This window comes from Cervus canadensis, chromosome 2, assembly GCF_019320065.1.
Source record: "Cervus canadensis isolate Bull #8, Minnesota chromosome 2, ASM1932006v1, whole genome shotgun sequence".
In the NCBI taxonomy this organism is placed as follows: Eukaryota; Metazoa; Chordata; class Mammalia; order Artiodactyla; family Cervidae; genus Cervus; species Cervus canadensis.
In genome coordinates this window covers 38,146,017-38,290,195 of record NC_057387.1, presented here as the reverse complement: position 1 = coordinate 38,290,195, position 144,179 = coordinate 38,146,017, and the positions used below count along the sequence as shown (strand labels likewise).

Here is a 144,179-nt window from a genome sequence, read left to right as displayed (position 1 = left end):
AATGTATACAGTGGCTTTATTTTCACTGAATTCTGTACTATATTATCATGAATATTTTTTAAATGTTTTTCTTCCAATTTCACAGAGATAAAATTGACATTCAGGCCTGGATAAGTATAAGGTGTACAGCATAAAGGTCTGACTTACATTTATCATGAAATGATTACCATAATAACTTTAGTGAACAGCCATCATGTCATATAGACATAAAATAAAAGGAAAAAAATTGTTCTTGTAATAAAAACACAGGATTTACTCTCTTAACAAGTTTCATATATAACATTAAGCAATGGTAGTTATATTACTCATATTGTACTTTAGACCCTTAGTACTTATTTATCTTACAAGTAGAAGATTGCAACTTTTGACCATTTGTCATCACATGTAGATGCAAATGTGCTCCTGAATAAGCAATATGGGTAGAGTGTGTGCTAAATCACTTCAGTCATGTCTCACTCTTTGCAACCCTATGGACTGTAGCCCACCAGGCTCCTCTGTCCATGGGATTATCCTGGCAAGACTACTGGACTGGGTTGCCATTTCCTTCTCCAGATGGGGTAGAGTGCCTCAATATTAACTTTACTAAGTTTAATTTTTTATTACAACTAATGATGTGATCTTTTAAAAATGTTTTAATGATATTGGGTGGACTTCCAATTTATATTAAGGACTTATGTAGGGGGAATTTTATCATTAAAAGTAGTAATTCAAAAAGATTTGAAATAAATATGGAGAAAATAAAGCTGAAGTAGGAACTAGATTTTTTTGTTAACTTTGGAGAATCAAGGTTTACATAAAGTAAAAATAATAAAGAGCAAATAGGATAGAACTAGCTAATGGCTAACATTTATTAGATTATTATACCAATAATATTAACATTTTGAGTGCTAACTATTGGCCAAGTACTGGACATGCAAAAATTTATTTACTCCTTGCAACAACAGCATGAGTTCTAGCATTATTCCAATTTTACAGATGAGGAAAAAGAATAAGGCAAGTTGCATAACTTACCTTAGGTCATCCAGACTAATATGTAACAGAAACAGATATGTGATATGAAACTATGTCTGTCTGCTTTCAGGGCCAAGACCTCAATCTTTATGCTATCACTTTATTTTCTAAAGAGGTTCCTCTAGGAAGATAATAAATCATAAGATTTAAGGTTATGAGACATCAGAGTGTCTATCTAGTATGAGGACACAGAGAATATGATGCCAATCACTGGTGAGGTCATTATTTTAGACTAGATAATATAATTTAATATTAATATAAAGAGTGAGAAAGGTAATACATAATTTTCTGCTACTTCTAAGAGGCAGAGGAACCAAAGATCAAATTTTTAACTTTTGTTGGATCATGGAGAAAGCAAGGGAGTTCCAGAAAAAAAATCTAATTCAGCTTCTTTGACTATGCTAAAGCTTAGTAGTGGCCACAGGACTGGAAAAGGTCAGTTTTCATTCCAATCTCAAAGAAAGCCAGTGCCAAAGAATGTTCAAACTACCACACAATTGCATTCATTTTATATGCTAGAAAGATAATGCTAAAAATCCTTCAAAACAGGCTTCAACAGTATATGAACTGAGAACTTCCAGATGTACAAGCTGGATTTAGAAAAGGCAGAGGAACTAGAGATAAATTGCCTACATCCATTGGATTATAAAAAAGCAAGGGAATTCCAGGAAAACATCTACTTCTGTTTCATTGACTATGTGAAAGGCTTCAACTGTGTAGATCACAACAAACTGTGGAAAATTCTGAAAGAGATGGGAATATCAGACCACCTTACCTGCCTCCTGAGAAACCTATATGCAGGTCAAGTAATAGAACCAGACATGAAACAACTGACTGGTTCAAATTGGGAAAGGAGTATGACAAGGCTGTATACTGTCACTCTGTTTATTTAACTTCTATGCAGAATACATCATGAGAAATGTTGGGCTGTGTGATTCACAAGCTGGAATCAAGACTGCTGGGAGAAATATGAACTACCTCAGATATGCAGATGATACCACTCTAATGGCAGAAATCAAAGAGGAACTAAAGAGCCTCTTGATGAAGGTGAAAGAGGACACTGAAAAAGCTGGCTTGAAACTCAACAGTAAAAAAGTAAGATCAGGGCATTTTGTCCCATCACTTCATGGCAAACAGACAGGGAAAAAGTGGAAGCAATGACAAATTTTATTTTTGTGGGCACCAAAATAACTGCAGATGGTGACTGTAGCCATGAAATTAAAAGGTGCTTGCTACTTGGACGGAAAGCTATTGCAAAACTAGACATCTCTTTGCTGACAAAGGTCCGTAAAGTCAAAGCTATGATTTTTTCATTAGTCACATATCGATGTGAGAGGTGGACCATAAAGAAGGCCAAGTGTTTGAAGAACTGATGCTTTCAAACTGTGTGTTGGAGAAGACTCTTGAGAGACCCTGGACTGCAAAGAGATCAAATCAGTCAATCCTAAAGGAGATCAACCCTGAATATTTATTGGAAGGACTTATGATGAAGCTGAAACTCCAATACTTTGACGACCTGATGTGAAGAGCTGACTCATTGGAAAAGACTTAGATGCTAGAAAAGATTGAAGGCAAAAGGAGAAGGGAGCAGCAGAGGATGATATGGTTAGATAGCATCACTGCCCCAATGGACAAGAATTTAAGCAAACTTTTGGAGATAGTAGAGGACAGAGGAGCCTGGTGTGCTGCAGACTATGGGGCCACAAAGAGTCGGACATGTCTTAGTAACTGAACAACAAAATAAAAAGCACAAGAACATAAAAAGCAATCTGGAACCTATGTGCTACAACTAGAAAGTCAGTGTGTGGCATAGAAGATCCCACATGATGCAACTAAGACTCAATGAAGCCAAATTAATTAATTAATTAAAAATAAATTATTGTTTTAATGAATAGATAATTCACTAAAAGGTAGCTAGTACATTTCATGATTCTACTACTATTTCATAGAACATATGTGTCTTAGAACATAAAGTACAAACCTAGATCTCTCTCCTTGAAGTTAGTATTAAATTTTAACAAGATCTACTCATACTGTCAAGATTATTATATTTCTTTAGTGCATCACTAGATCATGAGTAAAAAGGATTAACAGAAGCCATGTTGTAAAATGACATAATCCTTTCAGAAAGTTGCCAATAACTTGACAAAACTCAAAAGTATGAAAAGTCTTCATACCCAGCTTCCTTACTACATACCAATAATCTAATAAAGAGAAAAAGATTAAAATCTAAAATGCAAAACAATAGAATAAAATACAGGAAAAAATTGTGAGCAACGAATTTCATCAAAATATTTATAATGTTGGAAACATACAAAATTTGTAATATCAGAGGAATCACATACCCAAATAATTTAATACAATGCAATCATTTATAATTTATCTTTTAATGTTTCTAAGGATGTAGTGAAATATTTACACTATGTTAAGAATAACAAAAAAGCAAAATAAAAGTCTATGCACAAACATAAGATCATAACTATGCAAATGTATATACAGAAACTGGAGAGAAATATAGTATGTTCTTTATGAATATTTAAGAATAGTAATGACATATTGGGCTTCCCTGGTGGCTCAGTTGGTAAAGAATCCACCTGCAATGTGGGAGACCTGCGTTTGATCCCTGGGCTCGGAAGGTCCACTGGAGGAGGGCATGGCAACCCACTCCAGTATTCTTGCCTGAAGAATCCCCATGGACAGAGGAGCCTGGCAGGCTAGAGTCCATGGGGTCACAAAGAGTCAGACATGACTAAGCAACTAAGCACAGCACAATGACATATTATTTAAATATTCCTTGAAATTCTACTTTCCAAATTTTTGACTAGTAGACATGTCTGTCATTCCCTTTCTTAAATACTCATTTTCTAGAATCTATTGTAAACATAGACCCTTGAAAGGCAGAACTTACAACCTTTTAACTCACCTCCTCATATTCAACCACAGAAAATCATTTATCCCAAAGCCAGTCAAGGTACTGGAAGTCCAATGCTAAATATTTCCAGAAATGAACTAAGACAGAATGATCATATCAATTACTGAAAAAAATAGATGCTGAACATTCTCAATTTCAACTTGTTGCTGTTGGTCTAATGATCATTATACAAAAGGAATGAGAAGGTGGTGAGAGAAAAAGAGAAACCAAGTAGTGCAGCAGCAGAAAGGTAGAAAGCTGATTTTAGAGTTCACAGGATTTCTGAAAATAATAGAGTGGTCTCAGTTCCTGACATCCCAAATCCAGATTCCATGAAGCCCAACATTAATTATTTTCATTCTTTGGAATTCTGAGACATCTGTGGCTTTATAATAAACAACTTTTTACTTGACTTAGTTTAAGTTGGTTTCTGTACCTTGAAACCAAAAGAATTTGACAGGATAAATGAAAGAAAATGTAGCAGAACATCTTAACATACTTCCCCTCTTATGAAAAAAGGAATGGGAATATCAGCTGGAAAAGTACAAGTTTCGCGTCCCTGTGACTATAAAATTCAGTTGTTATTTTCAGTTCCGGAGTTAACATGTCTCTTATGACTAGCTGAAATTTCATTTAAAAACAGAAGAATGAGTCAGAGAGACTGGAATAAAGGGAAGTGCAAGAGATTTCAAGCATGAGAAGGATTCAAAACACTAATGCTGGTTCTGATACATACAAGAAAAAACTCCTCTATTAGCTAAGGTCAACCACCAGCTGACAGAAAATGAGGATCTCCGCCCTATAACCAAGAGGAATTAGATTCTGCCAACAGCCTGAAAGAACTTGGAAGTTGATTATCCCTTGAGTCTTCTCATAAGAACTCAGTTAGTCAACACATTGGTTTTTGTTCCTTGTGAAATCCAGAGCAGAGAAACCAGCTGAGCCAATTTAGACTTCTGGACCGATGGAACTGTGCAGTGATAAATTTGTGCGTTTAAGAATCTAAATCTGAAGTAATTTATTTATGGTAGCAATAGGAAACTAATACACTATCTTAGACCATCTATCCACAGTTGAACATTCAGAAGTCTACAGACATATAAGAATCACAGTGTGAGCCTTGTCCAATTGTGATCCACAGAAATGTTTGATGTTTTAAGCCACCAAATATTCATATGATTCGTTAGGTACTAAATAAATGAAACAGATATAAGTACTGAGAATTGGGGTCTGCTGCATTAAAAATCAAAGCAAAGGTCATTGGCTTAGAGACTAGGTGAAGGGTGAAGCCTTGGAAAGTGGAGAGTAAGTTTTAGTGAAGGCTGAAAATATGGTGATAAAACTGCGATAGGAAGCTATAAGTAGAAACCAGGTGCCTAGATAATATACAGAACCCTTCTGCCAAATGAGGCAGCAGGAGAGGTAAGAGATGCAGGTTTGATCCCTGGATCGGGAAGCTCCCAGGGAGGAGGAAATGGCAACCCACTCCAATATTCTTGCCTGGAAAATCTCATGAACAGAGGTGCCTGGTGGGCTACAGTCCATAGGTAGGAGGAAATGGCAACCCATCCAGTATTCTTGTCTAGAAAATCTCATGGACAGAGGAGCCTGGTGGACTGTAGTCCACAGGGTCACAAAGAGTCAGAGAGGACTGAAGCAACTTAGTGTATGCACACATCTGTGTGTGCGCGCACTTGTATGTGCGCGTGCGCATGCGCACACACACACACACACACACACACACACACACACACGAGTATGGATAGCGAGAAGGGCATAATTAGATCCCTGGAAATCAGAAACATTTAAGGGATTCAGAGAGAAAGAGTAAAGGAGATCGATTGGTAGTATCCTAGGAAATGGGCAGAGGACCAAGAAAGAATGATTAAAGCAAACTGATAATGACAGAGGGGCCAGAAAGTTGTTTGACTATGTTAATGTATGTGTGTATCAGAAAAAAAAATTATAAGTATGTACAGTGAAATAGTAATGGTGATAATCTTTAGTAATATGATTAATATTTATTTCTTCTCCTATTTACTAATATTTTCTATTTTTTCCTATTAAAGATATGTGTAAGCTAAGGGTTTTTCCTACTTTAACATTAATGAAGATATCTTTCTGTACAAAGAAACACTAAAATGCCACAGAGAAATAAATAAAAAGGAAAAAGGTGTTGACTTGATCTGGCAATCAAACATTATTTACAATTTAAAAAGCCATTCCATTTATCAAAAGAGGAACGGACAAAGAAGATGTGGTTGTTGCTGTGGTTTAGTCACTAAGTTCTCTTGCAGCTCCATGGACTGTAACTTACCAGGCTCCTCTGTCCATGGGATTTCCCAGGCAATACTACTGGCGTGGGTTGCCATTTCCTTCTCGAGGGACTCTTCCCCACCCAGGGATCGAATCTGTGTCTCCTACATTGGCAGGTGGATTCTTCACCAATGAGGCACCAGGGAAGCCCCAACAGAACATTACTCAGCCATAAAAGAGAATGAAATAATGCCATTTGCAGCTACATTGGATGGACCTAGAGACTGTCATACTGAGTGAAGGCAAACACAGAAAGACAAAAATCATATGACATCACTTATACATGAAATCTTAAAATGGGTACAAATGAACTGATCTACAAAACAGAAATAGAGTTACAGATGTCGAAAGAAATCTTATGGTTATAAGGGTTGAGGACAAATTAGGAGGTTGGGATTGACATATACACATACTATATATAAAATAGATAACTAATAAGGATCTACTGTATAGCACAGGGAACTCTACTCAGTACTCTGTAATGGCCTATATGAGAAAACAATCTAAGAATGTATATGTATATGCATAACTGATTCACTTTGCTGTATATCTGAAACTAACACAACATTATAAATCAACTACACTCCAATAGAAATTTAAAAATAAAAAATAAAAATAAGTTACTTAGGAAGTAAAAAACATTTTTAATTAAAAATGATTTCATGTGAATTTGGAAGATGAATGGAGGTTGAGGAATGAATGGGAGCATCCACTTCACAGAGCTGTCATAAGTAACAAACATGAAAAAGTGGGTAAAGAGCTTGGCCAGTGTCTTAAACATATCAATAGAGTAAGCACTCCAACAGCGAATACCAGTTAAGAATTTTAGGAAAGGATGACAATATCTATATCATGGTGAACACACTTTGGATATAGGTTACCTTCATCAAATACTTTGGATTCTTTGAATCTGTTTCCTCATCTGTAAATTGTGACTAGGAATATCTACATATGTTTGGTCACAAGGTTAAGAATTTGATACTATGTGCAAAGCCCAAGCTCTAAGCTTTGGTTTTGAAATATTTCTGAATTACTGAAATAAAGAGGTGGAGAGAGCAAGCCTATAAAATCCCTTACAAAAAGTTTGGCAGTGAAATAAAGGAGTGAGTATGATCAAGATACACAGAGCTAAGGGAGAGTGTTTTAAGACAGGTGAAATCAAGTATATATGTTTATTTTCAGAAGAGAAGGAAATAATGAAGAGTGATAAGATAAAGCTATGAAAAAAGAACTGAGGATTAACTCATGAAACAATTTATTGAAGAAATGGGAGTAGATGGGCTCTAAAGCATGGGAAAGGCCTTTATCTCAGTGATATTTCCTGTGAGAGCTGAAATCTGGGAAAATATTTTCTTGGTGTGTCCCAGCTTGAGTGTGCTTCCACCTCAAGGTTGGAGAATATTCACTGACGCTACAAGTTTGAAAGTGAAGAAGAACTAAAGAGCCTCTTGATGAAAGTGAAAGAGGAGAGTGAAAAAGTTGGCTTAAGGCTCAATATTCAGAAAACTAAGATCATGGCATCCAGTCCCATCACTTCATGGCAAATAGATGGGGAAACAGGGTAAACAGTGGCTGACTTTATTTTTGAGGGCTCCAAAATCACTGCGATGGTGATTGCAGCCATGAAATTAAAAGACACTTACTCCTTGGAAGGAAAGTTATGACCAACCTAGACAGCATATTAAAAAGCAGAGACATTACTTTGTCAACAAAGGTCCGTCTAGTCAAGGCTATGGTTTTTCCAGTGGTCACGTATGGATGTGAGAGTTGGGCTATAAAGAAAGCTGAGTGCTGAGGAGCTGATGCTTTTGAACTGTGGTGTTGGAGAAGACTCTTGAGAGTCCCTTGGACTGCAAGGAGATCCAACCAGTCCATCCTAAAGGAGATCAGTCCTGGGTGTTCATTGGAAGGACTGATGTTCAAGCTGGAACTCCAAAACTTTGGCCACCTGTTGTGAAGAGCTGACTCATTTGAAAAGACCCTGATGCTGGGAAAGATTGAGGGCAGGAGGAGAAGGGGACAACAGAAGATGAGATGGCTGGATGGCATCACCGACTCAAGGAACATGGGTTTGGGTAGACTCCGGGAGTTGGTAATGGATAGGGAGGCCTGGAGTGCTGTGGTTTATGGGGTCACAAAGAGTCAGACATGACTGAGTGACTGAACTGACAAGTTTGAATGTGATCATAATAACAATAATAATCATTTCCTTGCTTTTCTTGGTGTATTATAAAAATCATCCCTTCCCCCACAAAAAAGAGAAATTTAGAAAGATATTTGCTTGAATAAAAAAAAGAGAGAAATATATTTACTTGAGTGGCGCCTTATACAAACACCTTACCCCAAAATTATTGCTAGATTCCAGATATCCTTATACAATTAAGCCTCAGTAATTTGAATTCCCACTTCATATAAACACTGATTAGCACAAGGTATGTGCTTGTTCCCTTAGTACCTGAATTAATATTTTGAGCACTTTTAATTTTGGAGGTCGTGTAAAAGGAACGTTTTTAGGGTATTTTTGGCAGGTGCTTTGGCTGGCTTAACTGAATCTATTCATTAGTACAAGGGGACATTTTCCACTAGTTGCAGACCAAACCTAAGGTAAAGCTTACTGAGTAAACATTTCTGTTTACTTGTCATGGTAGATTATTTGATTTACATTTGAACTAGCTTGCTATAGACAATAGTTTTGCTTGATAAATTAATAAATAGCACATAGGGGCCAAGGTACATGGCTGGTAATATGTTAAGGACAACATAACATTGAAAGGTTTTAAATAAAGTGAATAATAATATAATTAGTATGGCTATATTGCAATTATCACTACCATCATCATTTTACCTTCATGTGGAGTTGAAGTTTCTTCTAGAAAGTGAATATGAACATAATTCATATTTAGTAAGTATTTTGGTTATGCCTTTGTATTGGCCAGGGTTCTCTCTGAATATATGAAGATATTTGTTTTAAGAAACTGGCTTACCTGATTATGGAGGTTAACAAGTCCAAAATCTGCAGGGTTTGCAGGCAGGGAGGCTGGAGACTCAGGAAAGAATCAATGCTGCAGTTCAAATCAAAAGCAGAATTCCCTCTTTCTTGGGGGAGTTCTGTCTATTTTTCTATCTAAACCTTAAACTGATTAGATGAAGCCTATCCACTTTGAATCCATTTCATTCAAATTTCACCAATTTAAATATTAATCTCATCTAAAAACACCCTCACTGAAATATCTAAAATAATGTTTGAACATGTATTTGGCACCATAGCCCAGCCAAACTGACACATAAAATTAGTCATCGTGCCCATTTTTAATTGTAATCAGGTTTAACGCAACTTTTAAAACTGAGTTAGAAGGATATATATCTGTCAGAAATAGAGTTGACTGTAGTAAATTACTACCAGCGAGAAAGTTGTCAGATGCTCATACTTACCTCATCACTTCTGCTATTCTGGATAAGTAAGTTGTCTGCAAAACACTCACCCTGACTTTGTTTGACCTCCACCCCCACTCCCTAACCTTAATACCTACTTTGAAAAACCATCAACATTAATCCTATTGTTGCTGTTGTTTTAGTCACTAAGTCATCCTACTCTTTGCGACCTCACGGACTGTAGTCCACGAGGCTTCTCTGTCCATGGGATTACCCAGGCAAGAATACTGGAGCAGGTTGTCATTTCCTTCTCCAGGGAATCTTCCTGTCTAGGACTCAAACCCACATCTCCTGCACTGGCAGGTGATTCTTTACCCCTGAGACACTAGGGAAGCCTCAACATTAATCTTATGTCAGCCTTATTAAAAAATGCAAGCAGGCAATAAGTGGCATGCCATATGTTTCTCCCCTCCTCCCACTCCCCTTCTCTTCTCTGCTTCTGTCCTCTCCCCTCTTCTCTTTGGCAGCCTCTAAACCCAGGGACTTGTGAACACTGCTCTGGAGAGGTGTGTTTGACATTAATACCTTACACAGGAGGGAATGAACACATGACAACTGGCCTAGTCAGGCAAGTACAATAACAGCACCAAACTCTTAAGACCATTCCTAGAAAAGAGAGTGCAGAGGGTAAGAGTTCTGATTTCTTACTCAGTGCATAAGCACACTAACACATATATTTTGTAATTTTTAAAAATATGTAAAACATTAAGCCATCTAAGTGGAATAACTCAGATGACTATGATATGCATTTTTATGATACACATTTCAAATATAGCATTACCAATGGCACAAATAAAACTGAAATTTATTCTCACACAAGTTAAAGGTCCATGCTGGTGTGACAGTTGTGCTACACAATTTAATCACAGAGTCAGCCTCCTTCTGTCCTGTGTCCACCTATGTATTCATAGAAGATTCACTACCACCTATACAAAAGTAAGGACGAGAGAGGGAAGGAAAGATATTTCCTTTTTCTTTAAGGGTATTATTTACAGGAGGCAGAGAGTATGTCTATTTATATGCCACTGTCAAGTACATAAACATATCTAGCTTGAAGGGAGACAGGAAATCTTCTTTTCCAGTCTAGATGATGTATCATTATTATAAGGGGAAAGAAAATGGGTGAGTGGCATTAATAAACAGCAGTGTTGACCACATATCTAAGTTTTAGCTTAAAAATAATTATATACATATATAATTTTAAATGTGTTATTTGTATTATTTATATATAATTATTCTATTATATATGTATAAAATTAGGAATTTTAGCCTAATTTTCATTTTCATAATGGTCAAAGATAATCCAAATCTTTGCCCCAAACATTAATGCCAAAGAAGCTGAACGGTTCTATGATGACAAACAAGACTTTCTAGAATTAACACCAAAAAAAGATGTCCTTTTCATCATAGGACTGGAATGCAGTGTTGGAAGTCAAGAGATACCTGGAATAAGCAGGCAAGTTTGGCCTTGGAGTACAAAATGAAGCAGGGCAAAGGCTAACAGAGTTTTGTCAAGAGAACACACTGGTCAGAGCAAACACCCTCTTCCAACGACACAAGAGATGACTCTACACATGGACATCACCAGATGGTCAATACCAAAATCAGACTGATTATATTCTTTGCAGCCGAAGTTGGAGAACCTCTATGCAGTCAGCAAAATAAAGACTGGGAGCTGACTGTGGCTCAGATCATGAATTTCTCACTGCAAAATTCAGACTTAAATTGAAGAAAGCAGGGTAAACCACTAGACCATTCAGGTATGACCTAAATCAAATCCCTTAAGCTTATACACTGAAAGTGACAAACAGATTAAAAGGATTAGATTTGATAGACAGAGTACCTGAAGAATTATGCATGAAGGTTGATAACACTGTACAGGAGGTGGTGATCAAGATCATCCCCCCAAAAAAAGTGAAAAAGGCAAAATGGTTGTTTGAGGAGACCTTACAAATAGCTGAGAAAAGAAGAAAGGCTAAAGGCAAAGGAAAAAAGGCAAGATTTACTCATCTGAACACAGAGTTCCAGAGAACAGCAAGGAGAGATAAGAAAATCTTCCTCAGTGATCAGTACAAAGGAATAGAGGAAAACAATAGAATGGGAAGGAAAATTAGAGATAACAAGGGAATTTTTATGCAAAGATGGGCACAATAAAGGACAGAAATGGTATGGACCTAACAGAAGCAGAAGATATTAAGAAAAGGTGGCAACAATACACAGAAGAACTATACAAAAAAGATTGTAACGATCCAAATAACCATGATGGTGTGATCACTCACTTAAAGCCAGACATCCTGGAATGGAAGTCAAGTGGGCCTTAGAGAGCATCACTACGAACAAAGCTAGTGGAGGTGATGGAATTCCAGTTGAGCTATCTCAAATCTTAAAAGACGAAGTGGTGAAAATGCTGTACTCAATATGTCAGCAAATTTGGAAAACTCAGCAGTGGCCACAGGACTGGAAAAGGTCAGTTTTCATTCCAATCCCAAAGAAAGGCAATCCCAAAGAATGTTCAAACTACCACACAATTGCACTCATCTCACAGGCTAGGAAAGCAATGCTCAAAATTCTCCAAGCAACACTTTAACAGTACATGAACCAAGAACTTCCAGATGTTCAAGCTGGGTTTAGAAAAGGCAGAGGAACCAGAGATCAAATTGCGGACATCTGTTGGATCATAGTAAAGCAAGATAATTCCAGAAAAACATCTACTTCTGCTTTATTGGCTAACCCAAAGCCTTTGACTGTGTGGATCAAAACAAACTGTGGAAAATTCTGAAAGAAATGGGAATACCAAACCACTTGACCTGCCTCATGAGAAATCTGTATGCAGGTAAGGAAGCCACAGTTAGAACTGGACATGAAACAACAGACTGGTTCCAAATAGGAAAAGGAATACATCAAGGCTGTATATTGTCACCCTGCTTATTTAACTTATATGCAGAGTACATCATGAGAAACGCTGGACTGGAAGAAGCACAAGTTGGAATCAAGATTGCAGGGAGAAATATCAATAACCTCAGATATGCAGATGACACCACCCTTATGGCAGAGCGAAGGAGAACTAAAGAGCCTCTTGATGAAAGTGAAAGAGGAAAGTGAAAAAGCTGGCTTGAAACTCAACATTCAAAAATCTAAGATCATGGCATCTGGTCTCATCACTTCATGGCAAATAGATGGGGAAACAATGGAAACAGTGACAGAATTTATTTTCTGGGGCTCCAAAATCACTGCAGATTTTGACTGCAGCCATGATATCAAAAGATGCTTGCTGCTTGGAAGCTATGAAAAACCTAGACAGCATGTTAAAATGCAGAGACATTACTTTGCCAACAAAGTCTGTCTAGACAAAGCTATTTTTCCAGTAGTCATGTATGAATGTGAGTTGGACCATAAAGAAAGCTAAATGCTGAAGAATTGATGCTTTTGAACTGTGGTGTTGGAGAAGAAAGGACATCTTTTTTAGGTGTTAGTTCTAAAAGGTCTTGTAGGTCTTCATAGAACCATTCAACTTCAGCTTCTTCAGCTTTACTGGTCAGGGCATAGACTTGGATAACCGTGAAATTGGATGGTTTGCTTGGAAACAAAAAGATCATTCTGTCATTTTTGAGATTGCATCCAAATACTGCATTTCAGGCTCTTTTGTTGACTATGATGGCTACTCCATTTCTTCCAAGGGATTCCTGCCCACAGTAGTAGATATAATGGTCATCTGAGTTAAATTCATGCAATCCAGTCCATTTTAGTTCGCTGATCCCTAGGATGTCAACGTTCACTCCTGCCATCTCCTGTTTGACCACGTCCAATTTGCCTTGATTCATGGACCTAACATTTCAGGTCCTATTTAATATTGCTCTTTACAGCATTGGACCTTCTATCACCAGTCACATCCACAACTGGGTGTTGTTTTTGCTTTGGCTCCATCCCTTCATTCTTTCTGGACTTACTTCTCCACTGATCTCCAGTAGCATAGGAGAAAAGGAAAGATATACCCATTTAAATGCAGAGTTCCAAAGAATAGCAAACAGAGATAAGAAAGACTTCCTCAGTGATCATTGCAAAGAAATACAGGAAAACAATAGAATGGGAAAGATTAGAGATCTCTTCAAGAAAATTAGAGATATCAATGGGACATTTCATGCAAAGATGGACACAATAAAGGACAGAAATCGAACAGAACTAAGAGAAGCAGAATATATTAAAAAGAGGTGGCAAGAATACACAGAAGAACTATACAAAAAAGATCTTCAAGATTCAGATAATCACGATGGTGTGATCACTGACCTAGAGCCAGACATCCTGGAATGTGAAGTCAAGTGGGCCTTAGGAAGCATCACCAAGAACAAAGCTAGTGGAGGTGATGGAATTCCAGTTGACCTATTTCAAATCCTAAAAGATGATGCTGTGAAAGTGCTGCACTCAATATGTCAGCAAATTTGGAAAACTCAGCAGTGGCCACAGGACTGGAAAAGGTCAGTTTTCATTCCAATCCCAAAGAAAGGCAATGCCAAAAAATGATCAGACTACTGCACAATTACACTCATCTCACATGCTAGTAAAGTAATGCTCAAAATTCTCCAAGCCAGGCTTCAGCAATACGTGAACCCTGAACTGCCAGATGTTCAAGCTGTATTTAGAAAAGGCAAGGAACCAGAGATCAAATTGCCAACATCCACTGGATCATCGAAAAAGCAAGAGTTCCAGAAAAACATCTATTTCTGCTTTATTGACTATGCCAAAGCCTTTGACTGTGTGGATCACAATAAACTGGAAAATTCTGAAAGAGACAGGAATACCTGACCACCTGACCTGCCTCTTGAGAAACCTGTATGCAGATCAGGAAGCCACTGTTAGAACTGGACATGGAACAGCAGACTGGTTCCAAATAGGAAAAGGAGTACGTCAAGGCTGTATATTGTCACCCTGATAATTTAACTTCTATGCAGAGTACATCATGCAAAATGCTGGGCTGGAAGAAGCACAGGCTGGAATCAAGATTGCAGGGAGAAATATCAATAACCTCAGATATGCAGATAAGACCACCCTTATGGCAGAAAGCGAAGAACTAAAGAGCCTCTTGATGAAAGTGAAAGAGGAAAGTGAAAAAGCTGGCTTAAAGCTCAACATTCAGAAAACTAAGATCATGGCATCTGGTCCCATCACTTCATGGCAAATAGATGGGGAAACAGCGGAAACAGTGACTGACTTTATTTTTGGGTCTCCAAAATCACAGCAGATGGTCTTTGCAGCCATAAAATTCAAAGACGCTTACTTCTTGGAAGGAGAGTTATGACCAACCTACACAGCATATTAAAAAGCAGAGGCATTACTCTGTCAACAAGAGACCATCTAGTCAAGGCTATGGTTTTTCCAATAGTCATGTATGGATTTGAGAGTTGGGCTATAAAGAAAGCTGAGCAACAAAGAATTGATGCTTTTGAACTGTGGAGTTGGAGAATACTCTTGAGTGTCCCTTGGACTGCAAGGAGATCCAACCAGTCCATCCTAAAGGAGGTCAGTCCTGGGTGTTCATTGGAAGGACTGATGTTGAAGCTGAAACTCCAGTACTTTGGCCACCTGATTCGAAGAGCTGACTCATTTGAAAAGATCCTTATGCTGGGAAAGCTTGAGGTCAGGAGGAGAAGGGGATGACAGAGGGTGACATGGTTAGATGGCATCCCCAACTCAGTAGACATGCTGTTGCTCCTGTTGCTAAGTCGCTTCAATTGTGTCCGACTCTGTGCGACCCCATAGACGGCAGCCTACCAGGCTCCACTGCCCCTGGGATTCTCCAGGCAAGAACACTGGAGTGGGTGGCCATTTCCTTCTCCAATGCATGAAAGTGAAAAGTGAAAGTGAAGTCGCTCAGTCGTGCCCGAGTCTTCACGACCCCATGGACTGCAGCCTACCAAGCTCCTCCGTCCATGGGATTTTCCAGGCAAGAGTACAGGAGTGGGTCAATGGACATGAGTTTGGATAAACTCCGGGAGTTGGTGATGGACAGGGAGGCCTGGCCTGCTGCGGTTCACGGGGTTGCATTGAGTCAGACACGACTGAGTGACTGAACTGAACTGAGATGAACTAAGAGATCTTTTTAAACATTGTTTTTAACAAAAATTATAAATATAATAATAAGAGGTTGGTGGAATGACAGTAATGCTAAAATGCATTACTAAGTAAAATTGAGCTAGTCAGAGGGTAAAGTACACAATGAAATGAAGCAGAATAAAATATATGCAATTCTTATTTCATGCTTAAACTTTCAGATTCCTTTCACCTCACCAACCTTAGAAACACATAAATGACATTTGCCCCAATTTTGTGCCCTCATTCTTCAGTTGAGGGCTTAATACCAGGAACATTTGCCTTGTCTAGGACAAGATTGCCATCTAGTGATAATGACTTGTAACTACAGGATATGGGAATGTATTTAGTGCGTACATATATGGATGTGCTTGTACTTAGTCACTCAGCCCTGTCCAACTCTTTGCTACCCCATGGACTGTAGCCTGCCAGGCTACTCTGACCTTGGGGATTCTTCAGGCAAGAATACTAGAATGGGTTGCCATGCCCTCCTCCAGGGGATCTTCCCAACCCAGGGATCAAACCCAGGTCTCCCACATTACAGGCGGAGTCTTTACTAACCGATCCACTAGAGAAGCCCACAAACATGCATGCATTACCTCACAACAAACCATTCTTTTTTTTTCCCAATGAATATTTATAGAGCTCATATTATGAGTTGGAATGTGGAGAGACAATGGTTGGATATAATTAATATGGCTCCTAAAAGCTTAATTGGGAAAACAGATATCCAAATAATCACCAGTTAAATGTAAAAATAGCAAATATAATCACTTCTCTAGCACCAAACCTCTGCCAGAATAATTCACTTAATACTTATAGCAATTCTAAAATAAAGACATTGTCTTCCTACAGATCAGAAAACTGAACAAGAGAAGTTAAGTAAATTTCCCTAGGTCACAAAGCAGAGCAGGATTAGAAGACATAGACTGTTTCACTCTCAAATCTGTGTTTTTAAATTGACTGTGAATGTAAAACTGAAACTGTGATACATGCAAGCAAGATAAAAATATGACTTGACAACATTCATTGATTCAACAAATATTTACCAACCTCTTACAATGTATCAGATACTATGTTTGACCTGTAGATAAAGAAGCAAATAAAGACAAACATTCTAAACTCATGGAGCTTATATCATAAACACATATATGCATGCACACACAAATATACCTATAAGAATTAATATATAACTTCTAGGTTGTTATATGCCAAGAAATTAATAAGGCAAGCAAGTGATTGCTGCTGCTGCTGCTGCTGCTAAGTTGCTTCAGTCGTGTCTGACTCTGTGCGACCCCATAGACGGCAGCCCACCAGGCTCCCCTGTCCCTGGGTTTCTCCAGGCAAGAACCTTGGAGTGGGTTGCCATTTCCTTCTCCAATGCATGAAAGTGAAAAGTGAAAGTGAAGTTGCTTCAGTTGTGCCTGACTCTTAGCGACCCCATGGACTACAGCCCACCAGGCTCCTCCATCCATGGGATTTTCCAGGTAAGAGTACTGGAGTGGGTTGCCATTGCCTTCTCCGAAGTAAGTGATTAGTGATATTTAAATGAAGAGGCATGCTACTTCCCAGAGCACTGGCAAAGTCCTCTGTGAGGAAAGGACATCTGAAAAGAGACTTAACAAATGTGAAGGATGTGAGCACCTAAAACAAGAATGCTAGAAAGAGTGACAGCAAACACAAAGGCATTAGAAGGGAGCCTATTTTTCTCTGGTGCCTTCACCCCACCATCCCCAACTCCCATTGAAGCAAGAATGACTAAAGGGAAGTATTCAAGAAGAATAGTAGTGGGATATTAAATTACAGCAGTACCCAGAAACCCTTAGAGGGCATAAGAACTTTATCTTTTATTCCAAGTGTGATGGGAAATCAAAGTTTCAAGGAGGGAAGTAACACAATCAAATTAATTTTTTTAAAATTTCACATTAGTTAGTGTGAGGAAAGTAGACTTTAGAGTATATAAGGTAGAAAGTAAGGAAATTGATCAGGAGGATAGTGCAAAATTCCAGGTGAGGCATATTGATGAAGTCTAACCATGTCAAGTCAAACTCACAAATAACCATAATTCAAAAAACTATAAATGTCATAACAGAAGTTACAAAGTATATAGGGGATAAAAGAAAAGGTCACATTTGAATGAGGATCAAGGAAACATAAATCAGGGTCAAGTAATGGAGGGACTCAAAGAATTAGGGAAAAAAAGATTAATCTCTATATTTTTTTTTTCTCCATGCTTTCTTAACACAGCTTCCAGGAGGTCCTAAAACAATTCTGGTTTCTATCTATCAATGTGATTAGTACATGTCTTTTTAAGTTCTTGAGAGTGCTGAGCACAGAAAATGTTTTTTGGAAATGACTAATAAATCTGCTCAAAGACCATCAAACTGTGGCACATCCATAGTCTGAAAAAGTTATGTTTCTTAATTTGCTGCAGTAAGAGATTGCATATCAGCAGAACTGGTGGAGAATTTCATCAGAACTAAGGAAGGAAAAGCCAATATTCTCACTGGTATGGGGGCAAGGTGAAGTTTAAGTAAAATTTAAATGAATAGTTCTTTGATAGGCTGAAAGCAAAGGATCAGGACTGGATTGAGAAATGGTCTTAAGGTCCTGTTTCCTTGGAAACTATGAAGTAAAAATGAATGTGGAATCACATCTGAGAACACATTATCTGAAGCTTTACACTTGAGTAGGAAATTGAGGGTATGTCTCTGTATCAAAGTAGCCACATAGTTCATTCCTCAGGAAATATGAGGATGTTCCCATGGCACTAACGTGATTGCAAAAAAGCAAAGTTTCTTGTTGTCTATTATTCTAGGGAACAAAGTTTTTTCAGTGGTACATCATTGGAGTTAATTAACAAAGAGGTTTTTATTTATTTATTTTACAGTTTTTCATCCTTGTGCATAGCTTTTAACATTATTATCTCATTTATTAGAGTGCAATTTTAAAATGCCAGTTTTGCCTAAAATATTGAAGTTCAATTTAAGAAGGCTATGAAGTGGGCACATGCCTGTCTTGGGAATGAATGAATGAGAAGAGCAGAGCAGTTTACAGGTGAGTGGAGACATTTGCCATTTGCTCAGACCACTTGTGAGCTAGTCAAAAGAATGCTGAAATGTCCTAGAAAGTAACTGACATTTAAGCCAGCAAACCACTGTAGGAAATAGCTGGATTCCTTGTGGATAGGGTCTATCCAACAGGGTCATTTGCTTGAATGAATGGCTCCTAGTGATTAGAAGCAATAACTGAAGGGGAATCGTAAGTAGTCAGCTAGAAGTGGAGTGGAGTGTTAGTTGCTCTTTGTCACCCAATGGACTGTAGCCCACCAGGCTCCTCTGTCCATGGAATTCTCCATGCAAGAATACTAGAGTGGGTTGCCATTCCCTTCTCAAGGGGATCTTCCCAACCCAGGGATCAAATCCAGGTCTCCAGCATTGCAGGCAGATTCTTTACATTCTGAGTCACAAGGGAATCACAAATATCATGAAGTTGTATGGCAGAGATCTTGCCCTTTAAAGGTCCACCAAAATGACCTATATATTTGGATATCTGACAGGAAGAGGAAACCAAGAGTCAAGAAAGAACTACATCTTTTAAAGCACAAAGGGGCTTTTAAAGCACAAAGAGGAAGTGAAGGAACGCTGAAAGAAAAGATTACCCTAGCTTCTTCACTACAGATTTCCATGGAGAAGGGTATAAGCTTAGAACTGAGATTAGTATTTTAACTGGACTGAATAAATAAATGATAAATAAGAGTTTGCTTTAAAATCAAAATGTAGGGAAGCTAAGGGACATGTCAGGGGATGCGGATCCAATAACACATGTTCGAAGCTGTAAAATACATACATATTTGTTGCCATGATTTATACCTTGACGAAACTGCAGGTAAAGTTTATTTAGAACTTAGTTTTGTCACTAAACTGGAATTATGGGAAATTTACATGTTGTGAACAAAGCTCAGTACCCACATGTTCATAATACAAAGATAGATGATTATATAAGACAAAGGTTTTGCAAAAACAGATCACAAATTTATTTTTAAGTGACATTTTTATTCCACATTACTTCAGAGACTTGGACTCATTTATCTCAAAAGAGAAAAATTAAATCCACAAAGAGACTGGTAGAATTATATACGTGTAATTGGATGACAAAGGAAGAGATGGTTGGATGGCATCACCAACTCGATGGACATGAGTTTGAGCAAGCTCTGGGATTTGGTGAGGGACAGGAAAGCCTGGTGTGCTGCAGTCTATGGGGTCACAAAGAGTCGGACATGACTGAGCAACTGAACTGAACTGAACTGAAGGTTCATGTGCAGAAAGTTAGTTTACTTACTACTGAGTAAACTAAGCTGTAAAGTGACAGGTGAAAGTTGTTAGGTCACACAAAAAAAAGCTTGATTTGGGTCTTAGAAACATATATAATTAATTGAAAAAATATGTATGTAATTAGGTTAAGATGAACTCATGAAGGTGGGGCCCTCATAATGGGATTTGCCCTTTTAAGAGTTATACCAGAACATTCACTCTATCTCCCTCTCCCTCTCTCTCTATCATGTGAGGAGGCCAGCCAGGAAAAGAGTTATCACAAAAACTTGATAATGCTGATACTGATCCTGGACTTTCAGCTTCCAAAACTGTAAGAAAATAAACTTCTTAAGGTAATCCACTCAGTTTATGGTATCTTTTTTATGGCAGCCGAAGCTATCTAATGTAAATTCTGAAAACAGAATTGCTAGATGAAAAAGTGTATTTATATTTTATTTAAGCAAAGGTTAAGGATTTACTCTTCTGAAAGCTAAGACAAAATTTACCTTCATATGCATGCCAACATAAGATTTCGCAGCTGGTTAAAAGGCTTATTTTACCCAGAAGTAAATCTACACAGGCTATCCATAAGATCCACACATCATCATCTCTCAATAAGTAACACAGAATAATACTGACATTTTGTCTTGAGCAGCATGGTAATTTTGCAATGAATTCTTTAGCCTAGTTTCTTAAAGTCAGCATGCAAATCAATGAATATGTAGCCCCTAGTTACCAGCAGGATATATTTTAGTTTCTTGTGAGCAATATTAATTTACATGTAACATTCAGCGACCACTAATCTACTTGTAAGGCATACGTTGGACCATTCAACTTCAGCTTCTTCAGCATTATTGGTGGGGGCTTAGACTGGGATTACTGTGATATTGATGTCCTTTTCATTATTGGGGACTGGAATGCAAAAGTAGGAGTCAAGAAATACCTGGAGTAACAAGCAAATTTGGCTTTTGAGTACAGAATGAAGCAGGGCAAAGACTAATAGAGTTTTGCCAAGAGAACGCACTGGTCATAGCAAACACCTTCTTCCAAAAACACAAGAGAAGACTCTACACATGGACATCACCAGATGGTCAATACTGAAATCAGACTGATTATATTCTTTGCAGCCAAAGATGGAGAAGTTCTATACAGTCAGCAAAAAAAAGACCAGCAGCTGACTGTGGCTCAGATCATGAACTCCTTATTGCCAAATTCGGACTTAAATTGAAGACAAGGAAGGAAAACCACTAGACTATTGAGGTATGACCTAAATCAAATCCTTTATGATTATACAATGGAAGAGAGAAATAGATTCAAGGGATTAGATATGATAGACACAGTGTTTGCAGAACTATGGACAGAAGTTCGTGGCATTGTACAGGAGACAGGGATCAAGACCATCCCCAAGGAAAAGAAATGCAAAAAGGCAAAATGGTTGTCTGAGGAGGACTTACAAATAGCTGAGAAAAGAAGAGAAGCAAAAGGCAAAGGAGAAAAGGAAAGATATTCCCATTTGAATGCAGAGTTCCAAAGAATAGCAAGGAGAGATAAGAAAGCCTTCCTCAGTGATCAGTGCAAAGAAACAGAGGAAAGTAATAGAATAGGAAAGACTAGGGATCTCTTCAAGAAAATTAAAGATACCAACAGAACATTTCATGCAAAGCTGGGCACAATAAAGGACAGAAATGGTATGGACCTAACAGAAGAAGAAAATATTAAGAAGAGGTGACAAGAATACACAGAAGAACTATACACAAGATCTTTATAACCCAGATAATCACAAATGGTATGATCACTGACCTAGAGTCAGACACCTGGAATGCCAAGTCAAGTGGGCCTTAGGAAGCATCACTACGAACAAAGTTAGTGGAGGTGATGGAATTCCAGTTGAGCTATTTCAAATCTTAAAAGACGAAGTGGTGAAAATGCTGCACTCAATATGCCAGCAAATTTGGAAAACTCAGCAGTGGCTACAGGACTGGAAAAAGTCAGTCTTCATTCCAATCCCAAAGAAAGGGATTGGATGCCAAATGCCAAAGAATGTTCAAACTACCACACAATTGTACTCATCTCACAGGCTAGGAAAGTAATGCTCAAAATTCTCCAAGCCAGGGTTCAACAGTACATGAACCGTGAACTTCCAGATGTTTAAGCTGGATTTAGAAAAAGCAGAGGAACTAGATATCAAATTGGCAACATCCATTGGATCATCAAAAAAGTAATAGAGTTCCAGAAAAACATCTACTTCTTTTATAGACTACGCCAAAGCCTTTGACTGTGCAGATCACAACAAACTGTGGAAAATTCAGGAAGAAATGGGAATACCAGACCACCTGACCTATTTCTTGAGAAATCTGTATGCAGATCAGGAAGCAACAGTTAGAACTGGACATGGAACAACAGACTGGTTCCAAATCAGGAAAGGTGTACGTCAAGTCTGTATATTGTCACCCTGCTTATTTAACTTATATGCAGAGTACATCATGAAAAACGCTGGGCTGGAAGAAGCACAAGCTGGAATCAAGACTGCTGGGTGAAATTCAATAACCTCTGATATGCAGATGACACCACCCTTATGGCAGAAAAAGAAGAGGAACTAAAGAGCCTCTTGATCAAAGTGAAAGAGAATGAAAAAGCTGGCTTAAAACTCAACATTCAGAAAACTAAGATCATGGCATCTAGTCCCATCATTCCATTGCAAATAGATGGGGAAACAGGGGAAACAGTGGCAGACTTTATTTTTTGGGCTCCAAAATCACTGCAGATGGTGACTGCAGTCATGAAATTAAAAGATGCTTGTTCCTTGAAGAAAAGTTATGACCAACCTAGACAGTATGTTAAAAAGCAGAGACATTACTTTGCCAAAAAAAAGTCCATCTAGTCAAAGCTATGGCTTTTCCAGTAATCATGGATGGAAGTGAAAGTTGGACTACAAAGAAAGCTGAATACCAAAGAATTGATGCTTTTGAACTGTGGTGTTGGAGAAGATTCTTGAGAGTCCCTTGGATGACAAGGAGATCAAACCAGTCCATCCTAAAGGAAATCAGCTCTGAATATTCATTGGAAGGACTGATGTTGAAGCTGAAACTCCAATACTTTGACCACCTGATGGGAAGAACTGACTCATTGGAAAAGACCCTGATGCTGGGGAAGATTGAGGGCAGGAGAAGAAGGGGATGACAGAGGATGAGATCGTTGGATGGCAACACCAACTCAATGGACATGAGTTTGAGTAAGCTCCAGGAGTTGGTGAGGGACAGCGAGGCCTGGCTACTGCACTCCATGGGGTCACAAAGAGTCACAAATGACTGAGTGACTGAACTGAAGGAATACATTAATGCTTAGGGGATACAGAGAACAATATAGCAATTCCTATTTTCAAGCTTACTAGCATGGGGGAAACCACACACACACTCAGTTAACTATAATAAAATGTATATATGATGATTTGAACTATAAAAATACATTCTGTCTTAGGAAAAGGATAAGTCTTTGGTGGTGGTTTTATTAAACTACAGAGTTTTGGCATGGTTTATTACACAGCAGTAAATAACAAAAGCATTGAAAAATCTAGTTTTCTGTGTTTCAGCTGCTGCAACACTAAGGAGAACAGAAAGTGCAGAGACAGTGTTGACGGACAAGGAACAATATAGTGAAAATGCAACATTTGAGGACATGAAGAAAATTAGGGAGCCAAAATGCAGATCTCTGTGGGAAAAACATTTTTGAAAGTTTTAGCTAGTACAAAGATCTTAGTCAGGGGTCTGAAAAACTCAAGAATAGAGAGAAGGTTCATATGTCTATAGTACGGTGTGAAGGAGGGGGAAAAGAATAGATGAAGTTCGAAAAGTATTAAATACTACCCTGGAGAAGCTAGATCATGTAAGCTCTTACAAATCAAAGGAAGAACTTTAGCTTTTAGTCTAAGTGAGAGGAAAGGCCACTGGAGAGTTCCAAGGGCATAACAGAATCACTGTGGCTTCTGTAACAAAAACATATTGAGGAATATATTATATATAATATTACACATGCGTAATAAATTTAAAAATATAAAAATTAAGTATGATTTATTAATGTATTTTCATACTTGAATAAATAAAAATAAAATTATATTTTACATTTATTTTTGGGTTGGTCATAAAGTTTGGGTTTTTCTGTAACATCTTATGGAACACTTGAACAAACATTTTGGCCAACCCAATATATATTTATATTTTATAATAATATATATAATATCATATATTTATAAATTAAAATGTGTATTCATTTATATATTCTTAAAATATAAATATATATATTTATTATGAAGAATTGGCTCATGTGACTATGGAGGCTGAAAAGTCCCATGATGTGTCATCTGCAAGCTGGAGATCCAGAAAAGCTGGTGGTGGAATTCAGCCTAAGTTTGAAAGCCTAAGAACCATGGGGAGTTGATGGTGCAGAACCCAGTCTGATTGTTGAAGATGAGATAAGATGTCTCAGCCTAATCAGTGAGGCAGGAAAAAGGGGATGATTCTTCTTTTCTCCACCTTCTGTAGTATTCTGGTGCTCAGCGGATTATATGATGCCTATCCACATTAGTGAAAGCAATCTACTTTACTGAGTTCACCAATGCAAATGTTAATCTCATCTAGAAACACCCTCAGCTACATACCCAGAAATAATATTTAATCTGGGTACCTTGTGGTCAGTCTAACTGACACATAAAATGAGCTATCACAGAGTATATTTTTAATGGTGAAAGAATAGGCTTTACTATGGGAAAAAAAATTACCTAGCCCTAAACTAACAGTGTATTTATTCAATAAAAGTTAATAAAAGCTATTTCTTACTTATGCAAAATTTGGAGACAGTCAAGCACATTTGTAGGGCAGTTGTCATTGATGTGGTGACCAGGTAGGTATTCTATGCAGTGTTTACCTCACAGCTCTTTGACCTTAATATACAGCCCCTACAATCACTGCTTTCACATCTCTTCTTCCATAATATAGTTTGGAATTGACACATGTTGCTTTCATTAACAGCCCACTGACCGGAATGAATTGTACAGTCCCATCTAACAAGGGAGTTGGAAAATGCAGAGAAATAACATGGAATAATTGCTGAGCCTTACTGAGTCCGCCCAGGTGGCAGTGCCTCTTAAAAATCAAAAGGTGGGACTTCCCTGGTGCCCAGTGGCTAAGACTCTGCTCTCTAAACCCAGAGGGCATTTCCAGGTCAGGAAACTAGATCCAACATGACACAACTAAGAACTCACCTGTTGCAACTAAGATTCTAAAAAAAAAAAAAAAAAAAGAGCGGTAATAGGCAACAAGGAAGCAGTGAGGGATGTTGTGAAAAAATTACTAAAACAATAAGGGTACCATAAGCTGAGAAAAGTCTGGGAAGCTCTGGGCTATAATAAGAAAAGGAAATGAGAGAAGCACAACCCAAAGCAGACCACAGCCACTTGCACTTAAACATGGAAGAAACGAAAGCAAATCACATCTTCCTCCTATCCCTCAGGTCAAGCCTTATACGAGGGTAGGGTAAGAATTGTGAATTTATTAGAGTTTGAAGATGATATTTCAAAACCAACTTGGACTATTAGTAACTGAGGGTGACCAAGATATTATGAAATCTGCCTGAGTTATTGTCAAGGGAAGGATAAGTTGTATTCAATTGACTACCACTAAAGCAATTAAGTAAAGAGAAAATAAAATGTTGTCATGTTCTTATCTCACTGAGTTGTGATAGCTCAATTATAGTAAAGACAATTAAACTTATCTTGACGACTGATGTAGCTATTACTGACTATAAGAGGAAGGGATAATATTAAAGTTAATCCATTCATGAACTCATTCATTGAACAAATATATACATATGCCTACCATATGCTAGGGCTTCCTTGGTGGCTCAGACATTAAAGAGTCTGCCTGCAATACAGGAGACCCAGGTTCAATCCCTAAGTTGAAAAGATCCCCTGGAGAAGGAAACGGCACCCCACTTTAGTATTCTTGCCTATGAAATCCCATGGACTGAGGAGCCTGGCAGGCTACAGTCCATGGGGTCACAGAGAGTCAGACATGACTGAGTGATTAACACACACACACACCCACACCCCCCCCCCACACACACCCCATATGCTAATTATATATGATAACTGTAAGAGATGCTGGAGAAAGCCTCCAAAGATAGTGTTTAAAGCAGCATGCTCCAATCAGTTTGGGCTTCCCAGGTGGCTCAGTAAAGAACTGGCCTGCCAAAGCAAGAGACACAGGAAATGAAGGTTCAATCCCTGTGTTGGGAAGATCCCTGAAGGAGAAACTGGCAACCCACTCCAGTATTCTTGCCTGGAAAATCCCATAGACAGAGGAGCCCAGTGGGTTACAATCCACAGGGCTGCAAAGAGTCGGACTCGACTTAGCAACTGAGCACACTAATCAGTTTCTCTCTCTACCTTGGCTGTATTATTTTTTTCTTTCTCACTCAAAGCACTTATTTATTCTCCAAAAGGAACCCATTTACTTACTCATCCACATGTTTCAGTCCGTCTTTACTACTAGAACGTAAGTGCCAAGAGAGAAAGGATTGCTTTGTTCTTCCTCCTCTCAATTCTCAACACCGGCATTCCCCATGGATCAATACTGGTCCCATTTCTCTCTACTTATACTCTTACACTTTGGATATAAATATTACATGTGCTGATGCTACATATGTACCCAGTGTTGCTGTTTCGCCAGAATGCCATACTTACACATCCAACTACCTACTTTAAAAATGGATACTGAATAGGTTCTTTAAATTTAACATTTTCCTTCCTCCCTTACAGTCCCTAAACTAGCTGCAATTTAGGAACTCTTCTCATCCTCAGTAAATGACATCATCATTCACCTAGATGGTTTGGGACTTAAGCCAAAACCCCCAAATTTATGTGTAACTACTCTTTTTCATCTGCAAATCTATTAATTCTACTTCCAAAATATATCCCAATTCCTGTTTGTTTTCTCCATATCTACTGTTGCCAAGGGCTTCTCTGTTGGCTCAGTGATAAAGAACCCACCTGCCAATGAAGGAGAGGTGGGTTCCATCCCTGGGTTGGGAAGATCCTCTAGAGAAGAAAATAGCAACCTACTCTAGCATTATTGCCTGGGAAATCTCATGGACAGAGGACCCTGGCGGGCTATATCCATGGGGTTGCAAGAGTTGGACATGACTTAGCGACTAAACAACAACTGTTACCATACTATTTCTAACAGTGTCTTTTGCCTAGGCCGCTGCAGTAGCCCAATTAGTCTTCCTGCTTCTACTCCATTTTTCACATTGCAACCAGAGAAATTTTCATATCTAACATGTAATCATTACATACACATTTACACAGGGCTCTATTAAAAAATTGTGTCAGTTTCCAATTGCTTTTCAGATAATCAAGACTCCGAACTAACCCATAGGGCCCTCATGATCTGGCTCTCCATACATGACATTTTGTGGATGGGTCCGTCACGGTTTCTCTAGTTTTTATTCGTTTTTCGTTTTTCCCTTCCCCGCTCCCCAATCCGTTTTCCACGGGAGCCAAACTTTGGTATACTGCTGCTGCTGCTAAGTCGCTTCAGTCGTGTCCGACTCTGTGTGACCCCATAGACTGCAGCCCACCAGGCTCCGCCGTCACTGGGCCTCTCCAGGCAAGAAAACTGGAGTGGGTTGCCATTTCCTTCTCCAATGCATGAAAGTGAAAAGTGAAAGTGAAGTCGCTCAGTCCTGTCTGACTCTTCGCGACCTCAAGGACTGCTGCCTACCAGGCTCCTCCGTCCATGGGATTTTCCAGGGAAGAGCACTGGAGTGGGTCGCCATTGCCGTCTCCTTTGGTATACTATTTATTGCTATCCAGTTACCATCTGATCAAGTAGCAAATTAAAAAGAGCAGTAAGAGGCACCTTAGACCTCCAGACTATAGTTGCTGCACCTAAAATACCTCTACCTGGAATTCTCAAGGCCCTCACTGTATGGAATAAGTAAACATCTCAGGCTCACTCCATTCAGAAACAGGGCAGAATAGTGTAAAGTCCAGTCTTACTAGCAGGATCAAATTCCAGCTCTCTCATTTACTGGCTATGTGATTTACACATCCTTGTACACATCAGAGTCTTCAACTGTAAACTAGGGAGTGATGTTAGGGTATCTCTTCCTGCATGCCAGTCCTGTCCGACTCTGTGCGACCCTAAGGACTGTAACCTAAGAGGATCCTCTGGCCTCATGGGAGAATCCCATGGAATACTGGAGAGGGTTGCAATTTCCTCCTCCAGGGGATCGATCTTCCCGACCCAGGGATCCAACCTGTGTCGCCTGCGTTCTTTTACCACTAAGCCCCAGAGGCAGCTAGTTGCATAAAAGGGAACAATGGCCATACCTCATCAGGCTGCTGGGTCCCATGATTCAACAAAACAAAACACGGTTTGTGTCTCAATTTTTTCTTCCTTAAAACTGAGTTAGCCTGGCTATGTGAAGGATACTGAGCCGAAAAAGAAACAAACGTGCAACCTTCAGGCATCCCAGTGCCGTGGGCAAACACCCTGTATTTGTCAGTCAATCACAAGCACTTGGAAATCTGCCAGGATTAGAAACCTAACAAGCGCCATTCGGGACAGCCCCGGTGCCACGCCCAGACCGGAGCGCCGCTCGCACATGCGCAGCAGTAAGTCCTTCTGTCCTTGTTAACTTCGTCTTCGGAAAAGGCGGCTGAAGTCCGTCGTACTTTAACATTTTAATCCTCACACCTCTCTCGGGGGAATTTTTGTTTTAAACATCATCAGCAGCTATCTGGAATTTGAATCATTTTGGTTTCCCATCACTGTGGAAATTCCCGTTCCAATCTAAGGAATTTGTCCCCGAAAAGTTGTCACCGTCAGTGGTGCAGGTCTCGCGAGAAGGCGACCGTCTCGCGTTATTTCCTTGTTTCCAGAATCCTTAGCGCGGAGTGGAAGAAGACTCTTTTAGCTCCGCTTCTTTTGATTACTGCGCGTTCCTCAGCGGCTTCTCAGGTTTTGAGTCTGTGTGAGAAATGGCGGCCCCAGAACAGCCGCTGCCTATGTCCAGAGGATGCCAGAGCTCTGTTTCTCTTTCTCCCCCGCGGGGCGACCGAACCCTTCTAGTGAGGCACCTGCCAGCCGAGCTTACCGCTGAGGAGAAAGAGGACTTGCTGAAGTATTTCGGGGCGCAGTCCGTGCGTGTCCTGTCTGATAAAGGCCGCCTGGTAAGAGCGCGCGAGCCTCTAGTTTCCGGGGAAGATCCTATGCTGGTGACCTGGGGAAGGGAAGTTCTGATAGAAGGAAAAAGAAGAGTGGGGAAGATGCGCTTGTGGAGTGGGGGCTTCCTCTTCCCCTTCCCCGTCTTTCCTCTTTTATATCAAAATATCTTTCGTCCCAAATCAAGTTTTAATTGGCTTGTGCCTCGATTAGTTGCCGCGCTGAGGAAAAGGGCGATTGAGAAAGGCAAAGCAGACAGAAGTTATAGTTCGTGTCTCACCCACCCTGGGAATCTCTAAACTAATCGGATTTTAGAAGTATTTCTCTTAAACTCAAGAGTACTCTCAAAAATATTTTAAAAAAGGGGCACTTAAAGATTTTGGTTTGCTTATAAGCCAACGTTAAGACATTCATCAAAATAGAGGAGATCAACTACAGAAGTCGACAACTTGAGTAAGCTTAGTTAGAGGATTTCTAGATTTTTGAGGAAGATGTTCTTCATAAAAATCGTACGACGTAATCTTTCAGGGAGCGATAATTTAAGACTATTGAAAGTTCAACCCAGGAATGTACAAAATTACTTTATTTTCCATTATATCTGAAGACGTTTTAGATGATTGCTCTTCATTAAAATAGTGACGGTGATGTTATGTTTCTGCCAGATGATCTATGATGGGACAGGGCATCAATAGTTAGTCTCCCCAAGTGATTTTAATATGCAGCCAAGGTTGTGAATTGAGTGAAAAGAAAGACCCATTTAAACTTTGCATTTGGCTATCTAGTGAAAAGTTTAGATCTTTGGATGCGTTATACATGGAACATATTTTATGATTTTGGATAGTTTAAGAATGGACCTCTCTGGATAGTAGAGATTTTTAAACGTACGGATGGTTGAAGTACTTGAAAATATATTTAAAACATGCTGTGTGTGTGCACTCCCAAGGCTTTCATTTCAAAGAAGTCTGATCCTAAACTGATTCAAAAACACTGTCCTGAAATTTGTAGTCAGTTAAATGATCTTGATTTCCTGCCTTTTCTGTGATTTTATTAATATGTCAAATCACTGTCAGCTGGTAAAATATCAGACGTCCTTATGAGAAATTGAAATTATATTTGAAATAATTTGTACCTTAATTGTTTTTCAGAAACATACAGCTTTTGCTACTTTCCCCAATGAAAAAGCAGCTGTAAAGGTATGACTGTTTCTTTTCTGTTACTTATTACCAACTTTCTATTATCCAGGCATAGTTAAAAAATGAAACATGAGGCTAAACTATAGTTTTTAAAAGCAAAGTAAAGTAAGTGAAAGTCGTTCAGTTCTTTCCTACTCTTCAGGACCCCATGGCCTATACAGTCCATGGAATTCTCCAGGCCAGAATACTGGAGTGGGCAGCTTTTTCCTTCTCTGGAGGATATTCCTAACCCAGGGATTGAACCAAGGTCTCTTGCATTGCAGGTGGATTCTTTACCAGCTGAGCCACCAGGGAAGCCCTTTTAAAAGCAAAAAGGTTTATATTTCCAGAGTTTGCCTCATTGGCTACATTTGGCTTGTCAGTTGGCAGATTTTGCCCAAAGTTTAGATATTTGGGCATAAGACTATTATGAGTTGACCAAAAAGTTCGTTGGGGTTTTTCCTTATGATGATATGCAATAGATTAACAGGAACATGAACTAAAATTGAATTGTAACCTGTTACATAATTAAAAATGACAAGCTTTGAAGGATGGAAACATCCTTTAGACGTAACAGTTGCAAGGCAAGGTGCTTTAAGCATTAAATAGAGAATGTATATTTAAAAAATCCTAGGGGATCATTTGCAAAGGAGGTGACCTTTGAGGTAGACCTGTAATGATTAGTTGCATCTTGAGACAAAAACAAAGGGAGATGGGCCTTCCATGTTTAGAGACCACTAAAGAAAGCTGTGGAGCATGGAAAGCTCTAAGTGGAGCAAAAGCTGAGTGTTGAAATCAAAATAGGACTTACTTGGAAAGTAGGTTGAGTCTAAATTTGGGTTGAAGGAAGGGAGGGATTGAATTTTGTTCAGTAGTTATTCTTAAGGTACGTGGTAAATTTAAGCTGACCAGTAACATAGTCAGCTCTATGAAAGATATCTTGTAGAGGTCATGTAATGGATTCAGTATGGAAAAAGATTAGATATAGAAAAATCAAAAGGAACGCCTAGACAAGAGAACTGTTACAGTGGCCAAGGTAGGAGAAAAGATCTGAATAAGGCAGTAAGAGGACAAAAGAAGAAGTAGATATACATTTGGTAGAGATTGTGTTTGTAGGTCCTGTGATCCCTATAGATATGGTTGAAAGAGAGGGAACGCTTGAAGATTTTCAGACCGAGTTCTTGAGTTATTACGTTAGCTAATATGAGGGACAGGACTCAGAGAATGTTTGCAAAGGTTTGTAATGAATTCATACATTATCTATTAACTTTGAGGAGTCAGTGGGCTACTTCTGTGGAAATATTATAAAAAGCAATTAAAAATATGGGTCTAGAGTAGAGGCAGGCTTAAAAATGGAATTTCTTCAACAAGGTGAATGAATATGATTTCCCAAAGGAAGAAGAGCCAGCAAAGAAGACAGGGAGGGAGGGAGAAGTTAAAAAAGGAAGTAGAACTAGAAAACAAATTCTCATGGCTGCAAAGAGAAGGGGGTTTTTCTTTTTTCTCTTTTTTTTTTTTTTCTGTAAAAATATGGAACGCTTCACGAATTTTGCGAGAAGGGGGTTTTAAGAAGACAAGATCCTCTGATGACACAAGGTTAAGAATTAACAGTCTAATAGTAAAGTACTTTTTATTGTAAAACTGTAGAAATGACCAAATTCTTAATAAGGGGAAAGGACACTTTAAATTGTAGTATATCCATACACTGGACTACAACGCTCAGAAAATGAAGTCAAATGAATATGTATTGATCAGGAATGTAACCCAGATAGATTCATGAACAAAGCTGGGAAATACATATGGTGTAACCTTGGAGTTTTTGAAAACTACTACTATGTATGTTAGTGTATGCCTAGAACAAAATGTGGAGAAGGCAATGGCGACCCACTCCAGTACTCTTGCCTGGAAAATCCTATGGATGGAGGAGCCTGGTAGGCTGCAGTCCTTGGGGTCGCTAGGAGTTGGACACGACTGAGCGACTCCACTTTCACTTTTCCCTTTCATGCATTGGAAAAAGCAATGGCAACCCACTCCAGTGTTCTTGCCAGGAGAATCCCAGCGACAGCGGAGCCTGGTGGGCTGCTGTCTGTGGGGTCGTACAGAATCGGACACGACTGAAGTGACTTAGCAGCAGTAGCAGAACAAAGTGTAGCAGAGCTATATACCAAATAATAAATGTCTTTCTCCCAGGGTGGAATTACAGAAGACTTTCACGTTGTATATATTAAAATATAGGAAAACATTTTTTTCAAAAAAGACCTTTTGAAATATAGTTTTAAAATATTGTTGGTAAAATATGGTAATGAACCACGTTGTTCTAGAGTCAAAATTAACTTGGAGGAGAGGACATGGAACCCGTCATTGTCTTTGGGAAATACTATATTGAAAAGAAGGAATGAGAAGATAGTAGCAGTGATAGAGTTTTTAGGCTATAGTGCACTTGATTGATAGTTTTTTAAAACAAAGGGAGAGACATGTTTCTAATAAGTAGCTGAGAAAGCTATGAGGACTAGTTAACATTAAAAATTAAAAGCTATAACTTTGAAGAGAATGTGTGACACATTTTGAGGGGAAGAAACTTGAAGTAATTCACCTGTATTTCAGATAATCAAAGGTTCGTTGACAGTGAAAAGTTCTAGATTGAATTAAGGACTTGAAAATTATTAAAGCATTTAGAAACTTGGTTTGTATAATGGAGTCAAATAAGAATGCATAAAGATGGTAAAATAAAATATAGTTCCAGTTAAGCCCTAAAGTTCCATTTGTTCAAAAAATACTCAGTACTTGCTATGTGCTGGATGCTCCTTTAAATCTTGGGATTAATCAGTAAATAAAACGCAGATTTGTGCCCTCATCTGAACTCATGTTCTCGAAGGAGAGACAGACCATAAATAATAAACTTAATAAGTTGTTTAGTATTTGAGAAAATGAGAAATGCTATTTGGAAAAAAAAAAAATAGGATCAGGAGTGCTGGGTTGAGAGGGTTAAGCTACAGTTAAGGTAGTTAGGGTCATGTTGATCAACATTTTGAAAGAAGTGAAGGAAGTTAGCTAAAGAAATAATCTGGGGAAGTGAATTCCAGTAAGTGGAATAAGTGAAATGCTCTAACTTGTGACCAAGGCATAAAAAATGAGGGGAGAAATTGAATTTGAGGTCAGATAAGTTAGGGCCATAACATGTACATTCGAAGTACACTAGATTTTGCTGAATAAAATTGGGTGCCATTGTAGTACTGTGAGCAAAACAGCATCATAATTTGACTTATATTTAGAAGTATCACTTTGTGTTGAGAATAGATGGAAGGCAGGGAAGAGTAGAAACAGGAAAATGTGTTAAAAGATTATACTGCTAGTTTGGGCCAAAGATGATGGTTTCTTGGACCATGGTGGTAGCAGTGGAGATGGTAAGGAATAGTTAGATTCTAGATTAATTTGGAAGTAGAAGCAAATAGGAATTCTTGATGGCTTAGATATGCAACGTGGGAAAGAGGTATTAAGGGTGATTGCAAGATTTTTGACATGAGTAAATGAAAGAAGGGAGTTTCCATTGAAAGTTTCCAGATGGGAAACATTTGAGGTGAGGGTGGGGAGAGAAAATTCAATTCCTGGAGTGTTAAGTTTAAAATGTTTAAAATTAAAAGAAGCTATCCAGTAGTTTGGATACATGTTCGTTGACTTAAGGACAGAGATTTTGGCTGAAATTATAAGTTGGGAAATTATCAGCATAAAGATGGTCCTTAAATTTAGGGTACTGGATTAGATCCAAAAATAGACCTCTGGAGTATACTGACATTAAGATTTCAAGACAGTATAAGCCAAAGTGATTGAGGAGTAAAATACAGTAAGTGTGGAAGAAAACTGTAGGGAAGTTATAATGTCTATAGACTCCAAGTGAAGAACATGTATCAAGGAGGGAGTGATTGTATTAAATAGTATAAAATGAAGATAGAGAGTTGGCCATTGGTGTGGCAGTACAGAATTTGTTGTTTATGACAAGCAGTGTCAGTGGAATGATTAAGGCATAAACCTGATTGGAGTGAGTTTGAGACTCGATGGGAGGAGAGGAATTTTAGATAGAGGGCATAAATGTTTCATGAGGAGCTTCAGTGCAAGAGTAATTTAAGGGGAGAGAGGGGAATAGTGATAAGTGGGATCAATAGATGAGGGAAAAATACTTTTTTAGGATGGGAGAAGTCAGATTGTGTTTGTATGCTGTTGTGGACAATCCCGTAGAGGACAGAAAATTAGCAATGTAGGTAGGAACACACCCTGTACAGTTTCAGAGAGAAGAGGGGCTGGGATTTAGTATACAAGTGAAGTGAAGTGAAATTGCTCAGTCATGTCTGACTCTTTGCGATCCCATGGACTGTAGCCTACTAGGCTCTTCCATCCATGGAATTTTCCAAGTAAGAGTACTGGAGTGGGTTGCCGTTTCCTTCGCCAGGGGATCTTCCCGACCGAGGGATTGAACCCAGGTCCCCACATTGCAGACAGACTCTTTACCATCTGAGCTATCAGGGAAGCATATACAAGTCAACTAGATTTAAATAAGAACATGGATCGTTGATATGTGATAACAGATAGAAGGTAGAATATGTGGATTCAGAAGATGGTAGATGAGAAATTATGGTGGGAAATCCTAAGTTCTCATTTTGTAGCTTCAGTTTTCTTAAAGTAGGAAGCAATATCCAAGGCTAAAAGAATGGGACAGGAATATCATGAAGTTAAGGAAGAAGGCAATAGTGCAAAATATTATCTTAGAGATTGGTAGAAAAAAATGAACTGAAATGTAGTATGTAACTGGTTGGCTTCACTAAGGGTTGCCCTCAGATTTGTGTTTGTGATTGTGAAGTTAAAGTGAAACCAGCCCAGTTCATTATGTTTGTTTTTCTAAACATTTTATAAACACTGCCTAAGGAATAATGAAGGCTTGGCAGCCTGAGATTAGAAATGGGTGAAAAATAGCCAAAGAAATGTTATCAGCTTTAACAAAAAGCATGTATAAATTACTTTATATGTTGTCTCTAATAGATAACTTTGGTACAGTTATGAATATTTTTACTCTTTTGTTCTTCCAATTGAAGGCATTGACAAGACTTCATCAACTGAAACTTCTGGGTCATACTTTAGTTGTTGAATTTGCAAAAGAGCAAGATCGAGTTCATTCACCATGTCCTCCTTTGGGCACTGAAAAAAAGAAAAGGTATGTCGATAGGTTTTCCTAGCCTTTTAAAAGTTTATTATTATTTTCTTATTTTATTAAAAAAATTCTTAAAAATTAAAAAATTACTAATTTTTTTAAAGAGTTGTATTGCTCTTTGATTATTTTCAGACTAGCAAGTAAATAATCTGAAACAGTAAATAATTGTATCTGCCTACTGAATCTAGTACTTGAAAGCAATACATTTGTTTGTTCCTAATTATGCATTAGTAACCTGAGTATTGATTTAATATTAGGACTTAACTAATGTGAAGTGGAAAGAGAGTAGGGTGAAAGTGTTCAACTATAAGTGGAGAGAAGGTAACTAGTATAAAATCCTAGTGTATAGCAAGGTATCATTAATAGGCACGGCCTTGATTCCTAGCTGTAATTCTTCGTAGCTATATGACTTTTATAAATTGATTTACACCAGTGATTCTCATAGTACAATCCCTGTACCAGCTGCATCGTCTAGAATCTTGACTGAAGGAAAGATTGTTCATCCTTAACCTAGTCCTGTTGAATCAGAAGTTTGGGTTGCTTGGGGTGGGGAGGAGCATAGGCCTCAGTGGTCTGATTTTTAAGAAACCCTTGCTGATGCACATTAGAGACATTTGTATTCCGCTATTTTATACCTGTGAACTTCAATTTTGGTGGATGAGGGCTGTCAGTAAGATTCATCATACCATTGTCGTGTGGTTGCTATGAAGAATAAATGAAAATGTGGCTTGCCTTATATAATATCTGGAATTAGTTTCTCTTTTTCATTGGTATTTACTTAACAGTTGAAAATTTTACTTATGCAGCTGTTTTCATAATGCTGTGTTTGAAAAGATAGTGTCATTTTTGTGTGCAGTTTTTCATTCTGTTTCTTCTGTAGATAACATCAACTTTGATTCCATATTTCTTAGGTCTGATGATCCTATGGAAGATGATAAAGAAAAGAAAGAACTGGATTGTTTAACTGTAGAAAATGGAATTGCACCAAACCATGGGTTAGCATTTTTGTTTGTATTTCATTGTGTCTTTTGGTTTTATTTTGGATAGATAGGTTTGTGTGTGGGGGGTATGTGTGTATGTGTTTTGTCAAATAAGATATTTTTAAAGGAAATTTTATTATATATAATGAAGATTTTTAGTGTGTTGATTAAACATATTGAACATTAAGAGTTTGTCACTGAATTTGGTTCCATTAAAATGTTCAAAGTTGTAAGATAAGCTCTGAAAAGAAATGCTATATTCTTCTATAATGCAGAGAGAAGGCAAGTTGCTGTTTAAATGTAATCATTTGGATCTTTTAGGAACAGAGTACTCTTAGATTTACTTAATCATTTGAGCAATTTGTATGTTATTAGTTTACCTTAAATGAGTTATTGATATGAAACTTACTAAACCACAATAAGCATTTTAAATATTTTTTTAGGCTGACTTTTCCTCTAAATTCATGCCTCAAGTATATGTACCCACCACCTTCAAGCACAATCCTAGCAAATATAGTAAATGCTTTGGCAAGTGTGCCTAAGTTCTATGTGCAGGTAAGTAGAATGAACCTTTCTCAAAGTAAATACTTTCTCATACTTTTTAAAAAATAGTTGTATTAATCAGACTAATTCCTATAGGGGTGATAATATTTCAGAATTTTAAAGATGTCTTAGATTGGGCTGTTACAGCTAAGTACCATGATTGGGGCGGTTTTTAAATAATAGAAAACTATTTCTCACAGTCTGGAGGTTGGAAGTTGTATTCCAGTGTGTCAGGATAGCTAGGTTCTGGCGAGGGCCCTCTTCTGTGTTGAAGATGGCCATTTTCTCTTTGTAACTTCATGTAGCTGAAAGAGCGTGAGAGAGCTCGCGGTTGTGCTTTTTATAAGGTACACTCATCCCATTTGTGGGGATTCTACCCTTATGACCTAATAACTTCCCAAAAACCTCATGTCTTAATATCATACCATTATAGGTTAGGATTTAACATATGAACTTTTGAGAGGGACATAAACATTCAGTCCATTGCAAAAGGTAGTGAAAAAATTACTACTTTCAAGTAAGGGTTTTTATAAACTATAGCATAAAAATACTAATATGTTTAGTATTAATAATACTAATAAGGATAAGCTAATTTGGGAAATGTAATCTCTGGTAATTCTTCGTTACTTTAGCATATGCTTTTCCTTTCTTAGAGGAAAAGATACAGAGGATCCCTCAATAAATGCTTAGAAATATTGACAATAAAAGATACTTTTAAGTAAAAAATATAGATGATGATTTTCTTATTATTATGCTTCTCTATGTTTCATAATTCCACAATAATCAAGGAAAAAAACACTTTAGTAAATTTTACATTGTAAGAAAATGACATTTTTAATAATGAGAATGATGGTATTTTGCACAATTGATAGATATTTTAGGAAGGCTGATCTTCTAAGATATACCAGTTTAGTCTTTTCCTGGGATTATAAAGGCAAGAGGTGATCCTTCCTTTGCACTAAATTAATCACTTGTGTTATTGCAAAGTGTTTGAGTACACTATCAGATGTGAGTTGAATCATGATTTTTCTATTTGATTTCAAATGTTTTATCCCTTTTATTAAGGTGCTTCATCTTATGAATAAAATGAATTTGCCCACACCTTTTGGACCAATTACTACCCGGCCTCCTATGGTAAGAAAGCTCTTGGAATTTTCAACATTCAAAATTTCTCTTGTGGTGAGATTATTGAGGCTAAATTTTACAAATGTTGTGCCACTGATCTCTAACGTTTATTGAAAATGAAGAACCAATACAAATTTAACTTAATAATAGTCCTGTGGAGAACTGAAAGTGGGAAAAAGCCAGAACTTTTTTTTTTTTTCTTTCTTGGCCATGCTATGCAGCATGTGGGATCTTAGTTCTGTAATCAAAAATTGAACCCATGACCCCTGCAGTGGAAGCGTGGAGTTGTAACCACTTAACTGCCAGGGAATTCCCCAGAATATTAAAGCAATGCTTTTGGTAATAGAGGCCATCATTTCTCTTAGAGTTATTCAGTCCTTTGATCTAGAACATTGTGCTGTCCTTTAAGACAGTTACATTTTAACAAGCTGAATTGTCTAAAATTTCCATCTTTCTGGTTTTATTGCTGGTAAGTTATATTTGCAGGAGATGAAAAAGGTTGATAATTTTTTTATTAGAGTTTACTATGCAAATCTATCAATAATTTTGTTGGTAGGTTATATCTGCTCGAGTAATTTTAGTAATTTTATTGTTTGCTGTAATACTCAGTACTTTATTGGAGAAGGCAATGGCAACCCACTCCAGTACTCTTGCCTGGGAAATCCTATGGATGGAGGAGCCTGGTAGGCTGCAGTCCATGGGGTCACTAGGAGTCGGACATGACTGAGTGACTTCACTTTCCCTTTTCACTTTCATACATTGGAGAAGGCAATGGCAACCCACTCCAGTGTTCTTGCCTGGAGAATCCCAGGGACGGCAGAGCCCGGTGGGCTGCCATCTGTGGGGTCGCACGAAGTCAGACATGACTGAAGCGACTTTGCGGTGGTGACAGTACTTTATGTTTTCTTATGTTATTTTTATTTTTATTAATTGGAGTATAGTTGATTTACAGTGCTGTATTTCAGGTGTGCAGTCACACCTAAATCAGTTATATTAATACATATACATATAGCCACTCTTTTTTAGATTCTTTTCCCCATATAGACCATTGTAGATTATTGAGTGGTTTCCTGTGCTATACAATAGGTTCTTATGTATATTATGTGTAGTAGTGTGTATATGTCAATCCCAATCTCCCAATTTATCCCTCCCTCCCTTCCCTCCTGATAATCATAAGTTTGTTCAGATTCATGACTGATTCTTAAGTCATGTTTGTAACTCTTTTCTGTTTTCTAAATGAGTTCATTGTACCATTTTTTTAGATTCCATATATAAGCAATATTATATGATATTTGTCTTTCTCTGACAACTTCACTCAGTAAGACAGTTTCTAGGTCCATCTGTGTCACTGCAAATGGCACTGCTTCATTCTCTTTTATGGCTGAGTAATATTCCATTGTATAAATGTCCCCTTAGTACTTTTTTAGATAATAACAGTGATAAATTATTTTAAAGGCTAACATATAAATAGAAAATTTGCTTTTGTATTGTGCATTGATTGCTTTTCTAATGTCTATATTAGCTTCATAATCTTTCTTTGTAACTCTGAAACCTCAATGCCTGGCATGTTGCGAGGATAATAGTTAAGATTATACTAGCTGCTGTTAACAAAACTCAAATCTTAGTCATTTAACACAATTCATATTATCTCTTGCTCATGCCAGGTTCATTCCAAAAGTAGGGCAGAATGGTGTTCTTTTCTGTCACTAAAAAGACCCAAGTTAATCTGCATTATGTGCATTCCCTGGTTGGTGAGGACGTTACCATGCAGCCTGCAGGTAAAAAAAACAAGAGAGAATTTTATGTGTGGGAAGCTTTTATGCTAACCTTTTCATTGACTAAAACTCAGGTGAAATCCAACTGCAAGGGAAGTTTGGAAATTTAGTCCAGCTAGGTGCCAAGGAAGAAGAAACAAGTTTTGTGATCGACTAAAGTCTACTAAGGCAGGTGTTCCATCAGTATATGTTGAATGTGTAAAAGAAAATTATGAGGAATAGAGAAATGTGAGAATCATGTATCTGAATGGAAATAGTTTTCTATTCTGTAAACATCATAGATTACCATAGTGTTTTTTGTTTTTACTTAGTATGAGGACTATATGCCATTACATGCACCTCTTCCACCTACATCTCCTCAGCCACCAGAGGAACCTCCTTTGCCAGATGAGGATGAGGAATTATCTAGTAAAGAATCAGAATATGAAAGCAGTGATGATGAAGACCGTCAGAGGTATGTAATGTCAAGTGTTTGTGTAGATTCTAATAAACATAGAATATATGAATGAGATTCTCTTACTCTTCTTAAATTTTGCATATAGTTCTTCCTAATTCAGGGTCCTTAGCATTTGTCCATCCCCAGCTCCCCATTATACTATAGATTAAGACCTGAGACTAGAAATCAAGACCTTAGGAAAAATTTTTGCATAACGAGTAATTTTTTTGATTGATAATGTTATAAAATTGATCATCGTTTTTTATTGATTCTGTATTTGAGAACTTGCCCACTTGTTACAGTTTATTTATAACTTCAGCATCAGTAATTGCAGTGCTTTTACGGTCTTCTGGCAGACATGGGCATGTACAGAATGGTGAAAAATTTGAGTTATTTGACATGCACATTGCTAGATGAGGTAGAACAAAGGGACATTCTGTCCTCTTGTTTCAGCTCTTATACTGTAAACAAGGGTCTTTTTCACTGTTTATAAGTACCATGTTTTTCACATTTTTGTGCTGTTTGTTGGTTTTGCTGTTTAAAATGCCCCCAAGTGTAGTGTTGAAGTGCTGTCTAGGGTTTCCAAAATCAAGAGGGCTATGATGTGTTTTATGGAGAAAATTCTGTGTGTTAGGAGACCTGAGTTAGTGCTGTTGACTATGAGTTCAGTGTTATTGAATCAAAAATATATATTAAATAAGATGTTCTTAAAAGTAAACAAACATAAAATGAGGTGTATATTGATCAGTGAATGAAATGTGAGCACATGCTTGCGGGAACCTAATCCTGAATTTCCTCTAGGGACAGTGATTCATTATTCACTAATTCAGTGTTTGCAAAGACTTTATAGAACAAAATCAGGTTGTATTTCTGTTTTGTCAGCTTACTTCCCTGGACTTTATTTACCCCAGAGTAATTTCTAGAGCAACTTCATAGAATTTTATACAAGAATATTCATAATAATTACTGCAAATGAATTATTCTTTTATTGGTTGTTCTTGACGATCTACATATATTTTATTTAAAGCTTCTGGAAAAGAACAATAAGTTGTTAATAATGTTCAGCAGAGCCTAAAATAAAATTAAACTCTGGAGAAATAGAGCTGTGACTAATGGTTTTGAACTTGCTTTGTGGAAACACTGTATCTGATCCTGTGGAAGAGCCGAGAAAGACTAGACAAGATCTATTCTAAATATTCATAATCATAATGCAGATAAGTTATATACAAAGTATCAATTGTCAACCCTTGATTGATTAAGCTACTTTAGAGTATAGTATTTGAAAACTCTGTTTTCAAGAATGGTGTAAGTTATTTATATAAGGATGCTTTCCAACAATTATGCACAAAATGTTTTTAAATAAAGTATTTAAGTCTAGGTTTTCTTTAATAATTAGAATATGAATCAAAATAATTTTACTATGTTTGTAAGGTCTGTTGAATATCAGTCAAGGAAAGAGCAGTAAAGTTACAAAGATTATATTTAGTGTATCTTGTTTAACTTTTTGGCACAAAGTACAGTCATTTATTTGGGCAACTAATAATTTTCATAATAAAACATATCTTTAAAACTTGACAAATTGCAATTAAGAAAATTCCCGGTTCCTTCAAGCTAAGATGAAAATTGGTCAAGGAGATTCATAACTTGAGCTTTTGTCAAATGAAATATATCTTAAATTATGACTTAGAGATTCTACTTAAGCTATACAAATCATTTTATAATTTATAAGCTCAAATAAAAATTTAAGCTTAACAAAAGCAATGGTAAATAACTGGGCTTTTACATAAATCTTATTTACTTTTCTTTCGCTAATGTAGAATGACCAAACTAATGGAACTGGCAAATCTTCAGCCCAAAAGACCAAAACCAGTAAAGCAGCGCCATGTGAGAAAAAAGAGAAAAATAAAGGATATGTTGAATATATCATCATCTATTTCACACAGGTAGTTTTGTTCTAGATTATAGGATAACGGTTCTTTCTATACTTTGTTTAATTGCTTAACTGAAATCATTTCTCATTCTGACTTTTATCAGTCCATTTGGCTTACCAGTGATTTCTTATTTGCCAAATTCACAAGTATCCCTAATTTTCTCAAAGTTGACCAGCATTTGATACTATTGACTATGCCAGGTTTCAAAATTGTCCACCTTTAATTTTTTTGTTTCTCATCTTAACTCTGTCTCTTCCTGTTTTTCTTCATACTTTTTTCTTTTGTGACTTTCACTCACTCACTCACTCGCTTTTTAAGTATTGGATTCCATTTACTCCTGTCTGTGGTCATTTTCCATTCATATGTTTTTACTACTTGTTAATATCATTAATTTTTATGATTTACCTGTTGTAGCTGATAGATTCCAAATCTCCATCTGTAGATTTAAACTCCTGAGTTCCAAAGTCTTTATTTCCAGTTTCCTGTTTGTATACTCAATGTCTTATATGCACTTAAGGTATTATTCAAAACAAAATTAATTTACTTTATCTCTTTCTCTTCCTGTACTGACAGTTTTGATAATGGCATCAACAGTGTGCTTACATGAAAGTTTGTTAGTTTTTCCTAACTTCACTGCCTAATATCAAACATTTTTTTGCTTCAAAGTACCCTAGCAGGTAAAAGTTCACATGGCTTAGCACACAGAACCCACCTTTAAATATTCAATGTGTGATAAGTTTTATGCTAAATATTGTGGGGTTTGGAGTATGCTTCCAAAGCTCAGTGCTACCTTTTCAAACAGTGAGTTAATGGTCTTATGGACAGGTAAAACATACGCACAGATGACTATTGTATTAGCATTTATAATATTAAATGTTATAACAAGATGTAACTGAGAATGTATGATTGTGAGAAAGGAGAGATCACAGCCAGTTAAGAAATCTGGAAAGATTTTAAGACAGAGGAGACAGTTTGAGCTGGGCTTGAAGGAGGAGCGGCAAAAATGGGTTAGGGAAGAGAGATCCAATTTGAATAAAAAAGTACATTTCCAGAGGTAAGGCAGTTTGGTGCGTAGGAATAGAAATGAAAGGGAAAGCTAGAAGGATGTGGAGATACCTGCCTTCCTTAAATGTTATGTTACGATATTTGAATACATTGAAGGAACTGTTTTAATACCACTGACATTAAAAAGTTAAAAATTTCTCTCAGATTTTATCATCTTACAGTAAGCTTTCAGGAAATACACTGATTTTGGGGTGATGATCAGGGCTATAAGTATGAAAGAATTTTATTAGATATAAATTAATTTCCCACTATGTCTTAAACTTTGTGTTAGAACAGAGAAATTGCCAGTGAAATAGTGTTTATTACTGTGTATTTTGTTTGAAATGTATTATCCCTTTTGACTGATGATCTGACATTTTGCATTAACAAATTTTTTTTTGAAATTATGGTAGAAATTATTAGCCTGTTTACCATGGATTTCTGTGTACTTAGATATCTTAATCAGTGAAAATTGCCATTAATTACAGTTTTAATTCTATTCAGCTTTTCTACAAGGTAAATTTACTTTGAACTTGTAAGTAACTTCATAAATAGAGAAAAGTTTGTTAAAGTTATGTTTTTACATTTTTATAGGAGTGGGTCTTTAATCTTTGGATTTTTTAGAATTATTTTCTCATGTTAAGTGTACATAATATGATGCATATTTCCCACCTATGTATGTTTTGATATCACAGTCCCATGCTTTTAATTTCTATAACAGCACCAAGCAATTAAAAACTAATATAGTTGACCCTTAAACAATGTGGGTTTTAACTATGTGGGTCCACTTATATTTATGCAGATTGTTTCAGTAAATACTACAGTACTACATGATCTGAGGTTGGTTAAGTCCATGGATATGGATCCATGAATACAGAGGAACCATGGATATGGAAGGTTGATGAAGTTATATACATACAGATGTTTTACTGCTGTGGGGTCAGGGCCCTTAACCTCTTGAGTTGTTCAAAGGTCAGCTGTAATGTGAACCAATTAAATTTACCAGTGGCTACATTAAAAGATGAAATTAATTTTAATAATGTATTTTATTGAACCAGTTATACCTGAACTGTTATTTCAAAATACAATTAATATAAAACATTATTGAAATGTTTTACATTTCTTTTTTTCCATACAAAGTTGTCAAATCTGGTGTATATTTTGTACTTAGAACATAAGTACAGATTAGAACATAAGCAAGATTTCAAGTGCTTATTAGCCACATGTGGCTTATGGCTACTCCGTTGGCCAGCATAGATTTATTACATATAGTATATAGAATACAGTGCATAAAATACTTACATTAATCATAGAGTGAACTTTTTTGCATATTGGCCAATATCCTGACGTTCAGGATCAATAGTCTTCAAGTTCTATCTCTGTCTTTTACTGACTGACTTTATGCAATTATTTAACATCCTTTAACCTCAAACTCCTTACCTGTCTAAACTAAGAATTTAATAATATCCATATGAGAATAGTTGTTAGGATTTTTAAAGTATTAAGTATAAGTTACTTTGTTCAGTGCCTCTAGTGTGTTTTATTAGTGTTAATGTTTTAAATTTAAAGTTAATATGAAATAACATTTTTCTCAAAATTTTGTTTGCAATTACAAAGTAATGCTATGATTGTTTATAAACAGCAGTTTACATCCAGTGTTGTTACCTTCGGATGTATTTGACCAACCACAACCTGTAGGTAATAAAAAAATTGAATTCCATATATCTACTGACATGCAAGCTGCATTTAAGAAAGATTTAGAAAAGCAACAAAATTGTGAAGAAGAAAATTGTGGTAAGCATATTCTAGTTCTTTAACATGCTATGTAAAAATTTTTCTCAATCAGTTTTTTGTGTTAGAATTAAATTTTGTGTGCTTCTGTTTTTAGTATTTGTGAGTATATTTAAAATGTACAATTAGGTCTTCCTTAGTGTCATGGAATACTATTCATTTTAAACTTTTTAAATAAAACTAAAATTGGTTCTAAATGTGTTACCTTTTACTAGTAATGAACTCTAGGGTGAAATTTAGTCTGGTTTTTGCTGATGTTTATTTATGCGAAAAATATAAGTGTTTCTTGTACTGAGTTATTTTTCACTGCTTACTAAATGTGTGATGCTCTGTGGTTTTACTAGTATAGTTGAATTACTGGTTAGGAAAACAAGCTGTGAAATCTTTTGTAGGTTTCATGTAGATTTTTTTTAATCCAAAAGACACGGAAGGTTGTTAAGCAAGATACCATTCTTCAGTTTAAAGATAATATATTGATATTACAGATTTTTTTTTCCTGCTTATTTTAAACATTAATTTGATATTATACTACAATGTCATTTCTTTTAATTTTTAAATTTTAGAAATAATACCAGCCTATAGACAATACAATCAGAACAGAAGCCTGTGAAGTTTTAAAAAGTTAACACCTCAAACCCCACTTTTCCCTATCTGACTACTTAGAGATAAGCATTGTTAGTAATTTGATATGAAGATAGTCCTTCCAGATCTTATCCTATGCTTGTGTATAAACATTTTATTTTCTCTTCTTTTTTTAAAAATAGTCATCATAGGTTACTTTTTGAGGCTGCATTGCACTCTACAGTATAGTTATGCAAATGTTTCATCAAAATCTATTGATAGAAGTTGAGGTTTTCATTTTTTTTATTACTACAGAAATTCTGGTATGTACATTTTTGTACATATATCTTCAAGCACTTAAATGAATATAGGGTAGAGATCTAGTAAGTATTGCAAATGTACTGAATGAATAGCTAGTTTTAGTCTTGTCTCTCTGATGGTAGTGAGAACATGTTGCCTTTACAGATAGCTAATTTTTTTTTGTTTCAGTGTCTGTATTTGATGGCTAGTCACCCTTTGACACAAATTTCTATTTTTTTAAGCATAATTTACTCAAAGACTTATCTCTTATTGAGGGGCGTGGCAGTCATCCCATTCTGCATCAATGTAGAGTAATGGTGAATAAACAATGAAAACAGTTTTAAAGGTTCTTTTCTTACTGATGCCTTCAGGCCACAGGAGATCTCTTGGCACAATAGTTTTGCTGCATTAGGAGGAGACTTTTAAGATCCTAAGTGTGGCATTATTTGCATCATTTTCATAGCTTTTTTAAGGTTTTGTTTGCCTTTTTAGGTAGTATAACTGGGAATTTTTCTACTGCATGTTTAATCCTGTCCTTCCCAACCCTCTACCCCAAATCAGTTTAACTTTCGCTGAAGCTAAAATTCATGTTTTCTGAATGAAATTCATTATATTGCTATGTTGTGAATTAAAAACTTATAATGATTTTAATTTTCCTAATTGAGTAAGTGTGCAAATACATATTTTTCCTGACTTCTTGTAGGACCACCATTAGTATTGATCTTTTTTTTTTTTTGGTGGGGAGAGGTATAATGGATTTTTTTTTTGTTTTTGTTTTTTTTTAGTATCCTCAAATGGAAGTGTCTTATTTTATGATTTTTATGTTATAGTGTCAGAGTTGAATAGTTGTGATAGAAACCATATGGCCTGCAAAAGCTAAAATATTTACTGCTTGAACCTTTATAGAAAAAGATTGCTCACCCCTGTTTCAAAGCATTGAGAAAAACACCAAAGAGGTTTAGTGCTAGAAGATATTGTAAAAATTAAAAATGGAAAAGAAAAACTATTTTGAAGGGAAGATTTTTAACGACTAACATCAATGTTAACTCTTAGACTTACCTGCTACTGAAGCTGATGCATCTAATATAGGATTCGGAAAAATCTTCCCCCAACCAAATTTGAACACCGCAGAGGAGATTAAAGATGACTCTGATGAAATGCCATCAGAATGTATTTCTAGAAGGGAGTTGGAAAAGGGCAGAATTTCTCGAGAAGGTAATTTCATGAAATAAATCAGAATTTACTTTCTATTTTACACTTCTTTGGCCCTTCAGAAACAAAACAAATCTCTTCATGTTATTTACTTTAACTAAAGCATGTACTTCAAGACATCTCTGCAGTTAAATGTTTTTAATCATCACTTTTGGTTTTTAGTGCTCATACTTTATAGGGAAGAAAGTATTCCTCAATACAATGTTCCCAGAGTATATTTGTTTGGAAGAATGTTTTCATTTCTGAAACTTTTATATGACATCTTAAGTCAGTATGACCAACAGTCTGGAATTCTGTATTCAGGTCACAGTTGATATCACAATACTGTGTCTGAGATGTATGCAAAGCAGTTGTTTGTCTAAAATATAGTTTTAACTCTTTGGTAATTAAAAGCCTGTGTTTATGAATTTTATATCCTAATATGATAGCTTTTTACTTCTAATGGATTTTTTTCCTATTTTAGTATATCTTAAAATATTTAGGGATTTTAGATTGACGTGTGACACATTATAATTTTTTCATAATATCGGGAAACAGACTTCCAAATCGCATTTTTGCTTAAACATATAGTTGTCAGGAATACATTTCAGAGACTAAATAGAAGTAGCTACATAGAGATTCAGAACCCACAGTTTGTTTGAAATTCTTGATAATTACATTGTAAGTAATTTATTTTACATTTGAATATATTGGTGTCTAGTACTTAGATTGACTTTAATCAGAACAATAACACAGATGTTTGATAGCATCTTTATTTGCTTCAGTCTTTCAAATAAAGTAACTCATTCTTAAAATTAAACTTTAAAGCGCTTTAATGAAAATATTTTATCAGATACATTTTAGTTATTCTAGATGCCTGAAATTTTTTAACTTATCACTTTAGATTTTTAATGGATATTTTTATGCCATTAGTAACATTGTCATTAATTTCTATGATTTTAACATTTTCTTAATGCTTGTCTATTTAGCAGTTATATTTGAATGCTGTTAAGTTTTTCTTGAAAAAAATTGATGAAGCTGTCTTAATTTTATATCTTTGTTTTGCTTTGTTTTTATGTAAGAAATGGAAAATCTTTCAGTTTTTAGAAGTTACGAACCTGGTGAACCAAACTGTAGAATTTATGTAAAGAATTTAGCTAAACATGTTCAGGAAAAGGTAAGCTGAAATTTATAAATTGGTTTTATTATTTTGCATGTTTTCCCCTGGTTTTCCTCATTGGTCTTTTCTTTGTTGAAATTCTAGGACCTTAAATTTATTTTTGGAAGATATGTTGACTTTTCATCAGAAACACAGCGGATAATGTAAGTGGCATGTATATTCTCAAATTATGTTTTGTTTTTACTCTGTTAGAAATTAACCCTTTTTTAATATCATTTTCCCTTTAGCGATTAAAATTATATGAAGAAATTGCTCATATCTGTTGCATAATTAATCTTTTAGACATCTAGATCAGGATTCAGCAAATTTCTTTTTAAATAGTAAAAATTTAATATTTTTATATTAAAATATTACAGTGTCTGTTGCAACTACTCAGTTTTGTCTTTGTAGCATGAAAGCAGCTCTAAACAATATATAAATGAATATTAATGACTGAGTTCCATAAAACATTAATAGAAACAGGTTTCATCATAAATTCTAGACTTCTTCCCTAACCCTGAAGCGGTGGTTCTCAAACTTTAACCTGCCTAAAAGTTTAGTAAAACCATTTCCTTGGTCCATCCCTAGAAAGGATGGTTTTCTAAGCTGAGATAGGGTGGATATATTTGTGTTTCTAAAAAGCCTGTGGATAATGCCAGAGCTGCTGGTCCAAAGATTAGATTTTGAAAACTAGTGTTTTAATGACTAATCCAGGAGTATATGGTACGAAAGCCAAGTGTTTAGATTCTTACTGTGGTGGTAGCTTCTCTTCTTTCAGTTGGAAAGACTGAAAATTGGAAAGACTTCCAATTTTATGAGTGCAAAAGAGAAGGATATGATTGTAAATGATTTAAAAGCTAATGTTTGAAGTTAGAATTTCATTCTTTGAAATTTTATAATTAGTTAACTCTAAAATATGTATGGCCTTGGCCATATAAATTAGAAGTAAAAATTAGAAAATGTAAGGAGGGAGACTCTTGAAGTTAGCTAGAGAAGTGACTAATGTAAAATTAATATTTTTAAAGTCTTAACCTGGGCAGTGTACTTCTTTAAATAAGCATACACTATGTTTTAAAATTGTCCATTTATATTCATCAGTGGCAGATACCTCTTTTTATCAGGACACCAAAAGTTTATTCTGCTGGATGTGCAAATACTAACCCTTGTTCTTGTTGTTGCCTTTGTATAAGCGGAAAAAATTTAAAAATATTTACATTTGAATATATTGGTGTCTAGTACTTAGGTGTCACACACTTTGTGTGTGTGTGTGTGTGTGTGTGTGAATGTATGTATGTCACAAACAAATGTGTTATTGTGTGTGTCTATATATATATGCATGTGTCTGTGTGTATATGTATATTCCATGTTTATGCATCCTTTCTATTTCCAGTATTGCCTCCCATTACCATTTGAGAGGAAAAATAATTCTGTATTGAGAAACTGTACACATCAAAATGATAAATTAATAATTGTTTCCTGTGGGACTAGTCTTGTGAATTTTTTAGAAAAAAACTTGACTGCACATTTTGATTCTTAAAAATTCTTTATATGCTTTTGCTAGTCTCAGAGACTAAATGTTAGGCAGTACTTTAGTTTTAAATTATAGTCTGTTTTTTAAGTAGTTTAGAGTATAGTTAGCTCCCCCAAAATGTTGACAGCTATACACTAGGGAATAATGACTAACTTGGAATACAAAATCTGGTTTGTGTTTTTGGCCCTAACTTTAGCTCTCAATGTAACACTGAAGAATTCACTCAGTCTCTGTACACATCGTCTGTAAAATGGTGATTTTTGACTAGGTGATCAATAAGGTCCCTTTCTCCTCTGAAATTCCATGTTAATTTTCTATAGTTTCTGTCAACCCTTTTATTCCTCATCGTATAGTTGTTTTTCTCACTTGAGTAAACAGTATTAAATTGGCTGCATAAAACTTTTAAAAAAGAGAGATAAAAGAAAAACTTATTTACTTTTATAGTTGCAAGTAGTATGATTTTTTAAATCACATATGCTTTTATAATAGTTAAAAAATGATAAGAACATCAACTTACATCACCTACTTATGAAAACAATTTTAAAACAGAATATAAAATATAATTTTAGAAAGCCTAAGTAATGTGCGAATCAGATAGTATAGTCATTTTTATTCTGAAATAGCAGAATTTTAACACATTCCCATTCACAATCAGAATTCTTTGACATTCTTTGAGTCAAAACATTCTTTCTTCCTTGACTTTTAGGTTTGATATACGCTTGATGAAAGAAGGTCGCATGAAAGGACAAGCTTTCATTGGACTTCCAAATGAAAAAGCAGCAGCAAAAGCGTTAAAGGAAGCTAATGGATATGTTCTTTTTGGAAAACCTATGGTGGTTGTATCCTTCAAATTAGTTGGTTCCAGATTGAGTTTATAGCAGTAAGGGTATAGTTGAAACTAATTTTTATATTATGCTTTGGAAATCTCAGCAGCTTGCATTCCAGCTTGAGAATATTCAGTTATAAATATTTATAATATAAACATTTGAGTCAGATGACAATGTTATTTAGATTTTTATCAGAAAATAAGCATAATGAGGCTATTAAAATCCAGCCAAGTCTAAACATTTTATTTAATACCTAAAATATATATACTCATGCTAAACCAAAGATAGTACAGTATCCAGAAGTACATTAGAATCCTTAAAAGGAAGATATGATTCATTGTACTTCAGTTTTATATTTTATTGCATTGTAATTCATATTTATGTTTAAGAATTTTAATAACAATATATCATTGATTAGCCATCGTATTTTCTGCAGTTAATGCAATTTCAAGCTAGAAATCAGTGGGATAAATGAAGGAGCAGAGGTCTAGGTGTAAAAAATGACTAAACGAAAGGAAAAATTTTTTGCTTCTCCCCCAGATCGTAGACAGCTAGGAGGCATTCAAGAAATACCTACAAACGACTGAGTAGGAAGACAAATAAGAGAAATTAAAAGCTCTGCTGCTACCCTACATTAGGATGTTCTTGATAATTCTTTAGAAAAGATTGCTTTCATGTTTCTAAAGGAAACCTTAATTTTTAAATATTAGCAATTTGCTCGATCTGCTAGACCAAAACAAGATTCTAAAGAAGGAAAAAGAAAGTGTTAAAAATTAGTAAAGGTAAGTGTGGAGATAACATACTAAAAGGATGACTTTCTTGAGAAAAAATTAAGAAAGGATAATAGCCTGAGTAATGTTTTTAAAGAACCCATCACTCTGACCGTCTAACTATGCTGTTAATTTTCATTAAACTTCACAATTCTGGAATAAAGCTCATTTGTATGTAAAAAATTAAATTTGGAGAGAACAAATTTTATAAGGGCAATGTATCTTTAATATTCTTAATTTACTTTCTTTTCTTAGAATAAATCAGTACTTCTTAAATTTTAACGTGTATTATAATCACCTAGAGAGCCTGTTAAAACACAGATTACTGGGTTTCCTCTAACCCCCATACAGAATTTCTGACTCAGTAGTTCTGCAAGGGTGTTTGGCCTTGGGTTATCAGTTTTCCTAGTTTTCCTGTGAATAAGATTTTCTAGGATACTGGACTTTTTAATGCTAACATTGGGAAAATGTCTGCCAAGTTAGGACAAGTTGGTTATGGTTGGTGAGACATGAGAATTTGCATTGCTAATTTCTAATTGTCCTCCTCACAGAAATATGTCCATATTTTTTGGAATGAAGTATTTCATCTTTCAAATAAGTAATTTGAATTCATAATTAAGTAATTTAATAATTAAAAATGGGAAAATGAAGCATTTTATGTCAATGTTGATTTAAGAAAGATGAGTGGAAATACATTCATTTTGTTTTAAATCTTTCTGCTTTAGAATAATGGAAGAACATGAATAAATGGGCCAAAATTACTCATGGTTAAGCTGAAAAAATTATATAAAGTTTTGCTAATGTTTATTCCTTTTGGGAGGCACCTTGAATATTTGAATTTTGTAGTAAAGTATCTATATACTGGTATAGTCAGATATCTTACAAATACCTTAGAAGAACAAATGAAAATAAACCATTTTCTGTGTGTGTTTAAAGTAAACATTTATTTGTAAATCTAACATGAAATATGAGAAAAAAATTAAACTGCATTCTGCTGTTCCTCTTTAGAAGCATCCCTGCGTAAATACTGCTGTAATACTGTCATACAAAGTGTATCCTTTCTTGTCGTATCCTTTTGGGGCAGTGTTTTTTTATTTTCCTAGAAGTGTTTTGTCTCTCCCCAACCCACTGATCCAGCTTAAGCAATATATTTTTTTTTTTACAATGTATTGAAATTAAGTATTTCTAAAATTATCTGTGTTGATTGAACAAATCTTTTATGTGGTTTTTAGATTTGTTGCTGAATTTTCTATGCTATCCTTTAGGTTATGTAGTTTTTCCAGAGAAAGTTAGTGAATCAGGTCAACTTACTTACTTGGAGAATGGATGCATTTACTTTAACACAGATTTTCTTCTTCTATTTATATATTTTCTAAGTCTAATTGAGTAACATAAATGCTCTCTCTTTCATGATGTATCTGGTTTAGGTGTTCTATATAACCTGTTATAAAATTTGACTGGGGAAAGGGTTTTTCCCCCCTATAAAAAATACATATGTTGAAAATTTAAATAACTGAATTTCAGTGTGAATTCCAGATAAAAGTAGCAAACATCTGAGGTTTTATTATGGAAATCTCCTTTGAGATAGCAAGTGGAAGTATCTTTTTTCCCTTTCTTTTTCTAAACAAAATAAAAGGATTGAGAAAAGAGTAGCAGAGAGGGAAAAAGATAAAGTTGACTCAGGGTAGCACAATAAGCGGAAAGAAACAGTTCTGGTAGATATGTAAGAGCAGTGGTTTCCAGACCGGTTGATAATCAGAACCACCCAAACAGTGGTTCTCAATTTTCACTGCATATTAGAATGACTTGCAGAACTTAAAAAAAAAAAAAAAAAAAAAACTAAAGAAAAATAATAAAGTAAAAAGTATTTTGCTTGGATTTCTTCCTAGAGTTTTGTTTTAATTGGTCTGTATTTCTGCGTAGATATCAGTATTTTCTAACCTCACAGAGTATTGGTTCTAATGTACAACCAAGGTTGAGAACCACTGAGGAAGGATTTTTATACATTAAGATTCCAGGATTCTATCATAGAACTAATAGATGAGAATCTCTGGAATCAGGACCAAGAATCTAATTTTCCCTTAGTGGTTCTAAGGACTGACCAATTTGAATACTGCTTTGTTAGATTAAACTGATTACATGGATCCAAGACATTACCCTAGCCATCTAAACTTTTATTAGTAGGAAAATAACAGCATTGGAGGATTTACATCCCTTTTCTTGCAAATCCTACTAATAGTACTATGAAAACAACACAAAATTCTGTTGTTAATCATTATCACTCAGAGTACCAAAAGCAGGAAATAGTGAAGTTGCTGTTGCTTTTTGCTATTGGCACAGTTAAAATTTTTATTTTTTTAATGTTATGTCAGTTTATATGCTGTTAGATAATTAAAATTTTGTTGCACTGACATGATTCACTAATTTTCTAAATATAAATGTTCTAGCTTTTAGTTATTCTAGAACTAGTGAACTATTTAATAATCATTATTTTTAATGAATTTTTATGGTGTTTTAGGTACCTTTTATCTCTCAAGTGCTTTCCACCTTTGTGGAGATGAAATTGACCACCTGGACTATGGAACTGTGCGTAATAGCTTTTAAAGTGTATTTAAAAATTAAATCTGTATGCATTCAAATCAGTTTATTAGAGATCTGTCACATGTATTTTAATCATCTTCCTCATATAATAAATTATTTTCTTTCCAATTAAAATAATGATCTTAATTTTTCTTTGTTATTTATATGTTGAGGAAAGTGTAATTTGATAATTACATAAATTTTTTTATCAAATAATTTTATAATACTAAATAGAAATTTTCTTTTATGGTTACAAATATTGCCCTTTTTCATTCTCACTTGTATACTGATGCACTTAACACTTTTTTTTATAGTAATCTTATTTTTTGTAATTATTCTCAGAGTAGTTCTGCTTGGCTGAGTTTTGATGATTTTGATGTTGTTGTTTTGATTTTGTTTTTTCTCTTAAGTGGTGGGGGATTTTTCACAGGTTAGGGAATTTGTATACTTGCCCTAACAGTTTTTCATTGTTGTGTCTCCCCGTGTATCAGAATGTCACGCAGTGGTATAAATGTTTCCTATATAAAATTATTCTGTTCCCTTAGTAAAATTAACTTCAGCTCTATGTTAAGTAGGAAACATTGATATGTTTTATTGGATTTGTTCTGGTTGATACTCTTCTGTGAGTATGTAGTAACAGTTTTACCTTAGAGTCACTTAGATCTTTGTTAGAATGATGTTGTATATTACAGCTTCTTCCCTTTTACTCATAGCTTTGTGAAATAAGGTAAGTGAAAAGTTTAAAGGTAGGAAATAGAAGAATGGAGATTTGAACCCTGGCACATGCTAATATTTAGATGTCAAGTGGTAAGAAAACTTGACTAAGAGTAGGTAAACCCAAATGAAGAAAGAAGCTCAACTAGGAAGGAGTGATTAAATATGTTAGGTCTGTTGATGATGCAAGAAAGATGAGTTCCAAAGACAACTTTGTTAAGGAGTCTTGCTCTCTGAGGGAATAGTGAAATGGGTTGTTAATACAGGGGGATATAGTATCAAGAAGGTTTTGTTTTTATTTGATAAAGATCGAAAATATAGCAGATTTGTATGGCCTAATGTAGTAGAGAAAAAACAAAGACATGATGCAGGAGTGAGAGAAATGTCACTGGAACCATAGATATGGTGTATAAATAGAAGGGTTAGTTTTAAAGATGGGTGTGTAAACAGCTCATTAATAGCAGTGGAAGGAAGGGCAGATTATAAAGATCTAGATATTTGCAGTTTGGTATATCTAATGGGAGCATATACAATTTTTGTTATATTTTCTCAGTTAATAGGAAGCAAGGTCATGAAGTAGAGGGATGAAGTGTTGGGGAAAAATGGATTGAGGAAAGATGTAATATAGATATTTAGGGAAGTGAGAAAAAGACACTTAGAAGGATTGCTGGATATTACTTAAAAAGTGCCTACTTGAAGTCCATGGTTGTTAATTTAATTGAGATCAGTCAGTGTGGTTTTGTGTTTTTCCCAGTTTAGCCTTTGTACTGCTATTGAGTGGACAGTCAGATTTTTAAAGTTGGAATTTCCTCACATGAATATAACAAAAAGGGAGAAGGGGAAAGGTGTTGACATAATCAAAAGAATGATTATGAAGGAGGGACATGGAAAGTAATCTGGTAATGAGCAAATTGAGAAAATGGAGTTTCAGGCACAATGGAGAAATGGTATGATCCATTGAGATTGCAGTGTGGTTGAAGATGTGTTGTTATTTCCTAGAGGTAGGAAATTTGGGAGGTTGAAATAGAGTAATGGACTGAGATTGAAAATATTAGAGTACCGTAATTAGTAACTTCTAGAATATGAGTATGGTAGTTGAGTGAAAGTGAGGTTATGTAAAGATATGAATTCAAGAAATTAAGAAACTTGGATATTGAAAGGATCATATGCGTTTTTTGAAATGATCATTAATTATGATAGGAATAGTGAGCCAAAAGCTAAATTATTCCTTGGAATGTGTAAATTTGTCAGGTTTATGACAGTCCACTCCACTATTCTTGCCTGGAGAATCCCATGGACAGAGGAGCCTGGTGGGCTACAGTCCATGGGGTCGCAAAGAGTTGGACACAACTGAGTGACTAACACAAACACACCAAAAAAGAATATTTTTTAAAATCAACCTAAATAAAACCCTGGAGTCCCTGTCCTGCTATAGTGTTAAGAATTTCAGCCTTAATAGTTCACTGAAAAATAGTGTTTTTAAAGTGGTTTTACAGGTATAGATTCTAAATTCAAATCTTGTGTCCATGCCTTAGTTGCTTTAAGACTTTTTTTTCCCATTTTCCATGGGAATAATAAAAATGGCTACCATGGGATTGTTATAAAGATGATTAGATGGATATAAAATACTTAAGTCTGGTGTTGTGTGTGTGTGTATATATATAAAGAGAGAGAGAGTCACATTTTCAATAAATATTAGCTCTCATAGTGGTGGTTGTGGTGGTTCTCAACTCACCCTGATACTGAAGGTGATATAAAAATTCTGAGATTTTCAGTAAAAATTCAGTCATCTTTCCACCTCAATTATCACTGAGATGCCCAGATTCTTCCTTGCCACACCTAGGGAGCAGGAAACTATTTGAAAAGTTTTGGATCTTTGGTGTCTAGAAATTATGGAGATGGAGAAGTACTTACATAGCAAAAGCCCAAATAGCTAGTCCGTCATTGGATTTTTCAGTTACTTTAAATAATAGTAACTTTTTCCTTTTGCCAGAGAGATTTGGCACACTGGCCAAGTGTGGGTCAGACATTTCACCTGTGAGGCAAGAAGTGAAGTTTCATATAAAACATGTGACTTGAAAGTTGGGAATAGGCTTGTTCTCTCAAGGAAAAGCATAGCATTGTAAAATCAAAAAAGAAACTTAGATATTAGGCAGCCAAAAACAAATGTTTTGCTACAATATGAAGTCTATAAAACTCTTTTTTCCATGTGGTTGTTTTCCATTTATGCCTTTTACAAGGGCCTGGGCTGGTGTAAAGCAAAGGAGGTTCCTAGGGTGTAAAATTTAAGGAGGCATATACTTTCAAGTAATTCAAGTGCTCTTCACCTTATCCTAGTCATTAACAGAATGAGCATAATCCTGATTATGTAAATCAACAAATTAAAGGAAAAAAAAAGATAGCATGCAAGTTGGGCTTCCCTGGTGGTTCAGTGGTAAAGAATCTGCCTGCCAATACAGGAGACGTGGGTTCAATCCCTGGGTCAGGAATATCCCCTGGAGAAGGAAACGGCAACCCACTCCAGTATTCTTGCCTGGGAAATCCCATGGACAGAGGAGCCTGGCGGGCTACTGTCCAAGGGGTTGCAAAAGAATTGGACACGACTTAGCAACTAGACAACAACAGCAAAGCATACAAGTTGCTGGTTTAGATGATTTGGAAAGTATTTGCTGTGCAAGTGAAACTCCTTCAAAAACCAGTGTCTTAAAAAAAAAAAAAAAAAACAGTGTCTTGAGAGATTAAGTCTTTGAAATTTGAAAGGAAGTAAGGGAAAGGAATCAATACCTATTAAGGACCTAAAATTTTAAAGACATTGTACTGAGTGTTTCAGATCAGTTCAGTTGCTCAGTCGTATCTGACTCTTTGTGACCCCATGAACCATAGCACGCCAGGCCTCCCTGTTCATCACCAGCTCCCAGAGTTTACCCAAACTCATGTCCATTGAGTCAGTGATGCCATCCAACCATCTCATCCTCCATTGTCCCCTTCTCCTCCTACCCTCAATCTTTCCCAGCATCAGTCTTTTCAAATGAGTCAGCTCTTCACATCAGGTGGCCAAAGTGTTGAAGTTTCAGCTTCAACATCAGTCCTTCTGATGAACACCCAGGACTGATCTCCTGTAGGATGGACTGGTTGGATCTCCTTGCAGTCCAAGGGACTCTCTGTTTATGTATAGTAATTTGACCTTCTAACACCCTATAAGAAGAGAACACTTCCCTTTGTGAGTAATGAAGTTTTTTGATAAACTTCAAATCTAAGTTAATAAGATACTTTATTACATTTAATTGTTTTTACTAATGCATGTAAAGCAAAAGATAGTGACTTCAGAAGGATTGTTCAGTAGAGATGACAGCTAAACTACATGTGTTAGGCACATAAGAGACAGAACTGATGATTCTCAGAAATAGATATAGAATTCCCACCCCCATAACTTAAGCTACTATATATTATACACTGGAATTTCCTGAAAGCAAACTATAGTAGAGATACAGCATTCACACAAAGGATAGTATAGGGAATTTAGAATAAACAACCAAGACTCACCAAATACTGAAAAAGTACTAGGAAAAAGAGATTCTGTACCCACTGAGCTCAAGCTTTAATACTATGGGAAAAAACTGGGAGATCAATGAAGTATCTTTGATTTAATATACAAAGATTTAAAGGGATGAGAATGTTTAAAAATATATGTGTATATTTATATGTATATCAGAAATCAGTAAAAGGGTATTTGACTACATAGGACATTTCTTTTTTATTACATTATGGTATGGCATCAATATACCACTTCTCTAGTACTTATATTCTAGGATCTTTGAAAATTTAAGAATTGCAGGAGAAAATATGAACAGCTGATTAATTTCTGTATCATGAATCTTTTCAGAGCTTAATATGATACATAAAATGTTATATATTATTTATGAAAACATTTAATATCTTTCTGTGTAAGAAAAAGATGGAGGGGAAAGAGAGTGAAATTTGAGTGGGTTGTTCTCTCTCTCTATATATATATTGGAATTTTCTTTTAAAAACGTATTTGAATATTTTTCTAAATGTTAGCATTATTAAATTTGGGTCTTGGGATATGGAGTCTGTTACACTTTTTCACACTTTTCTGTATGACAAATATATCACCTCTTAAATGAAAAATAAAATAATGAAACACCTCTAATCCAGTGTTTCTTAGCCATTTTTTGCCCTTCTACCTCCATGAATTTTTAGACTTTTTTTTTTTTTCCTAATCATCCTTATGAAATTTTAATACCACAGTATAATGTTATGTCTCTTTTGGACTTTGTATCTGTTCTTATGTTTTTAAAAGAGTAAGGTTTTTCTTCCTGCCCAACCCAGTGAACTAACCAGCAGTAGAATTTAGAAGATAATTATTCTTATTAGCAAGCTAAGAATCTTAAATCATGTAATTCTCTGATCTTAGCTGAGCAAAATCAGATACTGGTAACAGAAATATCTGAAAAAAGTTCAAGTTCCTAGATATTAAGTAATGCATTTCCACGTTTTATATATATGGATCAAGATAGACTTTTTAAGAGAAATTGGAAAGTATTTGAATGAAAATGAAAATATGGCATCAAAATTTGGGAACTCCAGCTGAAAGGAGGGTTTTTAAGAGAATTTGGCTTTATTAGAAAAGAAGAAAACTAACAAATTTAACCTTCTACCCTAAGGAACTAGAAAAAGAATAAACAATACAGAACAAGGAAATAATGAAAACAATTATACATCAGTGAACTTGTAGACAGAAAAGAGTTGAAAATACTGGAAACAGAACTAGTTCCTGAGAAGATCAATTGAAACAGTTCTGGCCTGACAGCAAAGGAAAACTGCTCTTCTCTCTCAGGTTGTAAGTACATGATACTGGAGTATTTTTAGTAAATTTATTTCCATAAATATGGCAACTTTGATGAAATGAGCCAACTTCCTGAAAATATTTAACTAAACTTATATGAGAAGCAGGTAACCTACTTCTCAATTCTGAATAATTCCATATCTAATAAATTTACTTTGTAGTTAAAAGTCTCCCTGGAGGCCTGAAGAGCTTGACTTGTGAATTCTGCCAAGCATTAAATGAAGAAACCAACAACAATGTACAACAAAACACTTCCAGATTCATGTTAAGAGGCCTGCAGTACCTTGGTCATAAAAAAAAGACTATGTGTTTCTATTTCTCGTAAGTATAGATGTAAAAATCTGCAACAAAATATTAGCAAGTTGAATCAAGCAATATGTAAAAAGGATTTAAATCATGACCAAGAGAACTTTATATTGGGAAAGGCAGTCTGTTGAACCTTTTGAAATCAATAAATGTTTACTCATTCTGTCAGCAGACTAAAGAAGAAAAAGCTTATGATTATCTTAATAAATGAAAGAAAAACATTTGACAAAGCTAAATATCCATTCTTAGTAAAAACTCAGTAAACTGGGAATGGAAAAGAGCTTCCTTAAGCTGAAAAGTGTCTGCAAAGTCTCCCAGTTGTCTTTCAAAGTGAAGTGAAGTCCCTCAGTTGTCGCCGATTCTTTGTGACCCCATGGACTGTAGTCTACCAGGCTCCTCCATCCACAGAATTTTCCAGGCAAGAGTACTGGAATGGGTTGCCATTTCCTCCTCCAGAGGATCTTCCCGGCCCGGGGATCGAACCTGGGTCTCCCGCATTGTAGGCAAATGCTTTGCCATCTGAACCACCAGGGAAGTCCTAAAGGCTAAATGTTTTTCCCCAAAGGAAAGGGAGACAAGTCAAGGAAGGCCACATTGACTACTATTCAACATCTCACTGACAGCCAGTGCATAAAATGAGAAAGAGAAGAGTATACAAATTGGAAATTAAGAAATAAAACTATTCTTATACAGAGATGATATGATTGTTTATGTAGAAAATTCCAAAGATTTAAAGGCTCCTACAATAGAGTTAAACAAGATTGTAAGATTAAAAGTAAATATGTAGGAGTCAGTAAATAAACTAGCGATGAACTACTAGACCTTGAAATTTTTTTTTTTTTTTTTATAATTAACATTGCAGTAGTACCAGAATTGAAATAATTAGGTATAAATCTACGAAAATGTGTACTAGGTCCTTATGCCAAAGGCCGTCCACCAAATTTTGAATTAATCAAAATTAAAGACTTAGGTAAACAGAGAACTATACTGTATACATGACTTGAAAGAGTCATGATTGTTGTGATGTCTCCTCAAATAGATTAATTTCAAATTGGTATTGTAGCAGGATAATTTGTTGATACTGCTAAACTGACTTTCAGAGCTCTTTGGAAAAACAGCAATCAGAATGTCCAGCACAATTTTTAAAAAGTCAACAATTATATGACTTAAGTTACATATTTCTAAGGTTTATTATACAGCTAGAATAACAGTAAAATATTTGGCAGAAGGATAGATGCATAGATCACTGAAATAGAAAAGTCCACAAGTAGACCCACACATGTATGGCAGATTTTTTGACAAAAATGAGAAGACAGTTCAGTGGAGAGAGGATTGCTATTTAAATGTAAGATGTTAGAATAACCAGACACCTGTATCCCCACCCCCCACCCCCCAAAAAGAAAAACCTTTAAAAACTTCCTTTCACACAAAATTGATTTGAAATACAGACCAAAAGTTACAGGAAAAAATATCTGTGTGACATTACTTACACAAGGAATTCCTGTATACAACACCAAAAGTTTTCTTCATTGAAGATAAATTAGATGTCATCCAATAAAAATCTTATTTAGAAGACACTATGAAGAATGAAGAGGCACACACTGGGGAAAATCTTTGGGCAGCATATATTTGACAAAAGAATATCCAGGATATATATAAAGAACTGTAAAAATAAGAAAACAAAAATGAACAATAAATTTGTAAACACTTCACCAAAGATTAGCAGATGGCAGATAAGCACATGAAATGATGCTACACATCATCCATTAAGTTCAGTTGTGTCCGACTCTTTGCGACCCAATGAACCGCAGCACGCCAGGCCTCCCTGTTCTTCACCAACTCCCAGGGTTTACCCAAACTCATGTCCATTGAGTCAGTGATGCCATCCAACCATCTCATCCTCCGTCGTCCCCTTCTCCTCCTGCGCTCAGTGTTTTCCAGGATCAGGATCTTCTCAAATGAGTCATCTCTTCATATCAGGTGGCCAAAGTATTGGATTTTCAGCTTCAACATCAGTCCTTCCAATGAATACCCAGAATTGATCTCCTTTAGGATGGACTGGTTGGATCTCCTTGCAGTCCAAGGGACTCTCAAGAGTCTTCTCCAACACCACAGTTCAAAAGCATCAATTCTTCGGTGCTCAGTTTTCTTCACAGTCAAACTCTTATATCCACACATGACCACTGGAAAAACCATAGCTTTGACTAGACGGGCTCTTGTTGACAAAGTAATGTCTCTGCTTTTTAATATGCTGTCTAGGTTGGTCCTAACTTTATTTCCAAGGAGTAAGTGTCTTTTAATTTCATGGCTGCAGTCACCATCTGCAGTGATTTTGGAGCCCCCAAAAATAAAGTCAGCCACTGCTTCCCCGTCTATTTGCTGTGAAGTGATGGGACCGGATGCCATGATCTTAGTTTCTGAATGTTGAGCTTTAAGCCAACTTTTTCACCACCCTCTTTCACTTTCATCAAAAGGCTCTTTAGTTCTTCTTCACTTTATGCCATAAGGGTGGTGTCATCTGCATATCTGAGGTTATTGATTTTTCTCCCAGCAAACTTGATTCCAGCTTGTGCTTCTTCCAGCCCAGCGTTTCTCATGATGTCCTCTGTATATAAGTTAAATAAGCAGGGTGACAATATACAGCCATGGTGTAGTCCTTTTCCTACTTCAAACCAGTCTTTTTCCATGTTCAGTTCTAACTGTTGCTTCCTGACCTGCATACAGGTTTCTCAAGAAGCAGGTCAGGTGTTCTGGTATTCCTATCTCTCTCAGAATTTTCCACAGCTTATTGTGATCAACACAGTCAAAGGCTTTGGCATAGTCAATAAAGCAGAAGTAGTTTTTCTGGAACTCTCTTGCTTTTTCGATGATCCAGTGGATGTTGGCAATTTGATCTATTTAGAGAAATAGAAAATACAACCACAATAAGATGGCACCACACACCTATTAGAATGGCTTAAAATACATGCTGATAGTACCAAGATTAGTCAAGAATGTGGAGCAACTACAGCTCTCGTATATTGCTGATGAAATTACAAAATGGTACAACCTGCTTTACAAAACAGTTTGAGGAAGTTTGTAGTAATGTTAACATGTGACTTCACCACCACACTTCTGAGTATTAATCTAAGAACAACAAAAACTGTTCACACACAAATCTATACCTAAGAGGTTTCTGGGAAGATGATGGGGTAGGAAGTACCAGGAGTCCCAACTTAGCACCTGTATAGTTGCACCAAAAGAATCTGCTTGATGTCACTATTTTGGAACTCTGGAGTCTAGGGCTTGCAACTTCCAGACAAAGCCTTGGACAGTAAATTGTAGTTAATTTAGACCAGTTTCAGCTCTTAGCATAGTGATAGCAACCAGTATCCCAACGCCAACCATGTGGGCAGGCAGTCATATATGTATCCTGGAACACCTTGCTAATAGGAGTCAGGGTGGGCAAAAAGAACCCTGAACTCTTAAATATTGGGGTATCTATGCCATGATTGTTAATGCCACTTTTGATCACAGAGGTGCAGAGATTGGCAGCCATGGTTGTTACACCTCCCATGTTTGTAATCCCTCTCTCCTATCTCTACCACCCCCAGTGAAGTGACTTACAGGGGAATAATAAGCCAGGTCGCCCCTTTTGCCTTTCCTCTTTAGTTTTCCCACTTTTGGGAGCCAGGCATGCTTAAAGACTAGGACATTCCAAAAAAACTGCACATAAGGGGAAGATTAGAAATAGACCACTAATCCCAAGGTAAGGGTAAAAAATATGGGAAGGCCTTGGGTTTTACAATTCAGGTTGATCCTTGACACAGATACAGCACGCAGTAATTTAAAAACCAAAAACAATAACAAATGAGCAAACTGTAGAAGGGGCTGAATCTGAATTCCAGAGTTACCATAATGTAAAATCAAATGACTAGTTTTCAAGAAAACATACAAAGGAACAGGATTATATGAGTGATTCAAAGAAAATAATTGTATGGAAACTATCCCTGAATAAGATCTGATGGCAGATATGCTAAACAAAGAGTAAAATAACTGTTCTAAAGATGTGCAAGGGACTAACAGCAGATGTGGAGGAAGTAAAAGCAAAACAATGTAGAGTAAAATGGCAATATCAATAGATAGAAAATGTTTCTGGAGCTGAAAAGTACAATAACTGAAACAGAATACAGAGAAATCACTCAAGGAGATTTGAGTATGCAGAAGAAAGAATCACTGAGCATAGGACAATGAAAATTATCAAATTTGAGGAACAAACCAAAGATTGAAGAAAAGTGAAAATGGGCTAATGTCCTGTGGAAAACCATTAAGCAGGCCAACAGGCACACTGAGTCCCAGGAGAGAGAGAGAGAGAGGAAGAGCCAGAATGATTGAGGAAGTAGTAGCTGAAAACAAATCTGATGAATATAAATATCCAAGAAGTCCAATGAATTCCAAGTAAAACTGACTCAAAAGTCCACATCAAGACATAATAAAATTACATAAGACAGAGAAGTGAATATCCATATAAAAGGGATTCTTGAAGATTATCAGAAGATTTTCCATCAGGACTTAGGAAGCCAAAAGGAGTGGACTGATACAAATTTCTAAAAGAAGAAAAATTCAACTAGGAATTCCCTATCTGGCAAGACCATTTGTTGTTGTTGTTGTTTGTTTGTTTGTTTCTTCAAAAGTGAAGGAGACATTGACATTCCTAAATAAAGCTCAGAGAGTTAACCACTAGACCTTTCCTGCAAGAAATGCTCACGGAAATCTTACAAGGGTCAAATGAAAGGACACTAGGTCATAACTAAAAGCCATATGGAAAAACACAGATCATAATAAAGAGAAATACAGGAACAATTATAAAAGCTAATATTATTGTAAAAGTGATCAGTTGCTAAATTTTTTATATACAGGATTTAATAGACTAATACATTGACTAGACAGTGTTTAGTCAATAAGCTTGTAATATTGTAATTGTGGTTTGCAAATCTACATGTTTTCTACTTCATTAAGGGACTAATGTATTTAAAATACTTGCTTATGTTTAGGGGCACACAGTGTATAAAGATGTAATTCAGGGGACCTCAACAATTGAAAAGACTGGAAACAAGTGTAAAGACTTTTTTTTATATGTTATTGAAGTTAAACTAGTATAAATTAAATTAGAATTTATAACTAGTATGTTAAGTGTAAACCCCATGGTAACCACAAAAAAAAGAGCTATAGAATACACACACACACAAAATGAGAAAGTATTTAAACCTTTTACTACCAAAAAAAATGTCAACATAAAAGATACTGTATGGTGCTGGAGCTGTGGCTTTGTGGCACAGCAGCGACTTTGAGGAGATACCCCACATCCAGGGGCAAAGGAGAAGCCCCAGCAAGATGGTAGGAGGGGCGAAATCACGTTTAGAATCTAACCCCATACCTGCCAAAGATGCTCAAGGGGCTCAAACATACTTTGTGTGCACCACGACCCACAGACCCCACAGAGACTGAGACAGAACTGTGTTTAAGTATCTCCTGAGGAGACAAGATCACAGAAAAATAACCAGTCTGATCAATTGGACCACAGTCTTGTCTAACTCAGTGAAACTATGAGCCATGCGTGTAGTAGGGCCACCCAAGATGGAGGGGTTATGGTGGAGAGTTCTGATAAAATGTGGTCCACTGGAGAAGGGAATGGCATACCACTTCAGGATTTTACCTTGAGAACCTCGTGAACAGTATGAAAAGGCAAAAAGATAGGACAGTGAAAGATGAACTCCCCAGGTCGGTAGGTGCCCAATATGCTACTGGAAATCAATGGAGATATAACTCCAGAAAGAATGAAGAGACGGAGCCAAAGCAAAAACAACACCCAGTTGTGGATGTGACTGGTGATGGAAGTAAAGTCTGATGCTGTAAAGAGCAATGTTGCATAGGAACCTGGAATGTTAGGTCCATGAATCAAGGCAAATTGGAAGTGATCAAACAGGAGATGGCAAGAGTGAACATTGACATTTTAGTAATCAGCGAACCAAGATGGACTGGAATGGGTGAATTTAACTCAAATGACCTTTATAAATACTACTGTGGGCGAGAATCCCTTAGAAGAAATGGAGTAGCCATAGTCAACAAAATAGTCCAAAATGCAGTACTTGGCTGCAGTCTCAAAAAATACAGAATAATTTCTGTTCGTTTCCCAGGAAAACCATTCAATATCACAAGAATCCAAGTCTATGCCCCAACAAATAATGCTGAAGAAGCTGAAGTTGAACAGTTCTATGAAGACCTACAAGACCCTTTAGAACTAACACCCAAAGAAGATGTCCTCTTCATTATAGGGGAATGGGATGCAAAAGTAGGAAGTCAAGAAATCCCTGGAGTAACAGGGAAATTTGGCCTTGGAGTACAGAATGAAGCAGGGCAAAGGCTAATAGAGTTTTGCCAAGAAAATGCACTGGTCATAGCAAACACCCTCTTCCAACAACACAAGAGAAGACTCTACACATGGACATCACCAAGTGGTCAATACGAAAATCAAATTGATTATATTCTTTGCAGCCAAAAGTGGAGAAGCTCTAAATAGTCAGCAAAAACAAGACTGGAGCTGACTGTGGCTCAGATCATGAGCTCCTTATTGCAAAATTCAGACTTAAATTGAAGACAGTAGGGAAAACCACTAGGCCATTCAGGTATGACCTAAATCAAATGCCTTATGATTATACAGTGGGAGTGACAAATAGATTCAAGGGATTAGATCTGATAGAGAGCCTGAAGAACTATGGATGGAGGTTTGTGACACTGTACAGGAGGCAGTGATCAAGACCATCCCCAAGAAAAAGAAATGGCAAAAGGGTTGCCTGAGGAAGTCTTACAAATAGCTATGAAAAGAAGAGAAGTGAAAAACAAAGGAGAAAAGGAAAGATACACCCATTTGAATGCAGAATTCCAAAGAATAGCAAGGAGAGAAAAGAAAGCATTCCTCAGTGATCAATGCAAAGAAATAGAGGAAAACAGTAGAATGGCAAAAACTAGAGATCTCTTTAAGAAAATTAGAGATACCAAGGGAACTTGTCATGAAATTATGGGCACAATAAAGGACAGAAATGGTATGGACCTAACAGAAGCAGAAGATATTAAGAAGAGGTGACAGGAATACACAGAACTATACAAAAAGATCTTCATGACCCAGGTAACCAAGATGATGTGATCATTCACCTAGAGCCAGACATCCTGGAATGTGAAGTGAAGTGGGCCTTAGGAAGCATCACTAGAAGCAAAGCTAGTGGAGGCGATGGAATTCCAGTTGAGCTATTTCATATCCCAAAAGATGATACTGTGAAAGTGGTGCACTCAGTATGTCAGCAAATTTGGAAAACTCAGCAGTGGCCACAGCTGAATAGGTCAGTTTTCATTCCAGTCCCAGAGAAGGGCAATGCTAAAGAATGCTCAAACTACTGCACAATTATGCTCATCTCACATGCTAGCAAAGTAATGCTCAAAATTCTCCAAGCCAGGCTTCAACAGTACATGAATGGTGAACTTCAAGATGTTCAAGCTGGATTTAGAAAAGGCAGAGGAACCTAGATCAAACTGACAACATCCTTTGGATCATTGAAAAAACAATAGAGTTCTAGAAAAACATCTATTTCTGCTTTATTGACTATGCAAAAGCCTTTGAGTGTGTGAATCACTACAAACTGTGTAAAGTTCTTCCAGAGATGGAAATACCAGACCACCTGACCTGCCTCCTGAGAAATCTGTATGTAGGTCAAGAAGCAATAGTTAGAACTGGACATGGAAAAACAGACTGGTTCCAAATCGGCAAAGGAGTACATCAAGGCTGTATATTGTCACCCTGCTCATTTAACTTATATGCAGAGTACATCATGAGAAATACTGGACTGAATTTAGCACAAACTGGAGTCAAGATTGCCAGAAGAAATAGCAATAACCTCAGATATGCAGATGACCCCACCCTTATGCAAGAAAGTGAAGAACTAAAGAACCTCTTGATGAAAGTGAAATAGGAGAGTGAAAAGTTTGGCTTAAAACTCAACATTCAGAAAACAAAGATTGTTGTATCAGGTCCCATCACTTCATTGCATATAGATTGGGCTCCAAAATCACTGCAGATGGTGAGTGCAGCCATGAAATTAAATGATGCTTACTCCTTGGAAAGAAAGTTATGATCAACCTAGACAGCATATTAAAAAGTAGAGGCATTAGTTTGCCAATGAACATCCATCTAGTCAAAGCTATGGCATTTCCAGTAGTCATGTATGGATGTGAAAGTTGGACTATAAAGATAGCTGAGTGCTGAAGCATTGATGCTTTTGAACTGTGGTGTTGGAGAAGACTCTTGAGAGTCCCTTGGACAGTATGGTGATACAATCAGTCAATCCTAAAGGAAATCAGTCGTGGGTGTTCATTGGAAGGACTGATGCTGAAGCTGAAACTCCAATTTTGGCCTCCTGATGCAAAGAACTGACTCATTGGAAAAGACCCTGATGCTGGAAAAGATTGAAGGTGGGAGGAGAAAGGGGTGGCAAAGGATGAGATGGTTGGATGGCATCACCCACTCAATGGACATGAGTTTGAGCAAATTCCAGGAGTTGGTGATGGACAGGGAAGCCTGGTGTGCTGCAGTCCATGTGGTTACAAAGAGTTGGAAACGACTGAGCTACTGAACGAACTGAGAAGGCACTAAAGGAGGAAATGAGCCCCCCTCCCACCCCGCCCTGTAAAAAAGCAACAAGTATGAGGCATATAGTATACAAGCAAAATGATAATCTCTTTAAAATACAAATGAATTAAACTCCTGGGACAACACCAAGATTGAGAAAAGATACAAACACTGGATCCCACTGTATGCTGACTACCACAGTCACTTTAGATCCAAAGGCCAAATCGGTTGAAAGTTTTGAAAATGATACTCAATGCAAATAATAACCAAAAAAGAGCAGGAGTGGCTATATTAAAATAGACTAATATACAAAATAGACTTAGTCTAAAAAGTTAGAAGAGACAAAAACATTAATACAAATTTCAATAGAGAAAAATGATATAATCATTTACACACCTAATGACATTATCAAAATATATGAATCAAAAACTGACAGAGTTTGAAGGGGAAAATAGGTAATTCTACAATAACAGTTGGAAACTCTTGGGCTCTGGTAATGATAATGTGTAGTTCAGTCAAGCAGAAGTAAGGAAATAAATGACTAAATAACTCCCTGCCTAATAGCCATATACAGAACACCATAGCCAACAATAGCATACATATTTATCTCACGTGTTCATGGAACATTTTCCAGAATAGACCATATGTCAAGCCACAGATTAAGTTTCAATAGATTTGTAAAAAGATGTGCAAAGTATCTTTTCCAACCACAATGGGATAATGTTAGAAATAAATAAAAGAAGGAAAACTGGAAAATCCACACTGTTGTTGAAATTAAACAGTGTGCTGTTGAACAACTAATGGGTCAAAGAAGTTACATGGGAAATTAGGAAATACTTAAAAACAGAAACACAACATCCCAAAAACTATTGTTCAGTCGCTAAGCTGTGTCCAAATCTTTGTGACCCCATGAAGTACAGCACAACAGGCTTCACTGTTCTTTGTTATCTCCTGAAATTTGTGCAAACTCATGTCCATTGAGTCAGTGATGCCATCCAACTGTTTCATCCTCTGTCACCCCCTTCTCCTGTTGCCCTCAATCTTTCTCAGCATCAAAAATCTTTTCCAGTGAATCAGCTCTTCTCATGAGGGGGCCCAAGTACTGGAGCTTCAGCTTTAGCATCAGTCCTTCCAATGAATTTTCAAGGGTTGATTTCCTTTAATATTGACTGGTTGCAGTGACCAAAACCATGGGATGTATCAAAAGTAGTGCTTAGAGGAGAATTTATAGTTACAGTCACTAACATTAAAAAACAAAGATCTCAAATCAATGAGTTAGCTTTATAACTTTAAAGGACTAGAAAAAGAAGAACAAACTAAACCCAACCTAGGAAGTGTAGAACATAATAAAGATTAGAGTAAAGATAAGTGAAATAGGGAATTTAAAAAATAGAGAAAATCAATAAAACCAAAATTTGATTGCTCAAAAAGACCAACAAAATTGACAAACCTATAGCTACAGTGACTAAAGGGAAACCTATAGCTAAAGGGAAAAAAAAAATCACTGAAATCTGAAATGAAATTGGAGACATACTACATTACAGATACTATAGAAATAAAAAAAGATTATAAAAGTAATATAATAATTCTCCACTAATGAAATACATAACTAGATAAAATGGACAAATTCCTAGAAATACAAACTTACTAAAGACTAAATTGCAAAGAAATAGAAATTCTGAATAAACCTATAATTAAGACAGAGATTGAATCAATGATCACAAATCTCCCAACAAAGATAAGCCCTGAACCCTATGCCTTCACTGTTGATTTCTGTCAAGCATTTAGGGAATAATTCAAACTAATTTTTCTTAAACTTTTCACAGAAATTGAAGAGGAGGGAAAGTTTCCTGATTGATTCCATGAGACCAATATTACCCTAATATCTAATAAAGAGAAAAACACTGCAAGTAAAGAAGACAGCAGGCCAATATCCCTTTGGTTCAACACTGATGCAAAAGTCCTTAAAAGGAACATATTAAAAGGATTTTACATGATGACCATAAGGGATCTACACTGTAATACAAGGATGGTTCATCATTGAAGATCTATCAAACCTAACAGAATGAAGGTAAAAACTACACCATCAACTTAATTGACAGAAAATCATTTGACATAATTCAATATACTTTCATGATAAAAACACTCAATGAACTGGGAACAGAGGAAACTACCTCAGTATAATAATATTCTTAAATGAAAAAACTCATAGCATCATGCTGCTGCTGCTAAGTCACTTCAGTCGTGTCTGACTCAGTGCGACCCCATAGACGGCAGCCCACCAGGCTTCCCGGTCCCTGGGATTCTCCAGGCAAGAACACTGGAGTGGGTTGCCGTTTCCTTCTCCAATGCATGAAAGTGAAAAGTGAAAGTGAAGTTGCTCAGTTGTGCCTGACTCTTAGCGACCCCATGGACTGCAGCCTACCAGGCTCCTCCGTCCATAGGATTTTCCAGGTAAGAGTACTGGAGTGGGGTACCATTGCCTTCTCAGTCATAGCATCATACTCCATAGCTAAAGACTGAACGCATTTCCACTAAGAACCAAAACAAGTCAAGGAAGCCCACTATTGCCACTTCTCTTCAAGGTAGTGCTGAAAATTGTACCCAGAGCAATCAGGCAAGAAAAGAATAAAAAGAATTCAAATTAAAAAGGAAGAAGTAAAATTATCTCTCTTCACAGATTTTTTTCTCCTGCTTTATGGAGATATAATTGATATATAAAATTCTCAAAGTATACAACACAGTGATTTAACATATATATACACTGGAAAAGAATATCCACATTGATTTATTTCACACACTCATCATACCATATGTTTTTGCTTCATTTTTTGTTTTAACGAGAACATTTTAAGTATTACTCTCTTAGCAAAGGAGAAGGAAATGGTGACCCACTCCAGTATTCTTGCCTGGAGAATCCCGTGGACAGGGGAGCCTGGTGGGCAGCTGTCCATGGGGTCGCACAGAGTCGGACACGACTGAACGACTTGGCATGCATGGCATGCTCTTAGCAAATTTCAATTATAGATTACATTGTTACCAACTATAGTCATTATACATCATGTCCTTAGTCCTTATTCATTTTACAACTGAAAGTCTGTAACTTTTACCAACCTTTCTCTATTTCCCCCACCACCCAGCCCCTGGCAACCACTTTCCTACTCCCTGGATATGAGCTCAGCTTTTTTTTTTTTTTTTTAATAGAAATGATACCATGCAGTATTTGGTCATCTTCTCTCTGGTTTCTTTAATGCCTCCAAGCTCATTCACACACAGTGGAATATTATGCATAAATGTATGTATTTATGTGTGTGTGCATACATATATACTTATATCATGTTTTCGTGATCCATTGATTTGTTGTTGGCCCTGTAGGTTCTATTGCAATGAACATAGGAGTACAGATGCCTCTTCTAAACAATGGTTTTGTTTACTTTGAATATATACCCAAAAGTAGAATTAGTGGATCATATAATAGATAGATTTTAATTTTTGAGGAATTCTCATGCTGTTCTTCATAGTGACTACCAGTTTGCATTTCCACCTGCAGAGTATAAGCCTTCTCTTTTGTTCACATTCTTGCTAGCATTTCTTATTACTTACCTTTTTGATGATAGTCATACAAACAGGTGTGAGGAGGGTGATCTCATTGTGGTTTTAGTTTGCATTTTTCTGCTGATTGGTTATGTTGAACATCTTTTCATGTACCTGTTGCACGTTGTATGTCTTATTTGGAAAAAAAAATTCTGTTCTGGTCCTTTGCCTATTTTGAAATTGGGTTATTTGGATTTTTTTTTTTCTATTGAAATGTAGATATGATCTTATTTAGAAAACCCTGAAGATTTCACACACGCACACACAAAATCAACATACAAAAATCAGTTGCATTTCTATACACAAATAATGAACAATCTGAAAAGGACTGATCAGTCTGTACATGGAAACAATTCAGTTTACAATAGCCTGAAAATGAATAAAATGCTTAGGAATTAATAAAGGAGATGAAGGACTTGTACAGTAATAACTGCAAAACATTGCTGAAATTAAAGAAGACATAAATAAATGGAAACACATCCCACATTTATGGATTGGAAGATCTAATGGTGTTGAAATATAAATTCTATGGAAAGAGATCTACAGAGTCAATGCAATTCCTATCAAAAATCCCAACTTTTTTTTTTTTTTTTTTTTTTTGAGCAATAGGAAAACCCATTCTAAAATCTATATGGAATTTTAAAGAACCCCAAATGGCCAAAACGATCTTTTGAAAGAAGAACAAAGCTGGAATACTCACACTTCCTGATTTCAAAACCTACTACAAACCTACAATGAAATAAAATAGCCCAGAAATGAATGAATGTGTTACATGTATGGTGAAATGGTTTTTGACTAGGTTTCCAAGACCATTCAATGAGGAAAGATTCTTTTTAACAAATGGTACTGGAAAAACTGGATAGTCACATGTAAAAGAATGAACTTGGTCACTTACCTAACACTATATACAAAAATTATCTCAAAATGAAAAAAAAAAATTATCTCAAAATGGATCAAAAATATAAATTTAAGAGCAAAAACAATGAAACCTTAGAAGAAAATATAGAATAAAGACTTCACAATGTTTTATTTGGCAATGACTTCTTAGATATGCTACCAACAACACAAGTAACAAAAACCAGTCAAACTGGATTTCATGATAATATTTAAAACATGAACGTCAAAAGACACTATCAATAGATTTAAAAAAAAAAATCCACCCACAGAATGGGAGAAAATATTTGCTAGTCCTGTATCTAATAATGGATTAATATCCAAAGAACAGTTAGACAGGTTCTGGGCCTCACCTGGCTTCCCTGCAGTTGCTTCTCCATCTTGTGGTTGTCAGTGAGATGGAGTTATGTTTCCACATTCAGAACAGGAAGCTTGCTGGGTATTTGTTGAAGTGCTGTCATCTTCACATATCTTAGTAGGGGCCAAAATTCCATCCTCTTCAGTGCTGAAATGCATTAACAACAGAGGATAAAGAAGGCAAGGTTCCTAGCCCAAAGGAAACACAGAGGTGAAAGCCTCAATGACAATTTAATGAAAGCATATCTATTTGGAGTCAGGAACTGCTGTGAAAGACCTGTGACATTTAGAGAGACTTTATGGAGAGGCTTATTGGAGAGGAGAAGCTGCTATTCAACAGCGACAAACGTAGGATAGATTTGGAAGAGATGAAATAATCATCTCACTTTAAACCCCAGAAAAGGAGGCAACTACTAGACAATTCGTGGATTACAGCCTTGTTGTGGTGAAGGGGCTTGTGTAATTTACTGAAGCTCTGAGCTATGCCATGCAGGGCCACCCAAGATGGACAGGTCATAGTGAAGAGTTCTGACAAAATGTGGTTCTCTGGAGGAGGAAATGACAAACCACTCTGGTATTCTTGCCTGGAGAACCCCATGGACAGTTTGAAAGGGCAGAAAAATATAATGCCAGAAGATGAGCCTCCCAGATTGGAAGGTGTCCATTATGCTACTGGGGAAGAACAAAGGCCAATTACCAAAAGTTCCAGCAAGAATTGAGCAGCTGGGACAAAGCAGAAATGACATTTAGTCATGAATGTGCCTGTCAGTGAAAGTAAACTCCAGTGCTATAAAGAACAATATTGCATAGAAATCTGAAGAATTATATTTATGAATCAAAGTAAATTGGGACGAGGTCAAGCAGGAGATTGGGTTTCCCAGATGGTTCAGTGGTAAAGAACCTGCCTGCCAACCAGGAGATACAGGTTCAATCCCTGAGTCAGTGTTGGTCCTTTAATGGACCTGAACCTAGTGGTCCGGAGTTGATGATAAGAGAGTGAAAGAAGGAAAGAGGCTAATATTCCCTGGGTTATGCAGCCGGCTTTCGTGCTCCAGGGAATCAGCCAGAAATAGAGAGATAAAGAAAAAGAGAGGAAGAGAAAGAAAGAAATACACGGGAACCAAAGCTCTGATGGAGCAAAGGTGTTTTAATTCTCAGCGCGTGGGCATATATACTGTCGTACAAGGTAGTTATCCTCAGCAAAGATAAAGATTAAAATTCCAGACTTACAAAACACAAGGCTATCCCTATTAAAGAGAGAAGAGGGTACTTATCACCATAATGAGAAACTAACAAAGGAAATGCCTGGATTCCTCAGCCCCAGGAAAGGTGTGCCTCTCCTCTTCATTCCTGAATATTCAGGAATTAATAAGGGCCAAAGGTTTCCTGACAGATCCAAAACAGCACACAGGAACCCTCCTGTTAAATGCATCCTGACAAGTCAGGAAGATTCCCCCGGCAAAGGGAATGGCAACCCACCCCAGTATTCTGGGCTTCCTTGATGGCACAGTGGTAAAGAATCTGCTTACCAATGCAGGAGATGTAGGAGACCCAGGTTCAATCCCTGGGTTGGGAAGATACCCTGGAGCAGGAAATGGAAACCCACTCCAGCATCCTTGCCTGGAAAATTCCATGGACAGAGGGGCCTGGCGGGCTACAGTCCATGGGGTAGCAAAGACTTGGACATGGCTGAGTGACAGAGCACATAAGCAGGAGATGGCAAAATTGAACATTGACATCTTAAGAATCAGTGAAATAAAATGGATGGGAATGGGCGAATTTAATTCAGATGACCATTGTATCTACTATTGTGGGTGAGAATCCCTTAGAAGAAATGGCGTAGCCCTCATAGTCAACAAAAGAGTTCAGAATGCAGTACTTGGGTGTGATCTCAAAAATGGCAGAATGATCTCAGTTTGGTTTCAAGAAACACCATTAATATCACAGTAATCCAACTCTGTGCCCAACCACTGATACTGAAGAAGCTGAAGTTGAATAATTCTATGAAGACTTACAACACGTTCTAGAACTAACACTAAAAAAGATTTCCTTTTTATCATAGGGGACTGGAATACAAAAGTAGGTAGTCAAAAGATACCTGGAGTAACAAACAAGTTTGGCCTAGGAGTACAAAATGAAGTAGGGCAAAGGTTAACAGAGTTTTGTCAAGAGAACACACTGGTCATAGCAGGCACCCTCTCCCAACAACACAAGAGACAACTCTACAAATGGACATCATCAGAAGGTCAATACTGGAATCAGATTGATCATATTCTTTGCAGCCAAAGATGGAGAAGCTCTATAGAGTCAACAAAAACGAGACATGTGCTGACTGTGGCTCAGATCAAGAACTCTTTCTTGTAAAATTCAGACTTAAATTGAAGAAAATAGGGAAAACCACTAGGCCATTCAGGAATGACCTGACTCACACACTTTATGATAATAAAGTGGAGGTGATAAATAGATTCAAGGAATTAGATCTTGTAGACAGTGTCTGATGAGCTAAGGTCAGAAGTTTGTAACATTGTGTAGGTGGCAGTGACAAGAACTGTCCTAAAGAAAAACAAATTCAAGAAGGTAAACTGGTTGTCTGAGCAGACTTTACAAATAGCTGAGGAAAGAAGAGAAATGAAATGGAAGGGAGAAAGGGAAAGCTGTAGTCAAGTGAATGCAAAGTTCTACAGAATAGCAAAGAGAGATAAGAAGGCCTTCTTAAATGAAAAATACAAAGAAATAGAGGAAAACAATAGAATAGGAAATACTAGAGATTTCTTCAAGAAAATTGGAGATATCAAGGAAACATTTCATACAAGGATGGGCATGATAAAGGACTTAATTGAAGCAGAAGTGATTAACAAGAGATCGCAAAAATACAGAGAAGAACTATACCAAGAAAGGTCTTAATGATCTGGAAAACAACGATGGTGTGATCACTCACCTAGACATCCTGGAATGTGAAGTCAAGTGGACCTTAAGAATCATTACTGAAAACAAAGATAGTGAAAGTGACAAAACTCCAGCTGAGCTATTTGAAATCCTGAAAGATGATGCTGTTAAAGTACTGCAGTCAATATACCAGCAAGTTTTGAAAACTCAGCAGTAGTCACAGGACTGGAAAAGACCAGTTTTTATTCCAGCCGCTAAGAAGGGAAATGCCAAAGAATGTTTAAACTACCATACAGTTGTGCTCATTTCACATGCTTTCCCATTATAGCAAGGTTATGGGCTTCCTTGGTGACTCAGTAGTAAAGAATCTGCCTGCAATGCAGGAGACATGAGTTCAATCCCTAAGTCAAGAAAATCACCTGGAGAAGGAAATGGCAGCCTATTGCAGTATTCTTGCCTTGAAAATCCCATAGGCAGAGGAGCCTCCCAGGCTATTGTTCATTGGGTCACAAGAGTCAGACATGATTTAGCAAGTAAACCACCAACCACAACCTCAGCATGGTTATGCTCAAAACCCCTCAAGCTAGGCTTTGGCAGTACATGAACTGAGGACTTCCAGATGAACAAGGCAGGGTGTAAAGAGGTAGAGGAACCAGAGAGCAAATTGCCAACATTGTTTGGATCATGGAGTAAAGAAGGGAGTTAACAGTAAAATATCTATTTCTGCTTCATTGACTACCCTAAAGCCTTTGACTGTGGATCACAACAATTTGGAATATTCTTCAAGAGATAGGAGTAGCAGACCACCTTACCTGTTTCCTGAAAAATCTGTATGTGGGTCAAGAAGAAACAGAACCCAATATGGAACAACTGACTGGTTCAAAATTAGGAAAGAATTATGACAAGGCTGTATAATGTCACCATGCTTATTTAACTTGTATGCACAGTAAATCATGCAAAATTCTGGGCTGGATGAATCACAAGCTGGAATCAAGATTGCCAGAAGAAATGGCAACAACCTCAGATATGCGGATGATATCATTGTAATGGTAGACAGTGAAGATGAAATAAAGACCTTCTTGACAAAGGTGGAAGTGGAGAATGAAAAAGCTGGCTTGAAACTCAATATTTTTTTTAAAAAATAAGAAAATGACACCTGGCCCCATCACTTCTTGGGAAGTAGAAAAGGAAAAAGTGGAAGCAGTGACAGATTTTATATTCTTGGTTTCCAAAATCACTGTGGACCATGGCTGCAGCTATGAAACGAAAAGTCACTTGTTCCTTGGAAGGAAAGCTATGACAAACCTAGTCAGAGTGTAGAAAAGCAGAGGCATCACTTTGCCGACAAGAGTCCATATAGTCATAACTGTAGTTTTTCCAGTAGTCATGTCCAGATGTGAGATTAGCCCATAAAGAAGGCTGAAAGCTGAAGAATTTATGCTTTTTAATTGTGGTGGTGAAGACTCTTAAGAGTCCCTTGGACTACAAGGAGATCAAACCAGTCAATCCTAAAGGAAATCATCCTTGAGTACTTATCGGAAGGACTTGCTGAAGCTGAAGAGCCAATACTTTGGCTACCTGATACAAAGAGCTGACTCATTGAAAAGTACTCTGATGCTGGGAAAGATTGTACATTAAAGGAGAAGGTGACTGCAGAGTATGAGATGGTTAGATAGCATCACCAACTCAATAGACATGAATCTGAGCAAACTACAGGAGATAGTGGAGGACCGAGGAGCCTGACATGCTGCATGGGGTAACAAAGGGTTGGACACAAGGATGGAGGAATGGGGAGTTGAATTGGTACAGAATTTCAATTTTACAAGATAAAAAGATTTATGTAAATCAGTGGTGGCAATGGTTGTACAATGTTATGTTTGAATTTAATACCAATGAACTATGCTTAAAAATTAATGGTAAATTTTTATGTATGTGTTTACAACAATAAAAAAAACCCTGCCTATAAATAAATAGCCTGCTTTATTCATCATCCTCCAAATTGGAAACAACCCAAATGTTTTTCAATTATTTTTGTACCTCTACATAAAATAGTGACAACTGATCATGGAATTGTATGGATTTATCTCAAGTGTATCATGTTTGGTAAAAGAAACCACACTCAGAAAATCACATACTATGTGGCCACATTTTTATATAATAATATAAAACTAAAATTATAGAACAGCTACCTGGTGAATAGTTACCAAGTGGCCAGATCTGGGTAGATGAGTTGACTACAAAGAGAATTGTGAGGTGTGATAGAACTATCTATTGTAATGCTTTTAAAAGTTCTATAAATCTTTATTGAGCTCCCATGGGTTGCAACATAGAGATATAATTTTATTGTTCTGTGTGTGTTTATCCAGTTTTCCCAATATCAGATATTGAAGAGACTATCCTTTCTCCCTGGGTGTTCTTTGTTCTCCTCTGAAATAGTAGTTGACTGTATATTTAGAGGTTTTAATTTTGGGCTTTCTGATCTGCTCCACTAGTCTATTTTTGTGCTATTCCCTACTGTTTTTTGTTTTTATTACTATAGATTTATAGTATAATTTAAAATCAGGAAGTGTGATGCCTTCAGTTTTGTTCTTTTTCCTCAGTATTGTTATTTAGGGCCTTTTGGGGTTCCATACAAAGTTGAAGATTGTTTTCTTCTGTTTCTGTACAGAAAGTCATTGATATTTGATGGATGAATCTATAGATGGATTGGGTAGTATGGGTATTTTAGTAACATTAATTCTTCCAGTCCATGAACATAGGATATTTTTTCATGTGTTTATGTATTATTCAGTTTCTTTCAGCAAACTCTTATGATTTTTGTTGTACCAATGTTTCACTTTCTTGGTTAAAATTATTCCTAAATATTTTGTTGTTTTTAAGGTTATTTTGAATGAGATAGATTTCTTTATTTTTTTAGATGTTACATCATTAAATCAATGTATAGAAATATAACTGGTTTCTGTATGTTGATTTTATATCTTGCAACTTTTCTGAAATTGCTGACTAGTTACAATACTTTTTTCTGGCTGAGATTTTCAATATACAAGCCTGTATTATTTACAGCTAACTACAGTTTTACTTCTTCTTTTTGGATTTGAATGCCTTTCATTTCTTTGTCTCACCAAATTGCTCCAGTTAGAACTTCTGCTGCATTGAATAAGAGTGATAAAAGAGGACCTCTTTGTCTTGTTACTGATCTTAGATGAAAACTTTCAACTCTTTTCCTTTGAGTATAATGTTAGTTGTGTGTTTCTTGTATATGGCCTTTATTATGTTGAGGTATGTGCTGTCTATGCCCAATCTGTGGAGTATTTTTATCGTGAAAGGATGTTGTATTTTGTCAAATGATTCTTCTATATCCAGTGAGATGATTGAAATATTTGTCTTTCATTTTCTTAAAAAGTTACATTTATTGCATATGTTGAACCATTCTTGCATCCCAGGGATAAATCTTACTTGGTCGTGATGTATAATAAGCATTTTAATGTATTCTTGAATTGAATTTGCTAATATTTTGTTGAGAATTTTTACATCTATATTCACCAGAGTTACTATCCTATAGTTTTCTTTTCTTGTGGTGTTCTTAGGTGACTGATATCAGGATAACGTGGGCCTCGTGGGATAAGTTGGAGGTATTCCTTCTCACTTTTCTGGAAGAGTTTTAAGAAGGGATGGTGTTAATTCTTCTGAAAATGTTCAGTAGAATTTGCCAGTGAAATTATCTGGTCCTGGGGTTTAGGGTTTTAGAAGGGTTTTGATTACTGATTCAATTTCTTTACTTACTATTAGTCTGTTCAGATTTTCTGTTTCTTCCTGATTCAATCTTAATAGGTTGTGTGTTTCTAGAAATGTTTCTACTTCTTCTACATTATTTAATTTATTAGCATCTAATTATTTTTTAAAGTTTCTTATGATTTTCTGTATTTCTTCAGTATTATCTTTTTTTTCTTTTTAGTTTTATTTCTCTTTTATTTATCTTTTCTTCATAGTTAGTCCAGCTAAAGATTTGTAATTTTTAAAAAATTTTTATAAAGAGATTAGTTTTGTTGATCTTTTCTATTGTTTTTCTGATCTCTATTTCATTTATTTTCTCTCTAATCTTTACTATTTTCTTCCTTATGCTAACGTTGGGCTTGCTTTGTTCTTTTTTTCTAGTTCCTTGAGATATAAAATGAGACTTTTTTGTCATTTTTCTAATTTCTTAATATCTACATTTAACACAATGAACATTTCTCTCAAAATTGCTTTTGCTTTATACCATGCATTTGTATATGTTGTATTTTCATTTTCGTTTCAAGGTAGTATTTTTTAAATTTATTTATTTATTTTTTGAATGATGATTGCTTTGCAGAATTTTGTGTTTTCTGTTAAACCTCAGCATGAATCAGCCATAGGTATATATATCCCCTCCCTCTTGAACCTCCCTTCTATCTCCTACCCCATCCCACCCCTCTAGATTGATACAAAGCCCCTGGTTGAGTTTCCTGAGCAACACAGCAAATTCCCATTGGCTATCTATTTTACATATGGTAATATAAGTTTCCATGTTACGTTTTCCATACGTCTCCCCTCTCTTCCTCTCTCCCCCTGTCCATAAGCCTAATCTCTATGTCTGTTTCTCCATTGCTGCCCTGGAAATAAATTCTTCAGTACCATTTTTCTAGATTCTGTATATATGCATTAGAATATGAAATCTCTCTCTCTTTTTGACTCACTTAACTCTGTATAATAGGTTCTAGGTTCATCCACCTCATCAGAACTGACGCAAATGTGTTCATTTTTATGCCTGAGTTATATTCCATTGTGTATATGTACCACAGCTTCTTTATCCATTCATCTGTCAATGGACATCTAGGTTGCTTCCGTGTTCTAGCTATTGTAAATAGTGTTGCAATGAACACTGGGATACATGTATCTTTTTCAATTTTGGTTTCCTTAGGGTATATGCCTAGGAGTGGGATTGCTGGGTCATATGGTGGTTTTATTCCTACTTTTTAAAGGAATCTTCATACCGTTTTCCATAGTGGCTGTATCAACTTACATTCCCACCAACAGTGAAAGAGCATTCCCTTTTCTCCACTTCCTCTCCAGCATTCATTGTTTATAGACTTTTTGATGATGGCCATTCTGACTGGTGTGAGGTGATATCTCATTGTAGTTTGAACTTGCATTTCTCTAATAATGAGCGATGTTGAGCATTTTTCATGTGTTTGTTAGCCATCTGTATGTCTTCTTTGGAGAAATGTCTCTTTAAGTCTTTTACCCACTTTTTGTTTGAGTTGTTTGTTTTTCTGGCATTGAGTTCTGTGAGCTGCTTATATATTTTGGAAATTAATCCTTTGTCAGTTGTTTAATTTGCTATCATTTTCTCCCATTCTGAGGGTTGTCTTTTCACCTTGCTTGTAGTTTCCTTTGCTGTGCAAAAGCTTTTAAGTTTAAGCAGATCCCACCTGTTTACTTTTGTTTTTATTTTTATTCCCATTACTCTAGGAAGTGGGTCATAGAGCATCTTGCTTTGATTTATTCATCGAGTGTTCTGCATATATTTTCCGCTAGAGTTTTATACTTTCTGGTCTTACATTTATGTCTTTAATCCCTTTCTAGTTTATCTTTGTGTACGGTGTTAGGAAGTGTTATAATTTCATTCTTTTACATGTAGCTATCCGGTTTTCCCAGCACTGGGAAATGGGAAACCAGCACCATTTATTGAAGAGGCTGTCTTTTCCCCATTGTATAGTCTTGCCTCCTTTGTCAAAAATAAGGTGCCCATCGATGCATGGGTTTATTTCTGCACTTTCTATCTTGTTCCATTGGTCTATATTTCTGTTTTTCAACAGTACCATACTGTCTTGATGACTGTAGCTTTGTAGTATAATCTGAAGTCAGGAGGTTGATTCCTCCAGCTCCATTCTTCTTCCTCAAGACTGCTTTGGCTATTTGGGGTCTTTTGTGTTTCCATATGAATTGTGAAGTTTTTTGTTCTAGTTCTGTGAAAAATGCCATTGGTAATTTGAGAGGGATTTCATTGAATCTGTAGGTTGAATTTGGTACTATAGTCATTTTTCACAATATTGATTCTTCCTACCAGGAATGTGGAATATCTCCCAATCTGTTTATGTCATCTTTGATTTCTTTCATTAGTGTCATAATTTTCTTTGTACAGTTCTTTTGTCTCCTTAGGTAAGTTTATTCCTAGACATTTAATTATTTTTGTTGCAGTGGTAAATGGGATTGATTCCTTAATTTCTCTTTCTGATTTTTCATTGTTAGTATATAGAAATGCAGGTGATTTCTGGGTATTGATTTTGTATCCTGCAACCTTGCTAAATTCACTGATTAGCTCTAGTAATTCTCTAATATTATCTTTAGTGTTTTCTATGTACACTATCATGTCATCTGCAAACAGTGAGATATTTACTTCTTTTTTTCTGATCTGTATTCCTTTTATTTCTTTTCCTTCCACAATTGATATAGCTAGGACTTCCAGAACTATGTTGAATAATAGTGGTGAGAGTGGACACCCTTGTCTTGTTCCTGATTTTATGGGGAATGCTTTTAGGTTTTCACCATTGAGAATAATGTTTGCTGTAGGCTTATCATATATGACCTTTACTATGTTGAGGTAGGTTCCTTCTATGCCCATTTTCTGAAGATTTTAATCACAAATGTGTGCTGAATTTTGTCAAAGGCTTTTTCTGCATCTATTGAGATGATCGTATGGTTTTTATCTTTCAAATAATAAGGTGTATCACACTGATTTATTTGCATATATTGAAGAATCCTTGCATTCTTGGAATAAACCCAACTTGATCATAGTGTATGCGCTTTTTGATGTGTTTCTGAATTCTGTTTGCTAAAATTTTTTTGAGGATTTTTGCATCTACGCTCATCAGTGATTGGCCTGTAGTTTTCTTTTTTTGTGTTGTCTTTGCCTGGTTTTGGTATCAGTGTGATGGTGGCCTCGTAGATGAGTTTGGAAGTGTTCCTTCCTCTGCAATTTTTTGAAAGAGTTTTAGAAGGATAGGCATTAGCTCTTCTCTAAATGTTTGATAGAATTCTCCTGTGAAACCATCTTGTCCTGGGCTTTTGTTTTTTGAGAGATTTTTGATCACAGCTTCAATTTCAGTGCTTGTAATTGGTTGTTCATAATTTCTATTTCTTCCTGGTTCACTCTTGGAAATGAACTTTTCTAAGAATGTGTCCATTTCTTCCAGGTTATCCATTTTATTGCCATATAGTTGTTTATAACAGTCTCTTATAATCCTTTGTATTTCTGCATTGTCATTGTAACCTCTCCTTTTTTCCTTTCTAATTTTGTTGATTTGATTCTTCTTTTCTTGATGAGTCTGGCTAAATTGTTTGTCAATTTTGTTTATCTTCTCAAAGAACAAGCTTTTAGTTTTATTAATCTTTGCTATTGTTTCTTTCGTTTCTTTTTCATTTATTTCTGCTCCAATATTTATGATTTCTTTCCTTCTAATAATTTTGGAGTGTTGTTGCTCTTCCTTTTCTAGTTGTTTTATGTGTGAAGTTAGGTTGTTTGATGTTTTTCTTATTTCTTGAGGTAGGATTGTATTGCTATAAACTTCCCTATTAGAACTGCTTTTGCTGTATCCCATAGGTTTTGAGTTGTCATGTTTTCATTGTCATTTGTTTCTAGAAATTTTTCGATTTCTCTTTTGATTTCTTCAGTAACCTGTTGGTTATTTAGAAACGTGTTGTTTAGTCTCCATGTCTTTCTGTTTTTTGCATTTTTTTTCTTGTAATTGATATCTAGTATCATAGCATTCTGGTCAGAGAAGATGCTTGATAAGATTTCAATTTTCTTAAATTTACTGACATTTGATTTGTGACCTATGATGTGGTCTATCCTGGAGAATGTTCCATGTGCACTTGAGAAGAAGATACATTCTTCTGCATTTGGATGGAATGTCCTGAAAATACCAGTGAGGTCCATCTCATCTAATGTATCATTTTAGACTTGTGTTTCCTTGTTAATTTTCTGTTTTGATGATCTGTCCATTGGTGTGAGTGGGGTGTTAAAGTCTCCTACTATTATTCTGTTACTGTCAATTTCTCCTTTTGTGTCTGTTTTATATTGAGGTACTCCTCTGTTGGGCATTGATATTTACAATTGTTATGTCTTCCTCTTGGATTGATCCCTTGATCATTATGTAGTGTCTTTCCTTATTTCTTGTAGTAGTCTTTATTTTAAGGTCTATTTTGTCTGATATGAGGATTGCTACTCCAGCTTTCTTTTGCTTCCCATTTTCATAGAATGTATTTTTCCATCTTCTCACTTTCAGTCTATACGTGTCTTTAGGTCTGAAGTGGGTTTCATGTAGACAGCATATATATGGGTCTTGTTTTTGTATCCATTCACCCAGTCTGTGTCTTTTGGTTGGAGCATTTAATCCATTTACCTTCATAGTAATTATTGATATATATGTTCCTATTGCCATTTTCTTAATTGTTTGGGGTTCATTATGTAGATCTTTTTTCTTCACTTGTATTTCTTGGCTATATAAGTCCCTTTTACATTTGTTGTAAAGGGGTTTGGTGGTACTGCCTTTTCATTATTTTCTTTTAACCAATTGTTTGAAGTCAGCTTTTCACAGGCTTCAAGGTTAAATTCTTTCTTCCTTTTGCTTTTTGCCCTTCTAAGGTTGGCCCAGTGGTTTATGTAAGCTTCGTATAGGGTGACATTTGCTGCTTTTAATATTCTTTCTTTGTGTTTAGTCTTTGTTAGTTTCATTAGTATGTGTCTTGACGTGTTTCTCCTTGGGTTTATCCTGTATGGGATGCTTTGTGCCTCTTGAACTTGATTGACTATTTCCTTTTCCATGTTGGGAAAATTTTTAACTATAATCTCTTCAAAAATTTTCTCAAACCCTTTCTTTTTCTCTTCTTCTTCTGGGACCCCTGTAATTCGAATGTTGCTGTGTTTGTTATGGTCCCAGAGATCTCTGAGACTGTCCTCAGTTCTTTTCATTCTTTTTACTTTATTGTGCTCTTCAGAAGTTATTTCCACCATTTTATCTTCTAGCTTACTGATTCATTCTTCTGCTTCAGACATTCTGCTATTGATTCCTTATAGAGTATTTTTAATTTCAGTAATTGTTTTGTTTGTTTCTGTATATTTATTCTTTAATTCATCTAGGTCTTTTTCACTTGAGTCTTGCATTTTCTCCATTTTCTTTTCAAGGTTTTTGCTCATATTAACTATCATTATCTTGAATTCTTTTTCAGGTTGTTTGCCTACTTCCTGTTCATTTATTTGGACTTATGCGTTTGTAGTTTGGGTTACAGGGCTTCTGGCATCACCAGGTACTCAGGGGAGTTGGTGGTTAGGGCAGGAGGGAATATACTGCTCTAGAAGGGTGTGGCAACGGGTATTGGCCAATATGCTCCAGCGTTTTTGCCTGGAGAATACCCCTCCCTGACAGAGAAGCCTGGAAGGCCACAGTCTACAGAGTGGCAAAGAGTCGGACATGACCGAAGCAACACCTTGCGCATAGATGCAAGACTTTTTTTGCCTGTGACAGCTCTGCCCCAGTAAGAGTTGAGCGTGAGGATGGCACAGCTGCTTGAGTTGTGGAGACCTAGCAGCACCAAGTGTTCAGGAACATGGACTGCCTCCACCGCAGGAGTTATGGCCCTGTCAGTCTTTTCCCAAGCCCCTTGTAGCTGGTGATCAGAAGGCCTCTTTGGCCAGTCTTTCTCCATAGCTCTGTCTGTTCAGTCACTGAGAGGGCTCCCTTGCCTTGGGTCCTTCTCTGTTGTTTGGCATGTCAGGCACATAGAGGGGGACCCCCTGACTGGGCTCCGACTCTGTAGATCAGTGCATCAGTCACTTGAAGGAGCACCCTGGGTGGGGTCCTACCTTGTAGTTCAGTGCATCAGGTGTTTGATGGGCCAGCTTCTCTATTGTTCAGCTGCTGAGGCTGGCGTGTGGGAAGAGAGGCTATGGTGATGGCTCAACCCCCTATGCATGATTCAGCAGTATCACTTTGCTTTCATGGCTGCCTGGCTTTCCTCCACAGGCATTTTCCAGTCAACAGCAGCCCTCGACCTGGGATTGCTCCACACTCCCCAAACTCCAACTCCCAGCCATTGCACCTTCCAGGGGCCCCTCATCCTTGTCTGTGGTATGTATGACTGTGGCAAGGACTGTCTAATTGTCATTCCACTTAGGCTGCCACAGATCAGCTCTTTCACTCTCAGCCTTAAATGTTTCTCCTGCGACTCAGACAGTTGTCCTGATGTGGGGATCAGACCCCTGCTTTAGTTCCCCCACGTGCTGAGGGCAGGTCCAGTCCTACTAACACTCCTGTTTTTCTTCCTAGTTCCTTCATCCTACCGAGTTTTGGATGGTTCTGTATATTATTTTCCTCTGCTCAGGTACTACTGTCCACTCTCAGCTGGTATTCTGCATGTACTTCTGTGTCTGAGGGTGTATTCCTGATGTATCCATGGAGAAAGATGTACTCCAGGTCCACCTACTCTTCTGCCACCTTGTTCTTCTCCCAAGATAATTTTTAATTTTCCTTTTGATTTCTTCTACTGCTCATTGGTTATTCAGAAATGTGTTGTTCAGCTTCCACATATTTATAGACTTTACAGCTTTCCTCTTATTGATTTCTAGCTTCATACCACTCTGGTCATACAAGATAGTTGGTATGATTTCAGTCTTCTTAAAATTGCCAAAGTTTGTTTTCCATCCTATCATATGAAATATCCTGGAGATTCTGTGTTCACCTCAGAAGAATGTATTCTGCTACTATTGGGTGGAATGTTTTATAGATGTCTGTTTGGTCCATTTGTTCTAAAGTTTGGTTCAATCCATTGTTTTCCTTTTGATTTTCTGTCTGTATGACCTCTCCATTGCTTACAGTAGCATCTTAAAATCCCCTACTATTGTACTGTTGTCATTTTCTATTTGTTTAATATATTTTAGTGCTCTGATGTTGGGTGCATGTATATTTTCAATTGTTATATCTTCTTGAAGTATTGACCCCTTTGTCTTTATATTATAACCTTCTTTGTTGCTTATTCCGGTTTTTGTCTCTAAGTCTATTTTGTCTTATGTAAATATGGGTAACTTACTTGGAATATTTTCTTCTGTCCCTTCACTTTGAGCCTATGTATGTCTTTAGACCTGAAATAAGTCTCTTATAGGCAGCATATAGTTAGGTCTTGTTTTCCCCAGCCCACTCTGTGCCTTTTGATCCATGAATCCAATATCTTTACATTTAGAGTGATTATTGATATGAACGGACTTACTACAGTCATCTTATTATTTGCCTTCTGCTTGTATTTCATCTCTATTGTTTCTTTTCCCTCTGTTTCTACCTACCTTTGTAAATTTGTCATTTTCTAAGTCCCCCTTTTTATGTTTTGTGTCTCTTTTGTAGATTTTTGCTTTTGGGTTACCGTGAAGCTTACATAAAACATCTCATGGGAATAAAAGTCCTTTTTTTTTTTAATCCTGATAGCAACTTTTCTTTTCTCATATATAAATATTTCATCAGTTTACTCCTTTTAAATTTTTGATGTCACAACTTTCCAGTTTTCTTCTGTGCATTCATTACCAAATTATACTAGTGATAGTTATTTTTAATGCTTTTTCATTCTACCTTTATACTATAATTAAATGGTTAACACACCTGTATAATATAGTTTTCTAATTGTGATCTTCTATTTTTCATTTTTACTAAAGCGTTGCATATTTTCAGATGTCTTTGTGTCACTAGCTGCATCTTTCCATCTCAGCTTGAAGAGCTTTGTTAGCATTTCTTGTAAGTCAGGTCTAGTGACTTCAGCTTTTGCTTGTATAGGAAAGCCTTTCAGTTCAGTTCAGTCACTCAGTTGTATCCAACTCTTTGTGACTCCATGGACTGCAGCACGTCAGGCTTCCCTGTCCATCACCAACTCCCAGAGCTTGCTCAAACTCATGTCCATTGAGTTGGTGATTTATTTCTCCCTTATATCTGAAGGATAACTTTGCCTGATAAAGTATTCTTAGTTGTCAATTTGTAATCTTTCAACATATTTAATATATCATGCCATTCCTTCCTGGCCTGTAGAGTTTCTTGTGAGAAATCCACTGATAATCTAATAGAGTTCCTTTGTAGATCATGTTCCTTTTTTCTCTGGCTAAATTTAGGATTCTTTCTTTATCATTGATATTTTTTTAACAGTTTCATTGAAATGTGTATTGGAAAAATTTTGGTATTGAGATAATAGGCTGTTCTATTAGCTTCATGAACTTGTATGTCTAATTCCTTTCCCCAGTTTGAAAAGTTCTTAGCTATTATTTTTCAAATAAATTCCCTGCCCTCTTTTACCTTTCTCCTCCTTCTGGTACACCAATTATTCTTATATTTGTTTCTCTGATCAAATCCTTAGGGTTCATAGGGTTTCTTTGTTTTAAAAAAAAATCTTGTTCTAACTGGATCATTTCTAAATTCTTATCTTCCCAGTCACTTATTCTTTCTTTCATCTAATTTGTTCTGTTACCTTTGCTGTCTAATGAGTTCTTTATTTCATTTATGGATTTATTCAGCTTCAGAATTTCTGTTTGGTTCCTAAAAATTCAACTTCTTGGTAAACAATTCCTTTTAGTCATTAATTTTGTTCCTGAGTTCACTGACTTTCCTTTCTGAGTTTTCTTATAGCTTATTGAATTTCTTCATAATAGCTACTTTGAATTCTTTATCAGATCTCAGTATTTTATGCCTTGGGGTTCAGTTCCTGGAGAATTATTATTTTCTCCTTGTGATACAATATTTCCTTGATTTTTCATGTTTGACAGTATGTGCCTTTGCTTTTACAGTTGAAGTAGCAAATACTTTCCTTAGTTAAGAAATGCTTACTTGGACTGTTACAGCTCAACAGGCTGACAATTAGAAAACTTTCTTTTGTTTTCCAGAAGGAGGCACTGTAGCTCAAGTTTTGGATTTCTCCTGTAGACACTGGCTCTTGGGACTGTGCTCGCGACTTTAAAAAGAATTTACATCAATATGGGGGTAGGCTTGCTTAGGCTTAGCAACAGATTTTGGGGGTGCCATAGCTTGATAGGGGGATCCTAGAGTTGGGGAATCCAAGGTTCCTGAAACAGATAGTAGGAAACATGTTCCTCCAATGCCTTTATCTTATCTGCCCCTTTTCCTTTCCTCCCCTCCTTCCCATCATAGAAGTCACTCCACAGAACTCCAGATCTACTAGGGAGAAATGGGACCTTGCATGTGGCCAATTTGTCACTCACCACTTTTGTTTTCCGCCGCCTGCTCTAACACAGAGGTAGCTACTTTCACTGCCAAAAGCCCAGTGTCATTTAAGGGTCACCTTGGAGAGGAGAGCTGCCTCAGTAACGTCTTCCTTCTCCTCTACCTCCAACCATGGCTCAATCCTGCTCCAGTGGCATGCTGGGTTCCCTCATCAAGCTGGCTGGACCTCCGCAAGTTCTCTCTTTTGAGGGTCCACCCAATTGTGTGCTCTCCAGGTTACACTTCTCCCAATTGGAGCAAATGAGAGTGGGGCAGACTCATCCATTCCCTTGAATCTGTAGCCCTCTTTGAAGCCCTATCTACCTACAGGAGGGTAGAAATCTCCTAAGTATCCTGTATAAAAAATGCAGAGGACTTTTGTTTGGTTGTGGATGTCCAGTTAGTTATAAGTCAAATGCGAGAGGAAAAAAGGAACTATTCATACCACCATGATGCTGATGTCATGTCAGTTCTGCTCCTTGTTAGAGTGGTTGGTTATTTGTCTAGTGTAAATGCTACTTGTCTTGTTCTTAGGTCTTATTTTCTACATCAATAAAATAAGATGATTATATTTAGATAAGTGTTTTCAAACGACCAAAAAGCAGGACAAGAACAATGTATTAACGGCAGTTTTTTTATAATTTCATGATTTTATATTAAATATATATATATTTGAAATTTTGGTTATTACTGAAAATCTAGGAATCACTGGACTAATTTATTCCAATAGTCTCTGTCAATGTTAACATTCCCTGATCTTATGGTTTATCCTTCCCTTCACTTCTTACATTCCAAGAGAAAGAAAATGTCATTTAAAAATATTTTATGAATCAAAGATCTTAAGGGAACTTAGTGGTTGTATCACTCAGGAAAGGAATATGTTATGCTGTAGTAACAAAGAACTAAAAATTATCAGTGCCTTACAGTAGAAAAGTTTATCTCTCATGTTCATCTCAGATTAACAAGGGGATTCTTCATATCAGTCACTTTATAATCTGTCACAGAAAATCATCTTGACACATGTTTTGCAATCATAGAAGCCTCAAAGTAAAAACATTGCTTCTGTTTGCATTTCATTGCCAAAGCAAATCGCATGATCACACCTGAAGTCAATAGGACAGAGGTGTATATTTCACCTGCGGGGAGGAACACTGAATATTGATAAGCCACAAAATATTCGGTGGGTGAATATGATACGAGGAATAAAAACTAACAGAAGTATTAATTTTACTTAGAATGAAAGAAAAAATAGGAAATTTTGGAATAACTCTTACTATTTCTGTAATCTTCTCAACATATTAATATTAACTGAACAGAAATTTCCATATTTTAAGATATTATCACATATAATTTTTTGTTTGATTTTTTAGAACCACCCAGTGAGGGAGATTAAAAAGACTGAATTGTGATAAAAACTCACTGCAGTATTATTAATAGATCACCTGGTTTTGAATTTCAGTGTCAATATTTACTAAACTATGTTCATGGACAAACTGCATTATTCCATTTCTTATTGTCTCAGGTTCCTTCTTTAAAAACTGAGTATAATCATAATTCTATCCTGAATTTATATATCTGTGAGGAGTCAAAGTGGTAATACATGGAAAAGGCACGTAGTAACACTTGATTCACATCACTAGTCATTATTTTTTGAAATTTTATCATATTTATCAACAGTACTGTTATTCTCATTTTTCAAATGAAGACCTAAATGCAATCTATAGATTTTAATGTTTTCCCTGAGCTTCACATAGTAAATGGCAAAGCTTGGATTCAAAATTAGATTTCCAGTTTAGAGATTTCATTTACAGTCTACTTACACTTAACTAATTTGACACAATCATGCTCTAATCTGTGTCTTTAAGGTTATTTTAGCAAATAGTACCCCCCGCCCCACCATGGGTTGATATAAATGGATCGGGAAAAAAAGACTGATTGAGATTAGGAGAAGATATTGAGAATGAGAAAGGAAAACAGATAGAAAGTCAGCAGCTGAGAAGGTGTGGTGCAATTAGAAGAGGAGGCTGGGGAGCAAACTGAGCTGGGGGAGCGAGGTCAGCAGTTTGCTCAGGAAGCAGGAGGGAGAGTGGCCAAATCTGGGGTCATGTGGGGCTCAGAGTATACTTTTTTACAAATTAGGTTTGGAGAGTTTGAGCAGGATTGGGAGAGCACCTCTTGAAAAGAAGAGTATTTATAGGAAATCTAAAAATTTTGAATTTAGAATTTTTTTTCCTCACTGAAAAGAAAACTAAACCAGAACTGTGTGATTTTGTTGTTTTATAATTGGAAAGACTGAACTGTGGATTTGGGAGACCACTCACTTAGAGAAGTTGATGTGGTAAGTTATTAAAATTGTTTTGAGTGTCATATAGTTCACTCTTCTGTTTTTGTCTTGAAACGAGTGATTTCTGTCATATGCTTTGATACAGTTCAGAGTTCACAATCTATTTTAGACTTGTTGACAACTCAGGTTTCAGTATCCAGCAGCACAAAATGTACTCTGTGTTTGAAATGCCTCTGGGCCATGGCTCAAAATGTTTCTCTCATTTCATAAATGTGGTATGTAAACTTGATTGTCTTTACCTTCATTTCTCTAATCTTTACAAGTGACTTATTATCCTGAGAATAAACCTTGTAGATAAGTCTAAGTAAACAAAACTGTTTTTCTTAACATTAGATATGTTTTATTGAGACTTCAAATATAAATGTTCCCTAAAGAGTGTTGCTTTGTTAAGATATTATCAAGCATCCTATTTAATATTTTTTAGGAATTCCTAAGACATCTCATTTGGTAAATTATAGTAACCATTTGAGTATTAAAATAGAAATAAACTTCCACTTTTTATAACAATCCAGAAAATATGAGGTGTGGGCAACAGAGCACTGATACTAGTATTACTGTGAATAGCTTCTCTGAGTAAAACCACTTTAGGAAGACTATAATAACAAGCAGACTATAATAACAATAGAAGTAGATATAACAGCTATTCCAAGTTCTTATTTTTCTGTTTTGTTATTAATGCCAAAGATGTCAAAAATTTACAGTATTTACCTTCAAGATATAAATACCTGTTTTAATGTCTCTGCTCTGAAGTTTATAGCTCTTTAGATTAATTTAGATGAAAATTAAGATTACATGAGAAAACATATGACAATGGCTGATCCTTGGTAGAAGTTATTATATGTTTTCATATCTCCAGCTATGCTCTGATACTAGTAAAATCCCCCAAATTGTGTCTGCAAGTTATCCTTTATTCTAACAATACTTTTAAATGCTTTGTGAAAAACGCTTGTTATTTAAAGGACAGTTCAGAGATAACTGATGAGGCAAGGATGAGAAGTTTTTACAAAACTAATATGTGGTCTGCCAGAAACTCTAAAGAGGTTTTAAAAAGAGAGAGCTAGAAAGAAAGAAAAAGAAATGAAAATGGGGAAAAATTACAAGTGGAAAACATTCCTGGTTTCTTCTTTTCACCATCTGTTCCTCTGGGGGGATATGAAAATACTCTGAGATGTAGAAAATATTTGGGAAAAGTAGAATGGAAAGACAATATTTAAGATGAAAAGTGAGAGTGGAATGAGAGCATGAGTTTCTAGCAGTTGAATAACACCAGAAGTAAAAATAGAAATATAATAATAATATTACAGCAACAAAATATTGATACATTGAGCTTTTACTGTATCCATGCACTGGTATAACAGTTTTACATGTGTTAATCAATTTAATCATCATAACAGCTCTATGCGGTACATATTACTTTTTTCTAGTTTATAGATGAATTTTAAGATCACACAGCTGATAAATGTCAAGGTCAGGATTTAAACTATATTTTGTGTAACTCCTAAAGTCTCATTCTTAACCATTACATTTTTATATTTGAAACCTTGAGTCAAGTGTGAAGTTCAAATAATGCTCTTGTCTCTCAGCTCTTTACCACCATCAGTGCTATGTCATCCACTCTCTACTCAGTCTTTCCTATTGTTTCTAATATTCATCTACATTCAATTATTTTCTTGTCCTCTTTGCAAATTTTCCTTCCTTTTTTGTTATTGAAAACATTTATTTGGTAATTAAACTCCTCTCCCTACTTTGAAGGCAACTTATATATGTTCCCTCCTACCTGCCCCATCATATAGACTGCAAAGCTGTAACATTGGATTCAACATCTGCATTGGTACCTCGTCAACTTTCAAGAGTCCAGCTCTCCAGGTCTGATAATCCCACCACAGTGCATTGGCTTATACATGCTAGTTGCTTATAATGGCATTTGTTTTGATTGGTTGGTGTCTGTGCTAAATCAGTTGTTAAATATTTTGTACATCATTTCTGAAACTATCATTTCTTTGTTGAAAACTGCCAAATCTCTCTTCTTTCTTCATATCTAGTGTTTTTTAATACAGTAAACTCAATATATCCCATATTCACTCTTCAGGGTCCCTAAACCAAGTTTGCCTCTAGATTACACTATGAATAATAATAGTATTGTCATTGTTTTACTCACTAACTTCTAAATCATAGAGTCACTAACCTTTAAATCATAGAGTCCTCTTTGATTCTTCCTTTTCTCTATTCCCCTACATTTGATTAGCTACCATTTTTGTATAATTATCTCCACCAAATCTATTGTTGGGCTTCCCTGGTGACCCCAACAGTAAAGAATCTCCCTGCAATGTGGGAGACCCAGATTCCATCCCTGGGTCAGAAGATCCCCCAGAGAAGGAAATGCCAACCCACTCCAGTATTTTGCCTAGAAAATTCTAGGGTCCGAAGAGCCTAGCAGGCTATAGTCCGTGGGGTCAAAGAGGCAACACGACTGAGGAACTAACACACATAAATCTATTGCCTCTCTCCCCTTTATATCAATTCATTATTGCTGAATAACAATAATAACTTACTATGTCTTAGATATCTCTTTTTCGACTAAGTCGTTCTTCTACTGATTTAGCTATGGAACAATCATTCAACTACAGTTAGCTGGAAGGTCAGCTCACATGATTGGAAAGGTTCAGGCCACTTAAATCTCTCCATGTGGTCTTCTATCCCAGTTATCACACCACAATGGTCTCAGATTTTCAAAAGATGTGGAAATGACAATCAAACTTCTGACTGTTTGTCTCTTGTTCGCTGATATCCCTCTGGGCAAAAGAAGTTATAAACCAACTCCATAATCTATGTAGGAAGAGATTCCACAAAAATATGGATACTGGCAAATGTCATTCATTGGGTGGCACTTATTAGTACATAGTCTGCAATTTTTATTTTTACTGCTAAAATCCTAGTTCAGATTTTTCATCATACTCTGTTTTACTACTGCATAAGTTTCTATCTTCACCTGCCAGTTCTCTTTGCCTGCCAATCCATCTGCTATACTCCAGAAACTCTAATCATGTTACTTTCCATTTTAAAAAACAAGCAAAACCTTCTGTAGCTTCTCATAGTTTTCAGAAGAAAGTCTGCTTACTTCTCCCTGACTTTGCAAGACCCTCAATATAATTTTACTAAGTCCTCCACCACTTCTAATTCAATGTTCTATAAAACTATATTAATTTCTTGCTATTCTCCTTGCCTAATTCCTACAATTGGTACACTTTTTTTTCCTTATATGTATGGCAAACACTAACGAGTATGAAAGAGGAAATTAATAGTAACACAATAATAGTGGGAGACTTTAATACCCCACTCACAACTATGGATAGATCAACTAAACAGAAAATTAACAAGGAAACACAAATCTTAAATGACACAATGGACCAGCTAAACCTAATTGATATCTATAGGACATTTCACCCCAAAACAATCAACTTCACCTTTTTCTCAAGTGCCCACGGAACCTTCTCCAGAATAGATCACATCCTGGGCCATAAATCTGGTCTTGGAAAATTCAAAAAAATTGAAATCATTCCAGTCATCTTTTCTGACCACAGTGCAGTAAGATTAGATCTCAATTACAGGAAAAAAAATTGTTAAAAATTCAAACATATGGAGGCTAAATAACACGCTTCTGAATAACCAACAAATCATAGAAGAAATCAAAAAAGAAATCAAAATATGCATAGAAACTAATGAAAATGAAAACACAACAACCCAAAACCTATGGGACACTGTAAAAGCAGTGCTAAGGGGAAAGTTCATAGCATTACAGGCTTACCTCAAGAAACAAGAAAAAAGTCAAATAAATAACCTAACTCTACACCTAAAGCAACTAGAGAAGGAAGAAATGAAGAACCCCAGGTTTAGTAGAAGGAAAGAAATCTTAAAAATTAGGGCGGAAATAAATGCAAAAGAAACTAAAGAGACCATAGCAAAAATCAACAAAGCTAAAAGCTGGTTTTTTGAAAAAATAAACAAAATTGACAAACCATTAGCAAGACTCATTAAGAAACAAAGAGAGAAGAACCAAATTAACAAAATTAGAAATGAAAATGGAGAGATCACAACAGACAACACTGAAATACAAAGGATCATAAGAGACTACTACCAGCAGCTCTATGCCAATAAAATGGACAACTTGGATGAAATGGACAAATTCTTAGAAAAGTATAACTTTCCAAAACTGAACCAGGAAGAAATGAAAGATCTTAACAGACCCATCACAAGCAAGGAAATCAAAACTGTAATCAGAAATCTTCCAGCAAACAAAACCCCAGAACCAGATGGCTTCACAGCTGAATTCTACCAAAAATTTAGAGAAGAGCTAACACCTATCTTACTCAAACTCTTCCAGAAAATTGCAGATGAAGGTAAGCTTCCAAACTCATTCTATGAGGCCACCATCACCCTAATTCCAAAACCTGACAAAGATGCCACAAAAAAAGAAAACTACAGGCCAATATCACTGATGAACATAGATGCAAAAATCCTTAACAAAATTCTAGCAAACAGAATCCAACAACATATTAAAAAAATCATACACAATGACCAAGTGGGCTTTATCCCAGGAATGCAAGGATTCTTTAATATCCGCAAATCAATGTAATACACCACATTAACAAATTGAAAGATAAAAACCATGTGATTATCTTAATAGATGCAGAGAAAGCCTTTGACAAAATTCAACATCCTTTTATGATTAAAACTCTCCAAAAAGCAGGAATAGAAGGAACATACCTCAACATAATAAAAGCTATATATGACAAACCCACAGCAAGCATCACCCTCAATGGTGAAAAATTGAAAGCATTTCCCCTGAAATCAGGAACAAGACAAGGGTGCCCACTCTCACCACTACTATTCAACATAGTGTTGGAAGTTTTGGCCACAGCAATCAGAGCAGAAAAAGAAGTAAAAGGAATCCAGATAGGAAAAGAAGAAGTGAAACTCTCAGTGTTTGCAGATGACATGATCCTCTACATAGAAAACCCTAAAGACTCTACCAGAAAATTACTAGAGCTAATCAATGAATATAGTAAATTTGCAGGATATAAAATTAACACACAGAAATCCCTTGCATTCCTATATACTAACAATGAAAAAACAGAAAGAGAAATTAAGGAAACAATACCATTCACCATTGCAACAAAAAGAATAAAATACTTAGGAGTATATCTACCTAAAGAAACAAAAGACCTATACATAGAAAACTATAAAACACTGATGAAAGAAATCAAAGAGGACACAAACAGATGGAGAAACATACCGTGTTCATGGATTGGAAGAATCAATATTGTCAAAATGGCTATTCTACCCAAAGCAATCTATAGATTCAATGCAATCCCTATCAAGCTACCAACGGTATTTTTCACAGAACTAGACCAAAGAATTTCACAATTTGTATGGAAATACAAAAAACCTCGAATAGCCAAAGTAATCTTGAGAAAGAAGAATGGAACTGGAGGAATCAACCTGCCTGACTTCAGACTCTACTACAAAGCCACAGTCATCAAGACAGTATGGTACTGGCACAAAGACAGAAATATAGATCAATGGAACAGAATAGAAAGCCCAGAGATAAATCCACGAACCTATGGACACCTTATCTTTGACAAAGGAGGCAAGGATATACAATGGAAAAAAGACAACCTCTTTAACAAGTGGTGCTGGGAAAACTGGTCAACCACTTGTAAAAGAATGAAACTAGAACACTTTCTAACACCATACACAAAAATAAACTCAAAATGGATTAAAGATCTAAATGTAAGACCAGAAACTATAAAACTCCTAGAGGAGAACATAGGCAAAACACTCTCCGACATAAAACACAGCAAGATCTCTATGACCCACCTCCCAGAATATTGGAAATAAAAGCAAAACTAAACAAATGGGACCTAATGAAACTTAAAGCTTTTGCACTACAAAGGAAACTATAAGCAAGGTGAAAAGACAGCCCTCAGATTGGGAGAAAATAATAGCAAATGAAGAAACAGACAAAGGATTAATCTCAAAAATATACAAGCAACTCCTGCAGCTCAATTCCAGAAAAATAAATGACCCAATCAAAAAATGGGCCAAAGAACTAAACAGACATTTCTCCAAAGAAGACATACAGATGGCTAACAAACACATGAAAAGATGCTCAACATCACTCATTATTAGAGAAATGCAAATCAAAACCACAATGAGGTACCATTACACGCCAGTCAGGATGGCTGCTATCCAAAAGTCTACAAGCAATAAATGCTGGAGAGGGTGTGGAGAAAAGGGAACCCTCTTACACTGTTGGTGGGAATGCAAACTAGTACAGCCGCTATGGAGAACAGTGTGGAGATTTCTTAAAAAACTGGAAATAGAACTGCCATATGACCCAGCAATCCCACTTCTGGGCATACACACTGAGGAAACCAGATCTGAAAGAGACACGTGCACCCCAATGTTCATCGCAGCACTGTTTATAATAGCCAGGACATGGAAGCAACCTAGATGCCCATCAGCAGATGAATGGATAAGGAAGCTGTGGTACATATACACCATGGAATATTACTCAGCCATTAAAAAGAATTCATTTGAATCAGTTCTAATGAGATGGATGAAACTGGAGCCCATTATACAGAGTGAAGTAAGCCAGAAAGATAAAGACCATTACAGCATACTAACGCATATATATGGAATTTAGAAAGATGGTAACGATAACCCTATATGCAAAACAGAAAAAGAGACACAGATGTACAGAACAGACTTTTGAACTCTCTGGGAGAAGGTGAGGGTGGGATGTTTCGAAAGAACAGCATGTATATTATCTATGGTGAAACAGGTCACCAGCCCAGGTGGGATGCATGAGACAAAGTGCTCCGGCCTGGTGCACTGGGAAGACCCAGAGGAATCGGGTGGAGAGGGAGGTGGGAGGGGGGATCGGGATGGGGAATATGTGTAAATCTATGGCTGATTCATATCAATGTATGACCAAAAAATAAATAAATAAATTAATTAATTTAAAAAAATTAAAAAAAATAAAAAAATAAAGAAATGCACTCAGGAAAAAAAAAAAAAACATTTCACCTTCTCTTTTCATTAAAATAAAACTGATTCTTAAGGGCAATTTTCAGTCAGTTCGGTTCAGTCGCTCAGTTGTGTCTGACTCTTTGTGACCCCATGGACTGCAGCACAGCAGGCCTCCCCTTCCATCAACTCCTGGAGCTTGCTCAAATTCATGTCTATCAAGTCAGTTTTGCCATCCAGCCATCTCATCCTCTGTGATCCCCTTCTCCTACTGCCTTCAATCTTGCCCAGCATCAGGGTCTTTTCCAATGAGTCAGTTTTTTGCATCAAGTGGCCAAAGTATTGGAGTTTCAGCTTCAGCATCAGTCCTTCCAATGAATACTTAGGAATGATTTCTTTCAAGATTGACTGGTTTGATCTCCTTGCAACCCAAGGGACTTCAAGAGCCTTCTACAACACCACAGTTCAAAAACATCAATTCTTTGGGCAAACCACTTCGGCATTCTTGTGTTAAGAACCCCATGAACAGTATGATAAGGCAAGGCAGTTTTACATTCCTCTATTCCTGTCAGTCACAAAGGATTTTCATATTAATTAAATCCCAGAACACTTTACTCACATGTCTCTTAAAATAATGATTATATCTTTCATTTTATTATTGTTATTTGTATTTGTGCATGGACTTGTCCTTTCTCAGACTTAATGTGATAAAAGTGCTACAACAGTGCTGTCCAATAGAAATATAATGAAAGCCACATATATAATATAAAAATTTTAGTAGCCATATTAAAAGAGGTAAAAAGAAACTGGGGGATTTAATGTTAATAATAAATTTTATCTAGCCTAGCTTCCCTGGTGACTCAGATGGTAAAGAATCCTCCTATAATGTGGGAGACCTGGGTTTGAACCCTGGGTTGCGAAGATCCTCTGTAGGAGGACATGGCAACCCACTCCAATATTCTTGCCTGGAGAATCCCCATGGACAGAGGAGCCTGGCGGGCTACAGTCCGCGGGGTCACAAAGAGTCGGACACAACTGAGTGACTAAGCACAGCACAATGTATTATAAAGTGTCTCAACATGTAAACAACATACAAATTAATTTTTACATTCTTTTTCATACTAACTCTTCAAATTCTGAAGTGTATTTTACATATATAACATGTTTCTGTTTCAGTTCAATGAGTCACTCAGTCATGTCCGATTCTTTGTGACCCCATGAACCACTGCATGCCAGGCCTCCATGACCATCACCAACTCCCCGAGTTTACTCAAACTCATGTCCATTGAGTCGGTGATGCCATCCAACCCTCTCATCCTCTGATGTCCCCTTCTTCTCTCGCCTTCAATCTTTCCCAACATCAGGGTCTTTTCAGATGAGTCAGATCCTGGCATCAGGTGGCCAAAGTGTTGGAGTTTCAGCTTTACCATGAGTCCTTCTAATGAATATTCAGGACTGATCTCCTTTAGTATAGACTGGTTGGATCTCCTTGTAGTCCGAGGGACTCTCAAGAGTCTGCTCCAACACTACAGTTCAAAGCATCAATTCTCAGTGCTCACCTTTCTATAGTACAATTCTCACATCCATACATGATTACTGGAAAAACCATAGGCTTGACTAGATGGACCTTTGCTGGCAAAGTAATGTCTCTACTTTTTTTTTTTTTTTTTTTAATGTCTCTACTTTTTAATATGCTGTCTAGTTCGGTCATAACTTTCCTTCCAAGGAGCAAGCATCTTTTAATTTCATGGCTGCAGTCACCATCTGCAGTGCTTTTGGAGCTCAAAAAAATGAAGTCTGCCACTGTTTCCAGTGTTTCCCCATCTATTTGCCATGAAGTGATGGGACCGGATGCCATGATCTTATTTTTCTGAATGTTGACCTTCAAGACAACTTTTTCACTCTCCTCGTTCACCTTCATCAAGAGGTTCTTTAGTTCTTCTTCACCTTCTGCCATAAGGATGGTGTCATCTGCATATTTGAGGTTATTAATATTTCTCCCGGCAGTCTTGATTCCAGCTTGTGCTTCTTCCAACCCAGCGTTTCTCATAATGTACTCTGCATATAAGTTAAATAAGCAGGGTAGCAATATACAGCCTTGATGTACTCCTCTTCCTATTTGGAACTAATGTGATGTTCCATGTCGAGTTCTACCTGTTGCTTCCTGACCTGCATACAGATTTTTCGAGAGGCAGGTCAGATGGTCTGGTATTCCCACCTCTTTCAGAATTTTACACAGTTTGTTTTGATTTACAGTCAAAGGCTTTGGCATAGTCAATAAAGCAAAAATAGATGTTTTTCTGGAACTTTCTTGCTTTCTCGATGATCCAACGGATGTTGGCAATTTGATCTCTGGTTCCTCTGCCTCTTCTAAATCCAGCTTGAACATCTGGAAGTTCATGGTTCACATATTGCTGAAGCCTGGCTTGGAGAATTTTGAGCATTACTTTACTAGCGTGTGAGATGAGTGCAATTGTGCGGTAGTTTGAGCATTCTTTGGCATTACCTTTCTTAGGGATTGGAATGAAAACTGAGCTTTTCCAGTCCTGTGACCACTGCTCAGTTTTCCAAATTTGCTGGCATATTGAGTGCAACACTTTCACAGCATCATCTTTTAGGATTTGAAATAGCTCAACTGGAATTCCATCACATCCACTAGCTTTGTTCGTAGTTATGCTTTCTAAGGCCCACTTGACTTCACATTCCAGGATGTCTGGCTGTAGGTGAGTGATCACACCATTGTGATTATCTGGGTCGTGAAGATCTTTTTTGTATAATTCTTCTGTGTATTCTTGTCACCTCTTCTTAATATCTTCTGCTTCTGTTAGATCCATACCATTTCTTTCCTTTATTGAGCCCATCTTTGCATGAAATGTTCTCTTGGTATCTCTAATTTTCTTGAAGAGATCTCTAGTCTTTCCCATTATATTGTTTTCCTCTATTTCTTTGCACTGATCACGAGGAAGGCTTTCTTATCTCTCCTTGCCATTCTTTGGAACTCTGCATTCAAATGAGTATATCTTTCCTTTTCTCCTTTGCTTTTCACTTCTCTTCCTTTCACAGCTATTTGTAAGGCCTCCTCAGGCAGCCATTTTACTGTTTTGCATTTCTTTTTCTTGGGGATGGTCTTGCTCCCTGTCTCCTGTACAATGTCATGAACCTCCATCCATAGTTCATCAGGCACTCTATCAAATCTAGTCCCTTAAATCTATTTTTCACTTCCACTGTATAATCGTATGGGATTTGATTTAGGTCATACCTGAATAGTCTAGTGGTTTTCCCCACTTTCTTCAATTTCAGTCTGAATTTGGCAATATGGAATTCATGATCTGAGCCACAGTCAGTGGCCACACAGTCTTTGCTGACTGTGTAGAGCTTCTCCGTCTTTGGCTGCAAGGAATATGATCAATCTGATTTCTTTGTTGACCATCTGGTGATGTCCATGTGTAGAGTCTTGTCTTCGTTGTTGGAATAGGGTGTTTGCTATGACCAGTGCATTTTATTAGCCAAACTCTATTAGTCTTTTCCCTGCTTCATTCTGTACTCCAAGGCCAAATTTTCCTGTCACTCCAGATGTTTCTTGACTTCCTACTTTTGCATTCCAGTCCCCTATAATGAAGAGGACATCTTTTTTGGTGTTAATTCTAGAAGTTATTGTAGGTCTTCATGGTACCGTTCAAATTCAGCTTCTTCAGCATTACTGCTTGGGGCATAGACTTGAATTACTGTGATATTGAATGGTTTGCCTTGGAAATGAACAGAGATCATTCGTTTTTGATCTGTCATTTTTGAGACTGCAAGTACTGCATTTCTGACTCTTATTGACTATGATGGCTACTCCATTTCTTTTAAGGGGTTTTTGCCCACAGTAATAGACATAATGGTCATCTGAGTTAAATTCACATGTTGCAGTCCATTTTAGTTTGCTGATTCCAAAAATTTTGACGTTCACTCTTGCCATCTCTTGTTTGATCACTTCTAATTTGCCTTGATTCATGGACCTAACATTCCAGGTTCCTATGCAATATTGCTCTTTTTACAGCATCAGACTTTACTTCCATCACCAATCACATCCACAGCTGGGTGTTGTTTTTGCTTTGGTTCCGTCTCCTCATTCTTTCTGGAGTTATATTTCCACTGATCTCCAGTCACATATTGGGCACCTACTGACCTGAGGAGTTCATCTTTCAGTGTCCTATCTTTTTGCCTTTTCATACTGTTCATGGGGTTCTCAAGGCAATAATACTGAAGTGGTTTGCCATTCTCTTCTCCAGTGGACCACATTTTGTTGGAACTCTTCACCATGACCCATCTCCATCTTGGGTGGCCCTACATGGCATGGCTCATAGTTTTGTTGATTTAGACAAGGCTGTGGTCCATGTTATTAGATTGGTTAGTTTTCTGTGATTGTGATTTTCAGTCTGCCTGCCCTCTGATGGAGAAGGTTAAAAACTTATGAAAGCTTCCTGATAGGATAGACTAACTGAGGGGGATGTATTTCAGGGGTTTAATAGTGAAGTTTTCCTTGTGGTTACCATGTTGGACATTGCAACTCAAAAATTCTATGAGAAACGTTGATGTAGTACAGAAAATGTTGACCTGTGTTAGGACGATTATCAAATTTCAAGTTTGTAACTTATCATGTGGGCCTGAACAACGTACTTGGTCTCTCTGAGTCTTAGTTCGTTTATGTGTACAAAGTTTCTGCAATGATTAGAGTAGAATGTATTATACAATTTCTGACATAGTGTTCATTTATTTAAAAAAAGAAATCAACGTAGACACAACCCAAGCTACACCAATGTCTTGCACAGTACCTGAATTTTAGAGTCTGTATTTTGCAACCATTTTTTGATCACATAAGCCATTATGCTATTTGTTTTGCAAGGACCATTAACTATGAAGTCTACCCTTAAGAAAATCTGTTCCAGATGATGGCCATATAAATACTTACTTTTTACAGTAGAAATCAAATATCACTTAATAATATCATATAAGTTAAAAAAACTATCATACAGAGTAGTCCTACCTAACTATCAAGATGAGCTTCATAAAGATGCTTTATGCATCTGAAAGGCAGCATAGTTACTAGGTATTCAAGGGTGATGGAAGGGAACTTGAAAGTACTTGAATGTCATGAAGAAATAAAGTTGCTTGTGAAATATGAAGGAATTTTAGTTTTTCAGTGGATGGGTGTTAGGGATTGTGTGTTTGTGTTTCACTCCACCACAAAATTCAGATGTTGATACCCTACCTCTTCTCAGTGGGATGATATTAGGCAATGACAACTTTGGGAAGTAATTATGTTAAGGTAAAGTCATGAGAGTGAAGCTTAGAATTAGTGTCCTTGTAAGAAGCAAAAAAAGTGTAAAATTCTCAATGGTCTACACTATGTGAGAATACAAGAAGGAAATTGGCCACCTGTGAACTTGGAAGGGGGCTTTCACCAGACACTGGATTTCTGATATTTTGATTTGGGTTTCCCAGATTCCACCAATATGAGAAATAAATGTTTAATTATAAGCCATCCAGTCTATGATATTCTTTTTATAGCAGCTTGAACTAAATAATAATTTTAAAAAAACTTTGGACACAGAGATTATTCACAAAGTGGGTTGGAGGAAGGACTGAAGGAGAGCACTAGGATTCATAGGCTGCTCTTGGTATTTCCTCCATGAAGCTAGTACTTCTTCATTTTTCATCTTAGTAAATGGTGTCACCAAATACCCACTTCTTTAATTTTTCTCTTTCCCTTATTCTTGAGTTCTAATCTATCTATAAACCCATTGCACTTTTACCTGTGAAATGTATTCTGTCAATGCCCCAGTCCAAACTATTTACTTCTTTCCTAGACCACTGAAAAAGCCTACTGATCTGTTTGCCACCATTCTTATCTTCCTATAAGCCAATTTTTTCACAGAAGAGCAAGAATTATTTTTAAAAGTTAATCAGAACCTCTTAGGTCCCTTTTTTTGAGCCTCAGTGGCCTTCTCTTTCATTATATTCTATAGGGTCCTACATGATCTGGCCTATTTCTCTTCACCTCTTGTTTTCCTTTCCACTTTGCCACCTGCTTTAGTTGCGCTGACTTTTATTTATTTTATCTTTTTAGTGTCATTTGAGTATTCTTAGCTTTTTCCTACTTTGGACTTTTATTATTGCACTTTCTTCTATCTAGATTACTCTTTTTCTGACCTTAAAATAACTACCTTCTTCTAATCTTTTAAATTCTACCTGAAAATCACTTTGTCAAAGGTACCTTCCCTGAATATTCAGTCTAAAATACACTGATGGTGAAAACATTTTCTATTTTATTACACTGTTATTTAATACTAGTTCTTATTGCCATCTTACACTGTTTTAGTATTATTATTATCTACTCATATATTTTTTTGTTTTCTACTATAATGTAAGTTGCCATCTTACACTGTTTTAGTATTAATATTATCTACTCATATATTTCTTTGTTTTCTACTATAATGTAAGTTGCTCGAGAACAGTATCTTGTCTGTCTTGTTCATCGTTGTATCCTGAATACTACCCATTTTCTTAGCAAAAAAACAGACACTCATTTAATGCTTGTTGAATGACTAGGTTAACTTTTTTCCCACCTGTACTATATTCTCTCTAGTAGAATTTCATGTATATTAAGAAGGAAAATGGATGTGAATTCATTAACAGTGTTTTATCAGGTATAAGGAATACTTGGTTATAAGAAATAAGAGGGGGAATAAAGCCATACTCTACTGCTACAGCCAATGCATTAACCACAGGATTTGATGAAGAGGGGAGGGAGGAAGGTCTGTTTCCTCAATTCATGGTCATTCTTCTTCCAAGTGGTTTCTTAAATCTTGGTGCAGAAAGTTAAATGATTAAAATTTTTGGTTGAGGGTAAAACCAGAATGGAATTGAATAGTCTGTTTTTGTTTTGTTTTGTTTTTGAAACTGAAATGATACAAATGTTTGCAATATTTTGACTGTGAATTCAGTTGACTCCAATTGTTTTTTTCCTTCTATTAATAAAGGACTTCAGAAATAAGGTCTAATCTTAGCTAAGTAATGCATGATTATGAACTTTATATATATTTTAATATTCTCTCAATGAGGAAAACATTGTTATAAAAGGTCATTTAGATCATGACTCTCCAAACCCCTGGCCATGGACCAGTACCAGTACCAGTACCATTCCGTGGCCTATTAGCAACTGGGTCTCACAGCAGGAGGTTTATGCGGCTGGTGAGCCAACAAGGCCTCATCTGCTGCTCCCCATTGCTCCCACAACTCGAATTACCACCTGTACCATTCCCCACCCCTGGCTAGCCGTGGAAAAATTGTCTTCCATGAAACAGGACCCTAGTACCAAAAATGTTGGTGAACGCTGATTTAGGTGGTATTCTTAGGAGATTTTATGGATGTTCTTCATCTGCTTAATATTATTATTGATAGTTCTCTTCAGATTATGAATAAAGAGTTTGAGGTCCAAATGTTTATTCATGTTAACATTTGCTTTGTAAAATATGCTTCTTACAGGAATACAGATAGTTGCTGGAAAGAACACTGACAACTTCAGTGCAAAATGAAGTTCTTTCTGTTGCTTTCAGTGATTGGGTTCTGCTGGGCTCAGCATGCCCCACACACCAAATCTGGACGGACATCTATTGTCCATCTGTTTGAGTGGCGCTGGGTCGATGTTGCTCTTGAATGTGAGCGATACTTAGCCCCCAAAGGATTTGGAGGGGTTCAGGTGAGTATTGCTCATTGTATAAATTGCAGACTTTACTGTGCTGAGAGTAAGTGATAGTATCCTCTGTGTCTGAAAGCTAGGACAACATTTTACTTCAGAATTAAAGTACTCTAAGTAAAACAGTTTTCTAAGGAAGAAAAAATTTGAAATTTTTGGTGACCTTGTTTTATTTCTAAGATAATTTTTTTCACCAGATTATCAATAGTTGCAAAAAACGTAGCTCAAATACAAAGATTCAGAAGTAATTTTAGATTATTGATTAGTTTCTAAAATATTCAATGATATAAAGTAAGCCATAATTTGATACTTATTAAGTGTGTTTTATTTGTAGATCTCCCCACCCAATGAAAACGTTGTGATTACTGACCCTTCAAGACCTTGGTGGGAAAGATACCAACCAGTTAGCTACAAGTTATGTACAAGATCAGGAAATGAAAGTGAATTCAAAGACATGGTGACTAGATGTAACAATGTTGGTGTAAGTGAATTAAAGTTTTCTTTAAACATATTATATAGAAAAATAATTTCTCTCTCTTGTCTCTTGTTCCTTTTATGCAGAATAATTTTCATATATTTTGAAATTTTACTTTAGCTATAAATATATTTTATATTTTAAAACTATAAAATTTAGTTGTTACCTAATATTCAGCTTTGTAATTATATATATGCTGTTAGAAAACGCCGCGGGAGAAAGAAAAAGCCGCCTCTAAGGACCGGTGGTAAAGGCCTTTTTATTAAGCGTCGCTCTCGCTCTCGGGCAGAACTCCCGGGGGGCTGGTGAGTGAGGAGACAAAGAGAGTCTGCAAGGTATGAGGGGTGGGGAGGGGTTTTATAGTCCGGGCAGGGCGTCCAGGCCAGGTCTTTTCATATAAGGAAGAAAGCGCGGGCTACAGCGGTGGTCAGTGTCCGAGGGCTCTGTGTTGGTACCTGATTGGACCAGGCTGCAGGGGGCCAGCCCCTGAAAGTTTAGCCAGCCTCCGGAATTTGCCTTGTAACACTTTCCCGGGGGCATGCCCCGACCTTTCATCCCGGCCTTTTAGTTATAGGACAAGGGGCGCCGGTTCTCTCTGGCTTCTTCCTGCTGAACGGGGGCGGCGAGGGGTAGGGTGTGGCCGGGATGACAGGGAGCGTCTGCCGTTAATTTTGTCACAGAGTGTCCGTTGGAAGCCCTTGGTACTGCTGTCGCAATACCATCAGCTGAACCGTGTTGAGCCGCTGTTTGACGAAGGCCAAGAGCTTATTTAAGAGACAGGGCCCGAAAGTTAAGAGCAACAAGAGGATTATGAGTGGTCCCATTAAGGTCGAGAGCAGGGTGGTCAGCCAGGGGGAGTTTTGGAACCATGATTCGAACCAACCTTGCTGGGCTTCCCGTTCCCTCTTTCTGCGCTCTAGTCCTTCTCTTACTTTGGCCATGGACTCTCTCACTACCCCTGTATGGTCTGCGTAAAAGCAACACTCTTCTTTGAGGGCTGCACAGAGGCCCCCTTGTTGTAAAAAAATCAGGTCTAGGCCTCGTCTGTTCTGTAACACCACTTCTGACAAAGAGGTTAGGGATTTTTCCAAGGCCATCATAGACTTTTCTATTCGTGCAATGTCTTCATCAATGGCGACTCTCAGGGTGATTAGGCCCTGATGTTGTGTAGTCAGGGAAGCAATGCCTGTGCCCGTTCCGGCCGCCCCCAGGGCGAACAGTGTTGCTAGAGTAATAGCTGTAACGGGCTCCCTCTTATGTCTGGGAGCTGGGGTATCTTGGTCCCAAAAGTTGTAGAGGACCTCCTCTGGGTGGTATGTAATCTTGGGTACTACTACTACCATGACACAGAATTCTCTGCTCTGGTCGAAGACAGCCAAATGGAGACAGGGCGTCAGCCCAGTCCGTGAGCATATCCACCACCCCCCGATTTCGGGAATGACATAGGTCTTATCGGTGAAGTTGGTGTCATTGTCAGTCTGGGCACACAGGGTTTGTTTATCTGTAGGAACCGTGCCTAAGCAGGTCCCCGAACCCCATACTTGTTTCATGGTAAGGCCCACCTTGCGGTCTCCCCAAGAGCACTGTGGTGGGTTAGAGAGAGTGGATAAGTTGTAGGTGGCATTTAAACCCACGGCCTCGTAGTAAGGTGGGTGTGAGGTGTAACAAAGCCAGCAGGATTGAGTCGCATTAGGATTGGAGTGGTTAAGGGCCCCGTAGGTTTCTTTGATCAAGGCCCACAGGGGTTCTTGGGTTTCTGGTGGGTCTGTCTGGGTTAGCTGAAGAGAGGGGGTAGGGGTAGGCGAGGTCACAACATTTGCGGCATTTGTCCCTTGTGGTGAGGGGCGGAGGGGTATAATAATCTGGTTGGGCCCCATAACTTGGGTCTGGGCGGGTTGTAGGACTTGCTGAACATACAATGTTGCACTATTGCTTCCTGTACCATAGGTATCATATATCACTACCCCCCAGGACAGCCCGGAAATCCATCTATTTTCAGTCCGTCCCTGCTGTGTGAATGATAGTCGGATCTGGTCGCTGCATTGCCCTGGGTTGGAGGGTCGTCCCTGCCAATCTGATTTTGGAAGAGGACCCGTGAAGGACATATTGATCAGGTCTGGCCTGGTCACCGACCACTTCCGATACCCATCATTGGAAGTAACACAGCCCCAGGATTTACAGTAGCGGCTCACCATTCCCCCACAGGTTTTTATGTTTTCTCGCTGATGTCCCGGGCAGGCATAAAACCCGAGAGACCTGACCCTACACTTGGAGTATCCTGATTGTTCGATTAATTTTGTAAGGTTAAAATATAAGTCCGGCCACCACTTATCTTTCGGTTGGGTGGCTGTGGTCCGGTTTAGCTCTTCGTAGGTCTCTCCATTTTTTAAGATCCATGTGACTTGAAAAGGCTGGTGGGGGTTTTGGTAGGTGTGCCCCCCTTTTTCCAGGACCCCCAGTACCCCCAGAGTAACCCAGAGTAGAGAGTCCCGCATTGTTCTGAGGTTGGGGTGAAGGGGGTGGGGCGGACAACCAGCCTCGTGGGTCTCGTAGGGATGGAGCCGGTAACCAGGTCAGGGTGTCCCAAGGGAATAGCACCCCAGGAGTAGGAAGCAGATGGCTAGGTATGTGAGGGCCAGGGACAGTCGAAGAATGGAGGACCAATTGCGGGGGGCCGCGGCCGCTAATCTAATGGCAAAAAGTATGGCCAGAGCTGTGATTGTTAGCAGCCACAGCGGGTGATGCCAGGTCAGCATCGGATATCAGGATGTGGTCCCCCAATTATTTTGGGATTGACGACAGAGGGGTTCGGGTGATGGTCAGTTTGGTCGGCCCCGTGAGGGTGGAGTGGTAGGAATAATTGGGAGGAGGGGCCTGGGCCGGGGCCGCCCCTGTCTCTGGGAGACCCGGGGGAGCTCGTTTGAGCCGGGTCAGGTGATACCAGGGCTCGTGTCCCAGCAGTTTGGCTGCCGTGGGAGTGGTGAGGATTACAGTATGGGGCCCCGTCCAGCGAGGTTGTAGCAGGCGGGGACTCAAGGTTTTTAGCAGTACCTGATCTCCCGGGGCCAGAGGCTGAGTTGGCCCCTCGTCGTCTGTCGGTTGTGGCAGGACCCGGTTTGTGTGTTCTCTCAGCAAGGATCGTAGGAGGGAGAAGAGGGGGAGGTACCCCGCAAGTGGGGGAGCCTCTCCCTCTGGGAGGTGAGTCAGGAGATAGGGCCTGCTGTAGAGCAGTTCAAAAGGGGTCAAACCTGTTTTGGAGTGTGGCGTGGTGCGAATGCGAGTGAGCGCCAGAGGAAGGAGGTCGACCCAAGACAGCCGCAGTTCTGAGGCAAGCTTGGTCAGGTGCGTCTTGATGATGCCGTTCACCCGTTCTACTTTGCCTGACGATTGGGGCCGATAGGGGATGTGGAGATGCCAGTCGATGCCCAGAGCCGTAGCCACCTGCTGGGAGATCTGTGAGATAAATGCAGGCCCATTGTCAGACTGGAGGGAGTTTGGCAACCCAAATCTGGGAATGAGATGGGTCGTCAAGACTTCTGTCACCGCCGCTGCCGTCTCTCGGGCGGTGGGGAAGGCCTCGACCCATCCTGAAAAGGTATCCACCAAGACCAGCAGATAGCGGTAGGTTCGATGTCTGGGCATGTGGGTGAAGTCTATCTGCCAATCCTGCCCGGGCATATGTCCCCTTAGCTGGTGAGTCTCCTGTGGGGGTCGGAGTCCTCCTTGAGGAGAGGTGGAAGCACAGGTTAGGCAGGAGCGGTGGACCACATATATGGTCTGTCTGAGATGTAGGGGAGAAAAGACAGGGCTGAGAAAGGAAAAGAGAGCCCTTGGCCCGATGTGGAGGGTATTGTGGATTTGGGATATTATGGCCTTAGCCTGGCGCTCAGGAAGCACCGGTTTATTATGGAGTAGTATCCATCCCGACGGGTGCCTCTGAGCCCCTTCCTGTGCCAGCAAGGCTCTGGCTTCTTCGCTGGAATAATCTGGGTTGAGGGTGGATCTCAAAGTCAGCAAGGGCTCGGGGGCTTGTTGTAAGGTGATTTGTCGAGCCACTTGATCTGCCATATTTATTACCCAGAGCGACACTGTCATGAGTATTTTGGTGTCCCTTGCAGTGTATGATAGCGACCTCTTTGGGCAGAGATAAGGCATCTAACAGTTGAATAATGTGGGGGGCATTACAGATGGGGGATCCTTTAGTGGTCAGGAAGCCCCGCTCTTTCCAGATTGCCGCGTGAGAATGGGCAATCAAGAAGGCATATTTGGAGTCTGTGTAAATATTGGCCCTTTTTCCTTTTGCTAGGTGTAAGGCTCTAGTTAGGGCTGTTAGTTCAGCCTTTTGAGAGGTCGTCCCGGGTGGCAAGGGCTGAGCCTCCAGGACTTCTCGGGTGGTTACCACAGCATAAGCCGCCCTTCGGTTTCCATCAGGATCTCGCTTTGAGCTCCCATCGACGAACAAAGTTAGCTCTGGATCTGGTAGAGGTTCGGAAAACAGGTTGTGAGGTGGTTGCATAAGGGACTCAAGGACCTCTGAGCATAAGTGGGCTGGGGGTTCTGAGGAGAGGGGGAGGGAGGGCAACGAAGAAAGCGGGTTTAATTGTGGAGAACGACTCACGGAAACTTGCGGATTGTCCAAAAATACCAGGTGAAACTGCTGGAGCCTGGATTCGCTGAGGTCAGAGAGAAATCTAGAGGCTAAAAGATCGCCAAGGCGATAAGGTGAGAAGATGGTCAGGGGCTGACCATGAATCAGCTTTTTAGCATCAGCATACAATGTTGCTGCTGCCGCTAGTGCCCGCAGGCAGGGGAACCATCCCCTGGCTGTGGGGTCAAGTTGTTTGGATATGTAAGCAACAGGCAGCAGTTTGGGGCCAATCGGTTGCACCAGGGCTCCAAAGGCTATCCCTCCCTTTTCATCAGTGTATAGATGGTGTGGATAGTTGGGATTTGGGAGAAAGAGAGGGGGTGCAGCCAATAGGGTTGAGCGTAAAGCGTGGAAGGCCTTAGTCACTTCAGTGGGGGAAGACAGTGGTCCTGTGGGAGTCTCTTTAGCAGCGGCATATAGGGGTTTGGCCAGGGTGGCGTAGTTTGGGACCCAGTGTCGGAAGAACCCCATCAGTCCTAGGAAGGACAATATCTGGTCTCCGTTGGCCGGAGGACAGATGGACCTGAGGAGGCTACACCGATCTGCCGTCAGGGCCTTAGTGGTAGGGGTGATTTTGAGGCCTAGATAGACAACAGAAGTCTGAGTCAGTTGGGCCTTGGATTGTGAGGCTCTGTAACCCTGGGAGCCAAGGAAATTAAGAAGAGTTGCAGAATGTTGTCGGGAGGTTTTTTCTGAGGGGCTGCAAAGGAGCAGGTCGTCTACATATTGGAGGAGGGTGCTAGGGCGGAGCGAGCATCTGGCCAGGTCTCGGGACAGAGCCTGTCCGAAGTAATGGGGACTGTCTCTGAACCCCTGAGGGAGTACAGTCCATGTGAGCTGGGTGGTAAGCTGAGTGTCGGGGTCAGTCCAGGTAAAAGCAAAGAGGAATTGGCAGTCGGGGTGGAGTGGGATGGTAAAAAAGGCATCTTTGAGGTCAATGACGGTAAAATGAGAGGTTTTGGGAGGTATGGAAGAAAGGAGAGTGTAGGGGTTAGGGACAAGTGGATGGGCAGGGACCACCGCCGCGTTGATCAGGCGGAGATCCTGCACTAGCCGGTAGTCTCCTGAAGCCTTTCGAACAGGAAGAATGGGTGTGTTACAGGGGGAAGTCGTGGGGATCAAAAGACCCTGTCCTCTGAGACGGTCGATGATGGGCTTTAGTCCCCTGAGGTTATGAGTAGACAAAGGAAACTGGGGCCTGGCTGGGAAGCAGGTGGGGTCTCTTAGCCGGATGAGGACTGGAGGGTGGTGCCGAGCCACCACCGGGACTCGGGTGTCCCAGACCTCAGGATTAACAGAAGAGGTTGGGGGGTCAACAAGTAACATTAGGAAGGCCCCTGACGTGGGAGCCGATCCTGGAGTCAGGTGAAGAGTGGCCTTCAGCTTAGCGAGTATATCTCTTCCCAAGAGAGGAGTAGGGCAGGAGGGGATGACCAAAAAGGAGTGGGTAAATAGGCAGGAATCTAATTGGCAGAACAGTGGTTGGGTTTGGAGTGGACACGAGGGTTGGCCGTCAATGCCCATAACCGAAACCTGGGAAGGACGTAAAGTGCCCCCGAAAGAGGAAAGGACCGAATAGGTAGCCCCCGTATCAACTAGAAAGTTGATGGACTTACCCGCTACCTGGAGCGTTACCCTAGGCTCGGCTTGGGTTATTGGGGTCCCCGAGTCTGGGCGGCATCAGTCATCATTGAAGCTCAGCAGTTCCGAGGCCGGAGGAGGGCAGGAGGTCTCCCTGGGGCGCTTTGGTCTCCGGCCCCTAGAGGTCGGAGCCCGAGAGGCCCGGGGACAGTCACTAGCCCAGTGTCCTCGTTGTTTGCACAACGGGCATGGCTTGAAAGGAGGCCGCGGATTGGGGCACATCTTGGCCCAGTGTCCTTCTTGGCCGCACTTGAAGCAGGCCCCCGGAGGGGGGTTTTGGGGCCCCGAGCCCGCCGCCGGCCGGAGGGCTGCTACCAAGGCCTGGGTTTGCTGGTTTAGGAGGCTTGCCTGAAATTTGGCCTTTTGTTTGAGCCTTGCCTTTCGGCTGGCCTCAGCAGTTTCTTCACGGGCATTATAAACTTTAAAGGCCATTTTTACCAGGTCTCGAATAGGGGTCTGAGGGCCATCTTCAGCCTTGGCCAGTTTTTTTCGGATGTCAGGTGCGGATTGGGAGATAAAACGATTGGCCAAGGTAGCTGCCCCCATGGGGGACTCAGGGGACAGTCTGGTGTATTGAACAAGGGCCTCAGTCAGCCGATTAAGAAACATGGCTGGGTTTTCATCAGGCCCCTGAGTCACCTCATCTAGTTTGAGGAGGTTTACCACTTTATGAGAGGACGTTTCCATCCCATCAAGGAGACACTCTATCATATAGCGTACCTGCAGCTGGCCGCCACCCCCTTCCTGGTAGTTCCAATCAGGGTCAGTGTCAGGAACTGCCTGAGCTCCCGGGGGGCGCTCGGGGGAGGGGTTGGCACTATGCCGCTGGTCGGCCTTAGCCCTGGCTGCCGTCCAAATGGCCTGCCTCTCCTCGGGGGTGGTGGTAGATCCCAGGATGACATATATGTCCTGCCATGTTAAGGCATAGGCGCGGGTCAGACCAGTAAACTGCTTAATGTACTGAGTGGGGTTGGAGGAAAAGGATCCCAGCTTGGCCTCAATCTGTGCTAAGTCCTGGAGAGAGAAGGGGACGTGGACCTGGGCCAGGCCATCGGCTCCGGCCACTTGCCGCAGAGGGAGTAGCGGGGCTGGGGGAGGGGGCGGGGAGGCCCCTGGAGGGTTGCTATGGGAGCGAGTGTGGGAGCTAACCGGAGACGAGTAGGGAGTGATGGGGGGAAGGGGAGGATACAAGATAGGGCTAATGGCCGGAGAATCTGGGGCCGGCGGTGAAGCCTCAGGGGCGGGAACAGGAGCAAAAGAGGCCGGAGTAGGGTTAGAGGGGGAGGGGTTAGGAGGGGCCGGAGAGGAGGGGGAAGAGGTAGGAGGGGCCGGAGTGGAAGGGGAGGGAGTAGGAACGGGAGAGGAAGGGGAGGGGGCTGTGGGAGAGGCGTAGGGAGGGGGGGCCACCAGATCTTCTGGGGGAACAGAGAAAGCAGAGGACTCAGAAGCGGGAGGGGTTGGCTTAGCTCGGGAGGGTGGAGTCGGGGGGGCCATGGTGAGTAGGATCTGGCTAGGAGCACACGTAGTGCACAGGGTGGGGCGAGAGCGCAAAGCCCAAAAGGCCTGAACATAGGGGACCTCAGACCATTTTCCCGTTCTCCGGCAGTAATTATCCAAATCACGGAGGACGTCAAAGTCTAGTGTCCCTGTGGCTGGCCATTGTGAGCCATTATCTAGAGAATACTGAGGCCAGGCCTGTGAGCACAGAAAAGTGAGCTGCTTGGGACGAATATCTCTCTTTAGCCCTAGAGTCCGCAGGTTAGCTAGCAGGCACTCTAAGGGGGTGGAGTATTGGGGATTGGGTTTGGAGGCTGTCGATCCCATGGCGACCACGGGGCGTGGAGGCAACCCCCGCTGTCCGAACGTCTTCGGACGAGTCGAGGGGAGCCGGAGGTCCGTGTAGTCGCGGGGAACGTCTTCCTCACGGCCGCAGGGACCCGGAAAGGCCGAAGCCGGAGGTCTACTCAGCCGCTGGGGACGTCTCCCCACCGGCTGGTGACCGGGAGGGCCCAGTAAGTGCGCACTGGTTACGGAGCCCTAGGAGGTGGTCGCCAGGGAAGGCAGGCCCCAAAGCCGAAGGGACTTACCCCGTATCCTGCCGTCTGGGGGGTTGGTCAGCCGCCTGGGTCCGGGGCTACCGCGGCGGTGGAGCTCAAGGGGGAGCCCCAACGGCGAGTGCCTGGGGCCCCTCAACCCGAGCCCCACGTTGGGCGCCAGATGTTAGAAAACGCCGCGGGAGAAAGAAAAAGCCGCCTCTAAGGACCGGTGGTAAAGGCCTTTTTATTAAGCGTCGCTCTCGCTCTCGGGCAGAACTCCCGGGGGGCTGGTGAGTGAGGAGACAAAGGGAGTCTGCAAGGTATGAGGGGTGGGGAGGGGTTTTATAGTCCGGGCAGGGCGTCCAGGCCAGGTCTTTTCATATAAGGAAGAAAGCGCGGGCTACAGCGGTGGTCAGTGTCCGAGGGCTGTGTTGGTACCTGATTGGACCAGGCTGCAGGGGGCCAGCCCCTGAAAGTTTAGCCAGCCTCCGGAATTTGCCTTGTAGCACTTTCCCGGGGGCATGCCCCGACCTTTCATATGCCATTTATCCACTAAAGAAAATGAAGGAAAAGTTTAAGGCCAGAAGCTTGCTTATAAAGCAAAATAACAACTTTTAACCCTTTTGCCTGTGCACATTCCTGGGAAATACTTTTCCAGTTTTAATAGGAAATTCTACTTATAATATTTGCTGATAGGTTCATGTCACTTGTTTCTCCACCCATAATCCTGGGTCTTCCTTCCCACAGGTTTTATGATGATATGTAATTATTTTCTCTTTGATAAGGAGGACAATGACAGGCAATACCTAACTTTATTTCTTCTGATCCTAAATAGATACCAGAATCTGGCTTCTTTTTTCTTAGGATGACCCATGTAAATTTCAACAACAACAACAACAAAAAATCAATGATCTCTTCTGCCTCAACTGATTCTGATCTCCTGCCAATAATAGTGTCTTTGCATTTTTTTTCATAGTTTTAGTAGTTTGGGGTTCAGTTAATTTATCATGCTCAGTGCTTACTCAGTCATGTCTGACCTGTTGAAAGCCTATGGACTATAGCCCGCCAGGCTCCTTGGCCCATGGAATTTTCCAGGCAAGAATACTGGAGTGGGTTACCATTTCCTCCTCCAGGGGATCTTCTCTGACCCAGGGATCGATCCCATATCTCCTGCATCGCAAGCAGTTTCTTTACTCCTTGAGCCATTTGACCAAGTGTCTAGAATGCATGTAGGACTTCCATTCACAATGCTTTATTTTACACTTGACTGTTACTCTTCTAAGATGGTAAGTTATAAAATAACAAATATTTTGGAGTGTCATCAATGTGCTATAAACTCTAAATAATAATATAAACTTCTACCTCTCTGTAAGCCAAACTGAAATAGAAATTTTTCTTTCAGGTCCGCATTTATGTGGATGCTGTAATTAATCATATGACTGGAAGTGGTGTGAGTGCGGGAACGAGCAGTACTTGTGGAAGTTACTTCAACCCTGGGACTAGGGATTTCCCGGCAGTCCCATACTCTGGTTGGGATTTTAATGATGGAAAATGTAAAACTGGAAATGGAGAAATTAAGAGCTATAATGTTGCTTATCAGGTACTTAGCAAAAATGAGCTATCTATGCTTTTTATTATCCACATGTAGCTTACTGATCTCCATTTTAAATGTTAGTTTAGATTGTTTAGGAAAACAAGATTCCAAGTCTGACTGTTAAAAATAATAATTTCAAATCAATATTTAAAACATTTTCTCAAATCTAATTTTTCACAATGAAAAAGGTCATCCACTGTATTTTCTACATTCTCCATTTTTATAATGAAAAATATTTCAAAGGTATGTCTATACTAGGATGTCAGTAACCTCAGAGACCAGTGCAAATAAGGCATTATAGAAATATCTATTAATATTAATGAATAAATGAAAATAATTAAATGGATTCTCAGGTGGAGGTGATGTTCCAAGGATCAATCACAAAGTTTTACCTCTGTAGGTCAGAGATTGTCGTCTGGTTGGTCTTCTTGATCTTGCATTGGCGAAAGATTATGTGCGCTCCACAATTGCTGAATATCTAAACCGTCTCATTGACATTGGTGTAGCAGGTTTCCGAATCGATGCTTCTAAGCACATGTGGCCTGGAGACATAAAGGCAATTTTGGATAAACTGCATAATCTAAACACAAGCTGGTTCCCTGAAGGAAGTAGACCTTTCATTTACCAGGAGGTATGTCAATACATGTGTATGCTAAGTCACTTCAGTTGTGTCTGACTCTTTGCAACCCTATGGATCATGTCCATATAAAATAATACCATTTATTATTCATCAGAGCATAATTCATCATCAGTATTCATCCATAATTTATCAGAAAATAAATGGCAGATTTCATTAAAAACACAGTTTCTTTAGATTAATGGATGAATCATTTATATAGAAGAGTGCTCCTTAGCCTCCTTTTATTCAGAGACTGTATATTTATCATAGGAGGTGTTTTATGCAAGTTCTGAGAATGTATATAAGTTGCAAAAATCTCTGTGTCATATTAACTTCCCCAGAGGTCATTATAGAAGACAGATAATGTAGAAATTGTCTTAAGACAGGTTATCTGACTTTAAATCTTGGCTCTAGCACCATTAGCTGTATTTATTTAGTAAATTGATCAACCTGAGGAACAATTTTTTCAAAATTTATCAAAAAGAATAATGATAATGGTTATATCTTTATATTCTTTGGAGAATTAAAGAGGTAATGTTTATCAAACACTGAGAAATTAAGGTTAGGGTTAGGGTTAGGGTTAATGTTGTCAGCCAGACATTAAGTGCTATATAAATATGAGCTATTTTTATCATTTATGAATAAGACTAATTCGGACAGCATTCTCACAGGACAACAGGTTACTTTGTCATGCTCCTTTTAATATTGTACTATATATTTTAGCAAAGAAAAATAAGAATTTTGATATAAGGAAGACTATTTGGGGCATTTCATATAAATAGTATAAAGTTATTTTCTATATAATTTTAACTTGTTAGTTAAAATTCTTTCTTAAAATGATATTTTTTTCTTCATTTCTATGAGGTAATTGATCTGGGTGGTGAGACAATTGCAAGCAGTGAGTACTTTGGAAATGGCCATGTGACAGAATTCAAGTATGGTGCAAAACTAGGCACGGTTCTGCGCAAGTGGAATGGAGAGAAAATGGCTTACTTAAAGTAAATGAAATACGATTTCTTTCATTTGAATTATTTCACAGATTTATTTGTGATATTGCCCCAGCATGAGTTTTCTTCTTAATGCATTTTTGTTTAGACAACTCTCAAGGATTCATTTACTAATAACAAGTGTTATACTTCCATAACTGCTAAGGGATGATCATTATTATTTAGGATGTCAATCACAAGGAGGTGCTTTTTGAGATCCAAAGCATAAAATAGAGATTTTAATCTGTGATTTCGATCTAGAGATTTCAGTATGACTCTACTAGATTTGACTAATGTTTATGTATAATTTGTAAAGGTCAGGTTATTGTTAAAATGATTCTATAATTTATGAAGTTCCTACAATGAAGCCATGCTACAGAATTACATATATTAATCAACTAATTGATTTCTAATATTAACATTTTAACAATATAATATCGAAGGCTTATTTAAACCCAGTTTCTCATTCTGTATTGTATGATAGTGGATGTTTGTCCTTCTGAAGCCCATCTAAGTTATAATATACTGAAACTTCTAAAATATCTTTTATAACAAAAATCTTATACCTGTAACATGAATGTAGTTTAAGTAATTCCTACATATATACATGTATAGAATGTATTCCTAGATAAAATTGAGGTGGCCAAAACGTTCTTTCAGTTTTTAAGTATAAATAAAAGATACATTTTTCATTTTTACCAAGAACCTTATTGAACAACATATTCACCATTTAGTTCCACTATCTTCTGCCATTTTCCAGGCAACTTCATAATTCTATCTTCCCAAAACTTTTTATCTTTTTGAGCAAAGAAGTATTCCAGATGCCTTTTACAGTCTTCCAGGTAATTGAAATTTTTTCCATTAAGAGAATTTAAAAAAGACTGAAAAAATGGGAATTTGAAGGTGCAGTGACTGATGATTATGGCAGATGAATCAGAACTTCCCAGCTGAGCTGTAACAATTTTTGCCTGGTCATCAAAGAAACATGCAGTCTTGTGTTATCCTGATAGAAGATTCTGCGTTTTCTGTTGACTAATTCCAGTTGGTTTTTGTTGAGTGTTGCTTTCAGTTGGTCTCATTGAGAGTAGTCCTTGTTGGAATTAATAATTTGTTTTTCCGGAGGAGCTCATAATAGAGGACTCCCTTCCAATCCCACCGTATACACAGCATCACCATCTATGGATGAAGACTGGCCTTTGATGTGGTTGTTGGTGGTTCATTTTGCTTGCCCCATGATCTCTTCCATTCCACATTATTATACAGTATTCACTTTTCATTCTTTGTTGCAGTTTTGTTTCTAAAATGGAATGTTTTCTTTATGTTTAATTAGAGAACTACATGCACAAATATAGTCAAGAAGGTTTTTTTCCCCCACTTAACTATGTGGAACCCAAATATGAAAGCAATTAAACTAACCAAGCTAGTGCAGATGATTTTCAATTCTTGATTTGGGTATTTTGAGTTTGTTGGCCATCACATGTGTGGTATCACATTGATTGTTCTCAAAAGTGTCTCAATTTGATCCCTATCAACTTCAACTGGTCTACTAGACCATGGAACATCATCTAGTAAGAAATCTTCAACATGAAACTTTGCAAAACTTCACAAAAATTTGCACTTTTTGACACATTCAATCAGTAACAGCACCTTCTCCATACCCTGCACAAATCTTTTTTTTGCATTTCAGTTGCATTTTTGTTTCTTGAAATGTTGGGCATCCCTGATAGCTCAGTTGGTAAAGAATCCGCCTGCAATGCAGGAGACCCCAGTTTGATTTCTGGGGTCTCTAAGAGTTGGACACGACTGTAGTGAAGCATAGTATGCCAAAAATGCTGCTTTTTTTTTCTTCCAACATTAATATTAAAATGGCTAACAAAAATTCACCAATTTTGATAATTTTTTTTAAAATACACACTGCTTTGACAGCTGTCACAACACAATCTAACTAAGTTGTTTCAGTTGAAAGATAACTAAGCACTACTAGAGCCATCTAATGGCAGAAATCAAATGCAACTTTTGGCCAACCCAATATATCTATATATATTACATTTAAAAAGCCCTGAGAATAATCATTTAATTAGAGAATTTCCTTACAGGGTGCTATAGTGAAAGGAATAGACATTTAGGTTACTCTAAAGTCATTGTAAAAGAATACATATATGTGTTTTTAAGATTTATTTTTTAATAGGAACTGGGGAGAAGGCTGGGGTTTCATGCCTTCTGACAGGGCACTTGTCTTTGTTGATAACCATGACAATCAGCGAGGGCATGGAGCTGGGGGAGCATCTATTCTTACATTCTGGGATGCTAGGTAAGAAACAAAGTTCCCCATTTTTAAACCTACATTTTAATGATGTTAAAAATATTTTCTTCTATAATGATATAATTTTATGCCTTTTAGACTGTACAAAATGGGAGTTGGATTTATGCTCGCTCATCCCTATGGATTTACACGAGTAATGTCAAGCTACCATTGGCCAAGATATTTTGAGAATGGAAAAGTGAGTTTTGGTGCTGTCCAAAATATCTTTTTCTCAAAAAAAAAAAAAGTTAGTTTTGGTTTAATTTCTTGTGATGCTGTTACATTCACTAGTTTGTCAAATATTTATTAAGTGTAAATTTGATGCAGTGCTCTTTTAACAATGCAGTGGATATTTAAAAGTTAAAAATGAATGATCTCTGTTGATAGAGTGTGTAGGCTGTTTCAAATATAACAAATATACACTCTTAGCCAACCACCCTACAAAAAAAAGTAGCACTTAAAAATAAGGATACAGTGAGTAAAATGCATATTAAGGTATTTGGAAAGTTAGTGAAAAGTTTTCTTTTCAAACTGGAGATTTCAAATGCAGCATCATACATCAACTTCATACCTCAAGGGGAAAATTCTCTTCAGATAGATATTTCTCTTGTTTCTAGTAGGTTCTTTTCAAGTTGAGAAGTCCACTACTACTTTTTACAGCAACTCATTCTATTCTTAGATAGCCTTAATATTTAGGTGTTCCTTTATATTGACCCAACTTATAGTTTCCACTACAATTAGTCTTTTTTTATTTCTGATGTCAGGAGTCATGGCATATGTTCATTTCCCCTTTTCCATAACATTTGCAAGGCTTTTCCAAGACTTCTGCATGCTAACAACTCTTAGCTTTGTCCATCATTCATCATGCCATATGATTTAAGACAGATGTTGATAACCTTCCTTGACATAATCTGTCTTTTCCTATGATTATCTTTGAAAGTACCAATCAGAAATTTGGTCAGTTTAGTAAAGGATGTTGTTATATTTTGATTAATATATTTATTGTAAAAAGAATGAAATAAAATAATATTTATTTAGCAATTATCATCTGTAAAGCATTTTTACATATCTTATTCAAATTTTATACAAACTAAGTCATATTTTCATTTTATAGAGGAGGAAAGTCAGACACAGAAGTTATATGTATTAACTAAGTTTTCCTTGTTAGTAGTAACTGAACCTATTACTTATTCTTAGTAATAGAACCTAAGACTAAGTCTTTTAATCTTGCTTTTTCTGACAATAAAGTCCTTGCCATTTCAATGATATTACACTCACTTCCTATGAGTGATAATTGAAAAGTCATTGTAATTCCTTAGAAAGATGAGAGGGTTAAAAAAAAAATCATTCCCTTGTTTGAAATACGGCACTAGAGATTGAGAAGTTAGTGATAAGAAAAATTCAGTAAAAATACTGAGCAAGTTGGATAGTAAATGAAGACACTACAAAGACACAAATAGGACAGATTGGGTTTGGTGTACTAAATGAGTGGCTCAGATGGTAAAAATAAGGACACATGTAATGTTAAAAATCTAAGCTTTTATCAATAAGTAGTAAAACTGGATATTTGTTTTATATCTGGATATTTGTTTTATATCCAGAACAATAAGTAGGAAAACTGGATAACTACATGTAAAAGAATGGCATTATACCACTTCCTAACACCATATACAAAAATAAACTCAAAATGGATTAAAGACCTAAATGTAAGGACAGAAACTGTAAAACTCTTAGAGGAAAATATAGGCAGAACATGCTGATATAAATCACAGCAAGATCCTCTTTGACCCACCTCCTAGAGTAATGGAAATAAAAACAAAACTAAATAAACGGCACCTAATCAAACTTAAAAGCTTTTGCACAGCAAAGGAAATTATAAACAAGATGAAAAGACAGCCCTCAGAATGGGAGAAAATAATAGCAAATGAAGCAACTAACAAAGGATTAATCTCTAAAATATACAAGCAGCTCATGAAGCTCAATATCAGAAGAACAAATAACTAAAGAAAAAAAAAAAGTGGGGAGACAGAAGACCTAAACAGACATTTCTCCAGAGAACACATACAGATGGCCAGTAAACACATGAAAAGATACTCAACATCACTCATTATTAAAGAAATGCAAATCAAAACTACAATGAGGTAGCACCTCACATCAGTCAGAATGGCTATCACCAAAAGATCTATAACTGAATGCAGGAGAGGATGTGGAAAAAAGGGAACCCGCTTGCACTGTTGGTAGGAATGTAAATTGATACAGTGACTATGGAGAACAGTATAGAAATTTCTTTAAAAATTAGGAATAAAATTATCATATGACCCAGCAATCGCACTACTGGCCATATACCCTGAGAAAACCGTTATTCAAAAAGACACATGTACCCCAATGTTCATAGCAACCCTATTTACAATAGCCAGGACATGGAAGCAACCTAGATGTCCAGTGACATATGAATGGATAAAGTTGTGGTACATATACACAATAGAATATTGCTCAGACATAAAAAGGAATGAATTTGAGTCAGTTGAACTGAGATGGATGAACCTAAAGCCTGTTATATACAGTGAAGTAAGTCAGAGAAAAATAAATGTATTAATGCATATATATGGAATCTAGAAAAATGGTATGTTTGAACCTATTTGCAGGGTAGGAATAGAGACATAAAGAACAGACTTGTAGACACAGCAGGGGAAGGAGGGGGGAAAAATTGAGAGTAACATTGAAACATACATCACCATATGTAAAATAGATAGCTAGTGGGCAGTTGCTGTATTACTCAGGGAGCTCAACCTACTGCTCTGTGACAATGTGGAAGGGTGGTATTGGAGGGTAGGGCATTGAGGAGGGAGGAGGCATGTGTATACTTGTGGCTGATTCATATTTTTATGCAGCAGAAGCCAACACAACATTGTAAAGTAGTTTTCCTCCAATTAAAAAATAAATATGAACTTTTAAAATTTACTTATTTTTTTTGGTAATTGAGGATGTTAATGATTGGATTGGGCCACCAAATAATAATGGAGTAATTAAAGAAGTTACTATTAATCCAGATACTACTTGTGGCAATGGCTGGGTCTGTGAACATCGATGGCGTCAAATAAGGTAGGAATACTTATTTAGACATATCCTCTAATAATAAACTTTCTTAACATTTTGTTTTAAACTGTTGAAGCATTCATCATTATTTCACATGCTCTTTTGTTTTTAGGAACATGGTTATATTCCGTAATGTGGTTGATGGCCAACCTTTTACAAACTGGTGGGATAATGGTAGTAACCAAGTAGCTTTTGGAAGAGGAAACAAAGGATTCATTGTTTTCAACAATGATGACTGGTAAGTAAATATCAGTTAAAAATGATATTTTATGCTAATATTCTTGGTTTATTCTTTTCCTGCTCATTTACTTTTTTCATCTCTGAAAAATTCTTTAGATGGCAGATTAAGAAAACATAATGATCATAAAAAACCAGAAGAAAGATGATGATGATGACTGTTATTCTTTTGACCTCTGTTTATAAGTGCTTTCTTTTCTAAGTGGAGTTATTTTTTGTGCACTCTTGCATATCTCTGGCAGATATGATGCACATGTATATGCCCCGCATATAAAATACACAGCATAATTAATAAAAACTTTTTGAAATTTCTAGAAGAATGTCTTATAGGAATTTTAAATCAATAATGGAAAAGTGTTCCCTCTAGTACGAAATATCTTTTTCTATAACTTTTTTTCACCTACTCTCCTATCTGGTTTTTTGATCTTCTTTTAAACTTTACTGTCTCTTTGTGACAAATACTTTTTAAAGCAGATATATAATGAATACATATAATACATATAAAGGTCATTTAATCACCTCAGGAGATTTTTGAGTTTTAGTTCTGAGACATCTCACACTGATTTTCATTTATGATACTTAAAATTCTCTGCCTCCAGTATACTGTTTCCCTTATATATAGAACTATAGCTCAGAAGACCCCAATCCAAGGCCAACTTCCACTCTTCTTAGCTCACTCTAGGCCAACATATATTTCAGTGACAAAAAAAATAAATAAAGTATATACTTATCTTCCCCAAGAATTTATTGCTAGTCCTTTGATGTCTGTCTTTTATAGATGGGAGAAAGAAGTTTATGAAACATCTTTATATTTTGAAACTGTTTACTTCTTTATAGAAATGTGAGATTATTTTTATCTGCAACCTCAATTTATTTTAATTTCTTGAAAACAATTTTTGAAGAAATAATCAAATTTAAATTCTTGAAAGTAATAAGTATCTTCTTAAGTTCAGACAAAGGCAAATTAAAAATATTTGTGTTTACCAAAGGTAGTAATTTTCTCTAAGGGACACAAGTCACTCAAATCTTCGCTGATACTCTTCAACCTTATTTTTTTTTTTTTTATAAAATTTATTATTGACTAGGAAACTCTGAAGTCCTCTATTAGAATTTTGTTGGCTCTGAGAAAACTGGTTACATCCACTGAAGAGGTCTTTGTGTTTGAATTTTATTTTAATTGAGATCTTGACTGCTTAGAGTTCTATAGCACACAATTAAACTATTTTAGAGACAGTCTCTAATCTTGATTTTACTTGTGGAAAATTCAAGTTAAATCTTAAATTTCATTTTACAGGGCATTATCTGCAACTTTGCAAACTGGTCTTCCTTCTGGTACATATTGTGATGTTATTTCTGGAGATAAAATTGGTGACAATTGTACAGGAATTCAAATCAATGTTTCTTGTGATGGTAATGCTTATTTTTCTATTAGTAACTCCGCTGAGGATCCATTTATTGCAATTCATACTGAATCTAAATTATAAAATGTAAATTAAATATATATATATATATATCCAGAGAAATAAAGTTTATTTGATTATATATGTAATATATAACTTCATAATTCATTAATTTTGGTAAAAGCTATAATAAGTAATCAACTTGAACAACTCAGAAAAGCATAAAAAATGATAATTATTAGTACAGTCAACATTTTGTTTCACTTTGAAGATTCTCATTATGTTATTTGTCAAAAGAATTTCTAAGAACTCAGAAAGGTGTGTTGAAAAATGTTTGTTGCCATTAACACCATTTGCCCAGCTATGTATCTCTAATCCACATCTGTATTTCTTACATAAAATGTTTCTAACAGAAGCACAGCATAGCTGATTTAATGATGATTCCTATACAGTCATACAGGTATAACACGGGTATTTTTCACAATGTAAAGACCCTTTCATGATTAAGAAGTTAAAAAATAAAAGAAACAAATTATGTAGTCTATAATTCTTAATTCTCTTGAGCTCACAGGTATCTTCTCCTACTTTATATTCTTTCTTCTTTTTCTTTTTCTTTCCAATAGCTTTAACATGATGATGTTGTATGGCTTTTGTTCCATCTCCTAACCCGTAATATGGATGTATGTTTAGGTAGGGCTCTCATGGTACCCTATACTCAGATTTTCTTCCTGATCTTTTAGCTATTTATTTCCTTCACTTTGATTGTAAATTTGAAATTTATTAAGTCTCTCATCTAGGTATTCTTATAACTCTCAGTTGTTTTATTTTCATGATTAAATAAGAAAATAAAAGCCATATCTTGGAAACTCTCTTTTAACCCATAAATCTTGTATCTATACTTGCCCCTATCATTTTCTTCTCTCATCCTATCATAATGAGCATAGAGCACTTCATTTTATCAAAGTCCATGCCCTCCATTTTCACCTTTTTGAGGACTTTATTTCTTAGATTATCCCCTTTTTTCTGACTTAACAATCTTTCTTTTTTTTTTCTGAAAAATCAGTCCCCTCTCTCAGCTAGATAAAACACATGGCCCTCAATTTTTCTCTTCCTTGTCAAACTCCTAAGTTTTCATGACACAGCCTCAACATCCTCAACACCAGTCATTTTTCATCTCCTTACTCCAGTTTCCATCATTACTTCATTTAATCTGCTCTTGTCAGCATAATCAAAAATATTTTTGTTACTAATACTATGTACTCCTTTATCCTCATCTTGCTCTGTTTCACTACATTATTCAATATGGAGAGACACTCTCTCTTCCTCTCTTCCTTTGGTCTCTATGATTCTACTCTCTCCTTATTTTCCTTCTCTCTTACTGATTGCTCTTTTTCAGGTTTGTTTGTTTGTTTGTTTTAATTGGATTAGCTTCTGTTTCACCTAAGAACTCAGTTGGATCTAATTCTCTGTCTCTCTAGCCTCTCTCAAAGTGATTGCAATCATTTCCATGGATTTAAAACACATTGGCATAGAGACCTGAATCTGCCAACCAGATCTCTTCTTCACCTTCACATTTACAACAGATGCTTCACATCTCTACTTCAGTATTTCACAGATATCTCATACCTGACATATCCAGAATGAGACCTTCAATTTTGTCTTCAACAAACCTTTTGATACTCCATGCTGCTCTGTTTCACCACTTACTTAAAAACCTGGGATATTTCCTTGATTTTTTCCCCTTTCTCTTAACTTGCCCTATTCACCCACATAAACCTTAAATCTACTAATTTTTATTCAAAATATTTCTTAATTCCCTGCACTTCCTTTCCTGTATCCTCTTCATTTTTCTTTCTGGTGTTTCAAAACAATTTGTATCCTATTTGTACTGTTTTACTTCCTCAACTGATTTACTGGATTCCCTGATAGCTCAGTTGGTAAAGAATCCACCTGCAATGCAGGAGACGCTGGTTCAATTTCTGGATTGGGAAGATTCACTGGAGAAGGGATAGGCTACCCACTCCAGATTCTTGGGCTTCCCTTGTGACTCAGCTGGTAAAGAATCCACCTGCATTGCAGGAGACCCGGGTTCAATCCCTGGGTTGGGAAGATCCCCTGGAGAAGGGAAAGGATACCTACTCCAGTATTCTGGCCTGGAGAATTCCATGGACTGTATAGTCCAGGGGATCACAAAGATTTGCACAGGACTGAGTGACTTTCGCTTTCAGATTGAGTTCTTAAAAAATATGTACCCGACTCTGTTCTGAGACTGAGGATTCAATAAAGACCAAAATAGAATACTATCTCATAGTATTATGATGAATTGGTAAGAAGGAAAGTATAGAAAGTCATGACAATAAGAGGGGAATTTGACTAATCCTGGATAAATATCTTTGTAGAAGTGGCCTTTGAACTGAGATTTGAATGATAAATTTGTGTTAGTTAGGGAAAGAGGTGAGAAAAGAACCTTCCAAGTAGAAGAGGCAGAATTTCCTAGCTGGGTGAAGGATCTGGGTGAGTTTGAGTAACTAAAGATTAGAGAGGAGAGTCTGGGAGATGAGGCTTCAGATGCAGACAAGTGTAACCATCCTGTGAAGAATTTTGGCCTTTTATCTTAAGATAAGTGATAATCTCCACTGCTGGATTTTGGAAAGGTGGTGGTGCTGGTGGTGGTTTTCTAATTTGAAAACATCACTCTGGATGCATATAGAGAATTGAATGATTAGAGAAAGGGCTAAAGTAGATGCTGATATTGCAATGAGCCCCTCCATAATCAAAAGAATAGGAAGTTATGTTAGTCAGATATTCTAATAGTAACAATTTCAGTAGATATCTTTCATGTTTTATTTTCCAGGACAAGATCTTTAAACTCTAGACAAATATCTTTCCTGTCAAATACTGTTATCCAATAACAGAAAGCCTTTCAAATATCCTTTTTGACATTTGCAACCTTAAATTCATAATGTTCATCTTCCTTTCCCTTCCCTGGGAGGGTATAGACCTTATTATCATGGTTTACTCGACTCCTCTCTTAAAAGGGTCCTCTGGATACAATTTTATATAAAAGAAAGCAGGTGATTCTGATATGTTACAAAACTGCTATGAGTTGTTCCCAGGCCCTGGCTTGTGATTAGTCTCCTTGCATCCATCCTGCAATGCATTTGTTATAAACAATAAAGTCTGACTTTAAATTGTGAGTCTGTGGTGTTTTGTATTTAATAATATTAGTAAAATAAGAGAATTTAGTCATTTAAGAAAAGGATGCCTAGATAGTGGCAGTAGAGAGAAAAGAACACAGTCAAGAAATATTTAGATGGTAAATTAAGAATATGATGTTGAATCGGACCTGAGTGACATAAAAGAAGAGGGCTTCAAAAGATGAAACCAGATTTCTGGTTTGCAGAACTGAATGACTGGTGATGCCAGTCACTGAGTTATGGGACCACTTATAAAGAACAGGGCTTCCCTTGTGGCTCAGCTGGTAAAGAATTTGCCTGCAGTGAGGGAGAGCTGGGTTCAATGCCTGGCTTGGGAAGATCCCCCGGAGAAGGAAAAGCCTATCCACTCTAGTATTCTGGCCTGGAGAATTCCATGTACTGTATAGTCCATGGGGTCGCAAAGAGCTGGACACAACGGAGTGACTTTCACTTCACTTCACTTCATAAAGAACAGGAGCCAGCTGAACTAAAACCCGGGTTAAGAGCATTTGAAGGAAAGTGGGGGCAAACATTCAAAAATGTCTCCAAATTGAAAAATAACATGTCATATTCAAGAAAATTAAGAAAGGCCAGTGTGACTGAAGGTCTGGTATTGGCAAGGGAAAGAGCAAAACAGGCTGGAGAGCTGGGTTCATACTAGATGATGTATAGTTCTATAGGTTATCATAAGGAGTTGAGAAATTATAAAAAATGTCTTAAAAATTTAGTAGTTTTAGACCTGGAAGTTTGTAGTTTGACTTAAATGCTATGACTATTATTCTGTGAAAGTGAAAGTCCCTCAGTTGTGTCCAAATCTTTGCAACCCATGAACTATACAGTCCATGGAATTCTCTAGGCCAGAATACTGGAATCTTTCCCTTCTCTGGGGGATCTTCCCAACCTAGGGATTGAACCCAGGTCTCCTACATTGCAGGTGGATTCTTTACCAGCTAAGCCACAAGGGAAGCCCAAGAATCCTGGAGTGGGTAGCCTATCCCTTCTCCATCAGATCTTCCCAACACAGAAATCGAACCGGGGTCTCCTGCATTACTGGCGGATTCTTTACCAACTGAGCTATGAGGGTAACTATTTGTAAAATAAATTGAGATAATGAAAGAGGAAATTAAAATATGTCAATTTTTGAGAAGTATAAACTTCGTAAGGATAAGGCCTTGGAATAGACATGTACCTCTCATCCTCTTTCTGATTTTTCCCAAATTTAATTAATTTCCGATTACCCTGATTTCTCAGGTCATAAATGTCATAGGATCTCAATAAAAATATTATAAGCTCAATACCAGATCACCATAATGATGTGAATATCTTAAATTAATTCACACAAATTCTTTGGTTTCCCTGTACATATAAAAGTTATCTTTATACCATAGTCTATTAGGTATGCAATAGAATTATACCTTTAAAAGTGTACTTACCTTAATTTAAAAAATTAATACTTTATTGCTAAAAGAGGCTCTCATCTGAGCCATCAGTGAATCATAATCATTTTGAAGAAATATCATCAAAGATCACTGATCACAGATCATCATAATAAGTATAATCATAATGAAAAAGTTTGAAATATTGTGAAAATTGAAAGTGTATCAGAGAGACACAAAATGAGCACATGGTGTTGAAAAATTGATACTTATAAACTTGCTCATACACCTTCAATTTTTAAGAAGTGCAGTATTTGCAGAACAGCAAGGAATGAGATATGTGTGTATTTGAAAAAATTCAATATCCTCTCAACAAATGAAGTATAGAAGGAATGTAACTCAACATAGGGCTTCCTTGATGGCTCTTTGGTAAAGAATCCATCTACCAATGCTGGAGGTGAGGGTTCAATCAATAGTATCCCTTCCAGAAGGAAATGGCAACGCACTCCAAGTTTTTGCTGACAATGCTTATAGACAGAAGTGCCTGGCACACTACAGTCCATGGGGTCACGAAAGAGCTGAACACGACTTGACAACTAAACAACAAGCTCAACATAATAAAAATCATACATGACAAGCCCACAGATAACATCATACTCAAAGGTGAAAATCTGAGAGTTTTTTCTTTAAAATCAGGAACCTCACAAGGATGTCCATTCTCGCCATTTCTATGCAAAGCAATGTAGGAACACATTAGGCAAGACAGAGACATAAAAGGCATTCAAATTGGAAAGGAAGAGGTAAAATTGTCTCCGTTTGTAGATGACAAGATATTATATATGGAAATTCTTAAATACTCAGAAAGATATCTGTTAGAATTAGTAAACAAATTCAGTAAATTTGCAGGATACAAGATCAACATGGAAAAAAAATCATAACAATAGCAAACCATCAGAAATTAAGAAAGCAATCTCATTTTCAACAGCACCAAAAATAATAAAATACTTAAAAATAATTAGTCAAAGGAGTGAATGATCTGTTGGCTGAAAACTAAGACATTGAGGAAAGAAACTGAAGAGGACATAAACTAATAGAAAGATATCCTATGTTCTTGGGTTGGAAGGATTAACATTGCTAAAATGTACATATCACCAGAAGTGATCTACAGGTTCCCTGTCAAAATTCCAATGACATTTTTCACAGAAATAAAAAGCAATCTTAAAATTCATATGATATCACCATACACCTTGAATATCTGAGGAAAATCTTAAGAAAGACCAAAAAAAAAAAAAAAAAAAGAACAGCTGAGGCATAAATCGTCCTTATTTTAGACTAAATTTCAAAACTATGGTAATCAAAATAATACAATATTGGCACAAAAATAAGACACATAGGCCAATGGAACAGAGCCTAAATATAAACCCTCACTTATATGGTCAAACAATCTTTAATGAGGGTGTTGACACCAGTCAGTATGGAAAGGATAGTCTCTTCAATAAATGATGCTGGAAAAATGATTTTCTGCATGCGAAAAGATGAAAATGGACCCCTGTCTCACAGCACTGAAAAAAATTATTTGAAATGACTTGAAAGACTTAAATGGTGGCTCAGATAGTAAAGACTCTGACTGCAATGTGGGATACCTGAGTTCAATCCTTGGGTCAGGAAGACCCCTTGGAAACGGGAATGGCAACCCACTCTAGTATTCTTGCCTGGAGAATTCCATGGACAGAGGAGCCTGGTGAGCTACAGTCCATGGAGTTGCAAAGAGATGGAAATGACTGAGAAACTAACTCTTTCACTTTTCACATGCAAAAGAATGAAACTCAAATAGAGCGCATCTAGATGCTGGACCAATATATGATAAAGACTTCCTAAAGACATTGATGTTCAATAAACCAAAGAGATTATACATTCTGTGGTATCAAGCAATAAGTCATAAGGTTTTTGCAAAGATAGAAAAATCTTTATTTAAACCAAACTTTTTAGAACATTTGCCTTTTGTTCTTATGATTGTATCAAAACAAATTCCTTCCTTCCAATTTGAAAGTAACTGGAAAAAATTCAGGGCCTTTATTTAGGGCTGGTTTAATTGATTTAATCTTTCTCTTCTTTTGTTTCCCTTTGCAAGCCTCTTTTTAAAAATCTAGAGATTAAGAGAAAACAAATCTAGATTTATCAAATGTAGCTTACAGTTTGTTGCAGAAAATTATAAAGTTTTAGAAGAAATTATTTGAGTGCCAATAATGTAATACTTTAAAAAAAAAGAAGGGAAAGTGATATATTTAAAAAAACAGAAACCTTCAAAGGTCTTTCACAAGAAATCGAACAGATGGGCAAACATGCAGCCTGTTTGCTCTTTTTGTCCTTGAACATGAACTCTGGAGAAAAAATGAAATATGGCTAAGAGCCACTCACATAATTTGTTTTTAGTTAGAAATAAGTGTGTTGGAAGAGTTTAGGTACAAAAAGCACCATTTACACAGAATGAAAGGTAATATTTATTATTTCTCTGCATTTGCAAAATGCAACCCATTTAGTGGGGATATTTTTAAAGGACTTTTTTGTCATGAAATGCTTATATTTTCATCAGTTCAATTAATGGATATTTTGGAAACACTTCCTTGAACCTCAGTTTCTTCACCTGTAAAATTAAAATAATATCTACTTTTTTAGTCTGGTGTATTAAATGAGAAATTGTATAATATACTGAAGCTGAAGCTCCAATACTTTGGCCTCCTAATGCAAAAATCTGACTCCTTAAAAAAGACCCTGATGCTGGGAAAGATTGAAGGTAGGAGGAGAAGGGGATGACAGAAAATGAGATGGTTGGATGGCATCACCAACTCAATGGAGATGAGTTTGGGCAGGCTCTGGGAAATGGTGAAGGACAGGGAATATTGGTGTGCCTCAGTCCATGGGGTCACAAAGAGTCAGACACAACTGAGTTACTGAACAACAGCAGCAACAAAACCTTTCCTAGGTCAAAATCTTTATGCTTTTTCTAACTGATAAAAACAAGGATTCTATATGGTGTAGGTGATGAACAGATTCAAGGGATTAGGTCTGCTAGACAGAGTGCCTGAAGAACTATAGATGATAGTTCATGATGTTGCACAGGAGGCAATGACCAAAACTATCCTAAAAAAAAAAAAAAAAATGCAAGAAGGCAAAGTGGTTGTGTGAGAAGCCTTTACAAATAGCTAAGGAAAGAAGAGAAGTGAAAGGCAAGGGACAAAGGGAAAGATACACCCAACTGAATGCAGAGTTCCAGAGAATAGCAAGGAGAGATAAGAAGGCCTTCTTAAAATGAACAATGCAAACAAATAGAGAAAAATAATAGAATGTGAAAGACTAGATGTCTCTTCAAGAAAACTGGAGTTATCAAGGGAGCATTTCATGCAAGTATGGGCACATTAAAGGGTAGAAACAGTGAGGACCTAACAGAAGCAGAAGAGATTAAGAAGAGGTGGCAAGAATACACAGATGAATTATACAAAACCATTTTATTGAGTCACTCACATAATTTGTTTTTAGGTAGAATAGTGACCCAGAGAAGCATGTTGGTGTGGTCACTCACCTAGAGTCAGACATCCTAGACAGTGAAGTTAAGTGGGCCTTGGGAAGCATTACTATGAACAAAGTTAGTGGAGGGGACATAATTCCAGCTGAGCTATTTAAAATCCTCAAAGATGATGCTGTTAAAGTGCTGCACTCAATATGTTAGCAAATTTGGAAAACCCAGTAGTGGCTACTGGAAAAATTCAGTTTTCATTCCAATCCCAAATGCAATGCTAAAGCATGTTCAAATTACCATACAACTGCACTCACTTCATATGCTAGAAAGGTTATGCTAAAATCCTTCGAGGTAGGCTTCAGCAGTGTATGAACTGAGAACTTCCAGATGTACAGGCTTGATTTAGAAAAGGCAGAGGAACCAGAGATCAAATTGCCAACATTTGTTGGATCATAGAAAAAGCAATGGAATTCTAGGAAAACTTCTGCTTCATTGACTACAGTAAACCTTGGACTGTGTGGATTACAACCAACTGGAAAATTCTTAAAGAGATGGGAATACCGGACCACCTTACATGTCTTCTGAGAAATCTGTGTGTGGGTCAAGAAGCAATAGTTAGAATGAAACATGGAACAACTAAATGGTTAAAAACTAGGAAAGCAGTATGACAAGGCTGTATATCATCACCCTGTTTATTTATCTTATATGCGGAGGTCAGTTCAGTTCAGTCATTCAGTCTTGTCCAATTCTTTGCGACCCCATGGACTGCAGCACACTAGGCTTCCCTGTCCATCACCTGCTCCTGGAGCTTACTCAAACTTATGTCCATTGAGTCCATGATGCCACACCATGAGAAATGCCAGGTGGATGAATCAGAAGCTAGAATCAAGATTGCTGGGAGAAATATCAACAACCTCAGATATGTAGATGATACCATTCTAGTGGCAGAAAGTAAAGAGGAACTAAAGAGCTTCTTGATGAGGGTGAGTGAGGAGAGTGAAATGTTGGTTTAAAATTCAAAATACTAAGATCATAACATCTGGTCTAATCACTTCATGATGAATAGAAGAGGGAAAAAGTCAAAGTCAAGGCAGTGATAGATTTTTTTCTTGGGCTCCAAAAATCACTGCTGACTGTGATTGTTACCTTGATATTAAACATGCTTGCTCCTTGGAAGGAAAACCATCAAATCTAGACAGTGTATTAAAAATCAGAAATATCACTTTGCTGACACAGCTCTGTATAGTCAAAGCTATGGATTTTCCAATATGGATGTGAAAGTTGGACCATAAAGAAGGCTGAGTCCTGAAGAACTGATGCTTTCAAATTGTGGTGCTTGAGAAGGTTCTTGAGAGTCCCTTGGACAGCAAGAAGATAAAGCCAGTCAACCTTAAAGGAAATCAACTCTGAATATTCACTGGTAGGACTAACGCTGCAGCTGAAGCTCTGATAATTTGACCACCAGATGCGAAGAGCCAACTCATTGCAAAAAACCCTGATGCTTGGAAAGATTGAAGGCAAAAGGAGAAGGGGCTGGCAGAGGATAGATGGTTAGACAGCATCATTGACTCAATGGACATAAGTTTGAGTCAACTCTGGGAGATAGTGAAGGACAGGGGAGTCTGGAATGCTGCAGTCCTCAAGGCTGTAAAGGGTTGGACACCATATAGGACTGAATAACAACAAATAAACTGTTTGACTTCAAAGGAGGGAAATGATGCATGTTCTGAGATGGTCTGAGAAAGCTTTGTGGAGAAGGAAGGTCTTGATAATCAGATAAGGAAGTTTGGGGTTTTTTTTTTAATTTATTTATTTATTTATTTTACTTTACAATATTGTATTGGTTTTGCCATACATCCACCATGGGTGTACATGTGTTCCCCATCCTGAATCCCCTCCCACTTCCCTTCCCATCCCATCTCTCTGGGTCATCCCAGTGCACCAGCCCCGAGCACCCTGTCTCATGCATCGAACCTGGACTGGTAATTCGTTCCACATATGATAATTTACATGTTTCAATGCCATTGTCCCATATCATCCCACCCTTGCCTTCTCCCACTGAGTCCAAAAGACTGTTCAATACATCTGTGTCTCTTTTGTTGTCTCACATACAGGGTTATTGTTACCATCTTTCTAAATTCCACATATATGCATTAGTATACTGTATTGGTACTTTTCTTTCTGGCTTACTTCACTCTGTATAATAGGCTCAGTTTCATCCACCTCATTAGAACTGAATCAAATGTATTTTTTTAATGGCTGAGTAATATTCCATTGTGTATATGTACCACAGCTTTCTTATCCATTCACCTGCCAATGGACATCTAGGTTGCTTCCATGCCCTGGCTATTATAAACAGTGCTGCGATGAACATTGGGGTACACGTGTCTCTTTCAATTCTAGCTTCATCAGTGTGTATGCCCAGCAGTGGGATTGCTGGGTCATATGGCAGTTCTATTTCCAGTTTTTTTAAGGAATCCCCACACTGTTCTCCATAGTGGCTGCACTAGTTTGCATTCCCACCAACAGTGTAAGAAGGTTCCCTTTTCTCCACACCCTCTCCAGCATTTATTGTTTGTAGACTTTGCATAGCAGCCATCCTGACTGGTGTGTAATGGTACCTCATCGTGGTTTTGATTTGCATTTCTCTGATAATGAGTGATGTTGAGCATCTTTTCGTGTGTTTTTTAGCCATCTGTATGTCTTCTTTGGAGAAATGTCTGTTTAGTTCTTTGGCCCATTTTTTGATTGGGTCATTTATTTTTCTGGAATTGAGCTGCAGGAGTTGCTTGTATATTTTTGAGATTAATTCTTTGTCTATTGCTTCGTTTGCTATTATTTTCTCCCATTCTGAAGGCTGTCTTTTCACCTTGCTTATAGTTTCCTTTGTTGTGCAGAAGCTGACACCTTATCTTTGACAAAGGAGGCAAGAATATACAATGGAGAAAAGACAATCTCTTTAACAAGTGGTGCTGGGAAAACTGGTCAACCACATAAAAGAATGAAACTAGAACACTTTCTAACACCATACACAAAAATAAACTCAAAATGGACTAAAGATCTAGATGTAAGACCAGAAACTATTAAACTGCTAGAGGAAAACTAGGCCAAACACTCTCTGACATAAACCACAGCAGGATCCTCTATGACCCATCTCCTAGAATACGGAAAATAAAAGCAAAAATAAACAAATGGGACCTAATTAAAATTTTAAAAAAAGATAAGGAGGTTTTAAAAGGAGGAGAAAAGAGGGAGGAGTTTTCCAAGAAGAAAAGGTGTGAAAGAGGCACAAAGGAATGAAAGAGACTGTGTGGTGATAAATAGATCAGTTGATTAGTGAGCCTGTAGAAGGAGATTTATAAGATACTATTGGAAAATAGTTTGGATAAGTAGAAAGAGACTGATATATTTCCCCTCAAGTCTTTCCTATTAGATTTGATGTATTAATACCAACAATAGCATTTCCAAATATATAGAATATCACTACCTATGCAAGATAATTATATGTTACCATGGGGAAATTCTAGGAACTATCAGTCTTTAATTGATATAACCAGAATTAGTTTATTAAGTTACATTACTTTTATGGTTTCCATACTTCTCCTACCAGCCCCCAGCTGTGTAATTTAAATGAAATTAAATTATACTATAGTCCACTAGCACATAGGTCTGTGAATATATGAATCCTTTCAAGTTTGTGTAAATCTGTATTTGTCAGTCCTCACTACAAGTTTCTATTGCGTGTTGAAATATTTGATTTTGAATGACAGCCTACTTCCTGCTTACTATTTTTAGATCACTGGGGATGGAAATAATAGGACTATCCCTTGATTCAACTGTCAGTCCAGGGACACCTCAAGCTTGATATAAAATGTTGAAAAACCCTCAATCTGCCAGAAACTAATGGTTTTAAGAATATTCCTGGCTTTGTAGAAAAGAGTTTAATTATGAAATGTTTTCCTGTATCATAATGAGTATTAATAAATTGTATCCAACAAAATTATCCTTCAGTGAAAATTTTAGAAGGAAAAGCATTATTTGTTACAGAGTATTTTCTGCCTTGTATTCTAAAGTTACCAAATTAATGAAGAAATTGGTATCCATTTTTTTGTTAAAAAAAAAAAAACAGTCAACAAAGGGAAGGAAAATAAAAAAGACTAATATCTAAATAGAAATTTTTCTGAGAAAAGCATATTTTGGTAAACATAGTTTCATTTCATAGAGGTTTAGTTTTAAATTTACCAAATGGTCCCAGTTTCTGGGGTGAAATTTATTGAAAAACCAAAGAAAGGCGTAAGGAAGATAGAAACCAAACCACTGCCTTTATTTAAAAGCTAATAATATAAGAGAGAGCTTCCCTGATGAGTAGACAGTAAAGAATCTACCTGCAATGCAGGAGACCCTGAGTTGGGAAGATCCCCTGGAGAAGGAAAGGGCTACCCGCTCCAGTATTCTTGCCTGAAGAATTCCATGGACAGAGGACAGGTGTTTTTGTTTTGTTTTTTTTCTTTTTTAAAATTTATTTATTTTTTATTTTAATTGGAGGCTAATTACTTTATAATATTGTATTGGTTTTGCCATACATTGACATGAATCAGCCATGGGTGTACATATGTTCCCCATCCTGACCCTCCTTCCCATCTCCCTCCCCATCCCATCCCTCAGGGTCATCCCAGTGCACCAGCCCTGAGCACCCTGCCTCATGCATCGAACCTGGACTGGCAATCTATTTCACATATGATAATATACATGCTTCAATGCTATTCTCTCAAATCATCCCACCCTCACCTTCTCCCACAGAGTCCAACAGTCTGTTCTTTACATCTGTGTCTCTTTTGCTGTCTTGCAATAGGGTCATCGTTACCATCTTTCTAAATTCCATATATATGCATTAATATACTGTACTGATGTTTTTCTTTCTGACTTACTTCTCTCTGTAGTTTTTATCAGTGGGCAAATGACAGTCTTAACAGTGAACTTAAGAATTAAATAGACATTTATACTCAACAGGCTGAACTGGAGCAGGGCACCTAGAAAGGCAGAGTGACTCCAGAAGAAAAATGCAAAATATCTTTATCAACATATAAAAATCATTGCCAAGAGAAAGAGAAGGAACTAAGCTATATGTGTGCAATATTTCCTTCCAAATAATCAGAAGACTACCCACTCCTCTAGTGAGTGAAGGGCAGAGAGAAACCAGAGCATTCTGTAAAGTAACTATTCCTTAAAAAATAAAAGATAATTGAGTAAGGAAAAATAGATCTCCTTCATGGTTCTTTGTGTTTTAAAAGTGTAATAAGCATTTTGTGTCAAAATAAATAATTTTAATAAAGAAAGGAATATGAATAAAAAAGAACCTCAACTACAGTTTCTTTCTATACATTTTCTCTATTCTTTACTGCTGCTGCTAAGTCGCTTAAGTCATGTCCGACTCTGTACGACCCCATAGACGGCAGCCCACCAGGCTCCGCCGTCCCTGGGATTCTTCAGGCAAGAACACTGGAGTGGGTTGCCATTTCCTTCTCCAATGCATGAAAGTGAAAAGTGAAAGTGAAGTCGCTCAGTCATGTCCGAATCTTCTCGACCCCATGGACTGCAGCCTACCAGGCTCCAACGTCCATGGGATTTTCCAGGCAAGAGTACTTGAGTGGGTTGCCATTGCCTTCTCCACTATTCTTTACTACTGACATTTTAATAAATATTCAGAGCTCTCTCTAATACTTAATTTGCTTTGGAATCCTGGAATTCCTATCTGTGGCCCATGATTGTCTTTGATTTTATCTCCCTTTTGAAACCTTCCTACCCTTATGCAACATTTGGTCATGAAGAACTCACAAGAATCAGTTAGGTTCAGTCGCTCAGTCATGTCTGACTCTTTGCGACCCCATGGACTGTAGCGTGCCAGACTTCCCTGTCCATCACCAACTCCCAGAGCTTGCTTAAGCTGTCCATCAAGTCGGTGATGCCATCCAACCATCTTATCCTCTGTCGTCCCCTTCTCCTCCTGCCTTCAATCTTTCCCAGCATCAGGATCTTTTCCAGTGAGTCAGTTCTTCGCATCAGGTGGCCAAAATGTTGGAGTTTCAGCTTCAGCATCAGTCCTGCCAATGGATATTCAGGACTGATCTCCTTTAGGATGGACTGGTTTGATCTCCTTGCTGTCAAAGGGACTCTCAAGAGTCTTCTCCAACACCACAGTTCAAAAGCATCACTTCTTCGGTGCTCAGCTTTCTTTATAGTCCAGCTCTCACATCAATACATCACTACTGGAAAAACCATAGCTTTAATGGCTTAATAATGTTTATGTTAACTGAATTAAATTTTAATAATTCTTTTAATAGTCTCCTGGAAATAATCTTAACTCAGAGGTATGACTGCATTGGTAATATCATCTTAATGGGGAAGCTATGTAAGTAGACTCTGAGCAGTCTTCCAGCCACTAAATATCAGTCTCTGCCTACTCTATCATTTTCCACTTAAGACTAAAGAATGCTCTGAGTGACAAAACCTGTAATAATCATTTCTACTTACACACCAGCTGAAAAGTTGCTTGGAAGTATGTTTATTTTCTATTTAGCAGTAACATATATATTCCACAGATGGAGACTCTTATGAATGCAAATGATAGACTATCTCACTTCCTCTCTCAAGAGTACCCTTCACACATAGCTAGAATCTTTTAAATTAACAATGTTTAACATGGGACATATTCTAGTAAAGGCTTGGTTAAAGGGGTGGTAGGGAAAATGCCTACTTTTTATAATGTGGTTATTTAGACTGTGCAGGAAAGGAAAATTTCCTCTATGATGAATCATTAGCATAGTTATTTATTATTTTTTAGCTATTTACATGTGGATTTAATTAGTGGATATATAAACAAATTACCTTTAGGAGTAAGGGGAAATTTTATAATTTTCTATTTAAGATGATTATGTAGTCAAATAGGTTACAAATTTGTTTTTTAACTTACCAAAAGAAAAATATAGTAATGAGGCTACTCTGTATGGAGTTGTAAAGGGGTGTTTAGGGACTGGATTGCCTGTCCTCACAATTCTTCCTCCTTGTCCTAGGCAGCTTGAAAATAGCTATAGGAGCATGATATGTTGCTTTTAAACTTAAGCACAGGAAGAAACCTTTAAAATATTATACTTTTATATTTAATTGCAGTACCTTACATGGGAAATGTTTTTGAGAGGGTGTGTGTTAGTCACTCAGTCATGTCCAACTGTCTGCAACCCCATGGACTGTAGCCTGCCAGGCTCCTCTCTCCATGAAATTCTCCAGGCAAGAATACTGGAGTGGGTTGCCATTTCCTTCTACAGGGGATCTTCCTGACCCAGGGATCAAACCTGGGTCTCCTGCATTGCAGGCAGATGCTTTACCGTCTGAGCTACTAGGGAAACCCAAAGTGAAAGTGACTCAGTTGTGTCTGACTGTTTGCGACCCCATGGACTGTATAGTCCATGGAATTCTACAGGCCAGAATACTGGAGTGGGTAGCTGTTCCCTTCTCCAGGGGATCTTCCCAAACCAGGGATTGAACCCAGGTCTCCTACATTGCAGACAGATTCTTTACCACCTGAGCCACAAGGGAAGGCCGTTTCTGAGAGGTTTAACAGTTAAATTTTGTAAAGTCATTTATGAAATATATGTATGTGTGTTCAGTCATGTCCAGGTCTTTGCAGCTTCATGGAGTGTGCCAGGCTCCTCTGTCCATGGGATTTCTCAAGCAAGAATATTTCAACAGGTTGCCATTTCCTACTCCAGGGGATCTTCCCCACCCAGGGATCTAACCCTTGTCTCTTGCATATCAGTATTTGCATGTGGATTCTATACCACTAGTGCCACCTGGGAAGCCTGTATTATGAAATAATCTATAATATGTCAAATCTTCTTACTATTTTTTACAGCACTATTTTTATACAACAACACATAATATTGAAAATAAGTAGAATGTAACTCACAAATAGTGTAAAAAGTTGAATAGTTTTCAGTTTCAGTAATGCTGCATAATCAATAAACTCAAAATCTCAGGCAATTAAAACAACAAATGTTTATATTTCTTGCTCTCAGGTCTGCAGGTTCTTTGAGATATCTCTGCTTCATGCTGCAGTTTACCTGGACTTGACTTCAGGCTGTCAGTTAAAGTCATATCTGATCCATTTTCTTCAATCAGTGGCTACTCAAGGTATATTCTTTTCATGGTTCAAGGCAGAAATACAGGGACCAAGTCCAGTCATGAAAGGACACAGAAAGCCTTTGCTTGCTTCAGTGTGAAAATATTTCATTGATTAAAGGAAGACATGTGGATCAGCCTAAAAGCTGTATTTAGTGGCTTTGAGGATAATGTCATTTGAGGAAGAAAATATACCCTATATACTTTAATAGGAAGAATCTCAAAGTCATATGGAAAAAAATCTTCAGAATTTGGAATAATAATACAGGACAAAAATAACAAAGGCAAGTATATATGTGAAATATCAAACAAAAACCAAACTCAGCTTTTATCATAGACACTTCAAGACAGACATTGTATACTAAATTACCAATGTATTAGCATACTTATATGTGCACAATACTTTGCATTACCATCATCCTGATTATATAGCTTCCATAGTTAGCAATGACTTTTAGTGATAATATCTTCTAGGATATTATCTACATGAACAGAAGATTTCAACATGTGCAATGTGATGAATATTTATCCTTGTCAAACATCTTCTCCTTTTCTGGTAACAGCACACAGCTTTCCTGTTAAGAAATCACACAGAGACCATATTTCACCTGTTCTGTTATGGCATGAAAGTGAAAGTGTTAGTCACTCAGTCGTGTCCGACTCTGCAATCCCATACACTGTAGCCCACCAGACTCCTCTGTCCAAGGAATTCTCCAGACAAGAGTCCTGGAGTGGGTTTCCATTCCCTTCTCCAGGGGATCTTCTTGACTCAGGGATCAAACCCAAGTCTCCTGAATCACAGGCAGATTCTTTATTGTCTGAGCCACCAGGGAAGCCCTGTCTGTTAAGGCATAGTCAGCCTTATTTCTCACCTGCAGTGGTAGGCATATGATATGGGTTGGAATAATCAAGACAATCCATTTCCTTGTCACGATATTTTGTTCAGGGATGGGTTTATAAACCAAGTCAGAAACCAATTAAGAATCAGTCTTGAATCTTTGGCTTAAACTGTTGAGAAAGATGTGCTTGTTTTTTTTTTTTCTGAGTTTTCCAGACTGGTCGGAAGTAAACTTTGCATTTGAACAGTTTTGCTACTGTGCAGCAAAAGCCTGCCTGAGAATTAAGCCAAGACATAGGAATGCAGAGACAAGAGATAGAGACAAAAAATGTCTTGAGGTTTTTTGAGTTTTTAATTCCAGTCCAAAGCCATCTGTATCCCTTACTTCCTAGTCACAGAACTAACATATTTTACTGGATTGTTTTTATCACTTCAAATCCAAAGCATGCCTATTAATTCCTTTGCTTCTTTTTGCTCTACAGTATATCTCCAAAATTCTCTTTTCTGGACTCACTTACCATATCACTTTGCTGGCATACACATAACCCCTCATTTCAAGGGTGATCTACTCCATGTGATCTTAATTTTTCACTATATCCTAGACTCAAAATTAATTCGTTTGTTATTTTCCCTGACAGTGCAAATTTGCTGAATAAAATGGCTTCTTTAACCAATATCTTTGTTTGCTCAGTTAAGTGTTCATATCAGCACTCTGGTCTCAGTGAAGATTCACATTTTTCATGATATGTCTCAAACTCTATTTACTGTGGCACTGACAGCTTGCCCTCAAAGTCTTCCAGATTCTCTACCTGGAAGATGTGACACAATATCTCAAACATTATTGTTTTCTTCTGATTATGTGGCAACCTGCCATTTTCCTTGTTTGCATTATGGCTTCCTTGATGCCTGTTAAGCTACCGAGTGGAACTACCTCTTCTCTAATATAGACCACCAGCCTCTTTCCTGCTGATGCTGTTTCCTTGTTAAAAGACTATGCTGTTGAAACCACACTTCCGCACCAAAGCCAAAATAGAGCTCTTTTTTAGTGCCAAAAATAGTGCCAGTCTTTTTTAGTCTACTAGGAATCTCTTTCCTGCAACATTATATTGCCTAAGTATCCAATCATCGTCACCTTTTAATTTATTTATATTAGAAAGAATTTCACTTTACATGCATAGT

The 144,179-nt window shown here is 37.4% G+C and overlaps 2 protein-coding genes across 14 annotated transcripts; both read left to right on the top strand.

The window, feature by feature from the left end:
• The first annotated feature begins 28,786 nt into the window (after nucleotides 1–28,786).
• On the top strand, nucleotides 28,787–60,100 carry RNPC3 (RNA binding region (RNP1, RRM) containing 3). 6 transcript variants are annotated; one of them, XR_006268049.1, is made up of 17 exons: nucleotides 28,787–29,296; nucleotides 30,434–30,481; nucleotides 35,545–35,663; nucleotides 36,572–36,655; nucleotides 37,084–37,195; nucleotides 38,249–38,317; nucleotides 40,395–40,537; nucleotides 42,337–42,462; nucleotides 45,137–45,288; nucleotides 47,200–47,361; nucleotides 48,420–48,514; nucleotides 48,602–48,660; nucleotides 50,734–50,866; nucleotides 51,565–51,636; nucleotides 54,143–54,210; nucleotides 59,604–59,779; nucleotides 59,947–60,100. XR_006268049.1 is itself a non-coding variant. In XM_043460486.1 (15 exons), the coding sequence occupies exons 1-14, from the start codon at nucleotides 29,105–29,107 to the stop codon at nucleotides 51,622–51,624; spliced, it is 1,551 nt and encodes a 516-aa protein (XP_043316421.1). In that variant the 5' UTR covers nucleotides 28,787–29,104; the 3' UTR covers nucleotides 51,625–51,636; nucleotides 54,143–57,673. The 6 variants fall into 6 exon arrangements, 5 of the variants coding, with proteins under 5 accessions (XP_043316421.1, XP_043316420.1, XP_043316423.1 ...); XM_043460486.1 differs by lacking the exons at nucleotides 59,604–59,779; nucleotides 59,947–60,100 and having other exon boundaries at nucleotides 45,140–45,288; nucleotides 54,143–57,673; XM_043460485.1 differs by lacking the exons at nucleotides 59,604–59,779; nucleotides 59,947–60,100 and having other exon boundaries at nucleotides 54,143–57,673.
• LOC122436616 (alpha-amylase 2B) lies at nucleotides 59,983–126,441 on the top strand. Of its 8 annotated transcripts, none has more exons than XM_043460492.1 (12): nucleotides 91,787–92,087; nucleotides 93,887–93,959; nucleotides 106,653–106,866; nucleotides 107,198–107,344; nucleotides 117,066–117,263; nucleotides 117,658–117,888; nucleotides 118,741–118,874; nucleotides 121,051–121,173; nucleotides 121,264–121,363; nucleotides 124,148–124,266; nucleotides 124,373–124,498; nucleotides 125,792–126,441. In XM_043460492.1, exons 3-12 carry the CDS (start codon nucleotides 106,699–106,701, stop codon nucleotides 125,979–125,981), a joined length of 1,536 nt encoding a protein of 511 aa, XP_043316427.1. In that variant the 5' UTR covers nucleotides 91,787–92,087; nucleotides 93,887–93,959; nucleotides 106,653–106,698; the 3' UTR covers nucleotides 125,982–126,441. The 8 variants fall into 8 exon arrangements, with proteins under 8 accessions (XP_043316426.1, XP_043316425.1, XP_043316427.1 ...); XM_043460493.1 differs by lacking the exon at nucleotides 91,787–92,087 and adding an exon at nucleotides 92,256–92,308; XM_043460491.1 differs by lacking the exons at nucleotides 91,787–92,087; nucleotides 93,887–93,959 and adding an exon at nucleotides 59,983–60,106.
• Nucleotides 126,442–144,179: the final 17,738 nt, after the last annotated feature.

Bases quoted from the DNA above. Each gene is read 5' to 3' on its own strand.
- LOC122436616 (XM_043460491.1), top strand. From the start codon at position 106,699: ATGAAGTTCTTTCTGTTGCTTTCAGTGATTGGGTTCTGCTGGGCTCAG. The intron at 121,174-121,263 runs GTAAGAAACAAA...TATGCCTTTTAG, and splicing joins CTTACATTCTGGGATGCTAG to ACTGTACAAAATGGGAGTTG. The intron at 124,499-125,791 runs GTAAGTAAATAT...TTCATTTTACAG, and splicing joins GTTTTCAACAATGATGACTG to GGCATTATCTGCAACTTTGC.
- RNPC3 (XM_043460485.1), top strand. From the start codon at position 29,105: ATGGCGGCCCCAGAACAGCCGCTGCCTATGTCCAGAGGATGCCAGAGC. The intron at 38,318-40,394 runs GTAAGAAAGCTC...GTTTTTACTTAG, and splicing joins TTACTACCCGGCCTCCTATG to TATGAGGACTATATGCCATT. The intron at 47,362-48,419 runs GTAATTTCATGA...TTTTTATGTAAG, and splicing joins GGGCAGAATTTCTCGAGAAG to AAATGGAAAATCTTTCAGTT.